Source organism: Prionailurus bengalensis, chromosome C2 (genome assembly GCF_016509475.1).
Source record: "Prionailurus bengalensis isolate Pbe53 chromosome C2, Fcat_Pben_1.1_paternal_pri, whole genome shotgun sequence".
In the NCBI taxonomy this organism is placed as follows: domain Eukaryota; kingdom Metazoa; phylum Chordata; class Mammalia; order Carnivora; family Felidae; genus Prionailurus; species Prionailurus bengalensis.
The window spans coordinates 158768144-158912322 of record NC_057350.1 but is presented as its reverse complement, the minus strand read 5'-3'; the positions used below and the strand labels follow the sequence as shown (position 1 = coordinate 158912322).

Here is a 144179-nt window from a genome sequence, read left to right as displayed (position 1 = left end):
ATTTGTAAATCGTATATCCACTAAGTGTTTAATATCCAGAATATATAAAGAAAGTATACAACCTAATATCAAAAAAACAAATACCCCAATTAAAAATGGGGGGGGGGGACTTGAAGAGACATTTTTCCAGAGAAGGCATACACATAGACACAGGCACATGAAAAGATGCTCAACGTCACTTGTCATCAGGGAAATGGAAATCAAAACCACAATGAAATATCAACTCACACCTGTCAGATTGGCGAGTACCAAATTCAAACAATAACAAGTGTTGGCGAGGACGTGGAGAAAAGGAAATCCTCGTACTTGCTGGTGGGATTGTAAATTGGTGCAACCACTATGAAAAACAGTGTGGAGGTTCCTCAACAAATTAAAAACAGAACAATTGTATGATCCAATAATTCTACTTCTGGTTACTTATCTTAAGAAAATGAAAACACCAATCCAAAAAACCAGATGCACCCCTATGTCTGTTGAGCATTATTTATGATAGCTAAGATATGGAAGCAAGCTAAGAGTCCATAAATAGATCAATGGATAAAGAAGGTGTGTGTGTATATAAATCTCTCTCTCTCTCTCTCTCTCACACACACACACACACACACACACACACACACACACGATGGAATATTACTCAGCCATGAAAAGAATGAAATCTTGCCATTTGAAACAACATGGATAGACCTAAAGGGTGCGACGCTAGGTGAGATAAGTTAAAGAAGGACAAATACCATATGGTTTCACTTACGTGTAGAATCTAAAAAACAAAATGAATGAACAAACAAAACAAAATAGAAACAGACTCATAGTTACAGGAAACAAACTGGGGGTCACTGGAGGAAGGGGGAGTTGAGGGATGTGCAAAATAGGTGGAGGGATTAAGAGGTAAAACTTCCAGCTATAAAATAAGTCATGAGGATGTAATGTACAGCATAGGGAATACAGTCAATAACATTTTAATAACTTTGTATGGGACAGATGGTAACTCGACATCCTGGGGATCATTTCATAATGTATAAAAATATTGAATTGCTATGGTATACACCTGAAACTAATAGGATATTGTAGTCAATTAGACTTCAATTAAAAAAAGAAAAAGGAAAAATAAATCACCTCAAATCTCATCAACAAAACATAACCATTACTAACTGGCAAGAAATCCTTCCAGATAGTTTTCTGAGACCTCACCACATATGCCACTTGGTCATCTCTGCCAACAAATATAGCTGTACTTCATCATTCCAATGGCTGTGCATGCATTCACACACACACACACACACACACACACACACACACACACAAACACACCAGTCCATTCTCATTACCACATAACAACAGTTATGTTCTGTAAAGTCACTGTGAACACAGAATCAGCAAAAACTGAACCATTGCTCACAGGGAAAATACCCGGTTAGGTTCCTATGAGCTTCTGGTCACATTTTCATCAACTAATCAATACATAACCTTTTTTTATGTGTGTTTCTGTTTAAAGACACCCTATATTATTGATTCCTTAACATTGAACTTACAGTCAACAGCACAGTATAACTCCTGCCTGAATGAAACACCTAATAAAGGTATTTTCTCCATAAGGTACATCACAGCTTTCTCACACTTAGGGATAGTAGACAAGACTTAAGCACTATGCTTGGGGACCACTTAAAACAGGGAAATCATTAACAAAGAGCACAAAAATGCAAAACATGTTGCACTACATCCGCTGTGAAAAGGACCCTGTTTACAGTATGAGAGCTGAGATAAACAGGTAGAGAGTTGCCCTTTCCACTTCACCTGGGAAGGTGCACAGCGGGGGACACAAATTTTTCACTGCTTTGCACAAGTCCACAAATGACCGCAAAAGTGTCGCAAGCATTAATTTTGGGGTTGCAGAACATTGAGATTATTCCCAACTTTTCGTTACCTAAAAATACAACTTTGCTGTAAATCCCTTACGCACGTATGTTTGCGAAATGATCCCTTGGATATATTCCCACGAGTGGGCTGCTGCATCCGTGTGAAAGGCCATTTCCACCTTCTGTCAATATTGCCAAAGGCCTCCCCCTCCCTCCCTGTCCCCTGCCTTCAACTCTTCTAAGTCCTTCTGCCTTCCTCTTTCCCTTCCTACTCCCCTTTCCTTCTGTTTCTCCTGGTCCTCCTTTTCTTATTCTTATCATCTGCTGTTGAAGAAGTTTCAAACTAATGAGGAAATGAGGGGGTGCCAGGGTGACTTCCTTGGTTAAGCATTGGACTCTTGATTTCAGCTCGGGTCGTGATCTCACAGTTCGTGGGGTAGAGCCTTGCACTGGGCTCTGTGCTGACAGCATGGAATCTGCTTGGGATTCTCCCTGTCCCTTGCTCTCTGCCCCTCCCCTCCCCCTCCCCCTCTCTCTAAACATAAATAAATAAACATTGAAAAAATAATGGGGAAACGAGAAGACGAAGCTTGAGGTGGGAAAAAAAGGAGCAGGAGAGAGGAAGGAAAGGAAGTCTCCCAATAGGATGCCAGGTCAGTTTTCTTCATCCCAACAGTAACATTTCACTTGCAAACACCATTACATTATCCATTTTAAAGATTTCACTTTAAGAAGTGTTAAAGTTTTATGTTATGAAAAGATAAATTCCAAGGGAAATCATAGTTCATACCTGCAGTACATAAAAGCTGGCTACAAGTTATTTGACGCCCCCCCCATTCCAGCAGGAGAGGAAATCTATGGCCCTTCCCCTTGAACCTGATGGGGCACTTTGACCGCTTAGACAATAAAATAGAGTGGAAAGGACACTGCCTGAATATCCAGTCTCCAGTCTTAAGGAACAGCGCCATTAAGTATCTCCAATCATCTCTTGGGACCCAGATACCATGCAGTTAGGAACCCGAGCGATCCATGGCGAGACCCACGTGCAGAGAAGCAGAGGCCCCTGGCTGTCGGCCCCGGTGGGCTTTCACTTAGCACCACCTTGGCGGCCAGGTGAGCGAGCCGTCTTAACAGCGGATGTTTCGGCCACCGTGAAGCTTCCCCAGCTGTTGCAGCTGGAGCAGAGAGAAGCTGTTGCCTCAGAGAGCTGCCTGAACGGAAGAGTCGGGCGCAGAATAAATGTTGCTCTTTTAAGACACTAAGCTTCGGCGTGTTTTATCATCCAACAATATATAGCTAGAACATTATGAAGAAAATCCGTCCTACGTAACAGTCGGTCGTATTTGTAGCATTTGTACCAAAGTTCTGCTGCTTCTGTTACCGTCTAAGAAGGTGAGTTAAACCAGCTTTTAGTTCGGTGTTTTGTTTCGTTTTGTTTTATTGGTTCCATGAAACCCTTGGATAAATTCTATCAACCCATTCTTAGAATAATGTTTGTAAGTACATAAAACAATATGCCCTAAGTAGAAGTGTAGTCACTAAAATATTAAAAAATCTTTATAAAGGAATTATACATGAGCTAATAGGATCCAGTGGGGGTTTAATAACTACCATAAACTTGAAGCATGATGAGCTCAAATAATTTTTCCAGATATGCAAGGCAACGCTTGCCTGTGATACGGAAATAGCTGTAATTTTTATAGGCGGATCTTGCTTATACGATCATGGTTCGTTACCTACATGAATAGTCAAGAGAATGCAAGTTTTCAGTCAGAATTAGTGAAAATACGTAGGTAACTGTTCTCCCATAGATGTCCGCAAATTCTTAAATTGCGTTCTCATACCTCAGGTTAAGAGCTGTAAACTACCCAGTTGTAGTTACACAGCAATAGAATAACTGCATTCCTCAGTGAAGACTGAGTTTGAAAATAATCTCTCTCCAAAAGCATAGATTTTACAAAAGCAGTCGGGACAACAGCCTTCATCTAACCACTCGGCCTGAATGTCGTAAGCAACAAGGAATCATGTGACTCTTGAAAGTTCTGAGACAGTTGCATTCTCCAGCCACGAAGGGGTCCGAAGCATCAGCCTAAGCCCACATGTGCTCACACACCCCAGAATGTTCTGCTTGAGCCCAAGGACAATTGATTCACTGCCATGAGATGCAAAGTTATCTGTCATCTGTTTAGCACAGCAAATTACTTATTTCCTGAGTATGTGCTATGCTGAGTCTACTAAGAAAGTAATATCTGATAGTGATTAGCAACTCTGCCTTACTTCAGCAAACAAGCAACAAAAGCCAGAGCTTGAGAGTGGCGGGGTGGGAGGCAGCTGACTCAAGGGACGAGGCTGAGTCCCAGGAACAATTGCCGCTGGGCTAGGATGCACAACATTACTTTGAGCTCTTGACTTGGCTTTCTATGCACATCTTCTTCATTCCCACCTTTTGGTGCAAACCGGCTTTCTTTGCTACTCAGTCCCTGGGGCAGAAAACTTGGCCAATAACAGCTCTTGAGTTTTTTATGGGCTCTATCTTTAAACAACTGTAATGAGGCTGGTTTGACTCTCTGAATTCAACACCCAAACAATCACAGGGACATACTCTGATTGGCCAATCAACTGTGGCTAGAAGAGGAGGCTCATGTGTTAAAAAGCAGCTGCTGTCATAGTAACCATGCACATGGGGGGGAAGGGCGGAAGAGGGGGTTAAGTTCCCAGAAAAGTGGGACAAGGGAGGGGCAGGTCAAGCGACTTATCCGGCATAAATGTAATGAAGGTGTAGATAAGAATGGCCATCCTCCGTTCATGATGGATGCTGTGGAAACTTACCTGCTACCAAACTGAATGGCTTTGTGGGTGGCCCCAAGCAGAGCTCATGACACTGAGAACAATTTTTTAATAAATCTAAGGAATATATCTTTGAGACTGTATTTTTTGACACCAGCAAAGGCTTGTGGGGGAAAACTTGGGGGGCTTTAGTGGAACCGTCAGATCCCAGGGAAAGTTCTTCAGCCTTGCTCTGGAAAATGAAACCGGGCTGTGGGGACTCTTTCCCTGAGAGTAGGAGCTGTCATCTGAGGTCCCCATTAGAAATCATTCCGTGAATTGGAACAGAAACAACGATTTCTTTTAAAAACCTGAAATTTATACTGTGCTCTATGACAGTGCTCCCCAAACATTTATTGTCAGGAACCTTACACTCTTAGAATTTCTTAAGGCCCATAAAGGGCTTTTTACATGGGTTACCACATTAGAAATTAAAACTGAGACTTTTTTTTTAACGTTTTTAATTTATTTTTGAGACAGAGAGAGACACAGCATGAATGGGGGAGGGGCAGAGAGAGAGGGAGACACAGAATCGGAAGCAGGCTCCAGGCTCTGAGCCATCAGTCCAGAGCCCGATGCGGGGCTCGAACTCGCAGACCACGAGATCGTGACCTGAGCCGAAGTCGGACGCTCAACCGACCGAGCCACCCAGGCGCCCCTAAAACTGAGACATTTTTAAAAGTCTGTTTCTCTTACCTATAAATAAAATGTTTATTTAAACATAACAATATCTGATATATTTAAATATTTATGAGAACTATTTATTTATTTTGTTTTTATTTTAACATGACAATAATAAGACCATTCCGTGTTAGTACAAAAAATATTCTTATAAAAAAAACAAAGAAAAACGTAGTGAGAAGTGTAGCATTATTTTATCTTTCTGCAGCGCTCTTAATTGTCTGGCTTGATAGAAGGCAGCCAGATTCTCCTGCCCGCTTCTGCATTCAATCTGTTGAGAAATGCTGTTTTGTTTGAAGTAGATACGGAGTTGGAACAGGGAGGAATGTTAAAGTAGCCTTTTCAGAAAATTGTGGCTGTTCTCTCACACTAAACTGAAACTCTACAAATGGTTGTAAAATCATATGCTGTTACATTAAAATCTTCCATTTTGCCTGGATCTTTCCCCCAGGCTTGATTTTGTAGCATCATGCGTTGGTCACTTGAAAAATGTTGGTTCCATGAACTCATTGCAGATCTTGCAAGTGTGGAGACGTTTCGTCACGTAACATGAGAAACCACAACCACACATGTTGGCCCCTTCATCAATTTCACGAGAACAGTGTTTAAACATCAGGCCACTGTCAAGCTCAGAAAGACAAATACGAGTTTTCCAAAATTCTAATTTCCGCACAAAAGCTTCAACGTTCTCACGGGAAACAAATACTGTCATTTATTTTCCTTGAAGTGACGTGCTCGCTTCATTATTTCTGAGAAAATGCCTGCCGGATGCCTAAGTCTGTAACTTGTTCATTTAAGTAAAAACGGTGTTCCGCGAAAACAGCGCCTGGTCCACCTCGCAACTCAGAGAATCACACGGTTGCGTTTCCTTGAGATGAGCACCGCCCTTCCGTACGCGGTGTCAGGGCTTTGCGTGCAGCTCCCACTTCAGCGCATAGACTAGTAAGAAGATGTGTACTCGTCAACTGCAACCCAATAAAATTAATACTTTTTACCAGTTGATTAAAGATTTTCTTAATTGCAGCTGGTATTTTTTTCTCTGCAAGTTCAAGGAGGTGAAGGATGCAATGACCCCTAGGCCAGCCGGTGCCACCACCTTGATTCATGTCAAGACACCAGCCCTTTACCTTCTGTTGCTTTTCCACCATCAGTGCAAATGTCAACACACTGAACAGGACAAATGCAGTCTTAGCGCTATTAAAAACTTTTTTTTTGATCTGTCAGACCCTTTGAAGGGGTCTCAGAGATCCCCGGGGTCCACAGACCATACTTTGAGCTCCACTGATCTACAGTTCACAAAGTATTTCCCTATAAATGTCTTTTGTGGTCTTCACAGAAGCCCTTTGAGATGGGCACTCCTGGGACACTCCCTTTGTAAGGATGAGGAAAACGAGGCTCCTAGATCATTAAATGCCTTGTGCCTGGCCTCAGAGAGCCAAGAACTAAGAGAGAGTAGAGGGAATTCTTGTCATTACTTCCACAGATCCCAGCACAGCATCAAGATGGAAAACATCCATCTCCATCCTGACTCCACCAATTGGTCCCCCGGGGATCAATAGCCAGACTTAGCAGGAAGGGGAATATCCAAACACATGGCATTTGGAAGCCTGGCACTGGAGGGGGAGTCAAGGCAGCCTTGTGGGGTGGCCACAGGAGCCAGCCATCAGTGGAGCAGACCCTCCTCCAGTAGATGATTCATGAAAGGTTCAGAGGTTGGCATGATGGCCTCCTCTCTCCACCCATCTCAAAGACAAAGGGATGCACAGCAAGAATGAGGAGGAATAAGCTAGTAATTGTCTACCTTCAGAATAACATTTATCATTTCAGTCTTCAAAGTTGCTCAAGACTTGTGTATCCTGCTAGTGTAAAGACACAACTCAAGCCAGACACAGCCTGCAAGCTTGCCTCTGGCTTGTCTATAGCCCCATTCCAGGAGGAGATCCTTAAGCCTGTGACTTTGGTGACGCTGCTCTGCTGACACATTCTCAGATGGCCGGGGAAGCCAAGGGAAGAGAAGGAAAGCAGGCTACGAAGCATCCCTGGGGCTTTCTACGGAGACCATATGATGAGTGGATCAGCAGTGAAGAGAAGTGTCACGGCTATAGAGCTCCGTGGGGTAGAAACAGAATCACAAACACTATCTTTAGGAAGGAAGGGAGACATGACAGGAATTGTGGGTAAATACGTATGCAAATTTTCTGAGGGCTGGACACCTCCAATTTTCTGTCCTGTTTGATCCAATGGATCCCCAGGTGAAGGGAACTGGTCAGCTAGACAGGCAGCGAATGAAATGGCAGTAAGTAAAACCGGACATGACTAAAAAGTATTAGAGACTTCTGATTTCTAACTTTACTTCAGACCTTGTTTTCCAACCCAGACAGCCAGGGGGACACGGGGAGAAGCAGAGACAAGCAGGAGAGGCCACGCAAGGCTGGATCCAAAGGTCTGACCTCCCCAAAGCTCCCATCCTTGTCCCTTGGCTTAAGTATGTGTCTGCTGTATAGAACAGGAGAAGTGCTAAGGGCAGAATCATCCATCCATCCTTCAACACACAGGGTTCTGACCACTGCTGGCAGATTTACTCTCTAGAGGAGGAGAAAAACAAGTGAAAGGAAATTTGACAGAGTGCTGGGTGTCTGACGTGTACATTTGGGGCACTGAGGGAGAACAGGGCAGGGACCAGGGACCAATCCCGGCCCTGAGAGGTCAGGGAAGACTTCCACAGGCTGATAGTATATAAGTGGAGGATGGACAGGGAGTGTAGGAACCAAACTTGCAGAATCATAGAAAGATTATATCTGGGTTCAGGAGACTCCCAGTGGCTCAGTGTAGCCAAATTCCAGAGTGGACATGCAGTGGAAACTCTGGTGTAGCCTTGACATTTTTTAAGCAGCACTAATGGTGTTCCAGGCCAGTAACTTTCCAATGTAGGGACTTGTAGATCATCCAGGACTCCCAGCAGTCTTGGGGGAGGGAAGCAGAGAAAAGTCATAACACTAGGTACGAGGCACAGTGATAAAGCAACATCGGTCCCAGGGGAGCCACACGGGGCTCCATCATTTTTTCCACCTCTCCAGTTCCTGGAAGCACGAGGTAGAGGTTGACTCATAGGAGTGAGGCAGAACACCAGGTTCTAGAAAGTGTATGAGGTCAGAGCATGACACACAGAGAGGCTGACTTCATGGTGGGTCCTCAGAGCCAGTGGGTCATGTCTCCTCGAATATCACTTGACCAGGGACCCTGTGAACTAAGACCCAAGAATGGAGGTAGTAGTGAGCTGGCAGCTTTGTGCTCATGTGTATCTATATAGGAAGGATCCCAGGAAGTGGAACTCATGGTACACAGATATGCATCAAAAGGCTTCTAGAAGGCTGTTTGCTTTGCATTCCTATCAATAATGAGACAATCCACTTCCACATCCTCACCAACACGAGGCGTTTTACTTTTTCACCAACTGAAGAGAGCTCTTTGATGATCACTTGAGAAGCATTCACAGGGCTAACCTAGAATATCCACTAGTCAAAAGACGGCCCCTTTGATAATAAGAGAGGAGTGTGAAACTGTCTTGCATGTTCTATACTTGGGATTTTTTTTTTTTTTTACATTCAAGCTGGTTAACATATAATGTAGTATTGGTTTTAGGAGTAGAATTTAGTGATTTGTCACTTACATACACCACCCAGTGTCCATTTGGGATTTTGGTATGAGGATGGAGCCTTCTGGACTAGTCAGTCTTGACTGTCTATATGTATAATGATTTTGTCTTCTAGCAATCCCGCTGGTGCCAATAGAAATCTAATGTAAAATACAGTCTAGATGTAGATCTAATCCTTGCTATTTGGGAGATTGTCTTGTCTCTCTGATAGCTGTTCTGTTTTGTTTTGTTTAATGTCCTATAGTTACAATCTGATTATTTATGGAGGGTTTGGTTTGGGGTTGTGGGTTTTTGGTGTTATCCTGCTTCTAACTCAGTCTGATTTTTGATCTTGGGGATTCATGCCTTTCTTTAGGTCTTAGAAATTCCCTACCATGATGGCCTTGAGACTTGTCCTCCCCATCGGTGGGAACACAGTTGTCTTTCTTCAAACATAAGCTCATGTTCCCAGCCGTTACAATAAGGAAGAAGTCTGTGGGAGGTGATCAGAAACTTTAGCTGGGGCTCCTCAAGGCAGACGAGTCTCCTGGGAGACAGGCTGGGAATGAACCCCTTGGGCTGAGGTGCAGGCAGGTACGTCCAGGAACATGGAACTATGTGGGATGGCGGACAAGAATGGGAGGCATGTGGAAGGCAGCCTGAAAGGGCATGAATGTGGAGCCTGAATAGCTTGGTCCTCATTCTGGCATAAGCACTCACTACACTGTGACCCTGAGTAAGTCTGACTCAAGATAGTGATACGATGATGATACTCCACAGTAAGTCACCATTTTAAAAGGATTTCATCCATGGTGACTTTTGAAATTCACAACAGTGCCATTAAAGACTGGTTGCTTCATCTGTACAGTGGGAACAATGATTCCTTCTGCTCCCAGAGCTGCTGTAGGGATTAACTTGGGAGAACCCTTGTAAGCTGTAGCATCACATGAACGTAGGATGGGTATGTTAGGATTGTGCTCCGCCTGTGGTTGAGGATGCTGAGGCTCGGAGGGCGTCCGTAGTTGGGTAGGAGTAGCACTTCTAGGAGTCTGAGAACAAACCCAAACTTTCTGACTATACATTCTCACTCCCCCTGCTATGCAGTCTGTCACGACCAAGGCCCTCCAATTTCCCCACAGCCCATGGTTAGCAGCAGGTCATGGTTTCTACAGTGGAACCAGCCTGGGTTTAAATCTTCCCAGCAGCGGGACCTTGAGCCAGTTAACTTTTCCAAGGCTTGGTTTTCTCACGTAAAATATGGGGAGATGATAACACCTTCTCCATCTCGTTAGGGGATTAAATGAGATAATGCAGATAAACCATGCTTGTCTCACGGTAAACACTTAAGAAACGAGACCCTTATAATTATTTTTGCTTCCACGGAGAGTAGAAATGGAGGCAACTTAGGGGGATCCAGCTCTCCTACAAGAGACTCTCTGGAGTATTTAAACAGAGCCTCCCCCCACCCTTTGTGAGGGCAAGGGGGGGGGGCATGCATGGCAAGGGGGACCCTATTGCTTTGGACAAGAGCTGAGCTTCCTGCACACCATGGGGCGTGGTGTTGATGATCCTTATGTCAAGGCAATGTGATGTTCACACAGTACTCAACCATTTCAAAAAGGTATTCTTCTACATTAACTTTTCGAAATTCACAATACTGTGATACGCCAAACATCGCCTTTGTTACTTGTCCTACTTATTGATGAAAATAGGCCCACTGAAGGTAAATCATATAGCATATCAAATATGTTCCTTAATCTTTTATAGAAACCACGTTGAAGATATTTTTCATTATGCTTTCCAAAATCTTTTAGATCAAAATAAATTCCTTTTTTAAAAATGTATTTTGAGAGAGAGAGAGAACACATGAGTGTGAGTGGGGGAGGGACAAAGGGAGAGGGAGAGAGAGAATCCCAAGCAGGCTTCATGTTCAGTGTGGAACCCAACTCAGGGCTCATGAAACTGAGAAATTTCATGACTGTGAGATCACGACCTGAGCCGAAATCAAGAGTCAGATGCCTAACCAACTGAGCCACCCAGGCACCCAAAATAAATTCCTTTTAGAACTTAGTGGTAGATGCATACACAGATAATTAGAATTATATGACCTGGATTTATTTTTTCTTTTTTTTCTAGGCAATCGTAAGACTATGGGATATGGTTCATTCTCAATCTCAGCAGTTATGTATTTTGGTATTTTGTACTATGCTTAGGACCCGGGAAGACTATACACAGTGGAAGGCATAGTCTGTGTCCTTCAGCAATTACAGTTTTCATGGGGCAGCCAAGTGGTGGCCCAAGACCCATCCCGTGGGTAGCATGTCAGGCCTCCCAGCCAGACAGCCTAGTTCATCTCAAGGTGCTAGGACTGGGCTCTGATTGCCCCCAGCCATCATGCTCACTATTTCCATAGACTTCCCAAAGTCCTGTAGCTGGGACAGCAGTGCCCAGAACTCTGGCTTTTTGGACATACATATCAGACGGAAACCAAAGATAAGAAAAAAGCCTTCAAGATGCCCCCGTGTGGTGCCAGGCCAGGAGTCCCGTCGACCTCCCAGCCAGCTTTTGGAATTAAAATCCACAGGTGAGACATCTCTGGGTCACTGAGAAGGCCCAGTTGTGTTGCCATGTGCTTGGGACCCTCACTTCAGATTTCCAGCCTTTCCAGAGGGGAGCAGGGGGGAAACTGTGGGAGAGGCCTGGGCCGTCTAAGTTCCTGAAACTCATCCCCAGTTGCCAGCCTTCTCACAGCAAAGCTGCTTGCTCCAGCAAGTGAAGGCCGAAGTTGACGTATGGCTCATTTTCAGTACACAATACTGTAATTTTGTGAAATGATAGCGGTATCGATTCCAGAAGATTTTCTCTTTGCTGAAACCCAGGGCTGAGGTGCTAACGGCAGCCTCAGAGTGAGAAACAGCAGTTCTTCACATCTCATTGATTCAACCGGCCTGATCCTCCACATTGACAGGACGGCTGAGGGCCCCCAGCAGAGGCTGAGGCCTTCATTGCCCAGTAGTTCACAGGCCCTCTTCCTCCTGAGGGGCCCTGACGCAGAACACAGGGCTGACCCTCCCACGGAACAGGAGTTGGAACAGGGCCCCAAGGAACCTACCTCACTCTGGCTATTGGGAGGCTCAAAGCCACTGTGAAGAACGGATTTGGATCCTCATTCTAAGTACATTTACTGTTTCCTTCTTGTCCTCAAGACAGGAAAGGATGTACTGTTGGCCCCTGAACAACACGGGTTTGAACTGTGTGGGTCCGCTTTTACACGGATTTTGCTGATGGATACGGTAGAGTACTGCAAATTTTTTTTCTCTTCCTGATGATTTTCTTAATAACATTTTCTTTTCTATAGCTTACTTGGCTGTAAGAATGCAGTATGCAGTACATATAACACGCACAATATGTGTTTATGTTGTCAGTGAGCCAACAGCAGGCTCTTATAGCTAAGTTTGGGGGAAGTCAAAAGTCGTAGTGGGTTTTCGACTATACACACAGGGAGTTGGCGTTTCTAACCCCGATGTTACTCAAGGGTCACCTGTACTTCCTTTAGGATTGAAGTAAAAACAAAGTATGAATCAGTGAATGAATGAATGAATGAATGAGAAAGAGAGAGAGGAGAGGAGAGGAGAGGTGAGGAGAACAGACAGAGAAACAAGGAAGGAAGAGAGAGAAGAGGGAAGGAGGGAGCGAGAAAACTATAAACTCTGAAGGAGCACCGTCAAGGCCGGGTGAGCTGTGACCTTGAGTAGAACTGAATTATCTGCCAGTTTCAGCACTGGTTTCAGATCAGGATTCTTTGTGGCAGAGTTTGAGAAGGAGGCTCCACGTCAGAATCATAGGCTCTCGTCCCACCACCCTTGGTAATGGGCCAGGAATTTTTTAGAACACAAGATACCAGGCTGAGCTTCTCAGCTAAAAGGAGATGGGCCAGTTTGGAGGGGAACTACAACAGTCTGGGAGATTATTAAAGGTTATAAATTAGGAAGCTAAAGGGGCTGGGATAAGACCAGAAGAAGATATCGTAGGGGGTGTCTTGATGGGCAAAATCTGCTTTCGGTGTCCAGAAGGAAGGAGACATCACCATTTTCCCATTAATTTATTCATTCAACAGGTCATCTAGATGACCAACAGACGATTATCGATCATCTACTATGAGCAGACACTGCTGGTTCCTCTGGAGTTTACAGGTTAGCAGGGGAAGCAAATATTAGATGAATCAATTCAAATACACATGCAATTACAGGGTGCCCTAAGTGTTTTAAGGAAGGAAGCTGAGTTCTACGAGACAGAGAAGCAGGGGGCTTCAATGATTTGGGGGTGGGCCCAGGGCCAGCGTAATCCATCAGATCTGAGACGTGAGAAGAATCTAGCAGCGTGAAGCAAGCTGGAAAAGACTTCTCTACTTGTCGGTGATGTCCAGAGCTTGTTGCTTTTGAGGAGAAGCAAGGCCAGTGTGGCAGGAGTTGAGAGGAAAAAGAGGAGGGCTGAGCTCGGGGGAAGACTGTGTAGGGCCTGATGAGCCAGACCCAGGAGTCTGAAGGGTATCCTGCGTCTGACGGGAAGCCATCGGTGGGCTTTAAACAGCGGAGAGGTAGGACCTGAACCGCCTCGAAAACATCCCTCACACCACAGAGTGCAAAGTGGGGTGGGGCGAGAGGAGACCAGTTCGAGGGTGACTTGGTCATCTGGGCAAGTGGTGTGGCTTTGCCCAAGGGGAGAGGGAGAGAAATGGACAGATCCGGGTCCCAGTTTGAGGGAGGGTGGACGGGACTTGGAGGAGGGCTGGCTGTGGGAAGGGCCGGGCAAAGGACATGACTCCCAGATGTGGAGTGCGGGCAGCGCTTCCCGGGAGTGGGAAGACAGAGGACTGAGAAGAGGGAACCGCTTCCTTCCTGACCCTGGAAGCCCACAAGCCCTCCTCTGGCTCTGTGATGGCTGTCCACTGGCCGTCACGCGCCTGCAGAGGTGCGTGGGCCGATGGCACTGAAGGCGCTGCCCTGCCCACGCATGGCTTCGAACCCTGCAAGAAACCCCCTCCGCCAGGGAAGAAGCCGACTGGGACTGAGCTTTGGAAAAATATCCCCTGTGGTGATGTCAAGACACCGGAGAGAGGAGTTCTGAGTCACTGCAGGGCTTATCGTGGGACCATGATTTTGAGCATTTATTTACGTAATTAACTTTTAAAATCTTGTGCGGCCACATCCTATTGACCAGGCTGTTACAACCCTGTTGGATCCCAGCATCAGGACTACGAAGTTGGAGGGAGCCCGAGGGGTCACCCATTCCAAACCCTCGTCTCCGCCCGAGTCCCTTCAGTGTCCCAGCAGGGTGGCCATTCCGGTCAGGTCTTTCCACGCACCACACAAGCGGCTCAAGACAACACGAGCCATGCACGGCACACGAGAGTGCCTGGGGTGGTGATCTCCACAACCCACGGTGTGCGTGTCATCCCGCACACGTGTGCACACGCACGATTCCCCTGAGACAGTGCTCACTCTTACTGCACCCTGACATTTTCTATCGTTCCACTGTAAACGCTGGCTGGCTCAGTCCACTGAACAGATTTTATAGCTAATATGTTGCGCACTTGCCCAGGACGTAGACTACAGACTCTCGGGTGTCGGACAGACCCCAACTAACACAATTCTATGCTTCCTCAGTTGCTCTGCTTGATTCTCAGGAGCAGTGAGGTTTTTATTTAGATATTATTATAAACAAACGTAAATCATTTTGATTTTATTTCTCTCTCTGGGGGGACACCTGCCACACAGAATGGTTGTTGACGCCTTTATCCCCAAGTCCCGGGGCCTCTCTCTCTGATATAAAATGCGATGATCCACCAAGGCTACAGTTGCTGTATGTGGGCCACTGACAACTTTATTGAAGGGAACGTTTCTTTTTGAAAAAGTCAGTCATGTCAGTAATCGATCAAGGTAAACTTTCAGTTTTCTAATTATTTTTGGTCTCAAGAGAAGTATTTAGCGACTCCTGAAGGAGGGAAAAATGATAACAATGTGCATCTGGGTCCATAAACCATGTTAATGAATACACGTTTGAAACTGGATTCGTTTCATAGACACTAGTTCCTAGATGATACCCCCTATCTACATATAGGCAAGTACTGGGACGATGGCGGGGGGGGGGGGGGGGGGAGATTCAGAGAAATGGCGAACCCGCTACAGAGTTAGCTTATACTTGACATCAGTTTGGCCTGACCTTTAGCCCCCGATACAACATGCCTTAGATTCTCAGTTGACGTCATTTTCAAAATAAGACATTTTTTTCAACGTTTATTTATTTTTGGGACAGAGAGAGACAGAGCATGAACGGGGGAGGGGCAGAGAGAGAGGGAGACACAGAATCGGAAGCAGGCTCCAGGCTCTGAGCCATCAGCCCAGAGCCTGACGCGGGGCTCGAACTCACGGACCGCGAGATCGTGACCTGGCTGAAGTCGGACGCTTAACCGACTGCGCCACCCAGGCGCCCCTAAAAATAAGACATTTTTTAATTTCAAAAGTATATAAAGGCATATTGTATAAAATGTGCCAAATGCTAACAAAACATAATAATGAAGAAAGAGGAAGGAAAGAAGAAAGGGAGGGGGGAACTAAGGGAAAGAGAGAAAAAGAAAGAAAATTAAACTCAACCCAAATCCAATCCCTCGGAGAAAACCACGAATAACATTGAGATGTATTCTATGTCAGTTAATTCTTCAAATTGCTTCTGATCTCACGCATGTGAGTTTTCCAAGATTCGTTCTTATTTCAGCTCAATAAGATTCTCCTCATCTTCTCTCTGACCTAAGGGCTGCTCTTGAATTCTGGTTTCACAGCCTTGCCACGGCCTATCATCTCGGTAAGTTTGTGTCGTCTGCCTTACTTTAAACACACATATACAGATAGATATAAAACCTCCGATTCACTCTAAACTTAGCCTTGGTCAAATAATTCCTACACAGTATGGGGAGTGCAATTAACTGACCATGATGTTGTTGTTGCTATTGCTTTCCACTGGACTTCTGAAACATAGAACTTCTTGAGGGTGGCATCTAAATCTTATTAATGTCATCCCCCACAAGATCTATTATAATGCCTGATGCATAGTAGGTATTCAATAAATGTTTGTGGAATTAAACTGCAGAATGCTGAGTTCATTACTGGGTCACTCCAAAGGGCAGACTGAGAACATTTATTGATGATTTAGTCCAGGCAGCTGGTCTTTTAGAACACATGAGTCAGGCTAGAGTGATTAACAACAACAACAAAAAACACAAAACAAAGGAGGACCCAATCTTGTCCATTTGACTGCCAAGAAATCCATTACATTCTCTGATGGGAAATCCAAAATTTTCTGCACTCAAGGTGGTAGACGACCTTCCAAGATCCTGCACAGAAACACAGTGGAGCTATTCACCCTTGGGGGCACTGGGGGCATCCATCGAGCCTGGGGTGGCAGCTGGGCACTGAAGGGAGACTCTCACACCACTCTCCCCTTTTCTAAAAACATTACCTGAGAGTTTGGTCTCGTTCTTGTGATAACAGTGGGCTTAGAACGTTTCTTATTTATGTCTTTTTTAAAAAAAAATTTTTTTTAACGTTTATTTATTTTTGGGACAGAGAGAGACAGAGCATGAACGGGGAAGGGGCAGAGAGAGGGAGACACAGAACCCGAAACAGGCTCCAGGCTCTGAGCTGTCAGCACAGAGCCCGACGCGGGACTCGAACTCACAGACCGCGAGATCATGACCTGAGCCGAAGTCGGCCGCTTAACCGACTGAGCCACCCAGGCGCCCCTTATTTATGTCTTGTTTTTAATGTCCTTCAATCCGGGGTGTCCTTTATGTCTTTGGCTTGGACATCCAGGCTCTAGCATTTGTTCTGAGCTTCAGAGGTCTGTTTGCTGTTGGGTCAATGGGCACTGAGTTGTTAGTACTTCTCAAGGTGAATGTTGTCTCTGGTTGCTAGGATTAGCCATGAGGGAACTAGTCAGTATTCACTAGTACATTCCACCCCCGTGACATCTTCCTATAATTTAGGGAAACTTAATCCATAGAGCTCAGTCTTTTCAACATCAGTTTCTCCCAAATGACTGCTGCCATCACACGCCCAGAGATTCTCATGGGATAGCAGATACTGTCGGTTCTCCTTCCCTATCTTGTTGAATGGTTTCCCCATTGCCCCCCACTGGCTTCCCCATGTGCTTTCACCCCCATTCAACAGCACCTGCTAGCTTTCCTGGAAAGCAGCTCTTGGGCTTCTGGAGCCTCTTTGCCTATATACACGCCTGTAGCAGGAAGTGCCTGGATATTTGATTCTAGAGACAGCCCTCAGCCAATGGCCCGGTGACTCTGTCACTGGGAATGACCTCAGTCCTGGGGCAGCCCATCCTCACACTTGGGGATGGTTACTCATTGTACAGATAGGACCGTGTTGCAACCCTAGGTTATAAGCTCGTGGCAACTACCAAATAGTGAGGTATAAATCCCAAGATAGCTATGTGAGGCCTTCCGCCCAAGCAAGAGCCTGGGTTCTCCCCCTGGCCCTCTCAAAAAGAAAAGCGTCGTACATTCCATGGTAAATCATCTTCAGAATACTTCAAGTATAATTGCTAAGTAATGAGCTGGCATGCGCAACGCGAAGAGTGCTGCATTTACCGCCACCCCAGCCCCGAGCCGCTTTCTTGGTAGGCGCCTTCTGTAGGCAAGGACGTGAGAATTGATGGAGCCAGTGGCGGTCAGCAGGGGACAGAATGGGGAAGAGAAAAGCGAGGGACCGCAGGATTGCCTTGAAAGGCCTGTCGTCCGTCATCCCATAGGGAGAGAGGTGTTTACACACGCACAGCAACAAAATAAGAAATTAAGCCTCCCACCATACCTGGGCCAGCCAGCCAGGTTCATTGAGCTATTCTCCCTGAATCTCAGCTACGAGCAACGGATGGACTTTGATAACCTCACCCGAAAGTTCCGCCTTCTGAGTCCCTCTTCAGCTGCTCGGGTCTCAGGGAAACAGAGAGAAGCTGGTACCCTCTCTGCTATGTCTATGAGGGTGGGCTCTCCAAGGCCTCACTGCTGTGGCAACTCAGAGACACTGTACAGTAAGAGACCCCGGAGGACTTTCCAGCTCTGAGTCATCTCAACCACCCAAAGTCCTCAGGGCTGGGATGGATGTCCCTGGAGACACTGCCTGTTGGACTGTCTCATCACTGGAATTTACTTTGACCGCGCCTGGATTCAGAGAAAAGATGCATTTCTGATCTCTTTGGGGACCAAAGAGCAACGATGGCTGGCAGGAATTGAGCTTGTAGGGTGTCCCAGATGCAGTATAGCAAACTGTATGCCTTAATCCTCACCACAATCCTATGAGGTAAGTCTTAGTATCTCATTCTGCAGAGGGGAACACGGAGGCATAGAGAAGCGAGGAACATGCTTGAGTTCGTACCAATGTTATGTGTGTTTCTGGGAAGAGGTGTTAGTCAGTTTGGAACCCCAGGATCCTTGCTCCAGAGCTCACCGTCTACCCTGCTAGTTTATGCTGCCTTTCTCTAAAAAAGTTTCACAAGAACTTTTACGGGTTTTTGTTGGTGTTTATGGATTTTACTATAACTTGTGTCCCCTGTTAAACTGCAAACATCCCAAGAGAGCTTTGAAGCTGCCTGCCCTTCACAGTCCAGTATGAGTTAATACCCTAGCTCACCTCCTATAGTCAATGGCCTTTCTCTGGACATCGGTCTGGGGAAGGGGGGTGAATTTGAAGGCCAGGGAATGTCTATTCAGAGAGAGAGGTTAACCGTGGAACAGGACACCGCAGGGCTCTGGGATGGAAGGCTTTGGCAGCCAAAGGCCACGCAGAGGTCACTGGGAGGCTGGGGGAGGAGGGACTGTCACAGCAAAGAGGCATCCCGGGAAAGGGGAGAGCACCGAAAGCGCTGGGAAGCGTGGGGCCACTGAAAGCTGTCTCATGTTCAACCTGGGCATCCTGCCCTGAGTGCTGCTGGCTGCACTATGCCTCAGTTTTCCTTTCCATGTCCTGGAGATTTCTGCTTGGGCTGGTGACCAAGGCACTCACACCTGCCCCTGCAAGGATACGGCATGAACCATTTCCTTATGCACAGGTGGCCACATCCGTTTCCATCCTGCCCCACCCCCTCCAGCTCTCTGGCCACACTGACTGGACCAGGAGAGGGCACCTGTAGCAGAGGTTGTCAAATGCACCACGTGAATTCTCAGCAGCCACAGTAGACAGTTTCCAGTATGCTAACGCCTTCCCGCCTCTGGAACTGTCTTTCTTCTCTGCCTAGGGATTCTTTCCGTCATGGGGACCTTGGTCAGAGCAATGGGAGGAGAGGTGGAGGGGAGGTTTAATGGCTCCAAGGACAGCCTTCAACCAGTTGGGGATAGGAGTTGGGAGATCAAGGCTCCCCTCCTGCTCAGTATGGCAGAGGGTCCCCAGCAAGATGGGAACCTGCTCCTTAGCACGCTTTGATGAGATTTCCTCCTTTCCGCATCTCGCCATGTCCCAGAAAACCCTGAAGTTAGAACCTGGGTGCAGGAGGATTCCAAGAAACCTGGTGAAGGAGTGGAGAAGCAAGGAAGGGAAGAGAGTGATGAGGGAGCATGGGCAAGCTGAGAGCGGAGCACAAGCTAGCATACCCCCCACCCAGGAGGGGTACGCGTGACATTCCTCGGGCGCTCCTGGCTGCCCCAGGACAAAGAACAGCACAGAAAACAAGTGGTGAAACTGATAGAGCCTCCATCAGTTTACAAATATCTTAGTGAATGACAAGAAAAAGGCAGTCTTACCAACAGCCTAATCTCCAGAAGCCTGTAGACCCAGTTTCCTGGAGCCCCAACATCACCCTCCCCTCCCTGTGGGGAACAAAGGCAGGTGAGATGAAATTTCCTTACAAGCTGCAGCCCACTGACAAACACTTGAGGCCGGCAGAGTGAAACGATTCTCCGGGAGCTCCCTACTGTCTTAATGCCAATGCTTTGCTAGAGGGAGAAACAACCTCAGCTTGGCAAGGCCTCGGGTACCTTAGGGGTCCTCTTTAGCATCTTCAGGTCCCCCCTGGAGGGCCTCCCTTTTGACCTTACCTCCCCCAATGTCATAGTAAAGAACCAGCCACTCTTCACAGCCCCAGCTCCGCTCTTCCTGCCCACGGGCCTGTCCCGCCGCTTTAATAAAATCACCTTTTTGCGCCAAAGGCGTCTTCAAGAATTCTTTCTTGGTCGTCGGCTCCAGACCTCCCACCACTCCAAAACTTCGTCAAGAGGAAACCCCGAAATAGGACGTGCTAAGGAACAAGTTGCTTCCAGAGGCTGCTGGGAGGTTTTTGAGAGTGTATATGGAGCATACCTTAGAGCCGTCCCCCAGAAGAGAGCCGGGGAGGCTGGGGGACTAATCTACCTCATTTCTCCCCTTATCGCTTGAGAGTCTCCCCCAGGATGGGGCATCAAATTCCTGGCACGTTCATGCCACGCGAGCTTTTCCTCCGGAGACCAGCCCCAGGCGGGAAGAAAGCCATCAGTGTGTGCAAGGACCTGGGGAAGAAAGGCATCAGTGTGTGCAAGGACGTCTGCAGGGAGCCCTAGGGCAGGCCTGATGGGTATGGGCAGGGCCCATGGGGTCTTGCTACATCCTTGAATGAATGCGGCCCTGAAACTCAAGCCAAGCAGAGGCCTGAAGAGCAGAGGCCTTACATCTGTAGCGCAGACCCCGTGCCCCAATTTCGTTACAGATGATTCCATTCTGTTTCTACACATTGGCTCCCAGAAGTTGTCCTGTTTTTCTAGAGACTCCACGGGCGGAATCCTGCTCTGCTGAGCTGATAAATGTGCCTTCTTAGGTCTGCCTTTCTCTCAGTTTACAAAGGATTTGGGTCTTTGTTATGTCGAATGAAGAGGGGGAAAAAAAATGGAATACTTATTCTGGCTTTAAAGATTACTATTGCGGCATATTGCACCATATCTTTTTTTCTGGTGAATTATTAATAAAGCCTGTTTTTGTTTAATGCCGGCTAATAATTTCCAAAAACAGATCTACAACTTCAGCTGTAAATGCGCGTCCATGAATCACTCTATTGAAAACCCAACTGTATGGTTAGCAAAAACCTCTGACAATAAAACTTCATCTTTTCAACCTTCCTCTCTGAAATCCCTGCAGAATGGCAGACAGGCCAGGGCAAGATCCAGGAAGGTGAGAAGGGGAAGTTGAAATAAAGCTTCCCAAGTCAGCCTTCAACGACCTTGTTCAAGGAGTAACGAAGGGGTTGAAAATCTGGGAAAAGGGCATTGAGACAAGTGACCTTCTTACTCCTGACTTTGAGTCGGGAAGAGAAGGGCAGTCCCACATAACTGAGGGAATCATGTGTTCAGTGTGGACTCTGAAATGCCTTGAGACTTCCAAGAGGAAATGTCAAGTAGGCATGTGAAGTACAGAAAGCAACGAGTTGTCCCCGTAGCGGTGGGACTTAAAGCTGCCGTCCTGGATGCGTGCTGAAAGGCCAGGAGCTTGTGAGGGAACTGGTCCCCTTTGCAGGCGTGGCTGCCCGCCCAGAAGACCCCCGGCAGTCAGAGAAGGCTTCTTCAGAGAAGCAGGAGAGAGCACAGAAGCAAGTGATGTCATGGAATCCAAGAGAAAAGAGTGGGGAAGGTGGGGATGGTCAGCAGTGGTCAGTGCTGTCAGAAAGACAGGCGCGCCGAGAGCCGAGAACCGTCCACTGGACCGGGCACCGTCGGCCGACGGTGAGGAGAGCAGTTTTGTCAGAGGGAAGGGAAGAAGCCAGCCAGAGAGGGCAGAGGTACTGGTGGGAGTGAGGGGATGCGACAGTGGCCACCGAGCTCCGTTCTGGTTGGTCTGATCCTGAAGGGAGGAGAGAGGAGGAAGCGACGGTGGAGGGTGAACACTTAAGAGCGTGTCGTTTAAACGGGAGAGCTGCGACCGTGTTTAAAAACTGGTGTCGAGGGGCGCCTGGGTGGCGCAGTCGGTTAAGCGTCCGACTTCAGCCAGGTCACGATCTCGCGGTCCGGGAGTTCGAGCCCCGCGTCGGGCTCTGGGCTGATGGCTCAGAGCCTGGAGCCTGTTTCCGATTCTGTGTCTCCCTCTCTCTCTGCCCCTCCCCCGTTCATGCTCTGTCTCTCTCTGTCCCAAAAATAAATAAAAATTGAAAAAAAAAATAAAAATAAAATAAAAACTGGTGTCGAGGACACTGGGGCACGTGTGACAGAGAGACGCGTGCCCGCACCGCGCCCCTGCAGCCCTCACGAGAGTCCCGCAGCTCCAGCCAGTTTTCCGCAAACACCTGTGCGCCCACGTGTCTTTACGCCTTTCTGGGCGCTTCCTCTGGCAGGTGGGGGGCCTGCTTGTCTGTGCTGTGCAGTCGGGAAGCGTGGGGAGACCAGGCCCCAGAGGCAACACTCAGTGCAGGGGGATGGGATCCCGGACAAGTGCCTCAGCTTCCCTGTCCCTGTCCCCACGTGGCATGATTCCAGCTGTGCCCTAACCGCCTCCCAGAAGGACCCGTAAGACCCTGAAGCCCACTTGCCCCGAGCGGTCCTTCGCTTCTCCCTTCCCTGCCCCACCCTCCGCTTTCTCCCTGGGCTTTCTGGGATCGCTAAACAACCAAGTGATCAGCCAACTTCAAGCGCCGTGGTCTGTCGCAGGAGGAGCCCAAGTGGAAAATGTAGGGCAAATTCCCCAGGAAAGCAAGAAGGGCTGAGACACCACTGGTGAGCACACGGGAAGCGGAGAGCAGAGGGGGGCGACAGGTAAGCACCTACGTTTGGCATTAAGGTGGTGAGTCTCCTCTGATGTCGCCTGTGTAATGTGAGCGGCGGGGTCGCCTGCCGGAAGAGAATGGGGAAGGCACCTGAGCAGGGAAAACAGAAGGGTTTCCAGAAATATGGAGGGTCCATTTGTGGCCGGCCACAAATTCCTGGTGAATCCCCCCGCCTGGCCTGTGACCTCCTCCAGCAGCACTTGGCCGCTCTGAGGCAGGTGAAAGGAAAGTGGGCAGCTGGGATCACCCAGAGGGGCCACAGAAGCGGGGTGGCAGGAAGAGTCGTCAAAAGTCTGAGCCTCTGCTGCTCGAGGAGGGAGCGAAGGGAGGTGGAGCCGATGAGTGGAAGTGTTAGATGGGAAAGGCTCTTTCTGCAGAGAGCCAGGTAGTAAACAGGCTGGGGAGCCACACGATCTCTGTCACAACTACTCAACTCTGCTCTTGGAGCTCGAAAGCAGCCAAGACGACCCATACACACATGGGCGAGGCTGTGTGCCAATAAAACCTTATTTACAAAGACAGCAAGCCACGTGGGCCCATGGCCATAGTCTGCCAAGCCCTGGATTAGGGTAAAGAGGAGCGTCGGCCAGGTGAGTTCGGAAGTGGTGCCATCCAGGGAGGACCAGGTCAGGGTGCAGCGGGGAGGGACCAAGGGGAGTGAGGGAGAGCACTGCTGACGAGCGGGTCGAGATGCTGAGGGTTTGGGCTGCGGACGCTGACGCCACCTAGGACAGAGGCAAGAGGAAGAGCGTAACTGGATGAGTGACAGGAGGGACTGAGTGTTCAGCCGATGATGGCAGAGAGAGGTACGAGCACCTCGAAGGAGCAGGGAGCTTTCCAGGGAAGGCAGCCATTGTCTGGGATTTTCCAAAGGGGGAGAGGAACAGACACAGCGGAGGTTATGCTTCATGAAGGTGAGATGACCCAATGGACGTGAAAGCTGTGCGTTCTACAGTCTGAGATCAATTTCCCCCCCGGACACCAAAGAGATCCTGAAAGTGCCCACATTCTCTCCCCGTTCCCAACCGATTCGTTTGCAAGGAGCCTATTTCTACTTGGCCTCTCCTCGGCCCTACCGCCATCGCTGGCTCACCGTTGCCCAGGAGGTAGACCCCAAATTCCTTAGCAAGACGTTGAAATCCGTCACCACATGTCCCCTAGCTACTCCTCCAGCTCATTTACCATTATGCTTCAGCAGGCCAAAGGTTTACTGCTTCCCATACCCACTCCACAATGCTCACTTCCTCCCATGTCCCTTCAGCAGAAAGACCCTTTCTCACCACCTCCAACACCTGTGCATTCTCCCAGGCCCAGCTGGGGAACGTTTCTCCAATGACCTGGGCAGAAGATGACCTTGCCCTCCTCTCTGTGTCTCCAGAACGGGATTGGGGAGGGTTTATAGCCCGAGCCGGCTAAGAATGTGGTATCCCTTTAAACCTGACATTTTCAAACTGTCCGTTGATGCTGGGTGGGTGGCGGAGGGAGCAGAAAAGCAGCATGAGGGAGGGGTCAGCCGGGACCGTACCGGTGGCCAAGGCAAACCAGGACAGCTCCCGCTCCACATGCCACTTGGCAAAGCAGATGTCCTTCCGCAATGCGCTCTTGTGACCTGCGGCAGCCCTTGGGTGCTCTCCAAGCCACTCGCTCGCCATCTCAGACCCTTCCTCCCATCTGGGCGAGCCTTTCCTTAAAAGACCTTCTGGTAAAGAGCATCTTCTCCTTCCCCGTTGTCCCTGAGTGCTGTGGCAGCTGTAATCGGAGCGGGTCTTGGCACCTGACTGAGCTGCCTGGCCCACCCCCCTGCAGCACCCCTCTCTGCTCCCTTGTGCTGTGGTCCGGGGCTGCCAGCCCTCCCCTAGGCCACTCTGAGCCCACTAGGCCACCGTGTCACCTCTGGTCCCTGAGCTGTACGCGGGAGTCAGCAGGGGCCTCCCAGCACGGTGCCGGGCCATCTGAGCGGCCCCGTTTGTGCCACCCTCTCTCTGGGCGGCTCTCCAGTTTGAAGGACCCCTGGAGCTGAGCCTTGGTGGGCGAGGGGTGCCTGAGAGATATGGCGTGGGCCTCAGTGGCATGTTCAGGAAAGCAGCTGCTTTGGGATGACACCCCTGGGCACTGGGGATCAGAGCTCTGGCCTACGTGGACCCTATCGCTAGCACGACACTCGGACCCCCCTGGAGAGCGGGAGCCCCAGGCCCAGGACCCTGGGTTTGATCCTGGACAAGCCCAGCCCCACAGGGAAGCTCATGGGAAGCTCCATGGCAGTCAGCCCCAAGAGCAGCCGGCGGTCCCCCAGCCCCACCTCCCTCCCATCCTCCGGGGCGGCTGGGGCGGGTATTGCCCTGGAGACCCAAGGCCTTGGTGGGTGTGGGTGCAGCTCCAGGCGGGGTCCAGCTCGCTTCCCTGGAACTAGAACAATCTGGAGGCACCCACAGGGGCCAGCTCCCCTCATCAATTCTGCATCTTCCTGAAAATGTACTTTTAAGCCCCTTAATTGCATTTTAGAGATAACCCTGCAAGCAAAGTGGCAGGAAGAGAAACCATAGAGAGAGGCTGGTGGTCAGGCTCTTTGTTTTAAATCAATCAAACATCTGCGACTAATGCAGCTTGGGGCTGCTCCTCAGGAAGCATTAGCCCTATTAGTGGGGGCTGGCAGGAACACAAAATAAGATATTTATGGGCTGGGCACGTGTGCATTACCACGGGGACCAAGGGGCCGGGGTAGAGAACGGTACAGGTCAGCACATCTGCTCACCTCACCTCGCCTTTGCGGAGGGCGTCCAGGCAAGCAGGGGACGGAGGGCCCAGGTTCTCCGCCTCGGTGCCACGCGCACCCCGGCACAGTCACCGGAGACGATTCTGCCTTCCGGTCCTAGCCCCGACCACAGCCAGGAACCGGGGCGAGCGAGTCTCCCCATCCTGCCGGGCTCTGGGCCTCTGCCGTGAAACGGTGGACCTGGGCAGGCGACGGCTCTGAAGCCCCGTGGCGGGTGGGGACTGGGGTGTTCTCAGGACCAGGGTGAGCCCGGGTGGGCTGGACACAACACACACATGGTGCCAATGGGACAAAGTAGCAGCTTAAGACAGGACAACTGATACGTGGTTTTAGGTCATCTTAAGAGCGGTGTCTGCTGGGGCGCCCGGGGGGCTCAGTCCGTTGAGCAGCCGACTTGGGCTCAGGTCACGATCTCGCGTGATCTCGCGTGAGTTCGGGCCCGCGTCGGGCTCTGTGCTGACAGCTGGGAGCTGGGAGCCTGCTTCGGGTTCTGTGTCTCCCTCTCTCTCCGCCCCTCCCCCGTTCATGCTCTGTCTCTCTCTGTCTCAAAAATAAATAAACATTAAAAAAAATTAAAAAAAAAAAACAAAGAGCAGTGTCTGACAAAACTCTTCACGATCCACGAATGGTTAATAAAGGTGCTGGGTTGTAAGCAACCGCCATACGCTGGTCACTTTGGGAGAAGAATCTAGAAGGAAGGAAATGTGCTCTGTGGTGGCTAGAAATAGGGGTGAAGCTAACAGAGGAGTCATAAAGACAGGACAGGGAACAAGAAATCCCAGAAGTCCTGAACCAGGCCTGGGGGGGGGGGGGGGAGCGGCCCGCGGGTGGGGGCAGAGCCTGGCAACTCGGTTTGCCTAAGCAATGCAGGACAGGGGCAGGCCTGTTTTCCCTCTTACGCTCTGAGTGCTGCCGCCTCATTCTCAGGGCCAGGAAGGAGCCAGGGTGGAAAGCGGTGGAGGCCGCCCCCGCTGGTCTCCACCACAGGACCTGGTGAGCGATTTCCTCTGCATCGGGACCACAGAAGAGGTGGAAAACGGCTTACTTCCCGGGACCGTTGTCCTCCTGAAGCAGGATCGGGGGTGTGCCTTACGCATGGAGTCAATTAACCACTGTCGTGTGACACACGAGCACACACAGAGCACGGCTACTTAAAACCACCGCTTTCCGCTGTGGTTCTGCAGTCCAAGCTGGGGTCGATGGCAGTTCTCCGGCCGGTCATTGCCGTGGCCGCTCATTAGTTGTCTGAGACTCACCTGGGCCCGGGAAGGCCGAGACGCCCCACTCACACCGGACACTTTGGTTCTCCTCCACACGGTCTCCCAGATGCCTGGGCCAGAATTTTCTAGGTGGCTGTGCGTGCCAAAAGGCGAGCCTCCATGCACGGGGCTGCTTACATCACGTTTGCTGCTAAGCCACAGCAAGTTACATGGCCAAGGTCAGGGTGCCCACGGGAGGGGATCACGCAAGGGCGTGGGCGACAGGAGGCACAGCTCTTCGGGGTCCCCGCTTGTGACAATCCGCCTCAGTCACCGGTCACAGTGCTTGCATCACAAATACGCAAGAAATGGGAGTGCCACGGCTCTTCATGTCCGTGTTCTGGTGCCCTCTCCACTCCCAGACAGGCTTGGAGGAGGAGTCTGAGAGCACTGGGCGGGGTGTGGGTGCACGGCCTCCCCCAGAAAGGAGCAGCAACCGGCTAGACGGCCCAGTGGGCATCCACATCTGCTCAAAGAGTTGGCCACTGGCTTCTAGCCGTAGCCCAGAGTGGAGAAGGCCCTTCTGTGGGCAGCTGGCCCCAGGGACCCCGGTGGAGGTGGCCTCAGCCTAACCTACGCCGCAAAGGTGGAAGGACGCATACGGTGACCAGGTGGCTTGGCGTGAGGTCCCATCCGTGCCCTGCTCACCTCTCCCCCGCCCCCCCCCCCTCTGCTTGCCTACCCAGCTCTTTCGTCCAACTGATGAGGAAGCTTGACAAGCCAACATGGCCCAGGAGGAAGAAGAGAGCCATCGCCTTGGCTTCACCGGCTCCCTCACTCTGCTTTGCTGCCCCTTCCCATCTCCCTCACATGCTGCAGCCTGGGTTTCTGCGGCCTCCCCAGCCTGGGAGCATCACAGACCCCGGCCATCTCTGGACCCCAGGACCTGGCACGTGGAGGTGCTCAGTAAACACGCGCAGAATAGATAGAGATGGTTACGGTCGGAGAGGCCTAAGAGTGGGTATGCGGGTTAGACCAGAGGATAGCTCCTTCCCTTTAGGAAAGCGGAAATGGACGGAGCCGCCTAAACCCACTGTACAAACGCCAGTCCACAGAGTCCCCCAGGCACCTGCACAGACGCCGAGCCCCGCTGGCCCCACCCAGTCCGCGTCGCACTTCAGCGTGATCGCCGGACGCTTTGCAGGTGGAGTGGTTTGGGAGGAGCCGGTCCAAACGGCAAGCTGTCCCAACTGATCTAATCCTGGGCTGGAGGTTCGGGGGGAGAAGGCCAGGAGGTCACGCCTGACTCACTCCCTAGGCCTCCGCCAGCTCCAGACTGTGCTGGCGGTCGACGTGCTAACTTCTCCGAGACTATGCCCGCCGGGGTCCACTTCTCCCGTTCGGAAGCCTTTCTCTTCTCTGCCCGGACGCCTGCGGCTGCAGATTCCACGTCAAGCTCCGTTCCGGGCGGAAAGACCAGACACGCGCTCAGGTGTGGGGTGGATATGTGAAGTCTTGCCGGCCCAAAGGATCTAAGGGGCCAGGTCACCTCAAGAGCAGTGAAGAAGGAGGTGGTTGCCGTTCCTATCCGCTCAGCCCTCGGAATCCATGGGCCGAGGGCTCCCGTGCAGAGTTTGCGCATAAAAAGAAGCACGATATCGTACGGGAATATTGTACACAGCACCCACCTTTCTGCAGGGTCTGCCGGGACCTATCTTCCCCAGTGATCTGTGACTCTTGTGTTTGACATCGGCTCTAATTTGCTGGGCAACCTGAGGCGAGGCCCTTGACCTCCCTAGGCCACAATTCCTCATCTGAGTAGCAAGGAAAACCAAAAAAAGATTGTTGTAAAATGTTGGCTGTGTTTGAGCTGAGAGACTACTTCTCTCAGAGGAATTTCTTCTCTGCTGGGAGGAGGAATCCCTTAAAGGACCCCCTCATCTGGAAAACTGTCCAAACAAAAGAAAACAACTAGAAATCCATCTCCGACATGGAATTAATCACCCTAGAGCAACCCTTTGACCGTGTCACTTTGCTGCTCACATGATTTCCAGGACTTCCAAAACCTGTCGTATGGGTCCCAAATTCCCCAGCAGGGGTCCCTGCGACACCTGCCACATCCCCTCTCTCCAAACCCTTGGCCCAGGTCTGATTCTCCTGCCAGTGACCAAGCACATACTTCCGAGTGTATGTTCCTGGGCTCCTAACATCTCACCTCCTCCTCCAGGAAGTCTCCCGCGATCACCTTCAGCCAGACATAAGCTTTCATTCCACGGCACCTCTGTGTTCCCGGCTGGCCTGGTAAGGAAGCGGCCATCCGCCACCCCCCCCCCCCACGCCCCCCAGGACCAGGCCTCTCTCCTCAAAACCACTGCTCCTCCTACGAAGGCAGCACAGCACCCTCCCCACCACACTACACAACAGTGCTTCTCACGTTTGCCAGTAAAATATCTTCAGTGGCAGGGCACAAAGTTGAAGTCCCCAGTCCCATAGGAAAGCAGCGCTGGGCAGCCTTTACTTCCCTCCGCCAGCACAGCGGCTCTTTGCCCGTTTTAGCATTAAAATTCACAAACTTTTACATTCCACACAGTCGTTATATATTTGTTTTAATTTTTCATTTTATTTGAGAGAGAGAGAGAGAGAGAGAGAGAGAGAGAGAGAGAGAAAACACGAGTGGGAGAAGGGCAGAGGGAGAGAATCCCAAGCAGGCTCGGAGCTCAGTGAGGAGCCGGACCGTGGGATCACGATCTGAGCCGAAATCAAGAGTCGGACGTTTAACCGACCGAGCCACCCAGATGCCCCTATATATGTATTTTATACAAAAATCACGATTTTCCTATGTCCCAGGCTTCCGGCCCCCTTAATACGCCGGGAGGATGTGTCTCTCCACAAAAGAGGTCTGAGGCTGAAATGCCCATCGCAAAGTGCAGGAAACAGCAGACAGTTCCAAGGGAAGGCCAGCTCCTGACCCAGCGGGCTGAGCACCAGGTGAATGTGCTGAAGGGTCCGGGCTTTACGCTTGTACCTTGTTCCCCGGCAAAGCCCTGGACAGCTCACAAAACAGCCTCCCAATGTGAACTTCATCTCATTTGGGATCATGACGAAATGGAAGGGCAGCGAGAAATCGGAGATACTGACCTCATTTTATGAAGAGGTTCTGGGCTACTGGGAGCCCCGTAACCAGAAAACTATGGAGGCAGAACTGAAACACCTGCCTAAGTTTCCCAACATAGGAGCCCCCTGCGACCAGGACAGCCAGTCAATGAGCACCACCCCAGGCAGGAATTCTGCTTCATGGACACATGGCCGGGAGACAACTCAGCCGCAGCCAAACGGAGGGCGGGACCCATCTCCCAATCTCGCGCGCGCGCACACACACACACACACACACACGCACATCCCACCCCCTTGGGCCTGCCTTCAGGAGCCCCTCTCTCACACCCGTCCTTGCTGTCATCCACACCAGCAGACAGAGCCTCCACCCAGAGCTGGGGGGGCTGGCTCTGGCCACGGGACACCCGGGGAACTGGATGTTCCACGGGACACCCGTGGAACCCATGTCCAGGCACACAGAGGGAGCGGCTCCTGAGGAAAACAGCCTTCCACAGGACATGAGGGCGAGTGTACGTGTGGCTCTCCATCAGAGCTCCGTCCCCGTGGTGAGTGACTCTGGGCGTGGGTGATCACGCGGCACACGGGCCAACTGGGACCCTGGCCCTTCGCGTGCAGGGCTGCAGTCAGCGTGAACCCTCTTGGGAGAGCACGCTGAGCTCTGGGTGCGCTGTGCCTGTGCACGGGGATCGGGGACGCGGTGTCGCCCCCCTGAAGCTCCACGGCCAAAGCCACCCCCCCCCACCCCGCCGTGGAGAGGGCTCCAGACGATTCCCCTCACACGTGAGACAGCCGCCCACTGGGAAACCACTCTAAGACTCTGTCTTCATCTTCAAAACAGGGGAAATCACTTGATCCAACCATCCTTCCTTGGACTATGGAGGCGGAGAACACATCTGAAAATGTGTTTCTAAAGGTGATCAAGTCCTGGCCCCAAGCCAGAGGAGGGAAACTTAAATCAACATCCATAAATGCCACAACCCCTGCGAAGTACACAGGCCATTTCAGTACAGAAGGGGAAGGGCCACGACGATGTCGGTGGGGATGCTGCAGGGAGAGGAGGCCCCGCTCTGCCCGGGGAGGCAGTCCAGGGGGCAGAATGCTGTCACTCCTGTAGGTGTCCGGTGAGCCCGCCCTGACTCAGGGGCCCCCACGGGCCAGGCACACGAATGGGGTATGAAAATGCAAGAGGCAGGTCTTTGGCCCTTAGAGACGGTGCACTCAGCCCATGACCAGACGGGCACTCAGGCTCAGTGTTGCCAGGGTCGCCAACTCTCAAGAGAAGCTGGAAGGCTGGATGTATATGTAAAATTTCCCACTGTTTAGAAGTTGGAAACTAGTTCCGTTAGAATAGCCACCTCATCTGAGCAACTCTGCATGGACCACACCACGCTGTCTCCATATGCTGTGGCTGCAGGAAAGCGGCCCCTCCGGGCACTGGGATCCCTGGAGGGAGCCACCAGCTCGAGCCCTGGGGCCAGGAAGCCAGGGTGTGACGGACAGAGTCAGCTGGTAGGCTGGACAGTTCTGAAGCTGCGGTGGGGAGTTCTAGCTTAATGTGACCCTGAACGGCTCCTCCTCATCCCCGCCAGGGCCCGCCTGTCTCCAACCGGCATCAGCTGCACAGGATGACCTATGGGTTTTGCTGCCAGAGCACCGTCGCTCCTGGCTGGGGGCAGAGCAGCTCCTCCAGCTGTCCCCGAGCCGGGCTGCGGGAACTGTGAGCAGGACTGGGGCAGGACTGGACACCGCGCCCCTGTCTGCACAGCCCAGGGCAGCCGGGCCCGTCCAGCTCTCCGAATTTGGGGAATTCATCCTCCCTTCCCTGCCAGATGGGTCTCCTTTCCGGCTCTACGTCCCCGGCCATTCCCAGACAGAGACACAGTCTGCTTCAGTCAGTGGCTATTGGTGGATCGATCAGGTTTTTGTCCCTTCTGCTCCAAAGGCAGCCGGGAAAGTCCCTGCACATCTCTCTGGAGGAGAAATAGGATGAAGGTAGAGGGATTTGTAAATGTCCTAAATGCTGCTCTCCTGGGACTGGAAGGGGCCTTGAAATGCGCCCCCAACCTGTGCTTCCACCCAGGGGTCCAATGAAAACATGCAGAGAAGTGAGAAGACACCCAGACCCCCAGCCTCCAGGGAAAGGCCGGCCTCCTCCCTAAGTGGAGGGGTCTCTGCTCTTGCAGAGGACAAGTTGCACACAACACACTCCCTCTCCCCTCGCTTAACAGAAATAGTTCCCTCTTTTTGAAATGTGGGATTAAAAAAGCCATTTCTCAATTAAAAAACAGACTTGCCGGCAGAGGCTCAGGCCGCTCTTGCAAAGGCTTTGTTGATTTTCTCCCAAACATTCCCAAGTGCTGGTGTAAATAATGAATGCTAAGTTAAATGTTGCAAAAATAAGTGATTTGGGTCCATTTGCCTTCCTCCAGCCTTTCTGAATCTGCAGAAGTTAGGCTTTCCCCTGAAGCCTGTCCTGGAAGTTTTTTTAACAGATTCTGCTTAAGACACTTCAGAACTGTCATCCCCCAAATAAAGACTTTTTGTACCGATTTCCTTCTCATATAACCACTTGAGGTAATGATGTTAGTATGATAAAAGCATTGCCGTTTTCCATTAAATTGTATGGCTCTCAAATGAAATCAAAATCAGGACTTTAAAAATCCATTTCAAAACATACGCATCACAAAATGGAAGCTACTGAGGGTTCTCCGAGGCGGGAGGAGGGTGGGGGATGGGTGACATAGGTGGAGGGGATTAAGAGGTACAGACTTCCACTTAGAAACTAAGTGAGTCTGGGGTGCCTGGTGGCTCAGTCAGTTGAGCGTCTGACTTCAGCTCAGGTCATGATCTCGCGGTCCGTGAGTTCGAGCCCCGCATCGGGCTCTGTGCTGACGGCTCAGAGCCTGGAGCCTGCTTCGGATTCTGTGTCTCCCTCTCTCTCTGCCCCTCCCCTGCTCATGCTCTGTCTCTCTCTCTCTCTCTCGCTCTCAAAAATAAATAAACATTACAAAATTTAAAAAAAGAAAAGAAGTAAGTCATGGCGATGAAAAGTACAGCATGGGGAATGTAGTCAATAGTATTGTCGTAACGTTGTATGGTAACAGATGGTGATGCCACTCACGGTAATGAGCACTGAGTAATGTATAGAATTGTCAAATCACCATGCTCTACACCTGCAACTAATACAACATTGTGTGTCAATTATACTCCAGTAGTAAAGACCTCCAAAATGAAAAAAAAAAAAAAAAGACAAAGATTTGAATTGTCACCTCACAAAAGGACAAAGAGAGAGAGAGAAATAAAGGGAGAGAGAAAAGCAAGCCTCCAGTGTTGGCTGCGTGAACAGACCTGGGAACACCACTCAATGGCTCTCGGCTCCAGTTTTCTTCAGGCAAAAAGGGATTAAAACAGTTGTCCTTGTGACCATCCAGAGAGCTACGCTTGCAGCAGGCACACTCTTCTGGCTGCAGATTGAACTCTAATAAAGTCCTTGTCCACACCTACCTCCCAGGAGAACTCATTGGGTGATGGACATGGCAATGACCTGTGACCTCTGGGCCGCCAGTGCAAGAGGAGGATGACCATTGTCCCAGAGCAGGTGGCCCAGAGCACCCACACCTGTGAAGCCTGGCGAGCGGCCGTGGGACAGCAGGCAGAGAAGAGGCTGGAGGAAGACGGGTTCCGTCCACACCTGGTGTGCCACTCACACATTTAACTCCTCTGCCCCAAGTCCATCTGCCTGTGAGGCGGGCCCGGCGATCATTGCTTCACGCGGTAGATGCCGGTGGGGCTGCGCTAAGGGTGCAAATACGACTACCCAGCCCTCTGCCCTGCGGTGCCTCCCGTCCAAATACCCAGCGGCCTAGGCGTTAGCTCCTTCCCCGCGCTCTCAGGGGCGGCCCCCCACACCCCCTGCTCACCCTGAGCGGGGGCACCTCTGGGGTCAGACCGTCAGGCGGGATGGCGTGGATGAGGCGCCTAGAGCCTGCCCTCAGTGGCCCGCCCTGCGTCCCTGCCTCAAACCTTCTCAGCCTCCGTCCTCCGGTTCTCTGTTCACAGACCACCTCCCTTCCCTGTTCAGGAAGGGGCTCAGCCTCCGGAAGCCTCAGTAACCTTGTGTGAAAAGTAAAAATAAACAACAGATTCAAGATAACAGCTTCAGGCAGCAGGATAGGGACAGAGGCACGGCCTTCACTGTCTGGAGCGTCTCTCCTGGCTCCCGGGAGGGCCGAGCGATGCACCCGGGGCCACAGGGTTGGCAAGCGGCAGCCAGCCGGGATTTGAGCCTAGGTAGCCTGGCCCTAGGCCTGGTCCCGCTCTCAGCGGAGTGGAAGGTGGCCTGGAGGGGGGGCTAGAACCCCACTCTCCCCTGCACCAGTGTAAGCACTAGCGGGGGGCTCTAGGACACAGCCGGCCAGCAGCCCGGCCTGTGCACCGGCCCCAGCCCCTGGCCTGCCCGCAGCTCTGCGGCAGGGACAGGAGTTGCGCCCAGGCCCCCCGCGTCCAGCCCGAGGGCGCGCAGGGTGGCGCTGACGCCCGTCCCGCAGGACCTGCTTTCCCAGTCCCTGTATATAGGTCACCCTTCAGATCCTGGTGTGATGGCTCACCTCTCTCCTCCGTCACAGCCTGATAAAGAACCCGGGCCATTAAGAAATGGAACAAATTACTAAATGGGAGGCACAAGAGAAACCCGGGATTAAATTAGTTCGTTATTCATAAATCATACATGACTCTTCCTCTCACTGATCCTTGTCCGTATCCCTGTCTGCTGGGCCTGAACCGGTGAGAGCCTCCTGCTGGCAGGAGGGCAGGGCAGGCCTGGAGGCCGCATTCACCCTAGTGGGGACCGCGGGGGTGGCGGCCACCCTCGGGCGGGGCACCAGAGCAGGACTGTCGCAGGCCTCTGAAAGGCAGGCGGTAGGGGGCGGTAGGGGGCCGTAGGGGGGTCGCTGCAGGGCTGGCTGCGCCTGGGCCTGCTTCTGCCCCCGGAGGTGGCTGGGGAGGGCTGAGGGCAACGGGGGTGTCACCTCTGTGCGCCACGTCACCCCTCTCCAAGGTATGTGTCAGCCTGGCACACGACCTGTCTTTGAGGGACGTCTCGGCCCCCGACGGGCGCGTCTGAGGACCGAGGGTCCCTGGGTGCCCCCTGTCCCCGGCCGGGGTCTCTCTCCAGAGGCCTGTCCTGCCTGGGATGGAGCCGGGAAGCAGAGACACCGGCGCACCCAGAGCCACGGACGCCAGGGCGTCGGTCGCGGGTCTGGGAGGAGATCCCGGCCCCGCCTGCAGCCCCCGCCGCCGCCTTCGGGTCCGCCCGACGAGGAAGGAGCCAAGGCCGAGGTGGGGGGCGGGGGGGGGGCGGGGGGAGAGGGAGGCTCGGAGGCGGAGCCCGAGGAGGCCGGATCCGCCGGAGGGAGTGAACCCTCCCGGGAGGAGCGTGTTAACGGCCGAGAGCGAGAGGTGCCTCCCCCTGCTGGCCGGAGCTGGGAAAGACACCGCAACAAACGGAGCCCGGGCCAGGTGTCCTGCGCAGCGCTTTCGGCAGACATCTGCTTGTTGCTTCCAGCTTCGCCCCAGCTGCAACACTATTTTGATATTGCCTGACTCCTCCACTGCGGGCCAGGGATTCCCCCACAAACAGCAGTATTGTTCTGGAACTATTTGCGTGAGGGTGTTTTCCTAAGCCGAGCCTTGCGGGAAGGTGCAAATCGCCTGGCCGTCTCTTCTGTGCTCCAAAGGGCCGGCTGCATTTCAGAACTGAGAGCGGGCCGGAGCCGTGGGTGAAAGGCACATCGAACAATCAGCAGTGCGCCGAGTCCCTGCCGGCAAGAAGTGGGCACAGGTTCTTGCATAAAAGCAGTCGGTGTCCCACTTTGAGGGCCCGCCACGTGCCGGCTGCACCCTGCTGTCTGAATCCTGCAGTGACCCTGTACTCACTGTACAGATGAGGAAACTGAGGCTCAGTAGGCAACTTGTCTGAGCAAGAGGCCGAGCCATGATTTCAACCCAGCTCTGAGGCAGTTCAACCCGCGCTCTGTTCACATCATGTGTGACCTCTGAAGCTGGGCCCATTAGCGACACCCGTGTGCTCGTGTCTCACTGCAGCCAAGGCAGGCGTCTGAGGCACCCTCTTGGTCTTGCCACACCGTCCTGGCTACACTGACGTTCTACTGGGCAGAAGGTCAGACTTTTCCCCATCCTCAGTACCCCAATTCATCCTGCCCCTTTGATTCTCGGATTTGGGCACCTCCCACCCCTGCCTCTTGCTTCACCGTTCCCCGGGCGAACTTCCAGTCTTAGCCACAAGGGCACCCTTCCCACTGAAGCCAGAGGTCAGAGGCTTCCGCCTGCAGTGTCACCCAGCTCCCCCGTAGCCAGCTCACAGGACCCGGCTGCCACCGACACGCACACTGCCCCGGCCCATCACTGCAGCGCACCGGGACCCCACGAGCCATCTGACTCAACACTGATTTTCACAGCTTTGCAAATAGTTGCCTCAGTTCCCATCCTCTGAATGCATTATAAAGTTAAAGAGAGAGAAAGGAGTCTTTTTAAAATCCCCCAGCCATCTTAATTAACATGCAGAATGCTTTTCTAGCAGTGCACAGGCTGTGATAAAACGGGAAGCTTCTTAACACAACATATATTTAATCTGTGGCATTCACTTCCACATGAAATTCAATCAGATATTTTAAGGGAGTTACCAGGGCTCTCGTATCGAACTGTGAATAAATGCAGGTGTGATAAATACACTCAGGCTACTGAGATGCTTTATCAAACGATAAAGGTGTAGAGTGTGGGGGTGGGTTGAAGGACAAACCTTAATTCTAATTCTGTGCACTGTCAAAGAGGGTCAGGGAATTTATTGGACAACGCTTGGGCTATCTAATGACCCACTGCCTCTGAAAAATCAATTAAACTTGCTCATGTGTTCTGTTTTTCTGAAAACTAATTCAGGCCTGCTATGTGTCAGGCACAAGGGAGGCGGTGACTGATGAATGATGTGGTTCGGATCTCCGCCCCTGCCCCCCACTCACATTCTAATGGGACAATAAGCAGGTACACAAATGGAATCGTGCTGCTTTACAGGCTCCTGGGGAACATCTCAGGTGCAATCTGAAACTGGCCTCCATACTCAGAGGGCAGGGGAAGACTGAGGAGAGAGGCCGGCCACTCAAGGTTTGTAGGTGGCAGATTTTGTCAGCAGAGGAACTTACATGTGAGGCTCGTCTCGAGCGGCACCAAGAGGAGTGTATCTCGGACCCGCACGCCACGTCTTAAAGGTACAGAGGAGTGAACTGATTCAGTCACGTACACCATCCCGATGGTCTCCACGGCACATCACTGTCCCTGGAGCAGCCTCTGGGAACAGGAAGGCAAGTGGAGCCCACGCTCCAAGGACAGGAGAGGGGGTGAGGAGCCTCAGATCAACCAGTTTCAGCTCACAGGCCAATTGGTGGTCACGCTTTCTTTCTCGATGACCTCCCCTCTAACAGAGCAGAGATTAACAGCTGGGTTGAAAAACAGTAAATGAGAGGGAGTTCAGATAAGGCATCCGCCAGGAGACGTGAAGCATGACAAAGGGCCCACCACTGGAAGAGGGAACAGCCTCTTCAACGTCCCTGAGCCTAGAGGCCCTGGGTGTGGGAGAGGGGGGACAGAAAGGACACGAGTGGAACTGGGGCCAGTGAAAAGGGCAAGCACTGAGGACCCGCATTTGGTTGCAGAGTTAGGCCTTCCAACTTACGCTTTCCCCCACCCCACCCCAACTAAAGTTTCCGTCTGCTACAGATCCACAGGGAAAGGATGACTGGTCTGGCTGCTCTGTGAGGAGATAGCTCACCAAGGGGGGAGAAATTGAGCAGCATCTCACATCACACACAAATGGGAACACCCGACAGATCCAAGGGCTCGCTCAGTGTGAAAGCCGGCAGAAATAAGGAGTCAATCCCAAGGAAAGGAGCAGAATATCTTTGTCTTGTTGGGATGAGAAAGGATGCTTTAATCCAAGGAACACAAACTTCAGATAATGATTGGATGAATTTCGCTACATCAGAATTGAGGATTTTGTTCAAAAAAAGAGAACACTTTAGACAAAGCTAACAGCTGGCTGAAGACTTGGAGAAGATTTGCACTGTCTAAAACCAAGTGACTAATATTAGAATAAGGGTTGGTAAAGCCCACAGGGCCAAATGCAGCTGGCTGCCCGTTTTTGTAAATAAAGTTTTGTTGAAACACAGCCACACCCATTTGTTTATGTGGCTGCTTTTGTGCTGCAACACCAGAGTTGAGCAGTTGTGATAGACCGTACAGCCCTGAGTCTGAAAGCTAGTATCGAGCCCTTTATAGAAAACATCTGTTGACCTCTGATCTGGAACGTGTAGGAAATGGCAGGCAATACACAAGAAAGTTTGCAAACCTATGAATAGATAGTTCATCAGGGAAGAAAGGGACTGGCTACTTATATATGATATAGTGAGTAATCTCACCAGAATTCAGAACAGTACATATTAAAACAATATGGAGATTCTCTCACAGATGAGTAGTCAAGTGCTTGTGATGATGGGAAAAAACGAGAACCCGCAAGCCATTAGGTTAGAGTATAAACTCAAATAACCATTCTGCAGAGTCTCCTGACTGTATTGGTGCAGCAATATGAAATTGCTGATACTGAACCTGAGAAATCCCCAGGAAAGCCACCTGTGCCCAACCCTATCCCAGTCAATAGGACAATAATGCCATGGATGAACATTGTTGACTGCCCACCCTTCATGAGGCTCTCCCGTCCCTCACTTCCTAGAAATGAGAGATGGTGTTGTTCGTGTATTCCTGGCTTTGTCTGTGTATTCCTCTTCTATAAACAGCTCAAGTGTCGGGATGGGAAGCAGACCCCGTCCCTCCCCGGGCCCAAGGCTGGGCCAGATTGGTTAAGAAATGGGCACAGGGCCAAATTTATGGTATTGAGATTCAAAGCAAGGTTTGTCAGCAGATTTGGGGGGAGTTTTTCCTTACTCTGCTGAATTAGCTTCCAGAATCAGTTCTGTATCTCTCTCTTCCCCCGAGTGTGAGTTGCAGACACAATGGCGGGAGTATTCAGGGTCTTACATCTGCACAGAAGATACATGGAAGAGAGAAAACAAAAAGAATCCCAGAAATTAGAGCTGGGATTTATTTTTTTTTATGTTCATTTTATTATTTTTGAGAAAGACAGAGAGAGACAGAGTGGGAGAAGGGCAGAGAGAGAGGGAGACACAGAATCTGAAGCAGGTTCCAGGCTCCAAGTTATCAGCACAAAGCCTGACGCGGGGCTCGAACTCACAAACTGCGAGATCGTGACCTGAGCCGATGTCGGTCGCTTAACCGACTGAGCCACCCAGGCGCCCCAAGAGCTGGGATTTAAATTACCTTAACCCTAAAGCCTGCCCATCTTCTGGGCCTCCAGATGAGCAACAGAGAAATCGTTTAAGCTGGCTTGTGTTGGATTTTCTTACTTGAGCTTAGGGCACCCTAACCAATAGAAGCTGTTGGAAAGCTGTAAGATTTGCGAAACCAGGGAATCTGTGCCTCAGTCCTAAGCTTCAAAGAAGCCAGTCCCCACCACACACACTATCACACTAGCCTGGTGAGGAAGATGCAGAGAAGAAATGGCTGAAATGTGTGCAGTGAGGACCCCTAGCCTGAGAGTTCCCTGCATCGCCCGCGCTCATGGGCCAGAGCAGTGTCTCAGGTCAGGTCACCAGAGGCAGAGACTAAGATGGGAATTCTTATAGAAGTCACATATCCAGGGCACGCCCTAGGAGAAACCCATAAGAAAGTGAGGGGAGTAAGATAGGGCAGAAGAAAGAGCAAAGTCAGGATGTGGTCCCACGTGGAGTCCAACTGCATCCTGGTCCCACAGGGAGTTCTGCAGTATGAATTATACCACAGAATTGGGGTCATGTTGGTATAATACAAAAATATATATTTGATCTCTGTCCCTGTTCCTGGAAGAGAGCTTCTAGCCCCCTTGCGGTCCCCAGAATGAGAGGAGTGTCTTTTAGGATACCAGTGAGATGACCGTGACTCTGGGGCCCCTAGATAGCTTCCAGATGGGGCTGGTGGCCAGAAAAACCAAGCTGTGATTAGAGGGTGGGAACCCCCACCCCCTGATCTCCAGGGATGAGAAAGAAGCTGGAGAGGAAGTTCAATCACCAAAGGTCAATTGCTTAATCAATCACTTAATAAAGCCTCCATAAAAACTCCTCAGTGGTGGGGCGGAGAGCTTCCAGGCTGGTGAACACATCAAGGTCCTGGAAGGGCGATGGGCTGGAAAGGCCATGGCAACGCCACACCGCTCGACTGCCCTCCTCCTCGTTCCCTGCCCCGGGTATGTCTTCCGCTTGTTCCTGAGTTGTGCCTTTCATAATAAATCAGTAATAGTAAGTGAAGCACTCTCCTAAGTTCTGGAATGACTATTCCAGCGAACGATTGAACCTGAGAGGGGGGTTGTGGGAGCCCCTAAATCTGTAAGAGGCCGGGCGGAAGCAAGGACGGTCTGGGCAGTCTGTCCGCGGTTGGCATCCAAAGCAAGGGCCATCCTGTGGAACCGAACTCTTAAGGCCTGTGGAGTTGGATGTTAACTCCGGGCGGTTAGTGTCGGAGTTGAACCGAATTGTCGGACGCCCGGTTGGCGGAGGGGAGTTGCAGAATCGGTGTTGGGAAAGGCACACCGCAGTTGGTGACGGGGAAAGAACATCACACCACCTTAAGGCAGAGGGTGGTCTTTTGCACGCTGGCATCAGTCCAGGCCGTGGGCTGCCGTGGGGAGGAAGACCTAACGCGGCTGAGGTGTGGGCCACTCCCGAGGGAGGCAGCTGTGAACTCTTAGCTTGCGATGCTCAAGCACCGGGGGGACCCGTCCCCAGAGAAAGGGTTCTGGGTGGGGGACCAACGGCACCCGGTACGGGCAGGGCAGTCAAATATTTCTATTCCCTCTGAGAAGGCACTGAAGGCCGTGACAAGAGGAACCTGTGGCAAAGACCTGTGGCCAAAACAAGCGACACAGAGCAGTCGACCAGAAGAGGACCGCAGGCCGCGGACAGACAAGGACGTCCCGGCAGATGCCAGTGTGACGGAAGGTCAGCGTGCATTGTCACATCGGGAGGCTGTCGTCCCAGGGGCACCGGTGTGGACAGATGACAATAAGGAGCCGCACGCCTCCCGCCCCTAGCACCACCAAGGCCCGGACACCGCAACAGCATCACCCCTGCACTCTACCCAGGAACCGGAGGAAAGAGAAGAAGCCCCACGTTGACTCACACGAAGCTTTTCACCGCCGGGCAGAATGGGCCTCTGGGCCAGAAATGGGAAACAGTGAGAGAAAAAATTACACCCGTGTGCTCACTCGCTGATCTGCAACCACCACATGTGCTCCCGCTAAAACATAAAAGAATGTCATTAACAGGGAAACACTCTCGGCGACTTCATTAATCATGGTCATTTTCACACTTCTGTGGTCAGCTACAAGCCTGGCAGCTTAGGCCGAGGCCTCCCTACTCAATTATAGCGTTTAGCAATTAACTGCTCATCCCCTGCCCTGGGCCTGCCCCGGCTTTCAGTAAAAGATAAAGTGCTTGAATTTCACAAGTGTTCTTGGTAGGAAATCCCCCCTCACTTGGGCAGAGGACTATGTTTGGTGTTGCTAGGACAATCATTTGCTGCTGAGTGAACAGGCCTTTTTCAGTGACGTGACTAATGGCTTGGCCTTGTCTCTGAACCCCAAGGTGATTAAGGGCATTGACGATTTCCCAGTCCCTCACAGGGCAGTTGGATGATCCCAGAAAACTGCCTCCTTTAGCCTCAGTTGGCTTATCTGTGCAGTGGGGGTAATAATAGAAACTTCCTCAAAAACTTAAATGGCACCATGCCTGCGAAGTGGTGAGGAAAGGGCCTGCCGTGTAGCACTTGATTAATACTACGTATTAATATAATATACATTAAATCTTTTAAAGACTTTTATTGATGCCCCCATACAGAAAAGTGCGCGTACCATACAGGTACAGCTCCGTGAGTTTCCCCGAACGATGCGCCCATGCAAGCAGCACCCAGATCCCAAGGGGGAACACGGTCAGGGCCCCGGAAGCCCCTTCCTGTGGCCTCGCCCACAATGGTAACTGCTCTCCTGCCTTCTAACAGCAGACTGTGCATGCTCCATTTTGCATTTATGCAAACGGACCCATACTGCGTGCCCGGCTTCGGGCGCTCAACCCTAAACCCGTGCCATTCATTCATGCTGCGTATAATTGCGCTCCACTCACGTCCATCGTTTTGTACTGTTCCACCGTGTGAACAACCTTCATTCGTTCATCCACTCGTTCTTTGGTGTTACGGGCCTCGAGGTGGTTTTAAGTTCAAGGTGATCATGAGTAAAGCTGCTCTGAACATTCTTACCTGGTCTTTTCTTATTTAAACTTTTTATTCTGAGACAATTGTAAATACATATACGGTTGTAAGAAACAATACAGAGAGAGCTGGTGTGCCTTTTACCCAGGTCCCCTCAATGATAACATGTTGCAAAACTATTCGTACCATATCATGGCCGAGATACTGGCATTGATACAATCCACCACAGATTTGCTCAGATTTCCTGTTTCCCCGTACTCGTGTGTGTGTGTGTGTGTGTGTGTGTGTTGAGGTCTATACGTTTTTATCACGAGTGTAGGTATATTCACCACCAGTCAAGATGCTGAACAGTCAGTTCCATAACCAACAGTCAGTAAGGATCACATGAGTGAACTTGAAAGTGAATGACAGGCCAATTGCAGTTTTGGGAGAAACCTGCAGTCAGGACCACCCAGCTAAGCCACTCTGGATTCCTGGCCCTCAGAAACTGTGACAGATATTTCGTTGTTTTAACCTGCAAAGTACTGAGGTAATTTGTTATACAGAAATAGATAATTAATACAAAAGCTTATATCGGACACTAGTTAAAAACATAAGTCTCTGAGTCTCCCCCCAGACCCAGAACCTGCCTTATATAAACTCCCCAGGCAATTCTGATGAGCATTCTTTTTTTTTTAACTTATTTATTTATTTTGAGAGAGAGAGCAGGGGAGGGGCCGAGAGAGAGAGAGAGAGAGAGAGAGAGAGAGAGAGAGAGAGAATCCCAAGCAGGCTCCACGCTGTCAGCACAGAGCTCAACTTGGGGCCCGATCCCACGAACCGTGAGATCGTGACCTGAGCCAAAATCAAGAATCAGATGCTTAACCAACTGAGCCACCCAGGCGCCCCAATCCTGATGAGCGTTCTTTGTTTGAATCCCATCTCTGCCGTTATCTTCAGGCAATTTACTTTCCTACCCTTGATTCCATGCCTTAAAAATGGGCATAATCATGTCTGCTTATGAGAGTTTCTGTTTCTTTATTTTGTTTTGTGTTCTGTGTTTTGTTCAATCCTTGGTTTAGGGGTGAAATACGTACAGCACGGCAGTGGGCACTACAGGTGCCCTGCCCATGTCCCCTCGCTCTTTCAGCGTATGCCTGGTGGGGCGGGGAGACTGCAAACACCTCACTGCTTTGCCTGAGACCTTCCCCTTGCTGCCTTAGCGGGGAGCCTGAAGAGCTGGGGATTTAACACCCTCTCCACCCCCACAACCAATGGCTGACAGGAATTGTATAAACACCTCAGTTCCCTTGCCTTCTGGGTAGAATGACTGAGCGGCAAGTTCCACATTACTCCCAGAAGTGAAGTTCACCTCACCTGGCGGGCTCCTTGCTAGAGAACTCACCCTTTACGGGCCGCCGTCCCCCACTCCCCTGCCCAAATTAACCACTTACACCAATACCCTTGGCTCAGGGTCTGCTCCAGGCAAGCACCTCACCCAGGGTTGGAACAGTATGTGCTCAGCTAATGTTTTCGACTATATATCAAATACTTCATGTCTAGTTAATTAAGGACGCAGGAGAGAATTGATAGGCTAATGATGAACTGTGAGAAAGTATATGCAGGATTGAAAAATCCAAGTATAACTATCCAGACTCTCAAATACACAAAGTCTTCTACAAATCAACAACCACAATTTCCAGAGGAAATCAAGAGGGGCTCCTGGGCGGTTCGGTCACTTAAGCGTCCTACTCTTGATTTCGGCTTGGGTCATGATCTCGTGGTCTGTGGGTTCGAGCCCCACATCGGGCTCCACGCTGACAGTGGGGAGCCTGTTTGGAATTCTTCCCCTGTCCCTCTTTCTCTGCTCCTCTCCCTCTCAAAATAAATGAATAAACTTTTTTAAAAAGAGGAAATAAATAGAAAATGGTGATCAGGATTGGGCAATGCACAGGAGGGGAGGCCAAATGGCCAACGAGTATGTGAAGAGAAACTCCAGATCAGCAGTGATCGGAAGAATTCAAATTCACACCACATGTCCTCTTACATCCACCAAGGGGGCAAGTATTTGACAGGTGGGGATGTGGGACCCCTACCGTGCTGGGAGGCAGATGCTGGAGCCACCACTGTGGACAGCTTTTCAGGCAGCATTCAGCAAAATTCAGAATCCACTGTCTCCACCCGCCCACACACACAATCCACCCCTGGTCCCATAAATCCCATGGAGATTCTCACAAAACACCGGGTGGTTTACTGTAGTGTTTTTATGTTGGGGAGCTGGAGGCAGGCTGGTGTCTTTCGCTAGGGAAATAAGTAAACTGTGACAATGCATACTTTAGAATAACATTCAGCACTCAGAAGCAAAACAGACATCTGCAGAGCAACACGCAGAGCGAGAAAAGTCGAACCAGGATGAGATTTATAGCAAAATTCCATTATGTAAATTAAGAACCGATGCAAGGCAGTCCTGCATATTTCACGAGGCTATATACATATGCAAGGACATATACCAAACACATTTAATGGCTAAGGATGGCTAAGGGTGGGGTGGGATGGAAAGCAGCAACAAGAAGTTAAAAAAGGACCCTCATGAGAAGAGCAAAATTTTAAACCATAACATGATAACACAGGAGAAGATCCTTATGACCACGGAGTAAGAAAAAATTTCTTATGCAAAGCATAAACCTTAACGAAAAAGACTGCTAAATCTGGCAATATTCGAATTTAAAGCCTTTCGTGCAATACACTCCATGTAAGCAATGAAAAGATAAACCACAGACTGAGAGAAGATAATTGGAACGCAGGAGACTGAAAATGGATTGGTATAAAGATTATACAAACTCCTCCAAATAATGGCCAATATTTATTGCATGCTATTGAATGCTTACAAAGTGCCAGGCACTGTACTGCTCAAGGCACTTCACATGGGTGGATTAAATATAAAGCAATTAGGAGGATACACACTGGCAAAGGCAATTCAGAACCAAGGCACGTTGCACAAGCAGTTCTTGGGTTATTTTGTGTGACATGATGCGAATATTACAACCCACAGAAATTGTGTTCCCTCCTTGCTTGGCATCTCAAAATCCTGCCCCAGCTCTCAGGAGGTAATGTGGCTGAGTAAAGGCTCTGTCGGCCATGGGGAGCCAAGATCTCAACCCAAGATCCTGACCCACTCTGACCTTCTGTCTCCCCTTTGGTAGGATGATAATATCTCCCAGTGTGGTTTGAAGGGCCTAGCCCAGGATTTAACACACAGTAAACACCCAATAAATGGTTGTTCTTTTTCTGAAGCAAAATAACAGTAACTCGCATGTAGTAAGGACCTGGCCCCAAGCTTTCCATGTGCATAGTCTCAATTAATGTCCACAGCAGGTTTCTCAAGTTAATTGCTGTTATTATTCTCATTTTGCAGATGAGGAAATTGAGTCTTGGGGAGGTTAGGAGACCGTCTGGGTAATGCAGTGAGATCAGTCAGGCCCACATTCTGAACTGCCATATGGCGCCTTCTATCATTAACACATAAGCTTACCAAGTCCAACTTTCAATCCAAAAAAGTATCTGGAACTATAGAAATCTTCTGTTGATGAAGCTGAATATGTTTCCAAATAACGCAGGGCAGGGAGAGGGATGTAGACGTTAAACTGTGTATTCTGACCCAGTAGGTCTGGGGGAACCCGAGAGCGTGCTTTTCTATCAAGCTCCCAGGTCGTCTGAGCCTATGGGTCCTCACATCTCACTGGGTGATTCTGGTTCTAGTGGTCACTAAGCCACTTTTTCCACACCCAAGTGGGGTCATCTTGTTATATACACTAATCCTAAAGTTGTGTGTTTGAACTTAGGGACAATAGGGGCTCTACAAGCTTTAGAAGACGGCATATGTCCTCACACACACAACAGATGCCAGAGTTCACAGCAAATTGTGGATTAAATTCCTCCGCACCTCTGTGGTTCACTGTTTTAATACAAGATTGCTGGGATGACTCAGGCACTGACTGTTCTGGGCCTTGGTCAGGTGACAGCTGATTTACAGGAAGAATGCTGTGTCTTGAGAGAGTCACCTGCTTTGTTCATCGGCGATGTAGCTCCTGCTATGAGCCAGACCCTGGACACTCACAACAGGGAAGGCCAGGATGAATGCACCTTGTGGCCAGGAGCTTGGAGTGTTTCTGGAAATGCCTTTGGTGGACCAGGTGGATGAACCTGGGAAGATCAGGCTGCCCAGGGGTTTGCCCTAGAGCCAAAGTCAGGGGTCACCAGCAGAAGCCCTCTCCCAGGGCAGGGAGGGGAAGTTTATGGGCGGGAAGGAACTGCCAGGGGAAAACAACAGTGGAAGCACCAGGGCCAGGGAGGAACAGGTGCTGAAGAGCCAGCTGGCCCTCTCATCCCCTCCTCCTTCCTGCCGGGCTGGTTCACCTTGCCCTGGCCCTATAATGGCGCCACACCAGCCTGACTACATGCCAGCCGCCAGTGACAAAGTCTGTGTCTCTTGGCTCCAATTCCTGAGAGGTAAGAGCTGATTGATTCATTTTGTTCCGTGGGCGGATGGTTTCTTTAGAACTGGCCAAGGCAGTCCAGAGCAGGAAACCTGCCCACGGCGGTCCACCCCTTTGCCTGCCAGTTTCACAGCCCATTTTCCGATGCAACACTTCTAAAGGATCTTCCATTTACCACGATCTAAAGGCACAAATGCACAAACACGTACATCCTTGCCACTTGCCAATGAGGGACACCCAAAGTCACGGCCAACCGAGTACAGCTGGGGGTGATACCGCTCCCCACTGTTCTCAGAGTCCAGCATTTCCAGTAATATCTTCACTCTCTGGGCCCCCAAACAGTCAAGCCCAGTGTTACCTCCCCACAGTTGTATAACCTAAGGACTCCGACAGTAGATTTCCCTTTCGCTAATATGCCTTACACACAGTAATGAAATACAAACAGAGCAAGTTCAAAAACACTTCCCATTTGGAAAGGGGTGAAGCAGATCTGTCTCAAGGACAGCACCTTACATTGTCCCTCAGTCCACAGCAAATTTCATAATGTCATACAATGGCACACAGCAGCACAGGCCCTCCTCATCCAGTTGCCGCTGAAAGGCAGGATTCTTGGGAACAACCAGGAACGCGATAGGCCCAGAGAGTCCCACGAGCGTCACTTGTTGACTGGCCTCCGTGGCACGGGAGTGAGGTCTTTGGTCAGCAAACCTGGCTTCCAGGTGGGCAGGGACCATATCCTTGTCATCATTATATTCCACACAGTGCTTACTAAGACAGGCTCTCTGCCGACACGAGCTTTGGTTCGTTGTAAAACTATCTTTCAGGGTTGAGACGGTGCAGAATCTCAATGCTTGGTGTTCAGGATGGAGAGGAGAAGAAAGGAGAATGGCTGGGGTGTGAGCCGGTTGCTGTTGGCGGGCAGACAGACGCCTGGACTGATGAAGTGTCAAGGAAGGAGGCTGGTGTGGGATGCATAGCAGGTGGCGGCCTCGAGCTGCTTTTGCACTCCGAGGGGCCAAGTGAGGCAGAAGCAACGAGGCTTCGTTCTGCTCTTTATACCCATGTCCTTGGTCCCGTCCACTTCAGAGCCCGCAGATGACTGCCTCTCCCACCCAGCTCAGGTAGGTTGATAATGGCTGCCAGGCAGGAGCCCGGCCGGGGCGAGGGTACGGAGGCAAGCTGCTGACTCAAGGGAGGGATACTCACTAGGCCACGGGCCTAGAATTTAAGTTTGTGCCACTGTTCAGCATAATCCTAATATTTTTCACCGAGTGTTTCCCGCATCCGAGCAACAGCCTATGTGCTTTTCAGGTATGTGCCATCTCATGTCATCTTATGCCAACCCTGTGAAGAACACACAGCAGTAGCCCCATTTCCTTTCCAGGTGGGTCTCGTGGACCTAAGTGGATTCCTTGAGGTCACGTGCAGTAGACAGTCCGTGCCTGCCCGCTAGGCAAACAACAACTCCCACGTGCCTCCACGGCAATGGCCAGTCCCCGTGTCACTGGGGGGGACCCTTGCCCTCAGACTGCCAGAGTCCACTTTGTCCCCCTGCAGGAATGCCTTTGGTGCCTGGGAATTGAGGTCTTCTGGGGGGACGCTGAAGCTGGGGCTGCTGGGTGCAGGAGTATAAATGTTCTGCTGCGTTGCCTCTGATAGAGAACCCTGAGGGATGACCTACACTGATCCCAGAGCTCCCAGAACCAGCCAAGCGGGAGCCCTCCTCCGTGGGCTGTCGTTTGCTGCCTCACACGTCACCCCTGCCTGCTCCCACTTCCCTTCCCTCCTGGCTCTTCCTGGGAGCATTTCCCAACGAAACACTTGCACGTAAAGTCTCATCTGGAGGTCTCCTTCTGGAGAACCAGGCCTTGGACATCACTTGGCTGTAAGTGCCAAAGCCTCAGTTCAAATTCAGGTCCAACGATCTACCGTGTGAACTCCCTCAAAAAGAGCACCACCCTGAGGGGCTCCTGGGTGGCTCCGTCAGTTAAGCATCCGACTTTTGATTTTGGCTCAGGTCATGATCTCACAGCTCATGAGTTCGAGCCCCATGTTGGGCTCTGCACTGACAGAGCAGAGCCTGCTTGGGATTTTCTGTCCACCTCTCTCTGCGCCCTGCTCACTCTCTCCCTCCCTCTCTCAAAAATAAATAAAGAAACTGAAAACAAAGAAAGAGAGAGAGAGTGCCACCCCGCCAGAAACAATGACAACAACGTAACAGTAAACTTCCAAATAGAAAGACGGAAGACCTGAACTAGAACTCTCACCAGTGCCGGGCGCGGACAGCCTCTCCCTGTGGGCCACGTGGAGCTTTAACACTCCCCCCCCCCCCCCCATGCTTCCTCCTCCGTCGACATGCCCAGCATAATTACGGTGGAGACAGGGATTCCAGTTTGGGAAGCGAGGAAGGCTTTCCCAAGCCTGCTAATTTTTTTGTTCTTTCTTTCAAACCTCTCTGCAAAGAGTAGAAGTTAATTGATTGTCCTACAGCTCGGTGTGTTCCATTGTTCTCTTTTCCACAACCAAATGAGTGTGCAGATTTGATGTGTGCGAAGTAACATCTTCTGTAGCTCCTCCCACTGGCCGAGAGAAGGGAAAGACACTCACCATGGCATTGTAGTTCACACATCTTCCACTCAAGTGGCAGGGAAGCAAAATGCCTCAAGCTGGGGGTGGAGGTCGGAGCGGGGAGCAGAGCGCTTTCCCTGTCTCGCCATATTTGGGAAATCATCCTAGAGTAGGGAAAACAAGATGCCATCATTGTGAATATAATCGCACATAGAAAGAAAGGAAAGTGTCTTGTGACTGTCATGAAACCCCACCTATCCAGAGTCTCCTGGAAATGCTGAGGTCCGTGAATCTCAGGAACGCTCTCACTTAACCCTTCCCCGGCCCTCCAACTCTCTTCCAGCACGGGCTTCACTTCCTCCCCGCCGCACCCCCCACACCCAGCCAGAGAACTTCTGTGGAAGAGTTTCGAGGTGACTCCTGGATGAGATGCTCTAGGGATTACGTGAGGTGACAGGAGATCCAAGATTGGCTGAAGTAAGAGTCTAGAACATTCCTTACTTTAATTGCGGGAAATTCTACCTGTAGAGCTAAAGCCAGGGGCTAGGTTCCCCTTTGCTCACACCGACTCAGAAGCCAAGCACCTTTCAGAGGGACAATGGCTTCCTTCAAGAGCAGTTGTCACTACGGGTTTGCCTCCCTGGTGGAAGTTTGCACCAGGAGCAACACAAGTAAACTTGAATCAGTCATACCCCTTATCTGGCCTTGCCTACACACACTGAGTATTTTGTCTGCTGTTTCCCAGACATTTCTGGTTCACCTCCTTCCATGAATATGATGGGATTGCATGCCTGGGCCCCCGTAGTTGCTTGAGGACATGACCAACTCTAGCCAATAAGCTGTAATAAAGTGGCATTTAATTGCCAAGGTGAGGTCCTCCAGAAGCCTCTTTTCCCTGTGGCGTGATGACCAGCAATGCTCAAGATAGCAATGCTTCCATCAGCCTTTGCTCTCTGAATGACTATGAGCAGACCCTTCCACATCCATGATGACCCACAGTGGACATGTGAACAAGCAGGAAATTAATCTCTGTTGCTTTAAGATACTGAGATCGGGGTTGTGCAGCATCACCCAGCCTATCCTGACTTGAAACACACCTGATATTATCTCTCGTTTGGCAATTGATGTAATTTTTCTAAGGGATGTAGGTAAATTATGACTAAATATATCATATTAGGAAAATATCCTTAGGGAAAAAAAGTGTCTATCAATGAATGGTACAAAAGAACAAAAGAAGGGCAAAAACTGATGTCAGAGTATATTAAAAGATAAAAGCAGGGGATAGAATTTGCCACGTGGATGAGTTTTACCAAGAATCCGGCAGGCTCCAGAGGTGCCCCTATTGGGAGTATGAATCAGGAGGATTTGGGCGATAAAAACAGCAACCCAGGTTATATACCCCTGACGCCAGAAGCCCATTGGAGGAAAGAACAGTGTGAAATTGTTACCAAAAGGGCTGCAGCTCCTCCTTGGCTGCTACCGGCAGGGGCCAATCAGTCAATGTCACCCAGAAAACCAGCACAGCTAGAAGAGAAAGACGTTGTTACACAATAGTCATTCTCCTCTGTAAGTTACGAATAAAAATGCAAATTATGTCCTGGTTAGTGCGGCGTTCAGTTTAAAATTCTCCCTTTCCCAGACTCCCTTGCAACTAGGGGGTGGTCAGGAGACCAATTCTAGCCAGTGCTACCCAGCTGCAACGTACTGGGTGGAGCTTCCAGGAGGATTCTGCTTCCCTAAAGGCACAGACCCAGCACCTTGTGCCTTTCCCGGAAGCGGTGCCTTTCCAGGAAGCGATGCCTGGCGGCGCTGCCTCCCTCTTGTGAGCATAAGGGTGAGCGCCACGGACCCAGGAGAGTGGAGGTGAGCCAAGCCTGGGCTTCTGACCCAGCCCTGCGAACCGCCACATCAGCCCTGCGCCATCTCCTGACACCTCAGCCCTGCACGGCCACCTGACACCTCGCGTTGAGTGACAGAGCGGAACTTCGCTGGCTTAGGCCCCCTTTGGCGGGTTCCTGCTGGGCACAGCTGGACCTACCCCCACGGGCCACCTGGGAAAGTGCAGCTCACGGCTAGGGCCTGACCCACAAAAGGGTCTGGCTTGGCCAGCAGAGCGTTTTAAGTGGTGACGTTTTAAATGTGGGGAACTGCATTCCAATTTCAGATTTCTGGCTTCTTTTGAGGAGCTCTAGGGTATGAGAAGATTGGGCATCCCTACGTGGCGGTGCTGCCCTCTCTGCTCCTGGGGCTCCCTCTGACTACGGCGAGGGTCCCCCCGAGTTGGCTTTGCTCATGCAGACCCTCAACCCGTCCCCGAGCTGCTCCAGCCACCGTTTTGCCTGCTTGGCCCCCGCAGCCGTGAGTTTGAAGCCCTCGTGGAGGAAGGAACGCAGGCTTGGCAGTGGCCACTTCAAATCCCTGCTCTGAGCCAGTTATTCGGTGTCTCTGAGAGATAAACAGCTACCAGAAAGGGACTGTGGGTTTAGAGGGGACGGTGTAAAAGCACGTCACGCGTTATCTGCTATTTCAAATAAATCCATAGAGCCCCTCAATAAATCTTAGTTCCTCTTCTCTCCTCTGTCCTTGAGTTCTCACTCCTCCCGTGACTGAATAGCTCAGGGGTATGCTTGCCCAGGCTTAAACACACCAATGCCCCGTCCAGAGGTGACACCCCCGATTTAGTGACCAAGTTCCGCCTCTGACTTCTGACTTTCAGGACGGTCCCGGGCAGAGCCTCCTCTACAAACATCAGAGTTGGATTCTGAAAAATTCCCTTCAGTGAAATGAACCCAATGTGACCAACAGTCCTTCTTCTGGCCCCCCTTTCCAGCCTGGAACATTTGGCGAGGTCTCCTGTCCATCGTGGTCTCCTAGGGCTTAATGGTTTCTGTTGGCCCAGGGTCCAGACAGCTCCACCCCATCCGTCAGGGATTCTGAGCCACGAAAGGGGTGCACCTCTTTCTCTGCCTTCCGCCCTAACGAGCTGGGTGAGGCTGAGGGTGGGAGTCAGGTTGAGGTGGGAGAGAAGGGGTAAGCAGAGGGAGGGTACAAATAAACAGTGGCTGACAGAGGGGCACAGTTACCACATCAAGGGGGGATGTTCTGAGGGGCCCAGTCTCTCCCCCCCGGTTCTTTGACTCCCCTCCCCCACCATATCTGTGACACATTTGTGCCTTCATAGCATCCAGCCCAATCCCCAGCATAACACCACCACCTGGCCTCCCTGCCTCTCCTCTGACTCGCCAAGCCACGGGCACCACCCCCAGATCAGGTGCCTTCTGGACCTGACCATCCTCTCTCCTGACTGTACTTCTATTTCTCCCCTGCCGTGGGGCTTGGTGGGAGGGTCACCTCCTGTTCTCTCTTGCAGGCCATCAGTCCCTCGCCCCCACCTATGCCTCCCAAATAACATCTTTCCCCACAGAAACCTTCTCCCCAGAGCTACAAAGACATCATTTGCACCTTTAAATGGGGTCACATGGGAAGTTTTCACACTTGCCGTATCAGAGAATTCAGTTTACGGTTGGCCTTGGGAACCTGCACACCTCCACCTGAGGGTCCCCCTGATTGCTGGGCCCTAACTGCCTGGAGGGGTGAATGTGTGTCTCAGAGGCTACCTCTGACTCCAGAACCAGCAGGACCAAAATCTCAGGATCTCGGGCCCTTCACCAGTCCCCAACTGGGACTTGGAGGAGGTGCAGTTCCTCCTAGATGGCAGAAGGCTGGCCCACTTCTCTGAATCCCAGGGACAGAGGGGACCACTACGGGCTCTGGTGAGCTTTCACAAGCAAGAAGGGCAGGCATGGCCTTCCTCACCCAGGCAGCAGCCCGTGGAGGGCTGGGCAACTTAGAGACCTCACCGAAGGTGTTGGTAAGTTACTGACTAGCCAGGAGCCCCAACAAATCCCATGATTTGAATAATACATATCCAAGAATCCCTGTGGAGGCCCTCTTTTGCTAGAGCCAGAATTACAGATTTTCTTTGTGAAACCCCCACCTGTATAAGGAAAATAAATACATGGAATTGGTCATATTGATAATGAGCATGCCGATTGGGTTTTTCTGTGTGTTAAATATTTATATGCATTTTCTCAGACACGACTTAAAACTTCTTGACACTTCTCATAATCTCCCCAAACAAGAAGGGCCCCCACCCATCACACACCGACACTAATGCCCAGTGTGGTCCCCTGCCGCCCTCTTGTCCGCTAGGCAGCCACAGGCAGGCAGGCACTTGTTCAGTCCGTCGCTGCCCATCTACTAGGTTCTTACTCTAGATTTTCCAGAGTGTTGGAGGCATTTCCCAGGTATTGGAGGAAACCACCGCAAACAAGACCAACAGCAAAATCAGCCCATGGATCCTCTATGCCATGGGCCGAGAGGAATAAACCGACAAAAACTTCAAAGAGGGCTAACGGAGAAATACACAGGGGCGGGAGGGACGGGGGAAGGAGGGAGGAGGAGGGGTCTCTCTGACCTTGAAGCACATCTCTTCATAGGTGACTTCTCCTTCCTTCACTCCTTGATGCAGCAAACATTTATTAAGCACCTACTATGTGCAGGGCACTTGGCCCTGGGATACAGCAGTGACGGAAAGAGGCCAGAACTCCTGTCCTCATGGAGCTTACATTCCAGGGGGCGGAAACAGAACGAAAGGACTAAGATAGAAGATATGTCTGGTGGGGACTCATCTCGAGGTGGCAGTTGAACAGGCCACAGGGAGGATGGGTGGGGGAAGATCCTTCCAGGGAGAGGGAACAGTGTCTGCCAGGGGCTCTGGATAGAGCCCAGAGGGTACCGAGACAAGACCTAAGTGACGATAAGGAATCAGCCTCGCAGAGCCAGAGCGCCGGGCACCGGGCAGAGGGAACAGCAAGGACAGGCTGGGTGTGATCGAGGAGCAGAGTGGGTCTGGCCAGCAAGAGCGGAGTGGCAGCTCTTGGGGGGCGGGGGGTCCTCCTCTATGGCAGGAAGAGGCCCAATACTTCACACCGTGGCGTCTTGGCGGATGCTGTGCCCCCGTAGGGATGCCGTTCCCACCCTCTTCTTAGAAAGTAGAAAACAAGCACCCACTGCTTTGGGCTCACTCCTGATGCTCTGTCCTCTCCTCTTGGGCAGAAAGATTTACTCCGCCTTCAGAGTTTCATCGTTAGCTGAGCCTCAGTCGCATTAAATGGCAGGCAGTCTAGTAGGAAAGACAGTATTTTAATAGTCTCAGCTATCGCTCAGTGCCTGGGCCGAGCTCAGTAGCTGCTTAGTAAATAAGATGACACCCCATTCCTCCTGACAGCCCATTTCCTGTCGCACCAGTCCACAGCTCTGGCAACGCGCGCCTCTCGGCTGCCACCCTGTCTCTGCCGCACAAGCGTGTCCCCACTCCTTCTGTCTCAAAGGAAGAGAGCCTCCCTGAAGCCCGCTTCCCTGTGGGTGTGGCCCATTCTCTCCGTTCCCTCTGCAGCAGGCACTTTGGGGGGTTGTGTGGATGGCCTGTCTCCAGCCGGGCCCCTGCCGGTCAGCTGCGAGCCCCGCCCGCTCAGCAGCGCCCCCACCCCCATCTGGCTGGTGCCACTCTCACTGCTGTCTGAGAAACGTGTGCCTGCCGGGCACAAATGCCCCCACGGCCTCTTGGTTCCCCCGGCCTGGCAGCTTCCTCACCTCCCCAGTGTCGACACAGTAATGGACAGCCAGCTCTCAGTCTCTGGATTCAAAATATATCAACGAACAGCCAGCTCTCAGTCTCTGGATTTATTATATATAATATATAAGACATATATTACATATAAAATATGTATGTATTTATATATAATATAATTTTACATAATATATTTCATATAATATATATAATACATATTGCATATATTTCATATATAATGTATATCTTATATGTAATATATAAAATATACATATATAGTATATAAAATATACATCTATTTATATTATATATGTGTGTATCGGTGTGTGCTGAGTGCTGGCTGTTCATTAACGTGTCTAGATATATGTATACTCATTCCCTTGGTGACCTCATCTAATCCCACAGACTTAAATGCTATCTATACGCAGCCCAGTATGCTTTCCTTATACATGCGGCCACCACCAGACGTGGCCACTTGGAGGCTTATCGGTCGGGAAAAGCTAGATTATGATGCAGAACAAACAACTCCCGCTCCCACATCTCAGTGGCTTAACACTACCCAGATGTGTTCTTGCTTGCGCTCCCTGCCCGCCACAGGTCAGCCGGGGCTCGGGAACCCCTGGCTGGTGGAGGCCCCCCATCCTATGAGCAGCCCTGCCCGTGTAGAGCCTCGGGGCGTGTCGTGGCAGGGACCGGAGCATGGAGAGCCACGCACTTGCCGAACCCCCAACCTCTGGCACGTCTAGCTGGTGTCTTCTGTGTCATCAGCTTAAGCAGTTTTTAGAAAGAAAACATACAGAAACACACGCGTGCGCAAATAGACGTCCACTCCATAAACTTCACACACAACAATCCACTTCCACAAGCAACAGAGTTAATGTTTTCACAAACTTTCCTACCTAGGAAGGAGTTACAACCAAGTCTTGTGGGCAGTCAGGATTAGACCTTCAGCAAGTGAGGGTTTCCCAGTTGGGTACCGATAAATGTTTGACAACCCACTTTCTCAGAAACCCAAAAGCCCTGATTCGAACTGTTTGCCAATCACCGCGGCGTAAATACCCCCGCGGCGGCTGATCTTCACCAGATTCTCACAGCCAGCTCACAGAGTTACTGAGTATTTCCCCATGAGCTCCCATGAGCTGATAGGAGCCAGCTCTGGCACCGTCTGACCTGCTCTCCTGAAAGAGAATGAACGGGGAGAGGACACATATCCAGTCACTGTGACAACATTTTGTGCGCACTTGTTAAGACTGGTATTAGTTGGTATTTGGGTTCCACTGCTTTAACCAAAGACCCCAAATAACCTGTGCACCCGTGTTCACAGCAGCATTATTCACAATAACGAAGAAGTGGGAACAACCCAAGTGTCCATCAACAGACGGATGGGTGAATACAGTGTGGTCTAGAGCCGCAATGGAACACCATTCACCCTCAAGAAGGAATGAGGTCTGATACATGCTGCCACCTGGATGAGGCTGAAAACTGTGCTAAACGAAATGAGCCAGACACAAAAGGACAACCATCGTACGATTCCGCTTGGAATAGTCAGCCTCTGGAATAGTCAATACGAAGAATCGTCAAATACGAAGCCTCTGGAATAGTCAAATTCGTAGAGACGGAAAGTAACACAGTGGTGCTCAGGGGCTGTGTGGTGGGAGGGAATAAGGAGCTGGTGTTTATCGGGTACGGAGTTTCCGTCTGGGATGATGCAAAGTTCTGGAAATCGATAGTGGCGATAGTTGCAGCACAATGGAACGTGCTTGGTGCCGCTGACGTACGCACTTGAGAATGCTTGAAACGGTAGGTGTTACGTTATATGTATTTTACCACAATAAAAAAACTTTTCAAGGGCACTCAAAATAATAGAGGCTTGAACACCCTTTCTGTCGCTCACAAAAGGCTGGTGGTGGCCCAGGGCTGGCCCCGGGGACTCCGGGCTGCTGGCCAAGTCCTCTTCCACCCGGGTGCCACGCCGCCACCACATGGGCTGTCCCCGTCACGGTCTGCGCGGCTGCTTCCTTTCCCTCCACCCCACCGGCCTCGCAAGCAGCAAGAGGAGGGCACACGGCAGCGGGAGCCGTGTTCCTTCCCCTCGGGACTAGCGGCCTGGATAGCTTCCATGCGACTTGCCTTTTATCCCGTTCACCGGAAGGTATTTATCTACTGCAGCAGAGGCTGGAAAGTGGCAGTCTTTCACCCAGACAGGTATGTGTCCAGCTGAAAATTCTACTACTCTGTACAAGGGGGAGAACGGATATTGGGTCACGGTTAGTGGTCCCTCTTCTGAGAGCCGTAGTGACCCTGCGGAGTAACCGACATTACCCCACTCCAGAGAAGACGCGTCTGAGGCTCAGAGTGATTAACTCCCCCAAACCCGAAACCCTGGCAAATGCCGCCGCGTCGGGCCCCCCGCAGCCTGTGCTCACTCCCGCAAGAAGTGATGCTCCTGTGACGTCACCTGCAGAGCTGATGCGCGAGAGAGCGATGGCTGGGGGTGCAGGAGGGGGAGCTGCACCGTGTCACCTCTCATTGGACCTGAGCCCCCAGACTCAACCCCAGGGGCACTCGGGTGGTGGCTGAGAAGTGACTTTGAGCTGCTAAATGGCAGTACGTGCGGCACGTGCTGGCGTCGCCTCCCGTGAGAATCAGGACGGGAGACGTGAGAGTTATCGGGAGTTTTGCGAGCTGGTCGGTAATCACGACCACCACAAAATTAAGGTGTGTACGTTGACACTGACATTATATGAAGAGCAAAGATGAGACTCAAAGCTGCCACCTCCCACTATCTCACCACGTTTTACCATTTCTCTGTGCTCTTGGGGTTACTTCTGTGGATTGCTGTGTATACGGTGGAAAGACCGTCAGCCGGTGAGCGGCTGGCCGCCTCCCGCCGACTCTGTGTTCGGTGACGGCACTTTGGTAGCTGGGGATCAGCCTGGGGGGGCGGGGGTGGGTGGGATGTCTGCGGTACAGAAATCAGCCAAGGTTACAGATCAGAGCCTGTAGCCACTCACGACCACGTCACTGTATATATGTGCAGAGGTGATGACCGTGGGGTAACTGGGAGACAGCCAGCTGGGCCGGCTCTCTCCCTTCCCGGCTACGTTCCGGCATCTCCTCAAAAAGGCCTGCAGAAGGGAGTTGCCTGACTGCATTTTTTTTACAGCCATTCACATTCGCTTGAAGTTCAATTAGTCTTCGCCTCGCATAGTTGGATGCTCTGTTCTTACGCAGGAGCACATTAAGGATTAGCATGTCTTCTTGGAAAACTGACCCCTTTATCATTATGTAAGGCCCTTCTTTATCCCCAGTAACTTTCCTCGCTTGGAATTCTGCTCTGAGTTAATGCGTAACTACTCCTGCTCTCTCGTTATGGGTTAGCATGGCACATTTTTCTCCACCCATTTGCTCTTAACCGATATGTATCTTTATATCTAAAGTGGGCTTCTTTTTTTTTTTTTTTTTTTTTTTTACATTTATTTTATTTTTGGGACAGAGAGAGACAGAGCATGAACAGGGGAGGGGCAGAGAGAGAGGGAGACACAGAATCGGAAGCAGGCTCCAGGCTCTGAGCCATCAGCCCAGAGCCTGACGCGGGGCTCGAACTCACGGACCGCGAGATCGTGACCTGGCTGAAGTCGGACGCTTAACCGACTGCGCCACCCAGGCGCCCCTAAAGTGGGCTTCTTGTAGGCGACATACAGTTGGGTCTGGTCTGACCATCCCTGTCTTTTAATTGGGGCACTTAATTGTTTTTTAATGTTTATTTTTGAGAGAGAGAGAGAGAGAGAGAGAGACAGAGCACAAGTGAGGGAGGGGCAGAGAGTGAGGGGGACAGAATCCGAAGCAGGCTCCAGGCTCTGAGTCAGCACAGAGCCCGACGAGGGGCTGGAATCCAGGAATCGTGAGATCACGACCTGAGCCGAAGTCAGACGCTTAACCGACTGAGCCACCCGGAAGCCCCTAATTGGGACATTTAGACATTGACGTCCCAGGTGATTTTTTATATAGTTGGATTCATATCCATCATACTCGCTACTGTTTTCTATTTGTTGCCCTTGTCCTTTATTCTTATTTCTGCCTTCCGCTCTTTTTTGGCCTTTTGTGGTTTTTTATTATTCCATTTCCCCTTCTTTGTTAGCATGCCAGCTACACTTGCTTTCTCACCTTTTTTTACTTGTCGCCTTAGAGTTTGCAATATGCACTTGTCACTGATCCCAGTCCACTTTCAAACAATACTATACCACCGCACAAGTGCCGTGGGGACATCATGGCGCACTCCTCACCCTTTCTCTCACTGCCCAGCTTCACTTCACCTGTATACAAGCAGACATGTACATCGTCAGACACCCTGTTGGTATTGTTTGGAGCAAATGTATCTGTCAGATCAATGAAAAATAAGAAACATAAAAGTTTTCATTTTCTTCCCATTACACACGTGTTACACAGTCCCAAGCTCCTCGCATACTCTGTTCTTCTTCTAGTCCGTGTTCTCCTTGCTTTTCGGTTTTCAAGGAATCTATGGATGTGTCCTCCAGCCCCAAGCTTCTTTCCTTAGCTGTGCCCAGTCTACTCAGAAGCCCACCAAAGCCTTCTCCGCTTCTGTCCGTGTTTGATCTCCGTTGCTTTTCGTTTTTCGTTTTCTGTGTTGCTGTTGCTGCTGTTGTTGTTCCTTGTTGGGATTTCCCTCCCCGCTTCCATCGTCTACCCGCTCTTGCGTGCTGCCTACTTTATTCTCTGAAGCCCTCGCATGTGAATTCCAACTGTCCTAAATTCCTGGCCTAATAACGCCCATATCCCCATCGCGTCTGGTGTTACTGCTTGCTCTACTCCGCAAATCGTGCTTCTGTCCCTTGCTGCACCTTGTGCTTTTTTCTTCAAGCCAGAAATGAGGTACTGGATGAGAGGAAGTGTGAATGGGCCTTTGGTGGTGTGCTGGCGAGGTGGGGGGAGGGGGGAGCCCCGTCTTCCTGGGGGCGGGCTCGGTCTCCCCGTGAGCCAGTGCCTCTGGACCGTGAACTTCACAAGAGTTTCTCAGTTTTCACACCCCCTCCCAACTTAGGTGGAACAGATGGCTGGAGTGGGCCAGTGTTGGGGATTTACCTTCCCCCAAGTCACTTAGGCTCTGGTTCACTAGCTTCCCCTGAAAACTGGTCTTGTTGAGAAAAGCAGAGTGCTCGGCACATTGAAAAATGGTCCCTTATCCCTCCCTGTGCCAGGAGCCTGATTTTTTCCCCAGATATTTGTGGTGGGAAACCACAGAGCCACGGAGGTAAGTCTCACAATAGGAGCCACTGGAGGCAAGTATCGCCACAATACTGTGGGGACCCCCTTGGTGGGGTCCCCCTGGAGTTAAATCTGAGTTGTGTCCCCTGAGCTCCAGCAACTGGCCGGTTATAGTGGAAGTGGAGGCTTATCCCACCCACGCGCTGGCCCCCACCATGCTTCCTCGTCCCTTCTCAGGGAAGCCAAGACCACCATACTCACCTGCCTCCCCAGTCTCAGGGGCAGTGATTTGCCCTGAGTCCTCCTCCCTTTTATGGGTCGCAAAAGATTTGTGGGTCTCAGTCTCCGTAGCTTGTCACTTGTTGGGATGAGACGGCAACTTCCAAGCTCCTTACATGTGGAGCAGAAACCCTAAATCCCTGCAGCTTTAGGGGTGGGATTTCTGGTAAGGTGTTCAGGGATCGACAGAGAAAAGTGATCTGGGCTGGGATCCACATCCCTCCTATAGCTTTCTGGGGCTCCACTCGTGGCTGCCTGATCCCCCCGCACCCTTCTGTTCTCACAACCTGCAGTGTGACTAGTGGGTCCTCTTCCTCGCCAGAGGGCCGAGGCAGGTGCCAGGAGGGAGGTCTGATGGGCGGGGATGAGTGGCTCTCTGCCCTTTGAGGGGGCAATGTCCATTTCCCTCGTGAACCATGAATCACGTGATCACGTGATGCCCCCTGCCCAGCTCTGGATTCATTATGTGACCTGCGGGCAGCGGCGGGGGGCTGGAGGATCCGGAAGAGAAGACGGACCGCGGGCAGAGGCCGAAGGCAGGCCCGAGCGTGGCTCAGCCAGGCAGGCCGGTGCTGCTTCCCCAGGAATCCACGGTCACCAGGCCCAAGAGTTCGGCTTCTTGTCTCTTATCAAGACACACGCGCACAGGCACCCACACGTCACCTTCAGAAGAGAGAAAACAAAAGCCAAAACACGCAGTGAAAGATGAGGGGCCTCCTGCCTCGCTGTGTTTTCTGTGCTAAAAACAAAAGCAGCAGGGAGAAAGCCCTACCTAGAATGCAAAGCTGAGTCCCCTCAGCCCCAACCACAGCTTCCTTCTCGGCAAGGACTGTCCTCACTGTCCAGAGACGTGTTCTTGTTCTGTGAAGGGCAAGGATGGGCTGGCAGTGTCCACATTTGGCCCCCACGGCTAGGCTTTTGTACCCTTGGCTGGTTCGAGTGCCAAGTGTAGGCTGTGACCTTGGGCCAGGCAGATGCGAGACAGTTACGCCAGGGGCTGTGGGCCTCCCCCCTTGCTCGTGTCTGCCACATGAACACGAACATTCTGATGCCACGTGTGGGACTGAAGTTCTCAGCATGGCTCGGTTTGCGTCTTTAAATTTTTATTTAATGCTTATTTATTTTTGGTAAACAGAGAACACCAGCAGGGGAGGGGCAGAGAGAGAGGGAGACACAGAATCCCAAGCAGGCTCCAGGCTCTGAGCCGTCAGCACAGAGCCCGACACGGGGTTCGAACCCACCAACCGTGAGATCGTGACCTGAGCCGAAGTCGGACGCTCGACCGACTGAGCCCCCCAGGCGCCCCCTCCAATTCCTTTTCATAAAATGGGGTTGAAGACCCCATGAGCTCACGGCATTGGAGCCCTGGGCAGACGTGTGTACCTTTGTCCCCTCACTTCCTGCCTCTCGTCCCCACCCCCCAGGAGGCGGCAGGACCGTCCTCTCCTTCGTTCTCTGCATCACACATTGTTCACCCTCTTTTTCTCACTTCCTCAGGGTCCCGGTTCCCGTCAGCACTGTTGGCAGAGGGGACCCTTTTCAAAGCACATGTTCAGCTTCCAAACTTCCAGGATCAAGGTCTCTGAAAGAACAATGGCCACCCCTGCCTCGGCCACTGCCCACGCCCCCACTTAAATTCTCAGTGGCGTCCCAGAGCCTCCCGGACGCACTAGCTTCCCTTTGCCGCTGTACGGATGACCCCGATTTAGTAGCTGAAAACAAGAGAAATTCACTATCTTCTAGTACTGGAGTTCAGAAGTCCAAAACGGGTCTCTCCGAATCAAGATCACGAGGCTTATGCCCCTGTCCAGAGGCACAAGTGGAGGGTCTGTCTCCTGGCATTGCCCGGCCCGTGGCCCCCTCCCATCTTCAAAGTCAGCAGCGTCTGGCCGAGGGCTCTGTGCCAGCGTGTCCCCGTGACTTTGACTCTCCCGTGTCCCTCTTCCGCCTTTCAAGCCCCTCGTGATTAAATCGGGCCCGCCTGATAATCCGGGCGACTCTCCCCACGTTAAGGTCAGCTGATTAGCGACCTACTTCCCTCTTGCCGTGGGCACAACGTGTTCACAGGGTTCAGGAATTAAGGCACCGACGTCACCGGAGGAGCCGTTATTCCGTCCGTCACGCAGGCCTAGGTCAGAACGCCCTCCCGGCATCTTTCCCACACAACGCGGCAGGACGCGAGTCAGTGAGTCATCCCCCGGCTGCGTCCGTCCACTGATGTTAAGGAAGCGACCCGGAACCAAATCCCTCAGGCCCGAAGGGTCTGGCCCCTGCTTTCCCCTTTGGCCTCGTCTCGGGCCTCTCTTGCCTCCTCTCCCGCCTCCTGACTGGCAAGCTTCAAATAGTCCCTCATCCTGACCCAGCCCTGTCCTGCCACCCGGCCTCCGCAAGGGCCGCTCCCTTTGTGCGAACTGCCCTTCCCTTTCCACTTTGCGTGATGAGTCCTCCTCAGCCTCCAGGCCTCGGCCTGAGGGCCGCTCCCACCTCCCTGATGCCTCTGTCCGCCCCTTCCCCAGAGATGCCCACCTCCAAATCCCCAGAACCTGCAATACAGTACCTGCTGGCAAAGAGGGCTTTGCGGGTGTGATCAACTTCGGGCTCTTGAGGTAGGGTGATCAGCCAAGACGAGGCGTCGTGTCATCACGGGGGTCCCTATAGGAGGGAGCAAGGGAGCCAGAGGTCAGAAGGAGCAGATGGGAGGGCAGAAGTAGCGGCAGGCAGGAGGGAGGTGTTGCGAGGGTGGAGGAGGGGACACGAACTGAGGAGTGGAGACGGCCTCTGCAGCTGGAGAAGGCTGGAAGCAGGCTCTCCTCGGAAGCTTTCGGAGGAAACCAGCCCCACCGACATCTGGATGTCTGCCTCCGGAACTACCAGATGATAAGTTTGTGCTGCTTTAAGCCAAAATCTGTAGTAACTTATTACAATGGGCTAGAGGCAACCGATCCAGACAGGAGCTGCGTTTAGGTCTACTCGAAACGGTGTTGCCTGAGCCCAGGCAGGAGAGAGCTTCTGGTGCAGTAGAGGCTCCGTAAATCTTTTTATTTTTTGATGTTTATGTATTTATTTTGAGAGAGAGTAAGAGGGTGCGCGCACGAGTTGAGGAGGGGCAGAGAGAGAGGGAGAGAGAGAGAAACCCAAGCAGGCTCCCTGTGCAGTGCAGAGCCCGACGCGGGGCTCAATCCCACGAACCGTGAGACGGTGACCCGAGCTGAAACCAAGAGACGCTTACCCGACTGAGCCACCCAGGCACCCCGAGGCTCCATAAATCCCTGATGAATGAGAAGTGAACCCAGCATTCAGGCATAGTGGCCCCCAGCTTCTCCCTGCCTTCCCGTGCCCGAAGAAAGTAATGTGGGAAACCACTCCTCCAACTTCCCATGCACAAGACAACAAGAGGAAGGCCAGAGGGGTGCCTGGGGGGCTCAGTCGGTCGGGCGTCCGACTTCAGCTCGGGTCATGATCTCATGGTTCGTGGATTCGGGCCCCTCGTCCGGCTCTGTGCTGACAGCTGGGAGCCTGAAGCCTGCTTGGGATTCTGTGTCTCCTTTGCTCTCTGCCCCTCCCCAGCTCATGCTCTGTCTCTCTCTGTCTCTCAAAAGTGAATAAAACAAAATTAAAAAAACCAACATTTTGGGGTGCCTGGGTGGCTCAGTCAGTTAGGCAACCGACTTCGGCTCAGGTCATGGTCTCTCAGTTCGTGAGTTTGAGCCCTGCACAGGGCTCTGTGCTGATGGCTCGGAGCCTGGAGCCTGCTTGGGATTCTGTGTCTCCCTTGCTCTGTGCCCCTCCCCCACTTGTGTGCGCGCGCGCGCGGGCGCGCGCTCTCTCTCTCTCAAAAATAAATAAAATGAGGGGCGCCTGGGTGGCGCAGTCGGTTAAGCGTCCGACTTCAGCCAGGTCACGATCTCGCGGTCCGGGAGTTCGAGCCCCGCGTCGGGCTCTGGGCTGATGGTTCAGAGCCTGGAGCCAGTTTCCGATTCTGTGTCTCCCTCTCTCTCTGCCCCTCCCCCGTTCATGCTCTGTCTCTCTCTGTCCCAAAAATAAATAAACGTTGAAAAAAAAAATTTAAAAAAAAAAAATAAATAAATAAAATGTAAAAAAAAAAAAAAATTAAAAGGAAGCCTAGGAAGACGGGCTGCTGCGTCGGGAGAGATGGGGGGGGTTGCTACCCCCCAGCCTAAAATGGCCACAGGGTGCAGCCCAGATGCTTCTGGTACCGAGGAAGAGGCTGTCCCGTGGGAGAAGACTTTTCCAGGTCACTTCGTCACGGGAGGGGCAGGGGGAGCCTCCCGGGGCCTCTGACTGGGTGGGGGTGCCTTTTGACGTACATGGTCACAGGGCGGCGGCGGGCCAGGCTGCACAGACAGGCCCGCGGGGGAGGGAGTGGGCGCCCTGAACACCCCTCTCCCCGCACCCCCTGCTGCACTGGGCGCACAAATGAATGGAGCTCAGAGCCAGAACTCTGACAGCTTCTCCCGGTAGGAAAGCAGAGAACCAACAAAGGAGGTGCGAGTGTGACAGGAGGCGGTGGGTGGAGAAGATGAGCTGGAGGGGGTGGGGGTGGAGGGAGGGAATTCAAGCGTGTCCACGATGTTTATGTTCTTAAAAAGAAGGGAATCCGAACATGGCAAAGACAATAGCGTTTGCTGAACCTAAGAGTTATAATTGCTCATTTTTTCGGCCTTTAAAATGCTTTTTAAAAGACTAGAAGAACGGACAAAGTCCTGCTCTCTGATCTACATGCGTAAAGGAATCCCGCAAATTCTCTATCACACACACCAGTTTCTACAGGGGCTAACTGCCCACCCTTTCTCCTTTTCTTCCCATCATTAAATCATTTTCTGTGTATATAGAATTTATATAATTACAGTAAGTAGTTTGAGTGCTTTTTAAAAATTCAATGAGTTTTCTTATCAATTTAATTATTTCAACACATTGTTCGAGTTAATTAACTTTCACTGAGTTGATTTACTTTTATAGTCAAAAAAGGTTTTTAAAGCTCAACAAAAAAGATTTTTGGAAGTCAACATAAAAATGCATGTTTATTATTGAACCCGTCGTTTGTAAAACATGTATCTGTATTTTCCAATCACCCTACCAGCTACTGCCCAGCCATAAACTCTTTTAAGATTTTATATATTTCCTTTTGATTGCTTTTAAGCAATCTTATTTCCTTTGACTGCCACGAATCTGTATTCTTTTTTCCCCTTGACGCTGTACCATACGCATTTTCATCAAATTTTTAAGAACTTTTTCTAAGCAGAATTTTAATGGATCCTCAACCTTCATTATAGTATATATTCCATAAATTGTTTACACACCCGCTTCTCACCAGCATTTAGAATGTGCTGAGGCAAACATCTTTGTGTGTGAATCTTGACCTGAAGTGTGTTTGTCTCCTCCAGGCATTTTCTAGAATTGGAGTTACCAGGGAAAAGGGCACCCAGTGCGTAAAGTCCCTGACACTGGCTGCCAAATTGCCTTCTAGAAAGGATGTGACCCTGTAATGTGGCCACCAGAGAATATGTGCATGCCAGCCAGCTTAGCAAGAATTTCAGAAACCTATCTCTTTGGTATAACTTGCTTTTCTTGCATCATGAGTTAATTTGAACATTTTTTTCTTTTTTTTTTAAGTTTATTTATTTATTTTGAGATTGGGAGGGAGAGGGAGAGAGAGAATCCAAGGCAGGCTTTGCACTGTCAGCGTGGAGCCCAACGCGGGGCTCGATCTCACGAACCATGAGATAATGACCTGAGCCGAAATCAAGAGTCTAATTGACTCTAAGAGCCTAATTGACTGAGCCACCCAGGTGCCCCAGAACATTTTTTTCTTAACTGCCTGGAGCGTTTTTTAATGTCTAACTGGCGCGTGCTCTCTCTGGAATCTGTGCCCAGCCCCTACCCGCAGGTACAAGTCCTTTATCTACCAAGGACAGCATCCCTTTGTCTGTTTTGTCCTTGAAAATCCTCTTGCCCCTGTTTACATTAGCTTCTGCTCCACGTAAACCCACCTCTGGCCGTGAGTCTTTGGCTCTAGAGTGGCAGCTTGCCCTGTGGCCTCCGTTCTGTGAAGAGTCCTAGAGAAACCCTGGACTTCTGGGTTTTCCAGCTTTCTCTTAAGGGCGGGAGTAAGGACTCCTCTGTTCTCTACACGTCACAGCTGAAACCAGAAGAGCCTTATTTCTTCCGGAGCTTTTAAATTCTGAATTCAATTTCTCTAATGGTTATAGGACCATTCGGCCGTGAAAGAAGTTGGGTTTGTAATTAACAAGCTCCCAAAAAGACACCTCCAGGCCCAGATGGTTTCACTGGAGAAGTCTAGCAAATGCTGAATAGTTCTATGCCTTTTTTAAGTGCTCTGCCTGAGTGATTTTCTGGATCTAATCCTCTATTCCTGCACATTTTCATTCTAACCCAAAATGTGCTTCCAGTTTGTATGTCCAGTCGGGTATTTGCCTTCCGTGGTGACCATCAGACTGTGGGTTTTGCCGTCACCCTGCCTTGCACACCGTCTTCATCACCCGCGTGCACTTTTAGCACATTTTCCAACTCTTCCAATTTCCTCTCCTTTCTCTTTGTGCACTTTCTGACTTTGCTGATAGAATTTTGAAGGTGCTCATAGAAACGAAGGACCCCTTGTGTCAACTGCCTTTGAGAGCGGTACGACATGGCCCCTTTGGATTTTCATCGGCATGTAAACCAACAAACACAACGACAACAGAACACAGTGGAACAGCTCAGTCCCTTTCCGGCCTTGTCGTGTTTGCTCCATTCGAGGGCTGGTTCCCCTCCGTTCCTTCTGTGGGGGTGGAAGGCACGCGGCTGGTGCCATGATTAAACATGGTACTGGGGGCTCTTGGCGGCAGGAACCGCGTCCTAGCCCTGAACTTCCTGGCTCCGTCTGCCAGACCGTAGCAGAGTCGGGCAGAGAGGCCAGGGGCAGCATGGGCACAGTTTGGGGGCAGTCACTTCAGCTCTGTTCTAGGGCCAGCAGAAGTCTCGAGAGGTCCGTAGGCCAGGATTCCAAAAACCAGGCTGCATGTCCGACGCACTCAAGAAACTCGGCAAAGACAGACCCCTGACCTCCGTGCCGAGAGTCCGATTCAGTAGGCTGGGCCTCGGAAGTTTTAACCCTAAGCCAAGGTTGCTCTGTCACGTGACCAGCTTCAATGCAGGGCATTCCTCTGCCTCCATGAAACCGCCCACGTGTGCAGGTCTCAGAAGCCCTGAGAGGGCTCCTTTCTCTGGAGATCATTTCTAGAAAACTATTTTTGGTTCCCCCTTCCTGGTGGTGATCAATCCGTAGACTTTCCTGAGTAATTCCCCTTCGGCTCCTGGGTACACGGCCAGCTTCGGAGCGGGACACCCCCGGGGCCTTGAGTCAAAGCAAGAGATGAGAAGTTTGCTTGAGTTTAATTTCTGGGCAAGCGGTATGAACGTTACGGCCACGTGATGGGTTCCCCGCTCCACAGCCGAGATCAGGATTTTAAAAGCAGCACGGGGAGATGCCTCTGTCCTCACCGGAACCAGGCCTGTGAGTCTCCCTTGGGAGGTAATGCTCATGGCCCTGCTGAGCAGACCGGATTCCCAGGAAGCAATGGCCTTACCCATCTCCCAGCAGGACCTCCTTGCTCTCCCCACCTCTCCCTCCCTGGCCCACGTCCATTTCTCCAGCCTCGTCTCATTCGCCCCCGACTCCTGAGCATGGCACTGTGTCCCAGCACGTGCTGGGCAGAACTCCTCATGATGGGCTTTGCCAGCAGCCTGGAGCTTGTCAGACAAATGCGTTTTCCACCCGCCTTATCCAATCCCGGCCCGACCCGCTCAGAGCAGCTCCTTCTTCGATCTGTCTCCTGCATTTTGTCCTGTTCTTGAGCTGCTGGAGTAGCTGCTGCTGGGAACGGCCGAAGGTTTAACCAGCTTTGCACTGGCCCACAGCCCCGGGAGCCCAGGAATGGAGTTCCAGGGAAGTGAGGACTAAGACCTTTCTAGTCCATTCCCACATGTGTGGCGCTGCCACGCGAGGGTTTCCTTCTGTAATGCTGACCCGGCCGCACCCCGCTTCCACGGAGGACCAGAGCTGCACCTACGAAGCAGGGTGGCCAGACTCCATGCGAGCAGGTCACCCGGTCCACCTGCTGTCCTCACACCCTGGGAAACAGGGCCTCACGTCATCCTACACCCTCTTGTCAACTGCGGAGAGCCTGATTTTCCTGGAGGGCATAAACCTGTGGGCAGGTTAGGTGGCCATCCCGCTTTCTTCTCCAAGGTCCTTCCACATTCCGTCACTCCCACCCCCACCAAGGACCAGGGTGCTGCTGTCCGGGCCCCAGTACTCAGCCATTCCCAGGGTAGCACCGTCTAGATTGTAAGCTTGTTTTCTTTTCATCTTACCCTCGGGACTGTCATGTATGATGGTGCAGTCTGTGCACTGCTCAAGTCCACAGGAGTGGGCAAACTTTGACCCACAGACTGGGTGGCTGGTTTTGGAAAGCTGTATTGGCTCCCAGCCACACCCGTTCCTCTACATAGTGTCTATGGCTCCTTTGGCACAAGCCCAGTAAAGGGGATCCGGCTGGAGAACCACAGCACCTAACCATGTTCACCCCTGAGAGCTCACTGTGGACCGACAGATCCCTGAAAGGCTCAGAGAGATTTTTCATCTGAACCTCTCTTCCCACAAACAACAAAACCGTAGTACAGACGGGGAGCTCATCTGTGCTAGAGCTGGGACAAGAGTCCGGGCTTCCTGACTTTCCGACATGGCTTTGCAGGGTGAGCACCGGCCTGATTCTTGTGCCCGGAAAAAACCGGTGGCGGTGTTAGAGAATCACTTCTCAACGAATGTCATCTAACGGGCACCAATGGGGGGGCTCACCTAACGCAGTCAGTGCGCTTTGCACACAGTCTTTTAAAATGTTATGGCACTATTCTTGTGGAAAAGGATCTAGGATCCAAAAATATGTTTTTTCTCTCTGAGAAAAGGACATTTAAAAGGAAGTGCTGTATTTCTTCCAGTTTCTTCGAGAGAAACGTGATTCCGATGTAAATGGCCGAGAAGGGCAAGACTAGGACAATGGTCCAGATGTGAAAGGCAAACACAAGGGTGTACTGTGGAAAATTTTGTTCTTGAATGTTTAAGCTCTTTTTTTTTTTTTTTGTATATTGCATGGCTTGAAATTCTGACCTTTTAATACACAAAAGTGACAAATCGGTTTTATGATGCAAATCTAAAACAACCTATTAGCGGTCCCAGACTCTGTTTTCTCAAAGCCGCCTTCATTTGCAACACATTGATATGTTCATTCGACAGATAGTGACTACATGATTGCCTTTGAACCCACGCGTGATGTTTATGGGCAAGACGTTTGCTCTGTCGACTTCAGGGAGACCAGGCAGGGCTTTCTGGAGACCGAGGGCACCACCGGGTCTCTGGCAGCTGGCAGACCCTACTGAGAATGCATACAGTGGCAAGCAGGCTGAAAGTCGTCCCAGCAACCTCTGCTACCCGGTGTTCGTGCCTCTGTGTGAGCCCCTTCCTCCCTGGAGTGTGGGGGAGTCGCGTGACTTCTCCTAACCAACAGAACCTGGCAAAGCTGAGAAGGTGTTACTTCTGTGATTACAGCGCCTAAGATTGTAACTTCTGTCTTGGCGGCCCATTCCATTGCCTTCTTAGCTTACAAGCTTTGGTGAGCGCAGTGACCACACTGGGGAGGTTCACGTGGCAAAGGACTGAGGGTGGTCTCAGCTGACAACCAGGCGGGAACGGAAGCCCTGCACCTATCAGGCTGAGTGGAAATGAATCTCCCCCCTCCCCCCGCCCTGGTAACCACGTGCGCCTGGACAAGTCCTTCCCCACTCAAGCCTTCAGATGAAAGCCCCACCCTGGGAGCCGTCATAATTGCAGCCTTGGGAAAGGTCCTGAGGCGCAGGACGAGCGACCCCGTGCCCAGGTTCCTCATCCACAAGCTGTGAGATAATAAATATGTTTTGCTTTAAGCTGCTAATTTTGCGGTAATTTGTCACACAGCAGTAGGTGCTCAAGGCCTTTGCAGAGGAAAACGCCTCCAGAAGAGAGGGAGCTGGAGGAGGCAGGGCGGGCTGACCCGTGTGAAAGGGAAGACAGAAGAAGGAAACGAGACATGAAGGTCACAGACCACGGTGAGGCTCCAGGAAGGCTTCTGGCAGTGGCCGGGGAGTGCCCGCTGGGCGAGCCCCACGTCAGGCAGGGACGCCTGGCTGCTGAGCCCCCCACCACGCTCGGTCACTGGCTGGGGCTGGCTGGGATAAGTGTGGCCTCGAGGGGAACACAGAGGCCGGTCTGGAGGGGCCGCTTCTGGGGCCGTCAGTCCATCTTTCCCCAGAGCAGAAGCTCCGAGCGGCACCTGCCGAGGTCACCTCACCCTTTTCTGAGAAGGGAGGCCGCGTCCTGCAGCCTGTCCCCCAGCTGAAGATCCACTCTTCGACGTGTCCCCGGCCACCAGCCACAGAGTCTCAACGTCCGCGCCCAGTGTGTGCATCCCAGTGCTCCTAGGAGCTGTAATTATTTGCGTGGATCTAAACGAATGCCTTTTAAACCGCTCCTCTCCCCAGCCTTAAGTGCCCGGGACACGTTCAAGACCAGAGGCTCATCTGTCCTGTTCGCTTAGTTAGCTCCCTGGCTGGCACACATAACATGTAGAACACGTACGTTCGAGTGAAGAAAGCTTCACAACTCGTTTGATGTCGTTGTTCTCGTGGCGATTGCAGACAACTGAATTTCCACCCCAGCGTTTTGGAGTATTTGCTTTATCTCAGCTTTGATTTTGTATTAGTTGAGAGTCTGTCTCTGTCACTGAGGGCAAAATAACTTCCCACTGCTGCTGTAACCCGTTACCGCCAAGTCGGTGGTTTAAAAGAGCCCAGAGTTATTATCTTACAGTTCCGGGGGCCCAACGTCCAAATGGCTCTCGCTGGGCTAAAATCAAGGTGTGTTACCTCAGGCTGCTCTGGGAGACAATGCACTTCTTTGCCATTCCGGCTTCCGGAAGCTGCCTGCGTTCCTTGGCTCGGGCCCCCTTTGCCCCTTCAGAGCCAGCAATGGCTGGCAGCCTTTCCCTCATCACATCACAATGACTCTGACTCTTCTGCCACTGTTGCCACACTAGAATTCCTAATACGGTTTTTAACGAGGGGCTCCACAGTTTCATTTTGCACCGTGCCCCACAAATTGTACACCCAGCCTCAGCTGGGATTTTGCAAGTTCAAGAGCATCGTTATTTTGCTCTTTTTTTTTTAATTTTTAAAAATGGTTTTATTTACTTTTGAGACAGAGAGGGATAAAGCATGAGCAGGGGAGGGGCAGAGAGAGTGAGAGAGGGAGACACAGAATCCGAAGCAGGCTCCAGGCTCCGAGCTGTCAGCACAGAGCCCGACGCGGGGCTCGAGCGCCCGGACCGTGAGATCATGGCCTGAGCCGAAGTCGGACTGAGCCACCCAGGCGCCCTAGAGATACCTGTTAAATGTACCTTGTCCCACCCCCCACCTTCTTCATATACACTTCCGCAGCTGCACATTGGCCTTAGGATGGAACCCACGCGATCATGAGGTCCACGGAACCGGTAGCGAGGGTGGAACAGGCACCGGCTTATCCCTTGCTGCCCAGTCTCTCAGGAGCCAGGAAACCCTTGCCTTACAAGCCTCCCAGCAGATTGAAAAGAGCAGTTTCGATCTGTGCTGAGAACGCCAGCTGCTTGAGTGTTGGGGGAGGGTCTCTGCGTCTTCCTGCATCCGGGGTCTTATGTTCAAGCTCAGTGGTGGCTGTTTTCGGCGCTCAGGCCTTATTCCTCTTCCGGGCTCTCAGCGGTGCCTCCGGTAGTTGGAGGAGTGGTATGTGTGCGACCTCTGACCTAACGACCGGCTCCTGTCCCCCCAGGCCAAAGATTAATGATGAGGTACGTGTCAGAGCCCCAATTCACAGGTCACAGGACTGCGATTACCAGAATTCCAGATCCTCCCTCCTCTGAATCAGCATAGTAAACAAACCCCTTCTTAGATCAGATCATTATTTTCGAATTCCTTTGTGATCGGCATTGGACGGCGGAGATGCGGAGGGAATGTGTCAGGAGCGTCACCCTTTAGGGTTTTGGGGGTTAGTTTTAGGGGACTGGGAATAGTCTCCGTCAGCAATGAGGAAGTTTGAAAGCGTTCACCCCTCGAGACTGTTGCCGGCTTCCAGGCTAATAAGACTTCACTAATCTTCCACTACAGTTGACGCCATGGGGTTCCGAGTAAGGCAGAATATTGCACCTCTTCACCAACCGAAGTCGAATTTGGCATTCCTCAAGAATTCAACCGTTTTGCTTCTGTTGGCTTGGTAAAAATTTGCAGCACTAAGGCTCCTGGATGACAACGAACCAGCCTGGCTCCAACCATAAATAGGAGAAGTAAATTCCGGAGAGGGCAGAGGCCTCCGGAACAGTGTACCAGTGAAATGTTGCAAGCTTCTGGAGCCCTCGGTGGGCAGGGAGAGCGAGGCCTGTGAGGCCACTGAAAGCTAAGGATAGACGGGCTTAAAGAAAAAAAAAAAGAAAAAAGGCAGCCTTGGAGAGAGGAGACAGAAATGGTGGTTTCCAGACGGGACATTGACTGCAAACTACATTTGGTTTTCATCTCAGCAAAGTGTGGGGCCTCCTTCTCTGAAAGCAGCGCACATACCCACACTGTTTTTCCTGCCTGAGCTAATTCTTATTTACATTTTTCCGGTAAACCGAAACATCCACAGATCGCTAGATGTGGCCACAACAGTCTGAGGGTGAGTAAAGTAGGTACAGAAATAACACGCAAGCGTGTGTTACAGCAAAGCCCGCCTCCACCTAGCCAAGTCTCAAGCTCGTACGGAAAGAACACTAGGGGACAGTGATTCCCGAAGTCTGGGAGCGAACAGCTAAGTCCCAGTTCTTAGCCTGAGAAGCCACAAGGTGGGGAGAGGCCCAGAACTCCGGCGGAAACCCGGGAGTCTCTGGGTTTTAAGAAGCAGAAGACAAGAGTTCAGGGCCAGCACGGCCACTGCAAAATGAGAGGGGAGCCCTGCAAAGCCACAGACCGGAGCCCCAGGTCTGACTGTGACCTCTGCCCGTTTCTGGCTGTGTGCAGGGCAGACCACAGCCGATGAGACCTCAGCGGCCGCCGAGAAACAGCGTCTGCAGGTCGAGTCCAACCCAACCGACTGACGAACCAGAGAATCGACACTCCCCGCTCCGACGTATTGAGGAATTGGGGGTCGGGGGGGCGCCCGTTGAAAATGTGGATTCCCAGTCCTACCCACAGATCTGCAGAATCAGAATCTCTTGGGTACAGTGCCTCGACTGTGCGCTTGGAACCAGCAGCCTCGATGACTCAGACACACGAGAGTTTGTGCTTCGCGGCTCTGAGCGCTGGCACGGTCCACATCTCATGCTTAGCTTTTGCCAAAACAGGCTGCGCTTGAGGGTGCGGCGTCTGCCTTGGCCAAGGAAGTCTGTCATCTGCCAAGAAGATGCGTCAGCTGCCTGAATCCTCGCTGCCGGCCACACGAAGCTGAGAGGTCATTTGGAAGCACGGAGGAGATGCTTCTCCCCGAAGAGCATCACGGAAACCTCCTTGATATGGAAGGGCGCCACGTAGAGATGGGACAGCCGTCCGTCAGCATGAGGCCTTCCCTGCTGCCATCTTGGACTCCCCAGACCCCCCCCCCCCCGGCCCCGTACCCTGGTGCTTCTCCCACTTCACGGAAAGCAGCTTTTGCAAGTCTTGAGCAGATAGGTGTTAAAGACCTGCTGGGGTTCTCGCAGGCCAGCAGGCATCTAGCAAGCTGCTTGGCTCAGGAAGGTGAGATACCGGTCATTTGTGTCTGGCATCCTGGTCGCCCCATTTAGTTGTTTCCGTGGCTGTATGTTCCAATTATAAAAACACTCACAGAAAACAAAACAAGGAAGCAACTTGCAATCAACACGACACGACGGACATAGCAGCGATGTCTCCCACGCAGTTAATCTCCCCACGCTGGTCATTGTGACCGACGTGTCTGATTTTACCAAGGAGCAAAGGGGGCCCTGTCTCCACGAGTGTCCAGTGTCCTACAATTGTGGCGAAACTGCCTTGGAACTCCCAGCCCTCACGTCTGTCAGCCAAGCGACCCCTCTCTCAGGATGAATGCAATGGTTACTAAAGAAAAAGTAGGCATGGGATATTCTAAATTTTCAATCAGTGGGCTCTTCATGGAAACCTGGTAAGCCTTGAATATGTAGAATTTTTTGAAGGATTAAAACATACGGTGGACTAGAATTCCTCACCCATTCATTTGGAAAACTACTTGCTAAGAATGTTCTCCAATCTTAAATCTGGGAGCTGATCTAATTAAGTGATCCCAAAGCCAGGCTACAGCCGGAAAACAGACAAATACATTTTAATCAGTTCTAATTTAACATTAAAATAGCAGGAGAGATATGGTGGTGCATATGAGATGGGGAGAGAGAGAGAAAAAGGTAGAGCCATCAAGATATATACATATATATGTCTATTATAATATCTATTATATATTATATATAGTAGACTTAGATCTTATCTTAGTAGACTTATATATATTATATATAGTAGACTCAGAAGTATAGAGAACTATATATATCCTAATTCAGATGCCCCTTGCTACAGGTGTATGCAAAATTAAACAAATGAAGAGGGCAGTTTCCCGTCGGAGCCGTGTTTCTGTTTTAGAACAGAGACAGACAAATTGTGACTTTAGAGCTCAGTTTTAATTAAATCACTGAGGCTTAGAGCCTTACCAACTCTGAACGCCTGCCCCTCTTCCCCCAGTCTGGGTCTGCACATCCACACAGATAACACCACAACTGGTTAAATTACTTTCTTACCTAGTTAGCATTAGCCAAGGTGTTGGGTTTTTCTTTCCTATTTATGTATTTTTACCAAAACAATGAATACACAAGGTTCCGAAATTTACAAGAACATATAAAACAGGCTTGCCCTTGTTCAAAGCTAACTGCTATTAACAAACTCATGTACATGTTTATCCTCCCCAAAATGTCTATTTATATCAGCATGAAAGTATATCCTTATGTAACTTCTGAGACACACACACACTCTTCTATATGTATTTATGTTATGTGTGCATATATGTATGCGTGTGATATATATGTATATTATACACACACAATTCTGAATTCTTTTCATTATTTTCATTAAAGATATTTTGAAAATTTTCCATATTTTCACTTAGAGATCTACATTATAGATTTACCTCGTATTTTTTCAGCTTCATTGAGATGTTACTGGCATATAACATAAGTAAGTTTAAAGTATACAATGTGACGATTTGATACACTTATATATTGAGACCTACCTCATTTTTACGGCTGCATAATATTCCAGAGTATGAATGTATTAGAATTTAGGCATATATTGGGTTCCAGACTTCTAACGTTACAATGTTGCAATAAACATCTTGTAGATGTTTTTTGCACATGGGTGCTGATGTATTTGTGAGACTGAGAACTGGAAACAAAATTGCTGCGTCAGGTGACATTTATAATTTTACCATATAAATTACCTGCCGAGGGTAATAGCTATTTACAGTCCTACTGGAAGTATGTGGGAATTCCTATTTGCCCTCAGCCTTGCTAGAGCATCACCCCCACCACTCTCTCCTGCAACACCATTTCCCCCCCACCCCTCTCCGCTGGGTCATTCATCAGGTTCGCCCTCTACTATTAACACTTGTCTGCTCTTTACTTCTAAAAAAAAAAAAAAAAGAAGTTGTCTATACTGGCAGTCTCCATCTCTCCCCGTTCTCGTTCATCCTTAAATTCCTGTTATGGAAATTCTTAAGCATGCATCAGAGTAGAACAGAATAATAACCCCCGATATAAGCCCCTCTATATCTGTCACTCAGCTTCAACATAACATTCTGCTCATTTTATTTATTTCCTGCCCTCTTTTTCCTAAGTATTTTCAGTCATAAATTCGACCACAAAGACTTCAGTGTGTGTGTCTAATAGATAAGGGCTTGAAAAAAAACAAATGTAGTCACTATATCATTTTACCCACCATAATTAATAATTATTTAATATCATCTGATATCCAAGCCATCTTAAATTTTTCTGTCTCAAAGAAAGTCTAAGATGGTTTCGTTCAAATCAGGATGCAAACAAGTTATGTTTCCTAGTCTTTAAGTCCAACCATCCATTGTGTTTATTTTACACCTGCAATTTGTTGAAGAAACTGGGTAATCAATCTGTCCTGTGGAATTTCCCACATTCTGGATCTCGTGTGTTGACCATGTTCTTCAATATCCCACACCTTTACGAACTCATCTTCCGACGTGGAGGCTCGATTACATTCAGGTTTTGTTTTGGCCAATGATTCAACACCGCCGGTGTTGGGTCCTTGCCATTGCAACACATTGGAGGCATTAACCTCTGGCTGTTCCTTTTTTAGTAACACTCAGATCGATCACTGGGTTCACATTTATCCACCCGAGCCATTCAACAAAACGTTTCCCGTCAACCTTTCACCTTTCAGCAGTCTAGGTCCATTATTTCACTAGAAGTGACAAAATGGTGCTTTCTTAATCCTATCATTTCTCTGACATCTAGCTAGGACTCTCACGTGAAGAACTTTCCCTTATCAGGTCAAGTGGATCCACAAAATGCTCAGGATAAATGCTTTGTTTTTCCAGTTATCAATTTTCAAAATAACGGGTTGGAGCCCTAGTCATCTCCAAATAGTTTTCTTTTTTTTAATATTTATCTACTTTGCAAGGGAGAGTGAGTGGGGGAGGGGCAAAGAGGGGGAGAGAGAGAATATCCCAAGCAGACTCTGCACTGTCAGCACACAGCCTGACGCGGGGCTCGAACTCATGAACTGTGAGATCATGACCTGAGCTGAAACCAAGAGTTAGACTTAACCGACTGAGCGGCCCAGGCGCCCCTAGTTTTGGTGTTTTAACCATCATTGTGACCTCGTGCATCTTTATGCATTTCTCATTTCAGTCCACTGTTTTTTTTTCTAGTGTTTATTTTTGAGACAGAGAGAGACAGAGCATGAGCAGGGGAGGGGCAGAGAGAGAGGGAGACACAGAATCCGAAGCAGGCTCCAGGCTCCGAGCTGTCAGCGCAGAGCCCGACGTGGGGCTCGAACCCATGAACCATGAGATCGTGACCTGAGCTGAAGTCAGATGCTTAACCAACTGTGCCACCCAGGTGCCCCATACATAGAGGCGTTTCAAAAGTGTTTTCTAAATAATATTCTGAAACCAACTCTAGGAAAACTTTGTTTTGAAAATTCGTTTTAGAAGGAAGCGGACATCCCACTAAGGGAGGCACTAAGCCAGGAACAGCCGTGTGGGGCGGTCGGGGTCCCGCACAGCAGCCTTCCCTCCCAACGCCCACCGGTGTTCCTTCCCGCACACCCACTGGATCCATGGTCCTACAGTAACTCGTGTAAACAGACCGGGCCACACCAAAAACCCAAGAAAAATACAGCAGCTTTGTGCAACTATCACAGTAAAATTTATTCTGTAAAATACAGTTTAAAGTACACTGTGCATAATTTAGCAAAGATCAAATACTGTAATAGGATTTTTTAAGAAAACATTTAGCACCCACTGTATTCTCAGGAATTTTGAGGACCGTGACCGTCTCTGCTCGCTCAATTTTCACAAGGTTACATGTTGTACAAACTAAGGGAAGATTCAACTTTTAAGAAGTCTGACAATATTTTTCAAATAAAGCAAAATCAGTTAGCAGGAAAATAAGTTCCACCTGACATCTGGGTACATCTTTTCCCCGAATCACCTAGCATGTCGTGGCCAGAAACTCCACTTGCTGAGTGAACTAGTAGCTTCCTTCCAAGGGTTGGGACCAAGTTTCCTTCACAGAGATCCTCCTGAACCAGTGAAAACTGTCATTTGCCCAATTAAGAGAGACTGCAGAGCGTGTCAAAAATGCAAAAACAGTCCCCAAATTATCTGTACCACTTAAAGGTTTGGAGCTAGCCCTCAGAGACACTAACTGCAAAGTACGGACTACTTTTGTTCGTCAGGCAGAGAGCTCGGGCAGCGTGCCTGGGCTCTCGTGTTACCTTTGGCCGTAACCTAGTTTAGGTGCCAAGTGAGATGAACTGTTCGCTGGGAACTATCTGTTGTGCTTCAGTACAATTTGCCTTTTCCTTAGTAGGGAAGGTAATGTTGAAAACAGAACATTCGGTCTTTCTGGCAGTTAATCAACATGATACAACCTTACGTTTCTTAACTATAGATTTCCTAATTAACCATTTAAAAAAGGTAACAGTCAAAACCATTAAACCTTTCTTTGCTCTAGTTCACTGTTTTTATTTATAAACCACCTTTCTCCCAGACAAGCAATGTTACTGGAACGTAAGGCCAAGATGCCTCGTTGCTCACAATCCTGTTCCACTTTCTCTTTTGGAGCGTCTTCTCAGCAGCCAGTTACCACATGGTAATTTTCACAGTTTCAAAGTTTTCCTCGTTTTAAAACAGCAACAAAGTGTTATACTTGATGGTAGTTATGGTCAAATAGTTCCATCAACCTTGTACAGTTTTTATAATACAACTTCAAGTATGCGTATCATTTCATCAACACAAACCTCAAAAATGAAAACCAAAGAACCCCAACCACCTCGTGCCATCTCCTTCTGGTGCCTTGAGACATAAGAGCACCACCTATTTGTCTATTTCAGTGGTTAAAACGTAATCCCGTCTTAGCACCCATCTACAAGAGTTAGAGGTTAATGACAACGCATGATGGCTTACTGGAAGGTAACAGTCTTAGTATCCCCTCAGAAGGAAGTCTGTTCCTTCTGCTGCAGCTGGCTCACAGAAAAGAGTATTAACGGGGAAGAAAGGACAGACTTCTAGTTAGGGCTGTGCAGTACTTAAATCACTTAAGTATTAATGTCATGTTTCCCTGTAAGTACACAATCATACCAGATATAAAAGAGTTCAAGGAATTATGTTGTTGAGATACATCCGGATGAGCCACATTTAAGATGTTGACCATGGCTTTGCAGCCTTACATAGAGGACAGAGGAAAAGCACAGAAGTTAATGCTGGTGATCAACTCCCATCTTTTTAAACCAAAATCTGTTTCATCAGCACTCCATTTCAAAAACAAAGTGGAGGATTCTAAACAACTGATCGATTTTTACACAAAATTGTGATTACCTAGATCAGTCATTAGACATGGTAAATACAAGCAAAGAAAATAAAGTGCACCTTTCCAGGATATAAAATTATAGACCCAGTAGTCACATTTTTAATTGGCAACACAGACTGAAATACGAAGTTAGATAGAAAGTAATAACATTTCAGTGAAAAGTGACAATCTGTCAGTACGGCAGAGGGACAGATAACCTTTTATTAAAGCTATTGGGTTTGGAGACTCTTGAACATTTTGATTTTGTGTAGGAGAAAGGAAAGCCATTCCTCTAGAAGGCACTAACTGATTTAAATGTGCAGGCAACTCCACAAAGAAAGTGTGTGCGAAGGACAGTCGAGAAGACCGCTTGGTCTTCTGCTGCAGTCCTTGCTCTGCATGGTGGACTGTGCGCTATCGCGGAGGAGGCACCGTATCGGCCCGCAGGCTGCCCCACGTCCCCGCCAGTATGCTCAGTCGACGGTCTCACAGATCTCCTTGACCTTCTGGTTGAAGTCTTCCGGTTGATCTGCATACACATAATGCCCCGCCCCGAGAATGGCCTGGGAAAGGAAGGCGTCAGGAGGTCGGTGAGCAAAAGCATTTAAAAAAACACGACGACATAAACAAGGCACCCAGCAACGAAAGTGAGAACAGCCATCCAGAAATAAAACGTAAGAGCATGAGCAACACTGATCTGCAGTAACTTTTACGTGTCTCCATCAACTAAAGAATCTGAGAATAAAGGGAAAGATCTACGGGACCTTACTACAACTTTACACGCAAAGAGCCTTTCTAAATTGACCTGCGCCAGCAGATCGAATGAACCGAGGGAGAACATGCTGCCTGGTGAGGGGGGAGCTGGTCAGGGGCCACTGGAGGGTCCTTCTCCCGCTTGGGAGATGGACAGCTCTGGGGACAGGCAAGGCTGGCCTGGACAGGTGTGCGCGTCAAGCCCTGCCCGTCGCCACACGTGGCATCGGGTCCTGACGGAGGCCCTGAAAGCTCGGGGATGATGCGGAATCTCCCGGCAGGCCGACACAACGGAGCAGGCTGCACCTGGAAGCGGAAGCCCAGACGGAGCCACACACTTACTATCGTCTTCACATATGAATGTGGCCGCAAGGACTGGATGCTGGTGCCAGAATTGCCATCTATGCAGGATCGGGCGCCATAGATCACCGAAACCGGAATGTCAGGGTGCATTTTGCCAATTCGCTGGAGCATTGGCCTTTTTGCCCATCCGTAGGGAATGGTCATATTTTTGAACGCTGTCTCACCACTTAAGGAAAAGGAAAACAACACACATGTGACTTCGGGGGAGGAGCATGCATCGCACTCCCACCGTCTCTATCAAAACACTCATATTTAACTTCTCCCGAAGAAAAGCCTCAGTTTAAACAGAAAATGACTCACTAGAAAGTGTAAGAAACAAACCCCACAGAAGGTACGCGCTTTTGTTAGATAAACAAGATTTTCTCAACTCTAGCTGATTAAAAGTCACCCTCTTCTAAATCAAACACGCAACCCTAGTTGCCGATCATTAAATTATTAAATTCCCTATGGGGAGAGTTAAAATGTTTTCTTCACTGTAACTCATTTTGAAATGTAGAACATAGCTTTCCAACACGTGCACGGCACCAACTTTTTACCTGCAATAGTAAAGATACCAAGATGAGAAGAAATGCAGATTGAGTATTCCTTGTGTGTTTACATCTTTTCTCTCCTGCGTATCATGACATTTGCTGTTTAAAAAGCCCTTTCTGGCAAGGGAGAGGCCGCCTCCTGGAGCAGCCCATTCTCAGAGATGGCAAAGGGCTCACCCGGGACCACGCCGGTCACCTGCCAGCTAGCAGTCCGGTGCCACGCCTCTTCCGTCCTGCCCACCACCCAGGAGGCAGCGTCCCTCTGCCTCAGTCGTCTAGGGCCAGGCACCAGGCAACGAGAGACCAGCCCCAGATCTCAGAGCCTACCGAAGCCGGTCCACTAGCCGGTCCTAAACCGTCTGCCGCGGCCGGCCTTGCCTCTCCTGAAGGACCCAATAAAAGTTCTGGCCTCACTTTCCCTTCACGCTTGTTTTCTGCCACGTGACCAAAGTCTCGTGCTTCCCTGTCCCGCCTCGTGGCACTCAGTGACCCCTTTCTAGGTCCTGTGAGTATAACAAACTTTGCTTTCTTGAGCCTGCGTCTTCTCTTGTGGCCACACCTGACCGCCCGTCACACAAAGAAACACAGCACACTCTGCAAACTCCCAGGACGGATCCGCCCAGCTGTCACTTCGGCTTCCTTGCAGTACCAGGCAGAACTCTGAACTGCCTGTTGTGAAGAATCCAAGTTCCACCGTAAGAAAGACAGCGAACTGGCACCGTGCCGGCACACGCAGCCACGAGACGTAGGGGGACAGGAAAGCAGGGAGACCACGCAGGAAAACAGGTGAGGTACCTGGGACTGGCCGCTAAAAACTGCTGGACCAGTCCGTACAGGGTGCCGTCCTAATCCGCCAGACCCCACGGCCCAGTGAGTCACAAAGTCGTCAATCTCTTCGGGACCCCAAGCCTCCCAGCCTCCCTCACTCCTGGCAGAGAAGCTCTAACCCACTTTTCTAACAAGACCGAGACTTCAGCACAGCAGTGGCCACGGCCTCGCCCCTTAACTAAGCAGGCGTGCGCGTTCTCAGCCAAAAGCGAGGGAGGCTGCCTCTGCACCTGGCCTCTCGGCATGTCACCCAAGTCGGAACCCTGGAAGGCTGCGGTACCACCTGCGGGTTCCGAAGTGTGGCCCGTGACCCACCCACACTGGAGTCATCTGAAGGATTTAACATGCAGCCCCGCCCACCGAATCAGTCTTAGAAACAGAGTTCAGGGGTCACACTTTTGACGGTCCCCCCCCCCCCGCCCCGCCCCCAGCAAGTCTGGTATGCCATGAGGCAGGAGAACCGGGGCTCTCCTCGGCCTGCCGAGTGCTTCACCCTCTCCCTACAACTCCGCGGCCCTGTCTTCCAGGCTCCTCCCAGCTCCCCACTATCTTCAGGCTGTTCTGTCCACTGGTGCCTTGCACCTAACATCGCTAACTCATATATTTAAAAACGAGAGAGAAACACCTTTGTTTGGCCCTCTTGCTCCCTGTGGTGTCTCCCCTCTCCTACTCACTGACAAAACGTCTGCACAACTCCCTCCCTGTCTCCCAGCCCTCACGTATTCCTCACCCGCTGGAGCAGAGCCACTCCCGCCGGCCCAGGGTCATTAAAAAAGTGCTCAGCGGGGCGCCTGGGTGGCGCAGTCGGTTAAGCGTCCGACTTCAGCCAGGTCACGATCTCGCGGTCCGTGAGTTTGAGCCCCGCGTCAGGCTCTGGGCTGATGGCTCGGAGCCTGGAGCCTGTTTCCGATTCTGTGTCTCCCTCTCTCTCTGCCCCTCCCCCGTTCATGCTCTGTCTCTCTCTGTCCCAAAAATAAATAAAAAAACGTTGAAAAAAAAAAATTAAAAAAAAAAAAAAAGTGCTCAGCAAAAGAGGAGCGTTGTCATCACGCGACCTGGAACCACGCTGCAGGGCATCTCCCGGGCGTTTGTGAGACCGAATGCCCTTTGGCAGAGCAAAGTCTCTAAAAAGGTCCGTGGTGCCGCCGACTATCTCCTTTGGTTTAATCTGGCAGCCCTTTTCGCGTAGAGCGTGCAGACTCGGTTCGGAAATGCGGCTTTATCTCCCACCTCCGACCCCCTCCTGCAGGTGCCCAGGACCGCGGCCCCCTCGGCTTACCCAGGACACTGTGCGGGGAGACAGCGCACACTGCTGCCTCATCTCCCGGCGGAACCCGGGACACTTTTGCGCAGCAGCCTCCCCACGAGCAGGGGAGCACGTTAACAAGCACCCGCCATTTAAGTACTGATAAAAATCTCGACTACTCACATGCTTTCAAAGAAGAAACGTGTCACACGCCGACACAGTAAACTGGAACCCTAACCCGTACCTTGGAGTCTGCACGTTGCAGTGGTAGATGTACTCTGTCACAGTGTCATCGTCAAACATTGAAGAATACTTCCGCTTGAAGTCAGGCCTTAAACGCTGCACGAGACTTAAGCCTACGTAACGGGAAGTGAACGTTCTGAGTTACAGTCAACTGCCCGACTACCAGAGAAAGGTTTTGTGTTTGCTCCCAGAACGGGCGTTACACGCAGACACAGCCACGTGTGTTTAAGTGTGTATTTTAGGTGGAAAAGAGCACAGGGCCTAGTATAGTAGCTGCTCTCCTCAGGTTCCCTAAGCATTAAAATAAGGAGTAAAGAGTATTCTACATTGACTCACAGGTGTGTTTCAGGAGCTCAAAACGTACAAGTTAGCTTTCTAAGACTTGTCTTCATAGGAAAATAAATTCCATTCAACATGGCTCAAGTTAACTTACTCATCTTTAGTTCTCCCGCAATTGTAACCCATTAGCCTCTAAGTAAAGTAAACAAACCGGGATGTACAAGTCTTTCTGTGGAAAAATGAGCCGAGTCTCTGCTGGGTTTTGGACACTTCCAATCCTCCCGGCTAAGGCCATCCACTCCTGAGGGGAGAAGTAGGGCCCAGGCCCCCAGAGGAGAAAGGATGAAGGGCAGAAGCTTCCATCTGGTCCCTATTGCCCCTACCGGGGCCCCAGGGGCCAGCCAGTTTCCCTTTCTGCTGTCACTGCCCATTATTCCAGCAAGGTCTTCTTCACCGGCCCTCCTTCCCACCTCTGAAGGAATTCTACAGCTCGGTGGAGAATTCGGATGATGTGGTTGACATTCTACACGACCCCTCCCCCCCCACCCCGACCATGTGCAAGCAACAGTGGCAGACAGAGGGCATGGCGGGAGAGGGCCACTCCTAAGGAGCCCCCCTCCCTCCCCAACTACCGTCTCCTAGTTTCTTTTCCTACTTTACTCTTCCCACACTGGCTACATGTGGAACTGTGATCAAGCGTAATCCACTTGTATTTCAGGACTGTACAGACTAAATGCAGTTTTGAATAGTCCATCAAAGGAGGACCAGACACCTAAGAGGAGTGGCTCTGTACTACTCGGGGCGGGGTCGGTGAAAGGGTTGTGGGTGGGGCACAAAGGCTATCTGTCAGAGCGCTGAGGAAGAGTGCCGTGGTCACCAACCCAAACCCTGTGCAGTCCCGTGGTTCTCCCTATCCCAAAGAGGGGCACAGGGCAAAGAGGGGCCTAATACTTAGGAAGAGGGGAGCAGAATCTACAGCCACCTCTGCAGCAGTTATTTCCACACCCTCCCCCATCCCTCTCTTCTCGTCTTGCTGACAGAAGCCGACTCTTGTCTATGAGTTAGGCAGCAACATGCCCAGGTAGGTGGGCCCCTCACTCCAGCCCCTGGCAGCGAATCACGATCCATCGGCCACAGATACGTACTGTTCTTTGCCAGCGCAAGGACTAGGGGTGGGCAGAGACATCTGGGGAGGCCTGCTGGGGCCTTCCAAGGGAACTTTCTTCCCCGACAAAGAGCATTATGGGGAGAAGGCCATTTTCCACTCTTTCCTTTCCTCTTGCTCAGAGCGCTGCTTCGTGAGATGAGGCTTCCCGCCACAGCAGCCAAACAACGTGAGGAAAAAAGGTCAGGAACCACAGCTGCAGGCCCCAAGGCCAACGGCAACGAGCCGGCTAGTACAACAAATGCTAACCACCTGCCTCCAGCCTGCTTGCTACGGGAACAACGAAAGGCCCTGTGGTTTAGACCACTTCGGTGTTCAGCTACTTGCGGCTAACAGCACTCCTCACGGATACAAGCGATGAGAGGGGAGCAGAGGTCCAGACCATCGCCGTTGGGGACAAAGAGGAAAGGTAATTAATTCCCTTGGCTTTGGGGTGGAGACAGAGGAGCGGAGGGTGGAATCAGCTCTAAATCAGAGACTAACCCCTGTATTTCAAAATATGACCAGAAACACAGATCACGAGTCCCCAGAACCTCGGGTGGAAAGGGATGATTTTATCTTAACACTCTGACATTATGGGGCAAGAAGGGAATCCGGCCACACCCAGTTGCCCCATGGTCAATGAAGTCAGGCTTTGTGATCTGCCAGCTGCGTATTGCCAACTAGCCAAAGCCTCTCTAATATCACCAACAGATCAACAAGCTTCACTTCTTCTCCTCGTGCCCGGGACTAGCTCACCTGCAGCGTTTCCTGCCTTCTCAGTTCTGCTAATTACCTGTAATGTTTACAGTATATTATATATATAAACCTACCTACCTATCTATCTATAAATCTCCTCTTTGAGAAGATCCAGTTTCATTATCTTTATGAAAGGACTGGTACTTTTTAGAGAAGGAGGAAAAAAAGTAATTTAGTAAATTAGTAATTCAGAGGAGGAGAAAAAGATTCAGTCTGTTTTTAAGGTTCTGACCAACAGTGGCGATCAGTAAATACTCCTCTACTACCAACGTATAAACACATTGCTTTCCTAAGATGTGGATGTAAGCACTCACCAAAGGGGCCTGCAATCCTGAGGCCAGCCAAAGGGTTAAAGGGAGTCAGTGCTGCTCCCAAGGCTCTGATCCACACTGGGATTGGCCTGTCTTGATCGGCAAGGTCCGGCCGCTCAGGAAAACCCCAAGGCTCCACTAAAATGAGATGATTAACCCTGTAGGGAGGAAGAACAGAAACAATTTCATTTGGCAATCTCACCCCAGGACTCTGAAGAATTAACATAGTTTATAAAGCAAAGGTAGAATCAACCACCTCAAAAACTTTCATATTAAAGACAAGACTAATGGCTGACCAGGCACATCATGATCTTATTGCGTGTAAACTTTCAGATGTGATAGGAGCTGAGAGGTTTACGGGAGGAAGAGGGCTTCCTTTTTCCTGGAGGTAAACGTGGATAATAAAGGCTACAACAAGAGTAGCGTCACAACAGTGGCTGACACTGTAGAAATGACTGAAGATTAATATTACCCTCATAGAATAGCTTCAGATACCAACGACAGCGATCTCCTATGAAGCAATCATTCTAAAAATTTAAGAGGCATTAATTAGCACTTAAGGTGGGTTCAAAAGGACTTTTAAATAAACTTTCCATAAACACAGACAATGGGCTGAAATTTCCCCTAGTCTGGTAAGCATGAGCACATCTGCCCTACCCATGAGATCACAATACACTGAGAACAGATTCTGTTCCTAACCCTTTCCTAATTTTCTTCTACAATGACCAAAGACATAGAAAATTCTCAGCCCCATCTCACATAAAATCCTTTCCTATCACTAACAGCTCTAATTGTTCCATCTTATGAAACCTCCTCCTGACGAGGGAGGACCAGAATTACCAGCAGTACTCCCACGTGCCCGCATCCGGTGTCACAGGCCATAAAGATCCTGAACAGGGCACAAAGGTCCTCATGACTCACGTGATATTCAGTGATAACCAAAACAGCCAACAAATGCCAGCAAAAACATCCCAAGGACAAATGGACAATGATTCCTACGTCCCTTCCCTAAGTCATGACTGAAACAGAAAGGTAAAGAAGCCAGAACATGGGCACAGATGGCTATCATTCCCAATGTAAAATGTTTTATTGTTTTTGCCACCACAGAGAAGGATGAGTTGATAAGGAGTCCTTTGCTTTGACTGCATTTTCTCAAATACAAAGCTTTAGAGGACGGACCCAGAGCACAGAGCCCCAAGGGCCCTTGAGAACACACAGCCCAATGTTTCATCTCACAGATGAGAAGGAAACAGGTGCACTGTGTGACCTGCGCCGGGACATACGGCTACTTAATGCGGAAGCAGGGCTAAACCCCCATTTCCCGATTGCAGTAAACTAAACCGTGCCAACAGGCCATAGAGCAGAAGGTTCTCTCTCTCCCCCAAGAAGAGGCCAAGCAACATAAGATGACATATCAGTAAAGGTAAAGCTTAACTTGTATCAACTCTAGGCCAGTCCGAACCCTGAAATACTAGATTTCAGAGCACTGAAAAGATGTGTAGAGTGGAGCTACCAATCTTGTGTGGAGATGTGTAATAAGTGAGATTTCCATATACTTCACGAGACTATCTTCTACTGGCGTATGGGAAGGGGATGAAAAGGAGTTTGTTTGCTTTTTTTTAACGGCAGAGGCTGATAATGGACTTCCTCCTAAATTCCTTATTACAGCCCACAGTGAGACCTGAGGGGCGGGGAGAGGCAGGCATGCCAGAGGTTTCAGTGGAATTAATGACACAGTCACCCAGTTGAAAGCAGCAGAGATTCCCATTAGGAAATAGCTCGTAGTATTCACTGTGACTCGGCTCCTGCAGAGAAAGATGAACTCTTCGTTAACACATATTTTACCTTAAAAACTTTAAGGTAAATTAAACTTTGTTATGAATTTCTTTGGGGGTCCTGCCCCGTCTATTCTAGGTTCGTACTGATCTGCTGACCCAAGAAGGGGGAGGACGAAGGAAACTGTGAGGGAGGTCAGGTCCGGTCTATCTCTAACTAAGTGACTGCCTTGTTTCTGCCTTAGTTTTGGCTTCCTGGTTTCATACAGATCTTCAAAATAGCATCCCTAGATAAAAATGCCAGTTTAACAAATTATGCAAAGTATACACACTAGAGAAGGCCAACTTTTTTTTTTTTTTGAAGGGAGTGAATTGACCCAACAATTGTTCGGTCTTGTGTCTTCAGCCGAGCGTGGTGCTTAGCACACGGCAGATGCTCAGCAAACATTTGGAGTCTCAGGTTGTTCCACGTTTCCACTCAGAAAGGAAAGCATGTAAGTATATAGAAACTTCATTAACTATACTCATAAAGTAAGCACAGCACTTAGTGCAAGTCTGGATTGTTTTGGTCACTATTATTTCTTAGATGAGCCTTGCAGGCCACTACCCATTAGTGGGAGTGAGCCAGCTGCTCTTTTTAATTGTGCAGTTTGGAACAGAAAAATATTTAACAAGTGTGATACCATTCCAAGGAACTTTTATCTCAGACACACACATAATTCTTAGCGAGAGAGTATTGTCAAAAAAGTTGGAAAACAACTTTTTAAAAAGCGCTGCCAAAACGTCTAACCTGGGAGTTATGTATCATCTGCCTCCACTCGATGTAAAATGCCTCAGAAAAGAACTTGCTTATTTCTGGTTAGAAGACTTTTAAATGAGACAGACCATCAGAGCACTTAGGTTGCGGCTGTTAATAAATGTCCAGGAAATGTTATCCAGTTACAGCGGCAAAACTGGGAAGGCTAGCTAGTAGAGAAGACTTTTTGTAGGGGGCGTGAGAAGTCAGTGGCCGGAACCACGTGTGCAGTGAGGCACCGAACTTTGAGTCTTCAAGAAAGCCTGACCACAGGTTATTACAACCTCGCAGCAGTCCAAGTTCCCAGGCTACCTTCTCACCAGCTCTGCTGGTGACAAGGTTACCTCCTTGCCTGACAGAAGTTATTTGGTTTAAATGTGTATCTAAACTTACAGGAATGTCGACCCAACCCTCTGACAGTCCACAGAGGACGGCCTGACGGGATTGTTGGCTCACATCCAGGATTAAGGAATGAGTCTAGCAAGACGGCATACATGAGTCACGCTATCAGACTTCTTCGCCAAGAAAGAGAGACTGATTCAAACGACAGGAAAAAGAACTGGCAGAGCAGGAAGGAGAGAAGAGCCTATCCGTTTCGAAACGCTTGAAGAGGCATTCTTCAAATCGGTCACCGGAGTAGGTCTTGAATTTGAAGATGGTGAGCACATTACCGCCCAAGGGCAGAGCAGGGGATGACCTCTGCTCCCACAGGCGGGGAGGAGGGAGTCTGAATGCCAACAAGGGTATTTTACACAAACCTGACTCTCATGGGCTTTAAGGTCAGCCACCAGCCAGAAATGATACGAGAAGACAATCAGGCCTAGAACCAAAGAGCACAAGGGAACCAAAGGACCTACTTACAGAAGAAGGAAAGGAGCAGGGAAAGCCAGAGGAAGAACCCTCGGCCCCAAGGCTGGCCCCAAGGCTGGCCCCAAGGCATTTCCCGCCGGCTCCCACCTCTGAGGGACAAGGCAGCAGCTCCGCGAACAACGCACGCACGAAAGACCCCCGACTTCAGGCCAAGTAGAGGAGCCTTTCTTCTCACGTGGGGCTGGCAAGAAAATGCTCAGCCCATCTCTGTACCGTCAGGAGACAGAGCCAGGCAAGGCTGCAGGTCACAAGACCTGAAAGTCATTCCGTGCAGAAGAAAGGACCAGTCGTAACCTATTCTACTGTATCTATTCTCTTGGCCAAACACTTCCTAAATCAGTAAGTTTCCACACGGGCCTTTTCCGTAGTTTATGACAAGGTGTTTATGGCATAGTGCGCTTGGCTCACTCGACTCTCTCCCATGCCCACCTTACGGGGGATCACACAGCCTGAAGAGGAAGGTAGTGGGATGGCAGCCCATGACGCCTCACGCCGCGAGTGGCCCTACTGTTTGTGACACAGCACATTAACCTACAAATGAAACTACGATGGCATCTCTCACACACATCGTGGTAAGCGAACCGAGATGAACGAAGGTCATTTGGGGGATGGGACATAGTAATTGTGCCCCCGTTTAAAGAAACCTACAAACCAGTTTGTAACCCCTCTGCTCACCAGCCACATGGCCTTTCCAGAAGGGCCCAAGCTGTCCACCTAGCAATTTCTTTCCCCACTGCCTAGAATGCTCTCCCCTTGAGACTCAACCTCAGCTTACACTGCACTTCTTCAGGTGTCATACTGGGCCAGGTTCTCCTCCAGAGCTCCCACGGATCTGCCCACCCCCTTCACACCCCTCAGCAGGTTAAGTTGTATCTCTTCTCCAGCACATCTTAAGCCTTCTAAACACATACAGTCTCTCAACATTCGTTAGGGGCGCCTGGGTGGCTCAGTCGGCTAAGCATCCGACTTCAGCTCAGGTCGTGATCTCGCGGTATTTGGGTTCAAGCCCCGCGTCGGGCTCTGTGCTGACGGCTCAGAGCCTGGAGCCTGCTTTAGTCTCCCTCTCTCTCTGCCCCTCGCCAGCTCATGCTCTGTCTCTCTCTTTCAAAAATAAACATAAAAAAACTTATATAAAAAACATTCTTTAAACACAACCAACCTGCTGGAATATAATGTTAAAGTATTTCATTCATTACCAATATTTCAATGGAGGAAGCATCCAGGTGCTTTTCTACATAAAGCATCACAACTGCTCAACGCTCAGTTTTCAACCAGTATTAAGAATTGGGAAAATACGTGACTGCCACCACAAGTTAGGCCACAAAACAACTTTTATGGACAGAGACACTCTGCTGCTCATAGACATGAAGCATCTTATGTTGACCGAATGAATAAAAATTAGGAAAAAAAAATGGATCGGGTTTTATCTGTTCTCTAGCAAAAGAACGCTTCCTAAACAAGTACATTAAACTAGTAAACTATGCACTTTCATTCTGTACCTCAAGCTGCCCTATAAAAATAAAAAAGGAAGAATGGGGCCACCCCTAAAAGATGAGAACAGAAATAGGTATGGACTGTTGTCTTTGGGTTTGTTCCTGCACGCGTAGAAAAAATTGTTTTACTTCAGAAAGAAAAAGAAAGATTGTGTTTGTTATACTGGAGGAAACAAAGAAAAAGGTAACTCTGTCAGAGTCCATTAGGAGAAAAAACAGAGACACAAGAAAAGATGCACAGTGAGTGAAGGAAATTAAGTGCATCTCATCTGATCTCAACTAGATCATTTTTTCCTTCTTCTCAACCCCCTCCCTGCAAAATCTTTCTGAAAAGCAAAGATTTATATATTTTAATGTTTATTCATTTTTGAGAGAGAGCGAGCGAAGAGAGAGAGAGAACATGAGAACACGGGGGAGGGGCCGAGAGAGAGGGGGACAGAATAGCCAGACCGGGCTCTGCGCTGACGGCAGTGAGCCAAAATGGGGCTCAAATCATCGGCTCACATCGTGAGATCATGACTTGAGCCAAAGTTGGATGCTCAACCGACTGAGGCACCAGGGTGGCCCTCAAAGATTTAATCTCATGACAGCACAATATAAACGGTACCTGTGGGAAAGGCTATGTGTAGTGTAGAGGCGGGAATTATACAGGAAATGTCTGTACCTCCCTCTCAACGTGGTTGTAAACCTAAAACTGCTCTAAAAAAAATGAAAATCTTTTCAAAGAGCTGGATCAAGTGAAAGCTGGGTAAGAGACATTGAGAGTAGGTAGTTCCATACTCAGTTAATACTGTTAAAAGATAAAGCAGGCATATTGAAAATGTCCAGAGTTTATTTGAGCAAAAATTTGAATGAGGCAGTGAGTGGTTAGATATGCTCCAGCAAGAGGAGCAGGGCAAAGACTTACGTAGAGAATGTGTGGAAGCAAAGAGAGTAAATTATCTGACTGGCTGTAGGTTAAGACCAAGTTGGCTATTTGTGATTGGTTGTTTTTAGGTTTCAATTTCATAACCTTGAGGCAATCACAGGCTTAGATTTTAATTTGCTTACGTAGGCCACGAGAGCATTACAGCCACCTCAGTCTGATGGCCTCCCTGTTTCATGAACTTAACACTGGGCACCACCATGTGCCCAACCACAGTGGTCTGACTAAATGTCATGCATGATTTGGGATACCTGAAAACCCAGAGGACCTCACTATTTTGAAATTAACTTGTGTTTAATAATGTAAGTTATACAGGTAAGAATATAGGCTTGAATAGCCAGCATGGTCTATAGACTTCTTCTCAAATACTGGGTAGCAATCGCTCGATTTAAACATGCTAATTATTTCAAGCATTCTCTTGGTGGTTCTCGGTCCTGACACATTTCTTTAGTTTTATTTCTAGCATTAGGCACAAGCATTCAAAATGCATTTTCTAAAATGCAGCCCACTGCAGGAACCACTGGCTTGCTTTCAGAGACTTGTGCTGCCCACCATGTCATTCAAAGTATGTTGCTGTTCTCTTTCACAGAAAGTTTTAAGGTGCTCATTCTTCACTGGGTGTTGCATGGAAGTGAAGAATCACTGAAGTCTATCCCTGAAACCAGTATTTCACTGTATGTTAACTACTTAAAATTTAAATAAATAAACAAATAAAAACAAAGTGCTCATTCTCTTTTGAATCACTGATTTCTTCGGAGTACTTCGTAACTGCAAATGAAACTCTCACCGACCGACCTAAATAGTAAATAGCCATGAAGGGCCAGGATTCACGGCCAGAGTCTAGCCCACATAGTCCTGTATCACATCGCCAAGGGATAAATACCACGAGAGAAACATAATAAACCCCTGATAAGAAACAAAGGAAGCCCAGCCCCCCTGCAGAGAGCCCCCTGTTATCTTTTACCTGAAAAGTATCCACTTCCTTCTCTTACTTTCCGCTAAGAGTAGGACACAGTAGAAGATAGTAAATTCCAAAAGCCAACTAGAAAAAGAGAACTTGCTGGATTTTTTTGGAAGAAGGGTTCTGTCATTTGACAAGACTACAACCGGCTAGCACACCCAGGACTACAAACTCCCCAAAGGGGGGAAAGTATTAAAGCTGAAGTTGAGACAGAGAACGTGTACAGAAAAAGCCAGCTGTCTGAGGGAAGAAAACCTCAGGGACGCAGGGCTGCTGCCCCACGCTTCCAAGTGTGGACAGCACACCTGACGTCACGTGACGGGGCGGCCTCACAGGTGCGTGCATGCCATCTGAAAACAAACGGCCGTCATCCTAGGTTGCATTCACAGACCTCACTGTCAAAGTTGGCTGCAATTCTGGATTTAAAAATTAGTCTAATGAGAAAATGCACCGGCAACATAGAAATGTTGATTTTTTTCGTCTCTTTCCGAATGATAAGGAAAAAAAAAAAGCTTTTCTTCTATTTTCTTAGCACTCAAATGTGACCTTCACTCAGAGCTGAAACAAATAGGAAATAGCACAAGAAAATAAGGTAAACAAAGAAAGCAGAAGTACAAAGATTCTGAAGCAAAATTCAAGTGATTAATTCAAAATGACTCTGAAAAATAAATCTGTAACAATAAAGGTAGGGCACAGATAATAAAAACCCTGTCAGATACACTATGCAGATATATTTTCTGTAGTTTACAGGTGAGAAAACTGAAGCTTCCAGGCTGAAGGATTTGCTCTAAGCCAAAAAATAACATTGGCCCCCAGGACTTCTAATTTCTCACCTTTGGGTTCCTGTTACACTTTATTATAACTTGAAAAAGGTTAGTAAAAGCCTGTTGGGCCCAGAGATCTAATGATAACAATAACAACAAACAATACCACTAAAACAATTCTTTTTTTTTTTTTTTAACGTTTATTTACTTATTTTTGAGAGAGAGAGAGAGACATCATGAGATCATGAGCAGGGGAGGGGCAGAGAGAGGGGGAAACAAAGAATCCCAAGCAGGCTCTGCATTACAGTGCACAGCCTGATGTGGGCCTTTGAAGTCACAAACCATGCAATCATGACCTGAGCCAAAATCAAGAGTTGGACACAACCAACTGAGCCACCCAGGCACCCCACCACTGAAACAATTCTTACTTGTGGTTTAAATTGTAGACACTCTCAAGTTTGGCAAACAGAAAGTCCTTTCCTCAAGCCTTCTACCAATGTTTAGCACGTGTAACAAGAAAACACCGACATCATTATTTCAGTCACTAAACTGGCCACTGGTTGTGCCTATTTCGTCTCAAGGATCCTGTAAGAGAATCTGTCTTGAAAGGCTCAAACACCAACAACCAGCAAAGACAGGCCAGCAGAGACCAGCAGCTGGCGGTCTCTCTTCTGTCACCATCACTTACCTTGAGGGGTACTTCAGTGAGTAAGCAGCAGCCAAGAACCCACCCAGGTTGTGTCCAAGCAAGATCATTTTGTCCAATCCCAGGGCACATCTCCACTCTTCGATGGATTCCACAAACTGATTCTCCACTTCTTCCGCATCACTGTCAAACCTGGGCCTGCTACTTCGTCCAAAGCCCAACAGGTCAAAGGCATAGATGGGTCTATCGTTGCAAAGATCTCCATAATTCAGTGCCCAGAGTCCAAGACCTCCTCCAAAACCATGGAGGAGGACAAGTGGAGTCTTGTTTGAAATACTGTGAGAGAACTTCAGTGTCCATATCTTATTCCCATTCGATATACAAACAGGTTCTTTCTTGTATGTGCAGGGGACACCTAACGAAAACATAAAAAAGAAATTCTGCTTAGTTTCCCTACTTCTCCTGAGAAGAGGAGTGTTCTCAGAGCAATCAGAAATTAATAATCTTCTAGACTGGTATCAATTCAAAGGATTTTAGCCTTTATTAGGTCATTCCAAAAAAAAAAAAAAAAAAAGCATACATCTTATTGAAGCAAGTAATTCTCATCTAAGTGGGAAGATCTATCTCAGGGAAGTCTCAAGTACCTGCCGCCGAGGTCTTTTCGCAAGTCATGTCAGTTGTTTGGGCTTCTTTTCACATCTACCAAACGGGGGTCTGAGGCTTCTAGAAGTGGAGAGGAACTTAGTGCTCATGGACCCGCTGTTTGGAGGTCTCTAACTGTGCAGACTATAGCAAAAGAATACCTTGAATTTGTCTAACACTGGAAGATTAATCACTGAAGACCGAAGTCAGACTCAAAAGAAACATTTTTCCCTAAAAAGTGACCAGGAATTTAGGGAAGGACTAACAGTATCTGTATTAAACACATAACCGGAACCTTAAGTCATTTCAAAGTTTAGTAGAAAAGAGGGGACAGGGTATGGCAGGAAGTCTTGGCATGAAGTTTTGGTTCAAGTCCAACAATAATGCAAAGAATCACAGTTTTGTAGATAAAAACTTTTACTTGCCTTCAGTGCTGTGGGACTCAACACTTTAAACCTCCCCCAAATTGACTAAAGACAAAACCAATTTGAAATTCCTTTCTGTTAAATTATCAACTGAATTACTGACACTTTAGATATACCACCTACTTGCCCGTATTCACCCGCAGTGGACAAACACCAGAGAACTGGGAGTTTCTGCCCGTCAGCCAAACAAACAATCTCAGGCTTTGTACCACACAGTAGCAGTAAAGAGGAAACTCAGCATTCATTCAGAATAGTAATGGAGCCCAGGCCTCCAAATGGGGGGAAATGCCGTCGGCTTAGAAAAGGGCACGATCCAGCATCGGTACCAAAGCAAACCACGGCAGCATCTTGAACACAGATGTCTGCGTATTCCCATCGACACCAACTGTAACCTCTATTGGGTAGCTCACCCCACTTGTTTTCACATCTGACACTGAACCAGGGCCCAATTCTCATTCCTTTTTGCACCCCCAGACTCTCTCGGTAGGGAATCAGTAGGGAACCAGTAAGCACCACTGCCAGGAAATATATACCCAGAGATACCAGGACTGCCCTGCCACAACAGTGCAAGTTTGGGCAAATTTCAGTGCTCGTAAGAAATTTTAAAAACAGGTTTCCACACCACTGAAACGCAGAATTAAGGAATCCTACAAAACTAGCACCAGAAGGAACTCTAAGGATCATCCTGCCCCTTCATCTTACAGGTAACAAATGGGAAACTGACGGTGGCTTATCCAAGATCCTGACACTACCAGACTGCAGGTCTGGGCCTGGACCAGGATACCTTGTTCCAGTCTAGTAAGTGCTTCACCACACAAAGCCATGTGTTCTGGAACACCTAGAGCATGTGATCAGGCATAGTCAGGATCTCTGGGGACTCCCTGAGACCCCTCCCGGAGATCTAGGAGGTCAAAACTGTTTTCATGACAAAACTAATTTTTTACTCTCATTCTTTGATGGGTATGCAGTGGAGTTTCCAGAGATCACATGGATGTGATTACCAACAGTCTTAATGCAGAAGCAGATCCGACAATCCAGTTAACCTTATATTAAGCCAAACATTAAAGAGATTTGCATACAATGCTACTTTTCTCGCTACATTTCTGCTTGGGAAGTAGTTCTTTTTAGAAAACATGAATCTGTAATAGGTTTCTTACTATTACTTTAAAATGAATAAATTAACATATTTCAAATAATTCCATTTTAATTTCTAGTTGGTAAACATTGATAGCTATAACTGATAAACAAAGCTCCTTAAGGTCCTTACTAATTTAAGTCCTTTAATTAATTTAAGAGTATAGTAGGGGGGGCGCCTGGGTGACTCAGTTAGTTCAGCGTCCAACTGCGGTTCAGGTTATGATCTCACCATTTGTGGGTTCAAGCCCCACATCAGGCTCTGTGCTGACGGCTCGGAGCCTGGAGCCTGCTTCGGATTCTGTGTCTCCCTCTCCCTCTGCCCCTCCCCTGCTTACACGCTGTCTCTCTTAAAAATAAACATTAAAGGGGCACCTGGGTGGCTCAGTTGGTTAAGCATCCGACTTCAGCTCAGGTCATGATCTCACAATCCATGAGTTCGAGCCCCGTGTCAGGCTCTGTGCTGACAGCTCAGAGACTGGAGCCTGCTTCGGGTTCTGTGTCTCCCTCTCTCTCTCCCCCTCCCCTGCTCATGCTCTGTCTCTCTCTGTCTCAAAAATAAATAAAAACATTAAAATTTTAAGAAAAAAAATAATCAACATTAAAAAATTTTTTTTCTTAAAGAGTATAATAGGGACCCAAGACCAAAAAGTTTGAGAACCCCTGCTTCCCAGCGTTTCTGCACTTGTTAATAACATGGTAAAGGGAAAAACAGACCACACACAGAACCTTATCTCCAGTTTCTGGGCAATGGGACCTATGAGATCTAGTTCAGCAAATAGCTCAGTTAACTTACAGGAAGAAAACCTTACATTTTAAAATTTTCTCTTCAGCTTCTTTAAGGTGTGAGGTAGATGTAGGGCACCAGGTGGGAAGCCAACCAGTTAGCCATCCTGACCTAGAGCATCAAAAACAAAATACAAAGAGAGACGTTAATGCTCTTCTCAACTCCCAGCTGTCACATCTGAAGAAAAGCAGAACAGGAAACTTATCGTCCATACGACAGTGACGCTGTCTACCTGTGGCACAACCCACCTAACACATACACAGCATTGTGGTAAAGTACTGGGCAGCAGACATTCGACTTCAGCCTGTGAACCTACAGGTACACATGGCTGGCCTAGAGTGACCTGGTTAACTGTTGATGAAAAAGCTTCAGGGTCCAATAAATAGTAGATGAAAAGAATGACCCAGGTATCTGGCAGGGGGGACAGAAGCAAGCCTGAGGCAACCAGTAAGGCAAGGTGTGGGGACACGAGAAAAGACAGGCTTTGCTAGTAGCTAACGAAGGAGAGGACGAACCTTTAACTCCCGGCCTGGCAGCAGCAGACCACAAGCTCATCCTAACAATCTGGGAAAACGCAAAGCGTCAGCAGTTCTGTGACAGTTAGTGAGAGCTAGCTCCTGACCAGGAACATCCAAAGTGAAGAGCTTCCCGATTAAAGAGAAAATGAATCCGAGAAGGAAGAAAGACAAACCACTGTAGCTTCCAGAGGAGAGGTATGGGCCTAAACCAAGGCTATGGCACCAAGAAGATGAGGCCAAGGAATATTTAAAAATAAAACAGGCTGAAGGATACAAACTAGAAGATACAACTAGAAGAGGCCTAAGTTCTGGAGATCTAAAGCACAGCACACGGACTATGGTCTGTAACATGCACCCTTCAAAACTAAGAGACCAAATCTTAAATGTCACAACCTCAAAAGAAATGGCACTTATGTAATGTTGTAAGAGGTGTTAGCTAAAGTGTAACCAGACTGCAGTATATAAATGGTATATAAATAGTGTCAAATCAACACAGTTGATTTGTTGATAAACTTATACAATGTTATATCAAAGGGGGAGGGTGGAATCTAATGGAGGAAACAGGTGACCCAGCAACTATAATACATGATGGAATGAATTCATTCCACAAGTACTTAACTGAGCACTTAACTATCTGTGAGGAACTATTTTAATCACTTGGGACATATCAATTATCAAACAGAGGTAAGAGTGATCAGTTCTCCTTGAGGGCATCAGAGAGTTACTTTTGAGCTACATCTTCTAGGTAAACAGGATTTAGAGTGGTAATTGAGGCATCCCCCATGAAGCGCATGAGCACAAGCACATAAGGAAGTGCATGATGTGTGTTCTCAAGTAACAAGGGCATTGTTTCCAACGGCTGCTATAACAAATTACAAACTTCATAGCCTAAAACAACAGAAATTTATTCAGGGCCACACTCCCAATAGAGGCTCTATCAGAAAATCCTTGCCTCTTCTGGGTTCTGGTGACTGCTGGTATTCTTTATCCTAAGGCAGGGTCACTCCAGTTGTCCCCATCCGTTACCACACTGCCTTCTGTGTGACGTCCTTCTCCCTGTCTGTAATCAATCTCCCTCTGCCTTTCACTTATAGAATCACTAGTGATTGCATTTAGGGCCCACCCAGACATCCCAGGATCATCGCAGTTTTCAAAGTAATTGTAATTAGTTAAATTAAAAGTCTGCAGAATCTTTCCCATATAAAGTAACATTCACAGGTGCCAAGGATTAGAAAATGGACACGTCTTTTGAGACCATTACCTTTGGGGACCACTACCACAGATGTAAAGCATGGAGTATACTCCAAGATAAAATATTTATTTATTTATTTATTTATTTATTTAATTTATTTATTTACTTATTTTTAATGTTTGTTTATTTTGAGAGAGAGAGAGACAGCATGAGTGGGGGAGGGGCAGAGAGAGAGAGAGAGAGAGAGAGAGAGAGAGGGAGGGAGAGAGAGAGAGAGAGAGAGAGGGAGAGGGAGACACAGAATCGGAAGCAGGCTCCAGGCTCTAAGCTATTAGCACAGAGTCTGACGCGGGACCTGAACTTGCCAACTGCGAAATAATGACCTGAGTCAAAGTCGGACATTTAACCGACTGAGCCATCCAGGCGCCCCCAAGATAAAATACTGAAACATTGAATAAATGGTAGTTGACATTATACTGATGACAACAGAACAATTCACTAAAATTATGTGATGTTAATCAGTAATTCCTAAAATGAGAGTTTTAAATAAGGTTCAGAAGAACTTTGAAGATGGAAATTGACAAAGAATGGTCACATTGCATCACTCCTTACCTCCAAGGGAAGGCTACTTCTAGCTACCTACAATAGGAAGCTCAGCCCTGCTCCAGCCTTTTACTTGATATTCTAGTGTCATTTTTGCCATTCCTTATTCTGTTTCTGGCCACACAATATCCCCTGTTCTCTTGCTTCCTGGGCCTGAACAGCCTTAGAACATGCATCTCCCCTTCTTGTCATGATCCATTATACCTGTTACCACCCTCTGATTCGATTTCATTTCCCCTTTGCCCACATACCCAAGCAGGACGAGATCAAGATGGCAGGATTAACACCCAATACACAAACTCTATTCTCTTCCTTCTCAAGTTGTGTTATAACGTTCATATTTACTCATCAATATGCTCGCCCAGCTGTAAGATCCTTGAAGGTAAGGCCTCTGTGTTCACCAATGTAGATTACCATACATTGCTGTTGTAAATGAAGTTATTGCTTCACCTGAAATGTATTAGCTACAGTGAATTACAAGTGGATCACTTGAATATAAGAGAATTTTCTGAGTTGGCAGTGACATTCTCTAAACAGGTGGTTGAATTACACAGATGTATGCATATGTCACAATCCGGCAAATAAACACTTAAGATGTAAGCATTTCATCATAATAAAATTTTATACTAAAAAAAGGAAAACAGCCTGGATTTGATAACTGGTTGGATATAAAGAAGGTGTAACAGAGGATTTCCAGGTATCTGACTCAGGTACCACTAATAACCACACAGAACGCACAACTAGGAATAGGCGTGAGTAGAGAAATCCAGCTTTTTCTAAGCTTTGTAGGTCCATGCTACATTTCCCTGTCCTATAGAATCTCTCTGGGCATTATGTATAATAGCCGCTCAATAAATGTCTGCACAATGATTAAGTCACTCAGAATCCAGGGTATTTTCGGTCCAAGTTATCCCCGTTTTGCAGATGTTAAAAGTACGGTTCAGAAATGTTAAGCACGACATCCAAGGGTATTAGGGTAGTAAGGAAGTGACACAAGTAGAAATTTAAATTCAATTCTGTCTGACTTCAAAAGCTCTGTTTTCTCAGGTGACTATCTTCCTTAAAATGCGTGAGGAATTGTCATGACCTACAGGACAAAGTCACAGGACAAAGGCACATTCCTTAGACCTGCAAGGCGAAGAAGACACATAGTAGCCTACATTCTAACCAGGCTCCACTCCAAATGTTCTCTGTGCTAGTTTCAAACCTTCTACATTAACAGGGTAAGATGATATGACCCCGAGGCATCTCCCACAAATGATACATAGAACTTATTAACACGGTATAAACATAATAGAAAACATCATTATTAGTCTATAAATATATAAGGCTATTTACAAGTTATCAAGGAAAAACAATTCAAAGTTTTAGCAATGAGTTTTTCAATCGTTCAACAATTTGTCAATTGTTGGTAAAAAAAAGCAGTTAACGGGCAGTTAAAAGAATCTCCTGATATTTAGAGCTTAAAATTTAAAAAGTAAACCATTATTAAGCTGAAGCTCTTCTGTCCTTGACCAGGAATGGTCATCAAAGTCTGTTAGGCCGCAAAAATATGAGCTAGTACCAAAAGGAAGCTACTTATAACTCAATCTCATCATTGTTCTTATATATCCCTCAAACCATAGCATAGTTCTTTGCCAGAATCAGAGGTTGGTACTCAACAAACAAATAAATAATCAAACAAATAAAGTGAAATGAACTATAATCTACTAGGGCTCCAAAAGACATCACAGACACGTTGGGGCAAAGAAAACACAAATGCAGTCTTTGTTTCTGTCTTTTTTTTTTTTTTTTGTAAGTTTATTTATTTTGAGAGAGAGAGAGAGCACACAGACGTGCACGCAGGAGTCGGGGGAAGGGCAGAGAGGAAGAGAGAGAATGCCAAGCAGGCTCCACCCCCAGCACAGACCCTGACGCAGGGCTTGATCCCATGAACCGTGAGATCATGAACTGAGCTGAAATCAAGAGTTGGATGTTCAACCTACTGCGCTACCCAGGTGCCCCATGTTACAGTCTTTTTGAAAAATTTACATTCTCTGAATACCTGCTACGTACAGGTCCTCGAGTTTAAAATGTTATACACCAGCCTGCAATATAGGAATTATGCCTACAGCAGCTTTCAAAGGACAGATCTGGTCCACCCATCTTTGCCTCCTGATGATGGGCTTAACTCAAAGAGAAAAGGCAAAACAGCATTTTTATGTTTGCAAGTCTAGTGCATCACACTAAAACTCAGGGCTTTTCAACCACAGGAGCCACCAATCTTGTTCAGATTTTCAAGGCAACCTTTTCATCGAAGCAGCTAATTGTTTTTAAGTGAATTTTTCTGAAGTACATTTAAACTGAAAAATCTATATTTAACAAAGCATAGTAAAATATTTTATTTTTACTCATTAGAACTGTAAAGATACCTCTTCTCTCTTAAGCCTTGATAGTATTTCTGTCCAATCAGTTTTGCCTAAACCAGATGATAATATGTTTTATAGAAACTGCCTTCTTTCTTAGAGATACTCCACATGATTGACTCCAACACACATAATAGGCTCAAAGGAACATTTCTAAAGAGTACAAAGCTGGGGTCTCTCTTTTCTGTCCTTTTCTTGATCACTCTTCATTCCCAGTTCCCAGTCTGGAGCTGGCCACCACTATTGCTTCAACCCTCCAAGACACTCATCCAACTTCACCTTCTGCCTTCCGGGTATAAACCTCATCTTCTAAGAGACCCTCTGCCCCTCCCACAAGATCTCCTGTGTCCTCCAGTGTTGCTCTGCATCGTAGGCTTGGTGCGTGAAACTGGCACTAAGGACACGAGGCTGAAGCCTGTCAGATACCCAGCAATTCTTCTGAGGTCACAAAATCCAAAGTAAATATGAAACTCATGTGGCCCAGATATAAACAGTAAACAAGAAAACAAACAAAAAGGTAACCAAGATACAGGCTGCCTTCTCATAGCTTCAGAAAATAAACAGAAAAGCAAAACTTCCCTGTTTTATTTAAGCAGATCATTGATAAACACCATTCATCCACTGGCTGAGGCCCTAACTTCAGAAGCAACCCAAAGGTCAGTCACGATATAAAGAAACAGTCATTCACGATGGGGACTAACACCTATCTAGGACAACAGGAAGACTTACCAATGTGCCCCAAAACATTTTCTACACGCCTATTAGCAAGACTGGAGATCCCAGCCCTAAACATCAAATCAAAAGCCAAATAAAACAAATCTTGCTTTACAATCTCTGTAATAAACACAGAGAATCTTTTTAGTGAGCAGACTTCTGAGTTAAAAAAGGAAGGAAGGAAGGAAGGAAGGAAGGAAGGAAGGAAGGAAGGAAAAGAAAAAAAGAATTTGAAAGACGGCAGGAGAGGTGGCAACTCTAAGACAAATATATGCTTAACATATCAATAGAGTTTATTAACTTAAGAATCTGATTTTAAGTATCCTGAGTTTGAGAGATAAAACACTACATTTTTTACCTTAACTTTCTACCTAATTTTTCAAATATCATTAACAAAGTATTTATACCCTATTGCCATCAACATTTAAGTTTCCTGGTAATCTCTGTTTTGTTCTCTAAGACATCTATCTATAGTATTACCAAACCTGAATTGCACAATCTATAAATATTGTGAAACAGGTTTCAACGTTTTCTGAAGAAAACATACAGAAGGCTGGCCAATTTCCACACACTGTTGGCCACTTAAATAACAGTTCTAATTAGGTTATAAGTAAAGAGGATTTCATTATATTACAATTTTGGTTAATATGACTTTCCATCTCTATACTGGTGCTGTCCAGAGAGGAAAGCTGTTTATTACCACTCTCTATCCTACTCTCTAAAGCACAGTGTTGTACCTCATTTAGAGAAACTATGAGGTTTTGCTTCTTTTGCAAATATCCAAATTTGAGGTGTGAATATATATATTCCTCTAAAATAATTCCTCACCCAGTGAATGATTAAAAACTTTCAAGTCGGACATTACGACCCTTCTGCAAATAAAGGCCTTCTTTCCTGGGTAATGGTTTCCTAAATCCTATTCTTGGAAAAGAGGAAACAAAAAGAATTAGGTCTCATATAACCGTAACTTAGGCGACTAACATGCCCTTTCATTTTAAATAAACAATACTTAGATGATTCAAATTATCACTAACCATTAGATCAATGACCATCCAAGCCCCTCTGACATATTTTAATATATTAATTCACATTCTTTAACTTTTTACCCCCTACATTTTTAACATCTAACTTTTAAAGACCGACCTAGAGCTGGACAATCAGTATTTTAGACATAGTCAGGTGCTGGTGATACTTTCCCCCAATTGTCTCCTACCTTTTTTCACACAGTAAACACCATTCTGGAGTCAGACACAGCACCAAACATACTTAAATAGAACTACAGGTGTACTTTTAGATTTATGCTGCTTAACAAATCTAAGGGACATTTCATGTTAGTTCTAAAATAAGTTTATCTAGAGACACCTGGGTGGCTCAGTTGGCTGAGTGACTGGCTTCAGCTCAAGTCATGATCTTGGAGTTCACAAACTGGAGCCCCGTGCTGGGCTCCGGGCTGAGGGCTCAGAGCCTGGAGCCTGCTTCAGAGTCTACATCTCCCTCTCTCTGCCCCTCCCTCACTCATGTTCTGTCTCTCTCTCTCAAAAATAAATAAAAAACATTTAAATTTTTTTTAAAAAGCTTTAAAATAAGTTTATCTACTAGATAAATAAACTAAAAATCCTAGACCAAACTGAATAATAATTTAGACAATTTTTTTTAGTGTTTATTTATTTTTGAGAGATAGAGTGCCAGTGGGGGAGGGGCAGAGAGAGAGGGAGACGCAGAATCTGAAGCAGGCTCCAGGCTCTGAGCTGTCAGCAAAGAGCCTGACTCAGGGCTGAAACTCGTGAACTGCAGGATCATGGCCTGAGCCCAAGTCAGCTGCTCAGCCGACTGAGCCACCCAGGCGCCCCAATAATAACTTTAATAAAATCATCTTTCCACACAATTCTTTATGATTCACAATCAGGGGTGGGGAATTACAGGTGACTCCATTCAGAGTCATCTGTAATTCTCAAACGTACTATCCAGTGTTGTTTTTATTAAGTGGACCATCCTGGGACTTTACAATCTTTTGTTAAATTCTTTGTCACAGCGCTAAAATCTCCATTTGGTGGTCTGTGACTGGCATTTTGGAGAACAGGCAAAACAATGAAGTATGAGTTGGTTCATCCAAGGTCAAGAAATAGAACCATATTCCCAACCTCCTCAATATAACTCAAGTTCAGGACCTTATTGTTATCCTAGTCAAATTCAAACTTTGAATTCTAATGAATGTATCTTTTGATGTTCTTTGAATATCTTAGGATGTAAAAACATCAAGTTACAAAGCTGCAAAATATAAAATCAATTACTAGGGTTTTTTTCTTAATGTTTGTGTCGGCATAAGTTCATAATATTGAAGTGTTTAATTCAATAAACATTAATTGAAGCTTACTATTTACAAAACCCCATCAGGCTCTACCAGACATCTGAGTGTGACAAAGGTTTGTCCTCAATGAGCTGACAAAACAAATATACAAATAACTATACTAGAAAACAGGGTAGAAGCACCAACAAGGAAAACACCACAGACCTTTAGGGAAGGGAGACTACAATCTGTTTTGGGTCACAGACAACAGTGTGAACCAAGCCAAGGGAGGAAACAGAGGTAAGGAACAGGTTTAGGAAACAACGAAAGACGAGAGCCCAGCGCAACAGGAGGAAATAAGACTCCAAAGACAGATAAGAAAGAGCCACACTGTGTGCAAAGGGCTTGAAGTCAGGCTGAGTAGTTGTAATAAAGCCACTGTGTGTGGCTACACTGCAAACAAGACTGTGTCTGTTGGAGAGATAAAAGTAACTAATGAAATAAGCTATGTTGAAAGCATAGGAACAAAACGCGTTGCTAAAGCCTGCTATGATCCGGGAAAGGGAGTAAGAAGGATCTGGGCCAGGTGGTTCCCCAGTGACACCGGAAACGGAAAGCGGATGTACTTGGAATCAGCTGGGCTTGGCAGATCTGGTATTCAGGGCAAAGAAGATGGATGGAAGGGGGCAGTCAAAGACCAGGCCACAGCTCTGAATCTGGATGACCAGGAGCACGGAAGCGCCCTAAGGAAAGTAAGGAAGTCAAGGAGAAGAGCCGGACTTTCGGCGTTGTTTAGTTCAGGGGAAGAAAGGTGAAAATGAGATCCTAGTCTGGACGCGTTACGCTCAAGGAATGAGTTGCAAGCATCTGGCACACAGTTAGAAACACCACTAGAACACGGAAGAGGGCACCAGCATGAGGCTGACATCTCGGTTCTCTCCACAAAAGAGACACGTCAAGGATGAGTGGAACTACAAGACAAAAGATGAAAGATGAAGGACGGTCTTGGAGAATTACGACATTTAAAGAACGGGAAAGGAGCGCCTGGCTGACTCAGTTCGCTGAACACCCGACTTCGGCTCGGGTCACGATCTCGTGGTTTGTCAGTTCGAGCCCCACATCGGGCTCTGTGCTGACAGCTCAGATTCCGTGTCTCCCTTTCTCTCCGCCCCTCCCCCGCTCAGGCTCCGCCTCTGTATCTCTCAAAAATAAACAAACAATAAAAATTTCTTTTTAAATAAAGAACGGGGAAAAGAAAAGAACCTAATAAAAGTGACTACTGGTCTGAGGTAAGGCACAAAGCAAAATGTCTTAAGAGCTACAAGGTCTGGTAAGAATTTCAAACACTGAAAACTCAAGACCCCAGAAAGATTAAGTACCCAGAAAAATAAAAACCCACTGGGATGTGTCATGCAGAAATGTTATGATTTTTAAGAAGCTGGGTGGCAAGGATTTGGGAAAGGGAGATGGCAACGGAGAGAAGTCACTGATCTTAGCAGCGTCTTAAAAGATAGAGAAATCCACCATCCTATCTGCACGGCAAAGAACTACAGTCAAATTCTGATGTAAATCCAACAGGAGGCTGGTAAACCCACTGGAGGAGACAGGGAGAAAAAACAATCCTGTGTTTACAGCATGTGATGGTTTCCGTGGTGTGAATACTGCCACCATGGCTGATTCCAAGCTGCCAAAAGCTGCCGGCACAGGGCGGCTCCAACACAGCACTGCAAACCACCTGTTCTGTCCACCCTGCAGCCGAGCCACTCCGGGGCGGTTTTCCCCTCAACTCAACTCCGCTGACACATAATCATTCTGTGCGAGACCCGTGCAGCAATTCGCAGAAGTCCACCCCGCCCCTGTTACGTTTAGCTTTCTCAACTACATTGCAAGGAAAGGGGTTAGATGTTGAAAGCCAAAGGGTGTCCAGGCATGGCTACCTATGTAAGTCGCAGAAAAAAACCAAGAATCGTAAGCGCCAAGAAAGCCTTCCTAAACCATTTTATGATTGTTTCCTTTGTTAATGTCCATTCTCCATCTAAACCTGAAATGCCTTAGAAAACTCCATCCAAGATTTGTGTTTTCCCCGCAACCAACACTGGCTCTTGGGACAGTACGAGGCGTCAATGCAAGGATTAAATAACAAAGTGTCAGTAGAGCAAAAGAAACAAGAACCAAGCTCCTGCCTGAGTCCCAGTGCCACTGAGAGGCAGCAGAGACGTGGTTTAAACTAAGTCAAGACACCTGGGCTCCAACCCAGCTCTGCCGCTTGCTAATGGGGTGCCGGTCCCCCTCTCAGGTGCAGTTCCAAATGAAAAACGAACAGTAATACTGCGCACACAGGGTTTACCTTAGCTTGAATACGAGCACGTTCAGGCAACGCCTAGCAGGAGCAGGTGGTTGATCGCCTGCTTGGCAAAGTTCAGAAGGCCACCCTAGTCTGGACACTGGACCCTGCTCAAGTACAGCGCCAGGAGTACCCAGGAGGCCCGCCTCTGTGTGGGACTGCGGCTGGTCAGCTCCCTACGATTCTTCAGAGTCTGTGCCCACTGATCTGCGGACATTGCCCCAGCCGCCAATTCCCTTCACAGTCCTGTCCTAGAGTCTCAGGCCCCACCACAACACGGAGACCAGAAAGTCCACCTAAACACAGTTTCAGAAGGAGCAAGAAATGTTGCAACAAACTAGAGGGGATCAAGCTACCAATCAGGCTCCTACTCGTGTCCACGTGAGGGCATTCGGCATCTTACCTCAACAGGAAGTTCATCAACAAACCAAAACAAGGGGCCCACTGATACTGTAAACAAACTTCGCGGGAAGAACCCAGTTTCTAATATTCAAAACTGCCCCCCACCCGCATCTTTCCAAATACACCTGTCTTCACGGTACTCCACGTGATCTTCTTTTAGGTTACGTGTCGCATGCAACTTTGTCTAGACATCTGAAGCAGAACCGCTATCAAAATAGTAAATATATACAGGGATGGGGCCCCTGGGGGGCTCAGTTGGTTAAGCCTCGGACTCCTGGCTCAGGTCGGGATCTCAGGGTTCGTGGGCTCCAGCCCTGTGTCCAGCTCTGTGCTGACAGCCAGAGCCGGCCTGGGGTTCTCTCTCTCCACCCCCCGCCTTTGCCCCTCCCCTGCGCTCTCTCTCATTCTCTCAAAATAAGTAAGTAAACTTAAAATATATATACATATATATGTATATATATATGTATATGTATATATATGTATATGTATATGTATATATATATATATATATATATAGGTAAGCACAAAAGTTTATTTTCCAAAAGAAAGTACTACCCTTGAAATTTAGACGGCAGTAATATTCGTAATTTAATTTTTCCGCGAATTAATTGCCGTCAAGGGCATGAACCTCGTTACAGGTGGAAAATTTAGTATGCTCACTGATCGTGTTTCACGCTGGACATCTGCCCTCCCTCCACTTCCACGAAGTTTTCTACAGACGCACGTCCTCGGACGCGCGCACGCACGCCTCCGGCAAGGCCACGACACTCAGAAGCAAAGGCCCCTGCTTGAAAGGTTGTTAATTCTGGGGGCGCCCGGGTGGCTCAGTCGGTTGAGCCTCCGACTTCGGCTCAGGTCACGATCTTGTGGTTTTGTGAGTTCGAGCCCCGCGCCGGGCTCCGTGCTGACAGCTCGGAGCCTGGGGCCTGTTTCGGATTCTGTGTCTCCCTCTCTCTCTCTGACCCTCCCCCGTTCATGCTCTGTCTCTCTCTGTCTCAAAAATAAGTAAACTTAAAAAAAAAAAAAAAAAGAAAGGCTGTTAATTTTGACCTCGCTACCTGTTAACTTTCTCCTAAGTATCGGCGAATTAAACGCTTCCGGAAGCCCAGCCATGTAGCCACGCCCCCAAGCCGCTCTCCCTCGCTGGGCTCCTCCCCTCGGCCCCCCGACCCCCGCCACCTCCCGCAGCTCCTCGGGACACCGTGGGTGCTCCTCCGACGGCCCCAGGGAAGCACCGCCCCTTCCTCCCGGCTCCGGAGGCTCAGTCCCGACCGCACCTCCAGGCGGAACGGCAGTCCCAAGCGAGCGGAGAGCCACAGTCGTTTCCCGCGGCGCGAGGCAGGTGCGGGGACGGCGGGTCACCGCCCGCCGGCCGCCCTCGGGCAGGCGGGGTCAGAGGAGACACCCAGGCCCACGGGCCCGGTTGTGTGGGTGCCGGGCCACCCCGCCGCCAGCCCCGCAGGGACGCTTACGCCGCATCGCGGCGGCCTCTCGGTGCGGGGGGTCCAGCGGCCTCCGGCGCAGCCGGGTCGGCGCCGATGGGCGCCCTCCAGGGGCACAGCTAGGCCGGGGCGTCTCCTCGGGGCGCAGCGCGGTCTCACGCCGGGCCGGACGACGGAGAGACCAGGCGGGGTGCGAGTCCTCTGCGATGCCGCCCGGCCCGGTCCCGGCCCTCGTGGGGGGCGCGTTCCCGAACCCCACGAAGTCCCCGCCGCACTCACCTCTCGCAGGTGTCCGCCGAGTCCACCTCCTCCTCCTCCGCCGCCATAGCCGTCGTCGTCGTCGTCGCCGCGCGAGCGCCGGACCGCGCCTCCCAGCCGGCTGACTGGCCGACTGAGACACCCGGCGCTGCCGCCGCCCTTAAGGCCACCGCCGCCCGCGCATGCGTCGCCCTCCCGCTCACACGACGCGGCGGCGCGGCCGCGCGCGAGCGCGCGCCCGGCCCTCCCCGCCTACACCCAGCAGCTGCGCATGCGCCCCCCGGTCCGGTGTGACCCGGGATGGGCGCTGGGCGGGGCTGTCAACAGAAGCGCTGGTGAGGCTCGCCTGGCGGCGTTTGGTAGTAACCGCCTTCAGTAATGACTTTGTGAATGCATCAAACGCTGGTATTAACTGTCCGTGCTGGGCACTGGGCAGGCATTCTGTCAGTGCCTTGGGACTGAGGCGCGTCACCTTCCCTGGAAGAGCCAAGATAGTATCCGATAGATGCTGCAAAGGCGCATGGAACTGCAGAAATGGAGGGGACTCTGGCCTTCCGCCGGCCCTTCCCTCCAGGTGGGTAGGTAAGGGGAAAGGGTGACTCGGGACCCTGCGTCGGGAATCACTGCCGTGCAGGGACCGGTCTAGGCGCTGCCAGAACCAGCAACTCCGCTTAGCCCCGCGCTCTGGACACACTGGAGGGGTGTAGAGTCGGTAGAGCTCTTGAGGGGGAATCACTAACGTAGATGTAAACATGCTTGAGCTTTCAAGCCTGTAGCCATCAGATACTGTCTGGGATTGTGATTACACCTCTCCGTATTGCAGGGGCCGAGGGCAGGCTGCCCCAAATGTGCTACTTTGGCGTATTGATTATTTCAAATACGTTACTTAAGAGACCACCTGTGTAGGAAGGACACTCAGACCCTCCTCTGTCCCCTGAAAACAGGAAATCAATCGCCACGTGAAAGGTACCCTCTTTGTATCAGGAGATAAGGAGCCATCCTTATCACCAGAAATGTAGAGCCAAGAAGGCTTTATAAACAACCCTTGCTACTTTTTACTAATTTACTACCCCAGCCCACATTCTGTTTAGAATTCCTCACTAATTGAAGCTTCCAAAGTTAGGTTTTCTATATCCTGTCAATTCTTCACAGATCTATTGTCTCCGTCTGGAAAGTATAAAACCTTCCTGCTTTGGTCATTTCTTTAGGCCTCAATTTCATGATTTGGCCTCTGTAATAAAATGTTGGATTTTTTTTCTCCTGCCAATCTGTCTCATGTAAATTTAATTCTTAGTCCAGTTGGAAGACCTGTAGGTAGAGGAGAATTTTTCATCCATCCTTATCTACTGTGTGCCTGCTGTGTGTCCGCTCTGTTTTAGGAGCTGAGAAACAATGTATTGAAAATGTCTGAGAGCAGATCTCCCAACGTTCCAGGACAACCTGGTGCCCTATTTCCAAATCCACTTCCTTTTGGTGACCCACTATCCACTTAACCTTGAGCAAGCATGTTTATGTTAGATCACCAGCCCCTGCTTTGTCCAATCAGATAGTCAGGTGTGACATTTTTAAGGCAAGTACGTGGCCTGTTCTGAATGCTATTCCCCAGCTGTGGCATCTGAAAAACTAAATGCAGCCGTTATATCACCACGACTAAATGTACCATACAGGTTGATGACTGGTGCCCCACTGGTTCCAAGGTAGGCTTTAATTTCTAGCCCACCCCACCCCCTAGCAGGGATTTTTTTTTTTTTTCTTTAGGGAAAATGCTATCACAGGAACCTGGATCTTTCTCCAAAGTCTGCCAAGCAGGCACTAGCAAACCAGAATGAGGCTGAGGCATGGAGGGTTTTCCGAGGGCCCCAATGGCCTTGCTGACTTATAAATGTTTATAAAGTGCTGTAATTAAACAAAGTGAGAAAGTGAGTATGGTAGGGAGATAATAAGAAGGACATAGGATAGTAAGGGAAATGGTGCCTGGGTCAAGGGAAGGGCCTGGACATCAGCTGTTTGACCTTAGGGGAAAAAAATCACATGATTAGGGCTTCTTAGACTCTAACCTGCATGCAAACTTCCTGGGGGATATATTTTTTTTAATGTTTATTTATTTTTGAGACAGAGAGAGACAGAGCATGAACGGGGGAGGGTCAGAGAAACAGACACAGAATCCGAAACAGGCTACAGGCTCCAGGCTCTGAGCCCGACGTGGGGCTCGAACTCATGGACCGCGAGATCATGACCTGAGCCGAAATCAGATGCTTAACCAACTGAGCCACCCAGGCGTCCCTGGGGGATATTTTTTAATTGCAGATTCCAATTCTGTAGGTCTGGTATGTGGCCTGATTATTAAGTGAGATTCTCTGGTTTTTTTTTTTTAATGTTTATTCATTTTTGAGAGAGAGAGCGCAAGTGGGGGAGGAACAGAGAGAGAGGGAGACACAGAATCTGAAGCAGGCTGGAGGCTCTGAGCTGTAAGCACAGAGCCTGATGCAAGGCTTGAACTCACAAGCTGTGAGATCATCACCTGAGCTGAAGTCAGAAGCTTAACCGACTGAGCCACCCAGGCACCCCGCGATTCTGTATTTCTAATCAGCTCCCAGTGATGCCTCTGGTCTTGCTATATGGGTCAGCACACGTCCCTTTAACAAAGCTCTAGAGCAGCCACTAGAACTTTCTGCAGTGATGGAAACAGTCTAAATCCTACTGTCCAGTAAAGTAGCCATGAGGCACGTGTAGCTATCGAGCATTTAAAATTTGGTTTGTGTGACTGAGTTTTTTACTTTAATTAACTTAAAGTTAAAAACCCACATGTAGCCAATGGCTACCATGTTGGACAGCAAGGTCTAGATTGTATACTCCTTATCTATGAAAATGAGTGTTTGAAACTGGATGATTTTCTATATTCCTTCTGGTGTCCTATGGTCCCAAGTTGTTTTCAAGGTGTGTATAGAGGGAGGGGATGGATGAGGGAGCAAGATGTTACAGATGTCAAAATTTGGTATGAAGGACGAGGGATCAAGAGCTCTACCATGGTGGGGTGGCGGAAGTGGGCCATGGTCACCTAAGGGAGGGATTCTAGAACTCAGGGGTAGAATTGCCCTCCAGAGACAAGAGACTCTGAGTAGCCAATGAATGTCAGTTGAACTCTTCAAAAGCAGATAAAAGGCCTTCTTTAGCAAGATACAAATGCCAGGCCATAAAGGAAAAGAGCAAGTAATATAACCACGTCAAAATTTAAAGTTTCTGTGTGGAAAAAAAAAAAAAAAGACACACAATGAAACGCAATGCAAAAAGTTGAAACAGACCTGGGTTTAATGTCTTCAATATATAAAGAAAAATTAAATAATAAAAAAATATAAAATAGATTTTTAAAATCCTTCTCAAAAAACTCTCAAGTCATGAACAGACACAAGATGCCTACACTCATCTGGGATCAAGAGAATGGAAATTCAAACCATGATGACATAAGTAAAAAAGGTTCATGGTGCTAAATATTGGCAAGAAAGTGGGGCGATGGGGAACACTTCCACCCGGTCCATGGGAGTGCCAACTGATACAGCCCTTTGGAAAACAGTTTGGAAGTGACCTGTTTAAAAAATGTAAAATTAATAAACCTTCTGACCAAGCAATTTAATTTCTGGAGGCCCAGCCCCTCTCATGTGCAGATAGAGATACATAAAAGGATGTTTCAGTATTTTAATAGTAAGAAGAAGGAGAAGAAGAAGAAGAAAAGAAAGAGAAGAAAAAGAAAACGAAATAAGAATGCCCATGATTAAATAAATTCTGATACCCCCATAATATGAAATGCCTTGGCAGCAATTAACAAAAATGAGGTAAGTCTGTATTCACTAATTTGGAAAGCTCTCCAGAACATACCGATACGTAAAAAAAGCAAAATCCGTGAAATATGAGCCAAAAGTTGGTTCTTTGAGATTAATAAAATTGGTAAACTCCTAGCTAACTAATCAAGAAAAAAAAAACAAAAATAGAAATGAAGGCTACAGATTTGGGAAAGAGGATGTGACTACAGATCCTACCCACATTAGGATGATAATGAGGCAGTATTACAAACAGCTTTATGCCAATGAATTTGACAACTTAGATAAAATAGACAAGATTTTATCTTAAGTTAGAGAACATAACTTACCAAAAACTGACAGGATAAAATAAGAAATTTAAGTTAAATTAAATTAAATTAAATTAAATTAAATTAAATTAATGGTGTCAAAACGCTTTAAGAAAAAAAGAAACTTGAACAACTCAATATTTATTTTTAAAAACGTGAATAGGGGTGCCTGGGTGGCTCAGTCAGTTGAGCGTCCGACTTCGGCTCAGGTCATGATCTCACAGTTCATGAGTTTGAGCCCCACGTTGCACTTTGTGCTGGCAGCTGAGAGGCTGGAGCCTGCTTCAGATTCTGTGTCTCCCTCTCTCTCTGCCCCTTCCCCGCTCATACTCTGCCTCTGTCTCTCAAAAATGAATAAACGTTAAAAAAATTTTTTTAATGTGGATATATAATTCTTAAAAACTTCCTACATAGAAACTTTTTTTTTTTTTTTTAAGAATTAAGCAATCTCCCCCAAGGGTGGGGTAAGATGGTCATAAATTCTTTACTCCTTCTCACACTGAAAGTTGGAGGCTATTTTCTCTCCCCTTCGGTCTGAGCTGAGATTTGTCGGGACCAATAAAATGTTTCAGAAATGATGCTGTAATTTCCAAGTCTGGGACTTAAGAGATCTGTGGCTTCAGTGTTTACCAATTCGTGTTAATTCCTCTCGAAAGTCCGACTACCCCGTGACCACCACGCTGTGAGGAAACTCTGCTGACCGTGCGGCACCAGACTTCTTAAGATTTCTGGCCCAGCCTCTGCTACTGAATGCCCCCAAGTGAATGACACCAACCGACAACACGTGGATTAAAATATCTGCCCAGACGAGCTTAAGTTCCTGACAGAGAACGGTAAAAACAAAATAATGGTTGTTTCAAGCCACTATATTTTGAGGTCGTTTGTTATATAGCAATAGGCAATTGAATCACCTCTTCATCCCACAGGGATAACGCTTTACCTCACCAATGTGTGACGCTGCTATTTCATGGAGGAAATTAAGTCGTTGATTTATTGAGCTCCAGACTTTTTTCACCGTTTTTTTCACTTTTTGTTTTGAGGTAATTGCAGGTTTACATGCAGTGGAAAGAATATGGCGCGATCCCATGCATCCTTTACGAACAGTTTTCCCTTGCGGTAACATGACGCAAAACTGTAGTTCAACGTCACAACCAGGATATTAACACTGACCTAAATAAGACATAGGACATTTCCATCATCACAAGGGTCCCTTGTGTTGCCGTTTTGTAGCCACACCCACTTCCCTCCTGCACACACACCACACCCCTCCATCCTTAACCTCTGGTTAACGACTAACTTGCCTCTATGGTTTTGTCCCTTCAAGAAACTTCTGTAAATGGAATCATACAATAGGTAGCCTTTTGAGATTGACTTGTTTCTCTCGGCATAACTCCCTGGAGATTTATTGAAGTTGTCAAATGTGTTAGTAGCTTGCTCCTTTTTATAGCTGAATACTATTCCATGGTTGGATATACCACCGCTTGTTTAACCATTCACCTATTGAAGGACATCTGGGTTATTTCCAGTTTGGACCTTACAAATAAATCTACCATAAAAATTCATGCACAGGTTTTTGTGTGAACTGAAGTTTTCATTTTTCTGGGATAAATGACAATGCAATTGCCAAGTCACAGTTGCATGTTTAGTTTTTTAAGAAGCTGCCAGACTCTTCCAGAGTGTCTGTACCATTTTTTGTTCCCACCAGCAAAACGTAATTGATCTAGTTTCTGCACACCCTCACCAGCATTTGGTGGTATCTCTGTTTTTATTTTAGCCATTCTGATAGGTGTATAGTGATGTCCCATTGTGGTTTTAATTTGCATTTCCCTGATGACTAGTGATGCTGAGCAACTTTTCCCATGCTTATCTGCCATCCATGTATCCTTTTCAATGAAATGTCTGTTCATGTGTCTTGCCCATTTTCTAACTGTTGAGTTTTAAGAACTTCTTATGTTCTCTAGATGCTGGTCCTTTGTCAGATATATGGTCTGCAAATATTTTCTCTCGTATGCAGTTTGTCTTCTCATCCTCCTCACATGGGCTTTTTCAGAACAGAGATTTTAATCTAATGAAATCCAATGTATTGATTGTTTTGAGGGCTTATGCTTTGATGTTGTCTAAGAACTCTTTGCCTAACCTGAGCTCCCCAAGATTTTCTCCTTTGTCCTTTTCTAAAAGTTTCATGGTTTTCATGTTACATTAAGTCCATGATTCATTTTGAGTTAATATTTGTGTAAGGAAAGAGGTTTGGGTCAGGGGTGCTGTTTGTTTATTGCTGATGGCTATCTAATGGCTCCGGGACAGATGGTACCACAGATAGTTTTTGACATACTGCTCAGTAGTCTCTTGTGCTCTTACGAAGGGCATATGATGGGTGAACAATGGTAGACATTTTTCAGGGTAAGGAGACTTGCAGGGGTGGATATGAAGGTGTGGTGCTTAAACCCCCTTTCAAGGAAGGGCTTCTTATCCCAGCTGCTGTGAGTTTCAGTGGCACAGCTTTCAGTCCTTTCAGGGAACAATTTACCTACAAAGAGCCACCTCACCAAGGTCATGCCACTCCAAGTAAAAGTCCCATCTAATGATGGCTGGAGGTAGGACTACAAAGGACCAACCATTTCTACCCCAAATGGGATGATTCAGCTGAGCCTGTTAAACTCCAGAACTCTTGGTGGCTCTGGTCAAGCCTGCATCATAGCTCGACTTCTTCCCAGTCTCACTGACCTCCTCCTTTCCATGGATGTTGATCACCAGGGCACTCCTGGAACATTAAACCCTGTCCCAGAGACTGCTTCCTGCAGAAGCCAAATTGTGACACTTGTTTTCGTTTGTATTTAATGATAAGCGTGGCATTTGGCTTAGGTGTTGACAAGTGAAAAGGTTATAACTTGGTGGGTTTTACACTATGATTATAGAAGCCAAGTCACGGTGGGAAAACTTTCCTTAGGAAATCTACTCTCAGCATGCAGCACTACAAATGAGGAAAGGAATCTGAAAGGCAGGGAGAGGACAGATGTGCGAGGTGAGATCAGCACATGCATGCGTGTATAAGAGAGAGAAAGATCACGAGTGAGATAGAGTGAGACCTGCAAGATGCTGTCTCCTCTGTCACCATGGTTCATAGCGGTTGCAGCACTAGGAAGGAGATGTGTAGGGCAGTATCCAGAAGTGCAGCAGGGCCAAATCTCCCCATCAACATTTGATCGAAAGTCAGAGAGTTACGAGCCGGAACATAATCCCCAAACTAGTACCGCCTCCGATTCTGATGTCCTTCTCAAATTTTTATGACTCCTTAGAAAGCCCAGACTCAGAGAAAAGAAGTCATTGGGCATGATTGTCCAGTTTCAGATTCCAGTGCCAGTGAAGGTGGAGACAGGGAAAAGAGGGGAAAGGAAAACGCCACAGGGGCTAGCATTCAATTTCCAGTCGTGGCTTCCCCTGGCCCCAGGAAATTTGAAGTCATGTGATTTGGGGAGCGAAGCTTAACGGTGTTTCTTTCCTCCACCTTCCGTGTCACTTGATTATAATAGAAGAAACCTAGGTTTTTATTTTCAGTAGAATCAGTGTTTCTTAAAACATTTTTTCCTACCATATTTCAGATCTTTTAACCCTTATTTTCCTTCTGGTTGTTTTTTTCTTATCGGCGCATGCTGAAATATTAAGCATCCTCATAAATCAGGAGAATGCCCTCCAAAATGTTGACGTTGAAAATGTCAGTTGCCTTTCTGTGTTTGCACTTCTGAGAGCAAAACCCTTCTACGTAGTCTTTATTTATGCCCCCGAGCATGTGTAGCAGGGGCAGGCTTATACAGTAGCAAGAAGTGTTCATACCCGGAATTGCCTCTGACATTAATGTTGCCTCTTTATTCACCCTCCTCACCATTTTGCAAATGCATCCTTCAGTTTAATACAGCTTATTGAATATCCATTCCATTTAGTCGGCACTTGTGGCAGAAAGCAAACAGCAACTGGTATCTTGGCTCTGTTACATTTTCTGACAAGTGGAAAATATCTGTTTGTGATGCAATAAATACTTGGTTCTAAGTAATTCAGCAAATTGGCTTATTTAGCTTCAGCTCTGCGGGGATGCACAGAGGGAACAGTTTTTACCCATCATTGATTCTACACTGAAATACGTTGATTGTCTATGCCCACAGCTGGAAGAATTTTGTGGTGGTATGAGTGAATGAGCAGTTAGTGGAAAGGCTGTTCTAAGTCATTGCAAAACCAGCAGTAACCTTATTGCTTACGTACATGGCTGGAGCCAGCCGGCTCTTATCAGTTGGTGAGTCTATTGTTAAATATTCAGGAATTTTTGAGCTGGATGTGAAACCTTGGAACTTTGAAATTGGGGACTATTTATGCCACAGAAATTGGCAATCATTTGAAATCAGGGCTTTTTGGTTTTTTGTTTGTTTGTTTGTTTGTTTGTTTAAGATCCGGTTTATCAACACTCCATTGCCTACTATACCGTAACATAGGCGAGTTACAAAGGAGGTGGCAGGTGAAGAAATTGAGGGTTCCCAAGAAAGTGAATAAACCCAAGTAAACTAAAACTACACAAGAAACAGATGACAAAATTATAACAGCTTTGTGTAATGGTCAAGGTATACATAAGCATATTTAGACACTTAAAAGGTAGAGATCTGATTATTAAATCAAGCAGGTATAGTAATGATTCATGGAAGTGAGTCTCAAATAAGGCTTGTTTTCTTTTAAGTTGAGGTATACAGCACAAGTCATAATAATTACCACAAAGTGAACACCCCCACGTAAGCACAATCCAGATGATTGAGGAAATTTTGCAGGAGAAAAAGGGACACTCTAGGAAAGAGTAATGGAATAGGCAATCCAGGTAGGCATGCAACAGAAAAAAAACACCTATAGCTCCGTGACAGATATTTGAGCTTTAAGAATTTCAGTTAGAGAATATAACCGGCTCTGGATTTTTATTTTGTTTTAATATCAAGATACTACAGATCAATTTATGAAGACTTTTTTTTAGCTGTGCCGATGCATATACACTCAATAGCCAAATTTAGGGCATTTCTTTGCATAACTCTTCTCCTTTGAGATTTGAAGGTATTGCTTAGCTATCCTCCCCTCTAAGTATAGCCTCGGATTTAATGTACCTTTGACCCTTAAACAATATAGGCTTGAACTGAGTGGGCCCACTTATATGCAGATTTTTTTCAATAAATACAGTAGAGTGCTATAAACACGTTTTCCTTATGATTTTCTTAACATTTTCTTTTCTCTAGCTTACTTTTTCTAGGAACAAAGTATATAATCCGTGTGACGTACAAAATACGTGTTATGTATATAACTGTTTATATTATCAGTAAGGCTTCTGACCAACAATAGGTTATTTGTAGTTGAATTTGGGGGGAGCCAAAAGTTGTACATGAATTTTAACTGTGCAGGGGGTCAGTACCCCTAACCCCCACTTGTTCAAGGGTCAACTAATTTCTTCACTTGCCGCAGGGGAAATGGATTATTATGAAATATCTTTCAAGTTCAGTAGCATATCCAGTATGTATATTGCTATCTGCTACTTTTGCATTAACTCGCCTGTCTCCCAAAACTAACATTTAAACCATCGTTTACGTGCATATGTGCAAGTCTTGTGGGGGGGGAAGTTGTATATTAAAAGTGATCATTTTAATCATAATCAACACATGTACTTTTACCAGATTGAGTCTATCATTTTTATCATAAACAGTTTTTCTGTGCAATAAAACCTTTCAAACAAAAATTACAGTGTAGCATGTGATTATGCTGAAATGATCTACCAAAACGATTATACCCTTTTAGCGAACCCATCCTATAAGCCTTGTTTTCCTTCCTGGCATCCAGCAGAGCGTCCAGTTCTCCACATAGAGATCTGGTCACAGACCATTGCAGGAACATCAGGGTACTTGTCAGCAGCTGCAGTTGGCTATATTTCTGTTAATGTGCTTGCCAGTTTTCACTGGGGGTGATCCTATCTCACCTGAAGTATAATAGTTCCTGGAGAATAGAGATATGTTCTCCACTTCCTTTATAATTCCCAGAAGTACTTAGAACTATGCTGTAATCTATATACTGTGAGGACCAAATAAACCCTGCTTGTTGACGGAGTTACAGCTCAGGTGTAAGTACCACCTGCAAGGAATTAAAAATGCTACCTGATTAAGCCGATTGATCTTTCCATCATTCTTAACAGTTAATATTATTTCCATGAAACAAATGGGAAATCAGGGAATAGAGAGGTTCTGTTACCTACCACAACTCTACAGAGAACCGGTAGCAAGAGCCAAGAGTACTTTTCTCTCTTTGTATCATATGCCCTATGTTGGTGGTGACTGTCCCATGAGGTGGTGATGGGTTGATAAATGGCTATCCCACCATATACCCCCTCCTCCCATAGCTAAGGCGATCTCGGGGTTGTGTTTCTAGCAATGGTGTAGATTTGCTTCCAGTTGAAAAGAGTAATGTAGCTGTTATGAAATTGACAAGACTAGCTTTGTTGGCCTTCTTAGTGTAGGGTAATAACCACCGAGCTACCAGCCAAAAGTGTAATTTAAAGCCATAAGGCAACTGTCACCAGCAGGGGCTCTGTTCCCATTGCCAGTCAACCCATCCAAGTAATGCTCTAATCAGTAAATTAGAACAGCTGAGACCTCAGTTATCAACCAAATTTGTAAATCAGCTATTCACTTGGGCCATTTAATTATAAGAATGCTGAATCCACTCTTTTTCTCCAGTTCCACTTCTGAGGACTGGATCAAATGGATTATTTTTCACCCTAATTGGAAACCTGGAAATCAAGTTGGTCTGGTCATAGAAACATTATGAAAAATACCACCAAAGTTTAGGCTAGAAAGTTTAGGCTCTTAACTACAAATCTCCCAATCTAAATCTCCAGATTTAGGCCCCAGAATTTCATTTAAAAATAAGCTAAAAATATGCTTTGATTATGATAGATAGATAGATAGATAGATAGATAAACAGACTAATATCCATGACAGATGGATATATAAATAGATATAAAGATATGCAGCTATAACCTCTTCCTTTTTTTTTTCTCCTCCTATCTTGTCAGCATAACGGTAATTTATTTGGTAAAAAAAAAAATGAAAACAAAGCAATTATCACTCTAGGTAAAATATACAGGATTTCAGTTGAATTCCAAAGCAAAAGAGAATTTAGGTATCTTGCATAAATGTTTAGCCATTTTTACAACTTACAGAATATTGATTGCCAGGTTTAGTTACCAGTTTGATCTCCTAAACCCCAAATAAGATATTTCAGCCTCCATGTAACTTCAGTTCTTAAACTTTTCCTTTAATAGTTTGAATTATCACTGCAATTTAGCCTTTACTCAAGTGTAAGACTTTTTTTCTCTTGAAAGAAAGAAAACAAAGAGATGTTAAATATTTCCTTTTGAATTATTCGTCAGTGCTCAAAATACAGGTTTAATTCAAAACCAGTGTTTGCACTGTGAATAACATATCAGGATTTGAATTAAAGAACATTGAGTCTATGAAAGAAATACAGTGTTGTTTTAAATTATGGCTTCTTTAAAATATAAATGACTTAAAATTACATTGATATAAATTTTTAAATGTATTGAAAAACAAAAAAAATGGTTAAATATGTAACACTAAAAGCACATACTAGAATCTCTTTATACTTGTATAATTAAATATCCCTGAGTTGGGAAATATAAAAGTAAAAATTTCTCATAGCAATCAGTTCCCTATGTTGCTCACAAAGAGACCATTACCCAACTTTACCTATAACGATTTGAACAAAATAATAAACGTTCAGCTAGTAAATTGAATTCTCAGAGTTGGAGCTATAGTCCAACAGTAGATCCTATGGATTTTACTAGTGACTCATACTCTGTTCTTGAGCAGAAGCAATATGTGTTTAGAAGGTGTTGATAGAAGGAAAGGTAAATGAAAAGGGAGGCAGAGGAGAAGTAAATAAAGAGAAGGGTCTTGCCTTTTCTGTAATAAACTGCCCTAAGAATCACCATGCTAGAAGGCCAAGATTTTTCTTTAAAACCAAAAAAAAAAAAAAAAAAAAAAACCCACAAAAAACAAAAAGGACATTGCCTTTTCATTTTAAAACCCTTTTCCCAGCAAAATATACATATAGAAAAGTACACAAAACAAACAACTAGCCCAAAGCTTTATTATACAGTGAACATTCATGTTATTATCACAAGGGTCAAGAAATGGAACATTTCCATGTTCCCAAAACCTCCCTTGTATGTCAATCAATCATTGCTCAAATCTCTAAAGTTAACTCCTCTCTTAAGTTTTAACACCATAGTTTCGTTTTGCCTGGTCTTAACTTTGCATAAACAGCTTCATAAAGAACGTGAGCTTTGGTATCTGGCTTCTTTCATACAACATTCATCCATGTGATTGCAATTTCCTATAGATGTTCACGTCCATTGTCAAAAGACATCACAATGTATTGATCTGTGCTATTGCCCTTTCTTTGATGACTGACTTTGTGACCTTAGAGCTGTTTGAATAGTTTATTAGCTTGTGTATTAGCTTCGTGTGCCTTGATGACCTATCCTTTCCCATGGGCTTTAAAAATACACCTTTATTTAAGATATATTAGCCTTGATCAAATTCTCAAAAGGGAAGTTTTAAAACTAATATTTCCAAAATAAGTTGTACTATTGTTAATTATTTCATATTATTTCCAAGGACTATTTAAATAGCAACAGTTGTATGCTTTTGCCTGGATGAAAAGGGGAGTGGCAGGCAAAGGAGACGGAAGAAAACTCAAAATACAAATACAAAATACTTATTTATAACCCTAGGAAGAAACATCAGACTACTCAGATTGAATACACATCTTACAGGAAAGAACTAAGGGCTATGTAATGTGTTGAAAGCTTTCAACGTTTCCACACAGTAAATAAAAAACATAGCTGCTTTCAAAGATGGGATTTGTGAGGCACTGACACTCTCTGTATCAGTTCGGTTCTTTGGCTTCAATCACAGTAACTCCCTTGAGCCATCTTAAGCAGGAAGAAAAATGGACCTAAAGGAACCCAAGGGCAATAGGGTTCGAGGGAGACTGGGTAATGAGGTCAGCCTCTAATGAGGTCAGAGCCTGGAAAGACATCCTCAGCAGCCACCTCTTAGCAAGCAGAGTCGACCAGTCCTACCAGTCGGATGGAATGAAACTAGTTTTCAGTTTCTTTATTCCTCGGCTCAAGGTTCGGATTTAAGGAGGGAGCAAAGAAATTGCTTTGACTTGGGTCAGCTACTTTCCCTTTAGCTGGGCAGAGGGGGTAGTGGAAGGAGGAGAACTTCAGCGATAGTCCCGCGAGACCTTGTGCAGTGGCCGGAAGGTAATCGTAATGAAGGTAACGCAGGGGCGGATAAGAGAAACGGATACAGAGAAGCTCGAAACCACTAAAACCTACTGCATGCTCCTACAAAACAAGTCCCATTTTGGATCCAACATGGGCCAATGGCAATCGAGTCCTCTGCTTTATGGACACAGTTTGGGAAATGCACAGTTTATGGCTTTATGGCCCCCACCGTCTTCAGGCTTGTGGATCGTTGGGATTACTTCTATTTCTAGACTTTACTTCTGGGCATCTCTGTCCTGAGTTTTAAAAATTAGGGGCGCCTGGGTGGCGCAGTCGGTTAAGTGTCCGACTTCAGCCAGGTCACGATCTCGCGGTCCGTGAGTTCCAGCCAGGCTCTGGGCTGATGGCTCAGAGCCTGGAGTCTGTTTCCGATTCTGTGTCTCCCTCTCTCTCTGCCCCTCCCCCGTTCATGCTCTGTCTCTCTCTGTCCCAAAAATAAATAAACGTTGAAAAAAAAATTTTTTTTTTTAAAAATTAAAATACGGGCGCCTGGGTGGCTCCGTCAGTTAAGCGTCTGACTTTGGCTCAGGTTGTGATCCTGCGGTTTCTGAGATGGAGCCGCACGTAAGGCTCGACGCCGAGTCCGCAGAGCCGGTTGAGGATCCTCTGTCCCTCTCTCTCTGCCCCTCCCCTGGACGCGCACGCCGCGCACTCTCTCAAAAATAAAATAACCATTTTTAAAAAAGAAAAATAATTAAAATAAAATAAGAACCGGAAGTTGCAAAAAGTCAGTGGAACTCCTTGGAGAAGAGCAGGAGGGGAAGGAATCCTCACGACTGTCACGCTTCTGTGAGTTGCACCTCATCATTCTCAGAATGGAAAGTTTCATTTATTTTTGGATGAGTATATTCCCATCTAAGGTTTTGTTTACGAAAATGCTGATAAAAAGATGGAAAGGAAGGCCTTGCCCTTTAGGCTCTAACTGTTACCCGTAGAGACTGAAAGCCCTTTCCTTTTATCGGAATCGTTGCATGAGATTTAAAAAAAACAAAAAACAAAAAAACGTCTCTCTGATCGCTGTATACTGACTGGTAAAAAGAAAATGATTGTTGGAAGATTTTTCTAATTCAAATAGGCATTACAGAGTCTGTGATCACTGTGCCTCATGGAGTTAATCTAAAAAAATATAAAAGTCAGTGTGGCCACAGTAACATCCATCATCCCTGGTGCCTCGGGCTGTAATTCACTGAATTGTTTTGCTTAGAGCAAACTGCCATCTGTGAATTTGTAGACATCAGGAAGAAAAATCCAAGCGCTACGCCCATGGAGTGAAGTCAGAGGCCAGGCCAGTTTTTTTCCCATCAGTCCTGTGCACTGGTTGCTATGGCAGGCACCCGTTCTGAGTAGTCCCTGCCTGTTGTGGCAGCGGGATTTCAGTGAGCATGGTCATCCGTCCTCTCCATCTTTTGGCTCTTCCATACTCAGAGCAGGGGAACAGAAGAATATAAGGAAAATGGTAGAGAGGGTTCACCTGGCCGGCAGCATTTGTGTTACCGGTTCTCACTTGACTGACGTTGGCCAGATGTCCTGGCTGCCACCACACTGTCGGCTCTCTCCTGAGAAGCACTGGTAGTTTGTTGGAGACCTCAACCCAAGGGACCTCCGTCCCAACATTTCCTGATGTAGATAATGTTAACTTTCAGTTAGAGATTCATCCCGGTAAACCCACACACCCTATGAATTCTATCCCCATCCAAAAATCTATAGTGCTTGCCTGAGATGTTGTTCAGGGGTGGAGAAAGGAGACCCACACTGAGTATTCTAAAGACACGAATAAAGTGAAAGCCAGTTGTTATTTGTACCCCGCTTTGGGGTGTGAATAAGAGGCAGAGTAAACCTACACGTGTGACCTATGGTGGCAAATTCCAAAAAACCGTCTCAATCCAGCTCAAACGATAATCAAATTTATAGAGTCATAGCTTTAAGCCCAGAAGAGGGGCTTCAGGGCTGACTAAATCTGGTGGCTCCGGCTCCATTTCCCTGTAATCCTCTCTTCTCTGCCCTTTCCTGGTGTCAGCTGCGTCTTCAGAGACGTTGGCGATGACTGCAAAGGTCTGGGCTCCTATCCAAACGTGCGAAAGGCCGGGGAAAGAGTTGATGCTTCTAGAAGCTGCACCAAAGACACTGGTAAACTGTTCTTTGCATCTCACTGACCTGTATTGTCATGATTACCTAGGTATCATGCATTCAGCCAAGTTCTGTCCGAGGGGTTGGTAGATCAGCTTTTCCTGAGTAGTGGGGCTTCATGGGATTCTAGGAATGAAGAGAGAACAGATTCTGGGTACCAATGTTCACTCCAGTATCCTCCCCAAACAATTGTAATGGCTAGGTCTCATCTCTTATTGTTAGGCACTTGGATTGTTTCTAGTTTTTCACAAAAATTCACAAGGACACATAACCCTGTACATATTCTTTTGAATACCTCTTGCATTATTTCTTGGAATGTAATTCTAGAAAGGGAATTGCTCAAAATATTAACGTTTCTAAGCATTTGATTTATATTGCCACATTGCCTTCAACCCCATTATTCCGAGTTACACTCCCACCAGAAGGGTATGAGAATCCTATTTTGCCACATATTCGCCAGCCATGGGTATTATACTTTTTAAAACTCTTCACCAATGCATTGGGTGAGAGAGGCATTTTGTTGTGCTTTAACCAGCATTTCTTGAACTATCAGTAAATATTAATATTTTTATGTTTATTGGCCAGTTCTATTTCTTATCTTGTAAATTGCTCATTTTCTTTATCTACATTTCTGTTAAAGTATTGATAATTTTCTTACTGATTTTAACCATTTTTATATATTTTAAAATTTTTTTAATTTTATTTTTTAAATCTTTTTTTAAGTTTATTTATTTATTTTTTGAGAGAGAGAGAGAGAGAGAGAGAGAGAGAGAATAATGGAGGGGCCGAGAGAGAGAGGGAGAGAATCCCAAGCAAGCTCTGCATTGTCAGCGCAGAGCCCGATGTGGGGCTCAAACCCACGAACTGTGAGATCGTGATCTGGCCATGATCATGATCAGGAGTCAGATGCTTCACTGACTGAGCCACCCAGGTGCCCTATATATATTAAGGATATTATTAATACTGTGTCTGGTGAAACAAAGTTTATTAATAGCATTTTTATAGAGAAATTATAAAAGTAATTTATAATCAAGTATATAAATCTTTTCTTGTTATACTTTTTACCTTGGTAACATGCTTAGAAAGGCCTTATTTGACTCTACATTATATAAATACCCAACTATTTTTTCCAACTATTTAATCCTTCTTAAGTAGTTTTGTTGAGATATAAGTCACAAGCCAGAAAATTCTCCCGTTTAAAGTGTAGTATTCATTGGTTTTTAGTATATTCATGGAGTTGTACAACCATCACCATTGCCTACTTATAGAAAGTTTTCATCACCCCTAAATGATTACATTTCTAGTTGCCTGAGCACCGTTCATTGAAAAGACTGTTCTTTCCCCATTGAATTGTCTTGGCATTCTTGTTGAAAATCAATTGAGTATAAATGTAATGGATTATTTCTGGGCTCCCAATTCTATTCTGTTGATCTATATGTCTGGATGTCAGTACCACACCCTCCTGATGATTGCATGTTTGCAGAAAGTTTGGAAATCAGGAAGTGTGAGCCTTCCAACTTTGCTCTTCCTTCTCAAGACTGTTGGCTATTATGGATCCCTTGCATTTCCATATACATTTTAGCATCAGCTTATCAGTTTCTGCAAAAAAAAAAAACAAAACCCAGCAGCTGGGATTCTGACTGAGATTACACTGAATCTATAGATCAATTTGGGGATACTGCTATCTTAACAATATTAAATCTTCTGACCCAAAGACATGGGATGTCTTTCCATAAATAAAGATCTTCTTTAAAAAAAAAAAAAAAAAGCTTGTTTTCTAAGAAATGCCGCCTTCCTCATCCCTCCTGCCTCCCTTTCAACTCCAGAGGAGTAGTACCAGAAGAGAGATATGAAGCAGTCTTACAGCAACCAGCTCTAGACTGTGCTGTGAGAGGGAAGAAGTGATTTGAGTCAGATCTGACATTAAGTTTTGAACTGGCTTGGAGTAGTATGAGTCACCAAAAGGGACTGGAACAAGATATCATCTGCCCCTGATGTTATTAAGCTCAGGCAAGGAAGATTAGACATAGAATGGATGAAGTATGCTGAGAAAAAGTGAAAAAAACATGTTTTTCATGTTTCTAACTCAATGGGTTAAGACTTCAATAAACCTGTTTGCACAAAGCTGAACAAAAGAAACACTCTGCTCTCAAGGAATTCATCATCTTGCCTACACCATCTTTGCCAAGGCTGCCCCTTTTACAGAATAAAATCTTTTGAAAGGTGTCATGAATAGTGTTTTTACCCTAAACCTCATCCAAATTTCACATTCATTATTTCACCTAATTTACTGCCCTCCAAAAATACATTTACTGTCAAACAACTTTTGTACAAGGAACAGAATATTAATTGAAAGGAACACATGCTTTCTGGCACATGAGAAGAACAAGAAATAAATGATGTGATGAGCACTTTCTTATTCACTTTATCAAAAGGTGCTGCCTCAAGGAGGGCGCTATTGTGCTCCTTGCGAAAGGAAATTAACACAGGTGTTTGTTATAAATATACTTCATGAGTGCCTTTCAGGCTGTTGACTTCTTTCAGAGATGGTAAATTGCTCGTTTATTACACTAATGTTAATATTCACAACTTAATGTACACAATTTGTCAAATGGGAAATAAAAGAAGCTGAATTAACACAAACAGAACACAGCTGGCTTAAGATAATTATTTAGGGCTGTGGGGAAATGCTCAAAACAGCTTAAAACTTAGAAAACAATGATCCAAGACTTTAATTCTTGCATGTGTACTCTTCCCTAAGCTCTGCTCTAATACCTACCCAGAAATTCTTTGATGACAGGCTGAAGTTTTTTTAAACTTCTGCAAAATAATTTCTGATTGCATTCTTTTCTGTGATTCTCTATGATTTACATTGAAAAAGTTAAAGTTACTGCCACTTGTTTTTTTAAGCTTAATTTCCTGTTACTTCTTTTCCAAAAGGACACCAGACTTCATATCCTTGATGGTTTTACTTAGTAATTCCATGTCTTTCCTTAATTTTCAATGCAGTTTTCTTTCAACTCCCTGTTATTTGTCTTATCTTGTACCCATAATTAGCCTTTTACCGACCGAAGACCGTCCTAACACCTCCCTGCCTCCTACGCAGGTTTTATCATAGTGGATGAATTCTACATTTTCTTTCTCACCTCTGAACCCCACTGGTCTTGTGAAATTCTCTATCTTCAAGTGAGGATAATCTATACGGATTAGAGGGTGCTTGTAAGGGTATGTGTGTGTATAACAGAAAACAGGGTTCATGATTAACTCAAAGTGGGATGGACAAGGGACTAGTCTCCTAGGCAGACATCAGCATTGGATCCTTTAACATAGGGAATGAATTTTTAAAGTAGATTTATTGACGTATAATCCACATGCCATAAAGTTCACCCTTTAAAATTGTTCACTTCAATACCGTTTAGTATATTCATAGTGTCATGAGTTTATCACTACTATCTAATTTCAGAACATTTTCATCATCCCCCAAAGACAACATTAGCATCTCTCCCTCCCACCAGCTTTAGGCAACTAATCATCTATTTTCTGTCTCTATAGAAGTACCTACTCTGGATAGTCCACAAAAATTTGACCTCAAAATATTTAACCTTGTGTGTCTGGCTTCGTTAACTTAGAATATCAATGTTTTGTCATGTATCAATGCTTGATTCCTTTTTATGGCCAAATAATATTCCACTGTATGGAAATACCACATTTTACTTATCCATTTATCAGTTGATGGACATTTGGGTTGTTTTCTAATTTTTGTCTATTATGAATTATGTTGCTACAAACATTTACATACACATTTTTGTGTGGACATATTCTTTCAGTCCTCTTGGGTATATACCTAGAAGTAGAATTTTTGGGTCAGATAATAACTCTGCATTGGACACTTTGAAGAATAACAAAAACACTTTCCAAGGTAGATACAACATTTTACATTCCTACCAGCCATGTAGGAGGGTTCCAATTGCTCTACATCCTTGAAAACACTTGTTACTGTCCTTTTTGATTGTAGCTACCCTACTGGATGTGAGATTAGCATTTCCCTAAGTAGTAATGATGTTGAGCATCATTTCATGTGCTTGTTAGCTATTTGTATATCTTCTATGAAGAAATATCTGCTCAAATCTTTTGTCTATTTTTTAATTGAGTTAATAGTCTTTTTACATTGGGTTGCAAGAATTCTTTATAAAATTCTAGATATAAGTCTCTTATCAGAAATGACTTGCAAATATTTTCTCTTTTATTCTGAGATCGTATCATTGATGGTATCATTTTCAGCAAAAACGTTTTGAATTTTTATGAATACAAATTTATCTATTTTTCCCTTGGTTGCTTGTGATTTTGATGTCATATTTAAGAAACTATTGTCTAATCCAAGGTCATGAAATTTTATCCTAAAAGCTTTGTATTTTTAGCTCTTCTATTTATGTCTTTGACCCATGTTTAGTTAATTTTTGTATATGGTATGAGGTAGGGATCCAACTTCATTCTTTTGCAGGTAGGTATCCAATTGTCTGTACACCATTTATTGACCTGTTCTTTTCTTATTAGCTCCCTTGCCAAAAGTCAATTAACCATAAGAATAAAGGCATGTAAGGGTAACTCTCAAGCCTATTTTGTTGACTTGTCTATCCTTATGCCAGTGCCACATTGACTTGAATACTGTAGCTTTGTAATAAGTTTGGAAATCTGGAAATATGAGTCCCCCAACCTTGTTCTTTTTCAAGATAGTTTTGACTCATTAGGGTTCATTGCATTTCCATATGAATTTTAGAATCACTTGTCAAATACAAGTGAAAAGAGCAGCTGGAATTTTAAAAGGAATTATTTGAATCTGAGATCAATTTAGGGAGTAAAGGGTAAAAGTGAGATGTTTTTATTTATTTAGATCTTTAATTTTCTTCAAAGATACTTTGTAATTTGTAGTGTTCAAGTACTGAGTTTCTCTTATTAAGTTAATTTTAAGTATTTTATTTTTTAATTAAGTTGTTTATGAAATTGTTTTCTTGTTTTCCTTTTGAGATTGTTTATTGGTGAAGTATAGAAATACAATTGATTTTTGTATATTAGTCTTGTATCCTGCAACGTTGCATCCTACTAACTAGTATTAATTTTTTTTTAATGTTTCTTTATTTTTGAGAGAGAGAGAAAGGGAGAGAGAGAGAGAGAGAGAGAGAGAGAGAGAGAGTGAAAAAGACCTAGTGGGGGAGGGGCAGAGAGAAAGAGGGAGACAGAGAATCCAAAGCAAGCTCCGTGCTCTCAGTGCAAAGCCCTACGTGGGCTCAAACTCATGAACCCTGAGACCATGACCTGAGCTGAAGTCAGACACTCAATAAAATGAGCCACCCAAGCACCCCTAGTATAATCCTAATAGGTTTACTGTAGATTTTGCAAGATTTTCAATATACAAGGTCATGTTATCTGTGACTATCGATACTTTTACTTCCTCAATTTCAATATGGATGTCTCTTATTTCTTTTGGTTGCCTAATTGCCTTGGTTAGAACTTTATACAATTTTGGGGCACCTGGGTGGCTCAGTCAGTTGAGCATCTGACTTCAGCTCAGATCATGATCTCATGATTAGTGAGCTCCAGCCCTGCATCAAACTCTCTCTCTCAAAAATAAGTAAAATTTAAAAAACAAAAAACTTCCTATACAATTTTGACTAAAAATTGTAAGAGTAGACTTCCTTATCTTTTCCTGATCTAAGGATGAAATAATTCAGTGTGTCACCATTGAGTGTAATATTAGATATTAGCTGTGAATCTTTCTTAGATGTTCTTTTTTTTTAATGTTTATTTATTTTTGAGAGAGAGAGAGAGAGAGAGAGAGAGAGAGAGAGAGAGAGAGTGCATGTGCACTCAAATGGGGGATGGGCAGAGAGAGAGGCGGACTGAGGATCCAAAGCAGGCTCCTGGCTGACAGCAGCAAACCTGATGTGGAACTCAAACCCATGAACCATGAAATCATGACCTGAGCTGAAGTCAGACACTCAACCAACTGAGCTACTCAGGTCTTAGATGTTCTTTATCAGGTCTTAGATGTACTTTATCAGGTCAAGGAAATCCTTTTGTATTCCTAGTTTGTGAAGTGTTTTTATTTGAAAAGGGTGTTGGCTTTTGCCCAGTGTTTTTCCTGCATCTATTGAGATTATTATGTGAGTTTTAACTTTAATCTATTAATATTGTATATTACATTGATTGACTTTATATTTGTTAAACCAAATTTGTTAAACCAAACTTTTCATCCTGGGATAAATCCCATTTGCTCATGGTGCATATTCCTTTTTGTGTGTCACTGCATTTGACATACTACTATTCTGTTGGAGATTTTTACATTTACATTCAGTTTTTACATTTACATTCTAGTATTCTTGTAATTATTTTTGTCTGATTCTGGTATCATGGTAATCATATATTTGAGAGTTATTCTTGCTCATATTTTTTGGAGGGTAAAGGATTGGTACTAAAACTTCTTTAAAGGCTTGGTAAAATTCACTTGTGAAGCCATCTGAGCTTGGGCTTTTTTTAAGGAAATTTAAAAAAATTATTAGTTTAATCTCTTGTTATTGGTATAGTAAAATTTTTTTAATATCTTCTTGAGTTTTTGTCTTTTTAGTAATTCGTTCGTTTCATCTAAGTTATCTAACTTGTCATCATGTAAATGTTTATAGTATTCTCATATTCTCTTTTTTATTTTTGAATGGTACACAATGATAACTCCTCTTTTATTCTTGATATTAGTAATTTGAGTCTTTCTTTTTTCTTGTACAGTCTTGGTAATGGTTTGTCAGTTTTGCTGATCTTTTCAAAGAGCCAACTTTTGGTTCCTTTAAAGTTTCTATCATTTTTCTATTATCTATTTGTTTCCTCTCCAACATTTATTATTTCCTTCATTCTGTTTGCTTTTGGTTTCGTTTGCCTTTATTATTATTATTATTTTACTTTATTAAAGTGGAAAATTTATTCCATAAATTTTACTGTCTCGTTTTTTCATTTTCATTAAGGTCAGATTATTTTCTGATTGCTCTTGTGATTTTTTTCTTTTGCCTGTTGTTTATTTAGGAGTGTGTTGCTTACTTCCCACATATTTGAGAATTTACCAATTTTTCTTTTATTATTGATTTCCAGGGTTTTTTTTTAATTTTTGTTAACGTTTATTCATTTTTGAGAGATAGAGAGAGACAGAGCATGAGTAGGGAAGGGGCAGAGAGAGAGAAAGACACAGAATGTGAAGCAGGCTCCAGGCTCTGAGCTGTCAGCACAGAGCCCAACGTGGGGCTCGAAATCACGAACTGCGAAATCATGACCTGAGCCAAAGTCCGACGCTCAACTGACTGAGCCACCCAGGTGCCCCTATTGATTTCCAGTTTTATTACTTGTTATCAGAAAACATTACTCATATGTTTTAAATTCTTTTAAACGTATTGAGGCTTATTTTATGGCCTGACATATGATAATCCTTGAGGAATGTTTCATGTGCACTTGAGAAGAAAGCTTTCGTGGGGCGGAGTGTTCTATAGATTTCTGTCAGGTCTCATTGATTTGTAGCGCTGCTCAAGTCTTCTATTTCCTTGTTAATCTTCTGCCTCGTTACTCTATTTATCATTGAAAGTGAGATATTGAAGTCTCCAATTATAATTGTTAAATTTTCTATTTTTCCCTTCAATTCTGCATTCTGTGGTTCTGTTGTTAACTACATATATGTTTATAAGTATTCTATCTTCCTGAGGGATTGAACCCTTTATCATTATAAAATTTCATTCTTTTTCACTGGTAACAACTTTTGGCTTAAAATCCAGTTTGCCTGATATTAGTATAGCCACAACAGCTCTCTTTTGGGTATTGTTGGCACCGTATGTACTTTTGCATCCTTTTACTTTCCCCCTTTGGTATCTTTCAATCTAGTTGAGTCTTGTTTTTGTATCCATCCTCCCGGTTTGTGCCTTTTGATTGGGATGTGTATTCCATTTGCACTTAGTGCAATTATTGATAAGGTAGGATTTGCATCTACCACTTTATTCGTTGTTTGTCCCCTGCATAAGTGACATGGTTTTTGTTCTCCATTATGGCCTTCTTTTGTGTTAAATAGGTATTTTATAGTATATCATTTTAATTCCCTTGTTTCTTTTACTGTATTTTGGGGCTATTTTTCTTAGAGATTGCCTGGGAATTAAAACTACAGTTAAAACTATCTTGTATGGATTAATACTAACTTGATTTCAATAGTATACAAAACTTTGCTCCAAAATAGCTCCATTCACTCTTCCTTCATTGCACTATTATTGTCAAACACATTACTTCCTTACATATTATAATTCTATCAACAGCTTTGTAATTAGTGCTTCGGCAATTGTCTTTTAAATCAGATAGGAAAATAAAGGAGTTACAAACAAAAGTACATTTATGTTATCTTTTATGTTTACATATGTGTTTACCTTTACTGGTATGCTTTATTTCTTCATATGGATTCAAGTTTCTGCTTAGTGTCCTTTCATTTCAGCCTGAGGGTTCTCTTTAACATTTCTTATAAGGTAGGTTTGCTAATGGTTAATTCTCTCTGTTTTTGTTTATCTAGGAAAGTCTTAATTTCTCCTTCATTCTTTAAAAAAAATTTTTTTTTTAACATTTATTCATTTTGGAGAGACAGGGCACAAGCAGAGAGAGAGGGGGACACAGAATCTGCAGCAGGCTCCAGGCTCTGAGCTGTCAGCACAAAGCCCGACACAGGGCTTGAACTCACAAACCGTGACATCATGACCTGAGCCGAAGTTGGACGCTTAACCAACTAAGCCATGCAGGCACCCCTAATTTCTCCTTCATCCTTAAAGGGTAGTTTTGCTGGATATAGAATTGGTAGATGGGGCACCTGGGTGGCTCAGTCAGTTAAGCGTCTGACTCTTGGTTTTGGCTCAGGACATGACCATGGTTTGTGAGTTCCAGCCCCATGTCGGGGTCTGCGCTGACGATGCTGATCCTGCTGGATTCTCCCTTGCCTTCTCTCTCTGCCCCTCTCCCACTTGCATTCTCTCTGTCTCTCTCTCTCTCTCTCTCTCTCTCTCTCTCTCTCTCTCTCAGAATAAATAAATAAACTTAGAAAAAAAGAATTGGTAGATAATCTTTCTTTTAGCATTTTGAATATATTATCATACTGCCTTTTGGCTTCCATGGTTTCTGATGAGAAGTCAACTGCTAATGTTACTGAAGACCTCTTGTATATGAGTTTCTTCTCTCTTGCTGTTTTTGGATTCTCTCTTTGGCTTTTGACAGTTTAGTTGATGTGTCTGTATGTGAACCTTTTTGAGTTTGTTGTGACTGAAGTTTGTTGCATTATTTTGTGCAGATTAGTGCTTTCATCGAATTTGTGATGTTTTTGCCATATTTTAAAAAATATTCTTTCTGCTCCTTTCTGTTCTCTCCTTCTGAGACTTCAGTTATGTATATTTAGATAACATTGGTATTTTCCCTCAGATCTCTGACACTCTGTTCATCTTTACTCATTTTGAGTCTATCTGGTGATTTTTTCATTTCAGTTGTTCTTTACAACTCCAGAAGTTCTATTTGATTCTTTTTTATAATTTCTATTTCTTTATTGATATTTTATATTTGGTGAAACATCTTTAGTTTCCTTTACTTCTTTGAATATATTTATAATAGTTGGTTTAAAGTCTATCTAGTAAGTTGAACATCTCACCTTCCTCAGGCACAGTTTCTATTGACCGTTTTTCCTGTGTGTGTGTGTGTGTGTGTGTGTGTGTGTGTGTGTGTGTGTTTGGACGACATAATTTTTTGTTGAAAACTGGACACTTTATGTAATAATAACACGGGAGCTCTGGAAACCAGATTCTTCTCTCCCTTCCCAGGGTTTGCGATAGTTCCTGCTGTTCACTGTTGTCACTGCTGCTGTTTGTTCGGTTTCATGACTTTCCTGATCGAATTCTGCAAAATCTGGATTGTGATATGTGGCTTCCAAAGCACCTGCTCCCAAAGTAGCTTAGTAATAAGCAATAATTACTGATTTCCTTGTATTCCTGGATCCAGTAAGTCTCCCAGCTTTTCGTGAGGGCCTTCGTGCATGTGTCAGGGCAGACATTTTCTATGCTGGTCTTAGTCTTCACTTCCTGTTTGTATAGAACCTCAAGCTCGGGGAGAGGTGAGAGTTGCACACTGCCCTGTGCATGCCTGTGACCTGTATATTCCCAAGAACGTGTTGGATCTTTGCAAAACCCCTCGTGGACATCTCATTCCCCAGTTTTTCCTTGTAAGTTTTTCGGTCAGTCTCTTGTTAGCTGCAAGTGACCTCAGGCAGCTTTCATGTTTGTGTATTACCTACCGCTCTTTGTGTATTAAGATATTTTAATACCTTTCTAAACCTCTGATTTCTGAACTAGTATTATCCTCATTTTCAAATGAAGAAACCAAGACCCAGAAAAGTTAAGTCTATACACGTGTCGTCACACTGCTGGTCAGTGATTGCATCAGCATCCAAAACTCTTCAGACTGTCTCCTTCCAAGGCCCAAGGGGATATGGCTGAAAAGTAGTTTGGAGTTAGACACTGGGGGGGTTGAATGCTTTGAATACTGTGTAGTCCAGTCTCCTGGACTGGACCCAGTAGTCGAGAGAATGGTGTTCTAATGGTAGAATTCTTACACCCATTGTAAGGACACCTGTGGTGATACCTCAACACCAGTTGGAAGGTGGAAGAGAATTTTGTCCTTTGGGAAGCAAAAACGCTTTCCCTCTTTCCCACCTTTTACAACAAACTAGTCTTCACCTTCCAGACTTGCACCCCCAGAGGTGACCAACACCTATTTACCCTTTCAGATGTGAAGAAAGTGGATACCTGTGACCCGCACAACCATGGCTCTCTGAACAACATCCCTTTGGGGCTGCGGTTTCCTCCCTGTAAAATACGGGGCTGGGTTAGATGACTCTAAGGTCCCTTCTACCATAACATTATTATATTAATCCTTCAACTCAAAGTCTGACTGAGAATCAAAGTGACACCTGCTGTAGAATGAGAGTATGGGAAGAGCGGGAGAGCACCAGGCAGGAGCGCCCTCTGTGCTCTCTCCCCCTCTCTGCCCTCTGTGTGCTCTCTCCCCCTCTCTGTCACTTCTGCTCAAAATAAAAGATTAGGAAGTGCCCCTCATACAAACATGAGAAATAGAACTCCTGGGACCTTTTGTTTTTACATCATGTCATAGTGAGACAGTTAGCGTTTATTCCCAAGGTCAGTATTCACTGAAACACAGCTAAGTCAAACTTGGAACATGACTCGGCAGTAGACTAATAAACTTCCTATGGAAGTTTTCCACCGGTCAACTAAGCAACTTATAATAGTCGGAGACACTTAAAAGTTCTCGCTGGAGCCTTTTTAAATGTGAAGAAATTAAGTACAGAAATAGCAGGGTAAAGAAATGTACCCAGGAAGTAGCACTTGGGGCCTGGCTGTTAAGTAATGGGGGTAGGGTTTTGGTTTTTAAGCAAACATACCAAAGCCTGCACATGCTCCTGTCTGACTTGAAAGCAACCACCCCAGAGAGAATACAGTCTCAAAACATTTAGGAATGCTTTCAGTGGAACTGTCTTCAGAGGCAGGGAGCACTTTCTTTAACATCCTAGGAGCAGTTCAACCTTAGGTGTTTGAGGATGGGCTTAATTGGTGAAACGAATCACAAATTAGACCAGAGGTTTCCATAGTGACTGAGGAAGATAATCAAGATAGATCATAGTCCTCTGGATTTCTACCTGAGGTGTGATCACATTGTTTTCGGCCTTACTCTGTAAACTCTCTAAATGGGGATGATAGAGTAGAGCCACGCTGCCCACCTCTTTGCTGGTAGGTTGGTATTTATTTCTGATGCTGTTGGCATCAGCCAGGCTCTGGCCGGGCACACGTGGCTTATTCAAAGGGCAAAAGGGCATAAGTGAAGAGGGCTTAGGAGGGTTTTTTTGCAGTGGCATTGGTAGGACAGAGCCTGTTGTGAGCATTGTTCCCCTCTGTTCCAAACAGCGAGGGAGCAGATCTGTTCCACAGTAGAGTAAAAGTGTCTTTTTGTGGACCTCATTGCTGCCCAGGTGTTTGTTCCAGTGACAGATAATCAATCAAGCTATTTCTGTCTGAGGAGAAGATAGGCTTTTTGATAAATGATGTTGGGACAAATAGCCCCTTGGAAAAGTTTAAAAGCGCATCTAATCCTCACATTGAAATAAACTCCAAATGGATCGGAGATCCGAATGCAACTGTGAAACCAAAGAAGTATCCCGTGGTGAATTACTTTATAACCTGGAAGTGAAAAAGGCCTTTCAAAATCCAGGAACAAAATGGGGAAAAGATTGATAACATTTACTACCAAAACAAACAAAACAAAGCACCCTAGTAAGCCAAGTCAAAAGGCAAATGACAAACCAGGAGAGAGCATTTGCAAGTTATCTCACAGATGAGGGCAAGTATACAGAGAACCCTTAAAAATGGAGAAACCCCCAATTGGACAGAAGTATAGACAAGAGTCATGGACAGAGAGAAATGTGAGAAAAGAGAGAAAAAGAAATGTGAGTCGTCCCTTACACGTATGAAATGATGCTCGTGTTCCCTTATAAAAGAGAAAGGCACAGTAAAACTTTCCTGGACCTAAAAGTTTGATGACATCTTCTATTGAGAGGAAAGCACAAAACAGAACAGACCTTATGCAAGGGGATTTGACAAAGTTTAGCAAAATCACATACATATTAACCTTTGACCCAGCAGCCCCACTTTTAGGAAGCTATCCTGAAAGTACACGTCCATAAATTTGCACAAGGTTGTGCAATACAACATTGTCTGCAGTAGCAAAATGCCAGAAATCACCTAAATGTTCACCCACGGGGCAGTGGGCAAATAAACGGCACTACATACACAAATTAGAGACGGGGAAGTCATAAAAATACGAAGGCAAATGTCTATGAACTGAGATAATTTCCAGAATATATTTTTAGCTTTAGCCCATAGCAGTACACAGAGCACGTACTGTATACTTTGTGTTTGAGAATAAAAGGCGGAATAAGAATATACTTACATATGTGCTTCTGTTTTCAAAAAGAAGCAATAAAACTGTTTGCTCTAGGAGGTGGAGAGATGAAGGAAGGGGGAAGGTTGGAAGTGAAACTTCAGTGAGTTTGGCTACCCATTCACACAGTTTGTACTTTGGGATCATGTAAATGTTTTGCATATTTAAAAAATTAAAATGGGGGTACCTGGGTGGCTCAGTCGGTTAAGTATCATTGGACTCTTGATTTGGGCTCAGGTCACGATCTCAAAGTTGGTGGGATCGAGACCTACATCCAGTTCTGCACTGACAGCACGGAGCCTGCTTGGGACTCTCTCCCTCTCTCTCTGGCCTCTCTCTCTCTCTCTCTCTCTCTCTCTCTCTCTCTCTCCCCCCTCTCTCAAAAATAAATAAATAGACTTAAAAATTTTTGGAATAAAAAAGACTAGAATAAATTCCTAAACCAGAAAACAAATTGGAACAAATGAACCTAACTTTATTTTCAATGTGGCAACATAGCTACACAAAGAACAGAATCACTTCAGTGCTCTGATTATACACCCTTTGTGGGATATGGTCCCAAGATAGGTGACTAGAAACAGATCTTAAACTTCAGTCAAAAATTTGTTGTTAAAAAGGCTAAAATTGGGGCGCCTGGGTGGCGCAGTCGGTTAAGCGTCCGACTTCAGCCAGGTCACGATCTCGCGGTCCGGGAGTTCGAGCCCCGCGTCGGGCTCTGGGCTGATGGCTCAGAGCCTGGAGCCTGTTTCCGATTCTGTGTCTCCCTCTCTCTCTGCCCCTCCCCTGTTCATGCTCTGTCTCTCTCTGTCCCAAAAAATAAATAAACGTTGAAAAAAAAAAAAGGCTAAAATTAATAACATAAGAAACAACAGGTGTTGGTGAGGATTTGGAGAAAGCTTCCTGCACTCTTGGTGGGAATGAAAACTGGTGCAGCCACTCTGGAGAACAATATGGAGGTTCCTCAAGAAACCAAAAACAGAACTACCCTACAGCCCAGCAATTGCACCACTAGGTATTTACCCAAAGGATACAAAAATACAGATTTGAAAGGGTACATGTACCCCAATGTTTATAGCAGCATTATCAACAATAGCCAAACTGTGGAAGGAGCCCAAAGGTCCACTGACTGATGAATGGATAAAGAAGATATATATATATATAATGGAATATTACCCAGCCATCAAAAAGATGTAATGACATGGATGGAGCTAGAATGTATTATGTCAAGCAAAGTGAGTCAATCAGAGAAAGACAAATACCATGTGATTTTACTCATATGTGGAATTTAAGAAACAAAATGGATGAACATATTGGAAGTGGAGAAGAGAAGGGAAACAAACCGCAAGAAACTCTTAATGATACAGAACAAACTGAGGCTTGATAGAAGGAGGTGGGTGGGAGATGGGCTAGGTGGGTGCTGGGTATTGAGGAGGGCACTTGTTGTGATGAGCACCAGGTGTTGAATGTAAGTGACGAATCACTGAATTCTACTCCTGAAACCAATATTGCAGTGTATATTAACTAACGAAAATTTAAATTAAAAAAATGTGTTGTTATAGTATGACAATTCTGAACTAGGAGAAAACATATAACTCTGAATTAGGGGGAAATAAATATTATACCCACCAAGACTTTCAGTGTAAGAAAAAAGATGCAAAGCAAATATTAAATCAAAGAAGTTAAAATAAAACACTGTAAGTTTAAATTTGAATTGAGAATGTCCATATGAACTCACCTTCAAAAGTGTATGTCTTTCCTAGATCTGTCCACTGAAAAGGCCAAGATGTAATAATACCCTAGTGTCAGTGAACACATCTTGCCCCCAGATCTTGGTTTCTTTTTTTTTTTTTTTAATGGTTTATTTATTTTTGAGAGAGAGAGAGAGAGAGTGCATGTGAGCAGGAGAGGGGCAGAGAGAGAGAGGGAGACAGAGGATCCCAAGCTGACAGTGCAGAGCCTGATGCGGGGCTGGAACCCACGAACCGGGAGATCATGACCTGAGTGAAAGACGCTTAACCAACTGAGCCACCCAGGTGGCCCTGGAGATCTTGGTTTCTAAATATCATGTCTCACCAACACGAAGAATGTCCTTATTCTTAGGAGATGCATGTTGAAATCTTTAGGAATAAAGTGGCATGAATACAGTTTATTCTCGATGCTTCAGCTGTGTGTATGTGTGTGGTAAGGATCTAATGATTGCACCAAGTAATCCCTTTTCCCGCACTTGGCATAGCTCTGCAGAATTAGCTCCAGCTGCCCACGCTCTCTTCTGGTCGTGGCCTCCATTCTGAAGATGAACCAGAGCCGGAAAAGATGCAGATTACTAAAGTGCATGTCTCTGAGGCTCAGAGACTCTAAAGATGAGAAATACCACGAGTGCTCTAATTTTCTGCTTAAAACTACTTAAATCCTTTCGATTTGAGATATTTAAAATAGATCACACCTGAGTTCAATCTTTCTTTTTAAATGTTTATTTATTTTGAGAGTAAGAGAGAGCCGAAGAGGGGCAGAGAGAGGGACAGAGAGAGGATCCCAAGCAGGCTACACTCTGACAGTGCGTAGTGGGCAGGCACAGGGCTCAGACTCAACGAACCGCGAGGTCATGACCTGAGCCGAAATCGGGAGTCAGACACTTAGCCAACTGAGCCACCCAGGCACCCTGGGACTTCAGTCTTAGTGGTCAAAAGCGTTGATTGAAGTACCATTTCCCAGTGCTTTTTGGTGTCTTTGGCTATGATAGCTGAGCGTTCGCATTCGTAGCCGCTGGCTTTGATGTGGCTCTGATCTTTCCTCAGGAATTGAGAAATGTGGGTTCGTCCTGGGCCTCGATGACTTGCTATGTCATTTGGGGCAAGTCAGAGCACCTTTGGGATCTTTGTTTTCAACGGCCAAAGATGAGGGTCGGACTTGATTTTTTTTTTTTTCCGCAGTAAATTTTTGTGATTTTGAATTTTCTCCAAGTAGGGCAATGTATCTGCAGACATCAGGAGCAGCAAGAGAAAAGAGTAAGGCTTCACTGGGATATGAGGGGCCACCTGGAGTAGTTTAATTTTTCCAGCTAATTTTTTTATATCAATCCTGTATCAGATTCTTTAAACATGTTAAAAGTGGATAAGGGCAACAGATGGTTCCTTACTTACAAGAACAGTATTTTGGTATATGATTTTATTGATAATTATCCTTAATTCCAAAAAATTTTTAAGTTTATTTATTTCAGAGAGAGAGAGAGGGAGACAGAGATACAGAGAGACAGAGAGAGAGGCGAGAACACACACGCGTGTGCATAAGCAGGAGAGGAAGGAGGGACAGACTCCCAAGCAGGCTTCACTCCATCAGCGCAGAGCCCGATGAGGGGCTTGAACTCACGAACTGTGAGATCATGACCTGAGCCGAGATCAAGAGTAGGATGCTTAACTGTGCCAGCCAGGTGCCCCTCCAACAATTTTTTTTTTTTTTTAATCTAGAAGGAAAACAATGGCTTGTGAGTGGTTCCAATCCAACACCTCCCTGTGGCTGCAGCTCGCATGGCTATGCTAGAGCTGGCCGACGATTTGTAACATGCCTCAGGTTTGGGGTGATATACTCCCAAATAACTTATCACGGCAGAACCATTGAGACACAGTAACTCCTCTTGTTCCCTTGTGTGACTGGGGAATTAGACAATCAACCGCGACCATCTAAAAGTCTTGGAATGCAAAATGCACGAAGCATGAAATCCTCTTGAAAACCATTTCATTCTCTTAATTATTCATTAGGTTCCTCAGCGTCTGACAGACCTTCAAGGTCATTATTATGAACGTTAATTATCAATGTAATGTGACCGGGGAAAAGCCGGTTTTAAAAGAGTCCTGTCTGGCAGAATTCTGCAAGTGAAAGAAGTCACCATTTTATTTGGGTGCGCGTGCATCTACTCTGTTGCTGTATGGTGAGAGAATGGGAGTTTTGGAAGCAGACCTTCCAGACTCTTCTGGCTGCCTGGGATAGTCACCCACTCTGTGTAAACTCTCGCGCAGAGGCCTGGAGGGAGAGGGGACATGCCGATCGGGTGGTCGGGGAAAGAGAGAAGATCCGGTGCCAGGCAGGGATGGCAAGTTCTCCATGACCAGGGGGTGATGCTTCCCCCCGAGCCAGCTGGTTTGTTCATGCAGTCAGCGTTGATCGGGTGTCTTCTCTTTACCATGCTTTGCGCTGGCTTGGAAACAGCACCAACGTGGAGTAGGCTGAATGGAGCTGCTTCAAGTCCAGTCTTTCCACACAATTAGCTGAGGGTACACTTCTCACCGTTTCCCCCCATCCCCTCAGAGTTCACCACCGCTACTAAGAGGTACTGTGAAATTTAAGCCCATTGAATATAAATGCGTCTAATGACTGATGCATTTAAGTATTTGTTCTTCCAGCAAATCGTTGTGAAGTGGTTCATTTTGGAGTGACTGTCCAGAAACGTCATTTTCAGGCCTCCTCAGTGTCCTCCTCTCTTTGGCACAGCAAGCACTTCTGTGGCCCCAACTTAGGACAAGTTTAGGCTGAGGACATGCCTCCAAAAACAACTGGTTATGTTGATATGACAAAATAATGCTGGAGAAGTTCTCAGAATGAACTGGGCTGCCATCCAAACAGGCTCATAGTTGACAGTGTTCTGATGTGTTAGATTGTACCTTCTGGAAAAAAACAGGATTGTCTATACAGCATTTTCATCACAAACTGATTCCTCAACTTATTTTAGCTGTGTGGCATTAGCATGTATGTATTAAACGTTAGCGCTGGGAATATACCACAAACACCCAGAAAGGTACAGATGGGAGAAAGCTCTGGAATGTGAGGGTAAGGTGGCTGAATCATCTGATCCTTGGACTTGCTGCACTGTGCTGATTTAAAATGTCAAGTTCAGGGACACCTGGGTGGCTCAGTTGGTTAAGTGGCTGACTCTCAGTTTCAGCTCAGGTCATAATCTCACAGTTTCGAGAGCTCGAGGCCCATCCCGGAGTCTATGCTGATGGTGCGGAGCCTGCTTGGGATTCTCTCTCTATCCCTCTAGCTCTGCCCCCTCCCCCATTCACACCATCTCTGTCTCTCTCAAAACAAATAAATAAACTTAAACATAAATAAATAAATAAATAAATAAATAAATAAATAAAATGTCAAGTTCTTGGTCCCTGCCATTCCAAAGACGGAACCTAATTCCCCTCCCTTGACAATGGGCTGGACATAGAAACTTGCTTCTAATAAATAGAAGGATGCAGAAATGGTGCTGTGACTATGGTGATTAGGTTATTAAAGGGCATCACAGCTTCCTGATTACTCTCTCTGATCCTGTCCTCTTCGGGGAGCCAGCTGCCACGTCACCAGCACAGATACAGAGTCCAATGATGAGGTCCATGTGTGAGGAACTGAGGTATGTCCTACCAGCAGCCACGAGAGAGAGCCACCTAGGGGGGCAGATCCTTCAGCCCTAGGCACACCTTCAGATGACTGCAGCCCCAGCTGACATCTTGACTGCAACCTCAGGAGGGATCTTGAGCCAGAACCACCCAGCTAAGCCACTCCTGCATCGCTGGCTCTCAGAAACTGGTGGATAATAAATATTTTACTGTTTTAAGTTGCTATGTCTGGGGTAATTTGTTAAAGAGGCAACAGGTCCTATAGGCAGATGCCTAACATAGTTGTTGAGAGTAACCTTTCTTACCCCTCCACTGGACGGTGCCATCGTGCGGCCACCCTCATGCACACGCGAATGCACACACCCATGCATGCACCTGTGAAGAAAACTACCCCACCCTGCAGAGGCCCTACAACTCCTGCCCAGTGCACCCTGGGAGGCAGGTCTTTGACCACTGTTTCACACTACGTGCCAAGCAACTGCTCTCTGGGTACCTGTGAGCTAAATATTTTTATCCTTTAACTACACAATTCAAGGGACACCTGGGTGGCTCTGTTGGTTAAGCATCCGACTTCAACTCAGGTCATGATCTCGCGGTTTGTGAGTTCGAGCCCCATGTCGGGCTCTGTGCTGACAGCTCGGAGCCTGGAGCCTGCTTTTGTTTC

General features: G+C 47.2%; 1 protein-coding gene and 1 long non-coding RNA gene across 3 annotated transcripts; one reads left to right on the top strand and one right to left on the bottom strand.

The window, feature by feature from the left end:
• Nucleotides 1-77940: 77940 nt before the first annotated feature.
• On the bottom strand, nt 77941-109694 carry ABHD5 (abhydrolase domain containing 5, lysophosphatidic acid acyltransferase). 2 transcript variants are annotated; one of them, XM_043595925.1, is made up of 7 exons: nt 109468-109694; nt 97307-97392; nt 94336-94708; nt 86067-86221; nt 83572-83683; nt 80703-80889; nt 77941-80170 (listed from the first exon to the last, which is right to left on the bottom strand). In XM_043595925.1, exons 1-7 carry the CDS (start codon nt 109512-109514, stop codon nt 80081-80083), a joined length of 1050 nt encoding a protein of 349 aa, XP_043451860.1. In that variant the 5' UTR covers nt 109515-109694; the 3' UTR covers nt 77941-80080. The 2 variants fall into 2 exon arrangements, with proteins under 2 accessions (XP_043451860.1, XP_043451861.1); XM_043595926.1 differs by lacking the exon at nt 80703-80889 and having other exon boundaries at nt 109468-109630.
• Nucleotides 109695-109761: 67 nt separating this feature from the next.
• Nucleotides 109762-143733, top strand: LOC122492208. Its single transcript, XR_006299576.1, has 2 exons — nt 109762-110020; nt 143469-143733. It is a non-coding gene; the product is annotated as an uncharacterized LOC122492208 (long non-coding RNA).
• Nucleotides 143734-144179: the final 446 nt, after the last annotated feature.

Excerpts from the sequence above, each read along its gene's own strand:
- ABHD5 (XM_043595925.1), bottom strand. The coding sequence starts at position 109,514 with ATGGCGGCGGAGGAGGAGGAGGTGGACTCGGCGGACACCTGCGAGAG. Across the intron at positions 97,393-109,467 it reads TCGGCGGACACCTGCGAGAG|GTCAGGATGGCTAACTGGTT; the intron begins GTGAGTGCGGCG and ends TTGATGCTCTAG. Across the intron at positions 80,171-80,702 it reads ATTCATATGTGAAGACGATA|GCCATTCTCGGGGCGGGGCA; the intron begins GTAAGTGTGTGG and ends TTCCTTTCCCAG.